A 120,087-nucleotide genomic window follows, 5' to 3' on the forward strand; every position below is an offset into this window, starting at 1 on the left:
ATGTATTAGGTTTCAGCCTACAGGTTCCAGTCTCTTGACATAGCTCTTCCTTTAATGTTTTCAAAATAATTGTTGTGTTGCACAAAATCTATTTACTAAGTTTCTTGGTTAGCATTACCAGTCCTTGTATTTGGGCTCTGTGAAATATTTAGAAATGCTGTGAGTCACTTCAGCCTTTGTTGCTTCCTTGTGCAGTCCTGCATGCTGCTCCCTGTCAGTGTGTGCTGACTGCCTTTTGCAGATTCCTTGGATCTTTTAACCTTCATTCTTCTATTCTTGTTTGCATTGTTGCTGTTTCAGATTTAATATAATCTAGAATAGTATAGGCTTTTTGCCTTCCAACACTTGGAGCCTTATTGGTTTTATTTTGCTTCCTGGTGCATTTGATTGTTGTTTACTAAACACAAATTGGGCAATTCTAACTATATTTTCCTCAGTTGTGGACATTGACATCATTGTCTTATTTGACCAGATAGCCTAGCCCCAACATCCTTTTATTCATTTTTACTGTAAGGACTTTATTTATTGCTTTCTGTAAATTCTGCGTACTTTGGTACCCAAATGACTTTTCTTAATTTACCTTCTATTTTTGACAGATATCTAGCCTCTGAATCAGCAACATTTTTTAACAGCTTCTTTACTTCCCTTCCTCATGGTGCTCAGGGTTAAACATGACTCGCACACGTGCCCCTCCAATTTTCCTGCCACACTTCTGCAGTGTTTCAGGCACCCAGGGGGTTTGGTTTCCTTGTTTCATCTACACAAGCTCTTATGCAGTTTCTTGACACGCTCTTTTTCCTATCCTGCTCCTGGCACAACCCTCTGTGTTTGGCTGCTAGTGAAGATGATGGTCCTGCTTCCAAGGAGCACTCTGCCACATAGCTAGAATGAAGTCAGTTGGTGACTCAGACTCCAGAGGAGACCTTAACAAAACACCATCAGTTTCCCCAGCTGGGCACTCCCATGTCTCTTCCTCTTTTCCCAAGGTTTCCTCTTGGCAGGGCAGACAGGAGGGCCTGGCAGCAGTGCAATGGTGGCAGGGTGATGAAGTAACTGTGTGAGCACAGTATGTGCTCCCTGAATAGACAAAGCACTTTCCTCTGCAGGGTTGCAAGATGAGCACCTTTCACCAGCACCATGTTTGTGCAGAGTAAACAAAGGTTAAGGTATTGCAGATCAAAACATTAACAAGTCAGGTTGTCATAGCATTATAATACTCAGATTTCAGCTCCTCTTGAGTGAAATTTAGATCTTTCTGTAGTATCATTTCCCTTCATTCTGCACCAAACACACCAGTTTAATTATATTATCATGAACTTGGACAATCGACTTTTTTCATCCAAAAGGATGAGTTTCTGTGGAGGATAGTCACAGTTTTCTTCATTCCTCAGTTTACTGTGAAAGCCACATTCTGTGTGTCAGAAGTATTCAGTCCTAACCCTAATGCACTTAATGTTTTCATTTAGTCCATGAAGTAAAGCTGAAAGCATGTTCAGGCTTGGAGAGAGAGGGGGAAAGATACGATGAAACAGCGATTGTGGTGTACCCATTGTTTGACCATTTGAGAACTGCATGACCTTTGAGTTTACTGAGAAATATGAATAAACATGTGAACATAGTGAGCAATTTCTCTTCTCTGAAAGCTTATTGTGTATTCAGGTTTTTGGAAGAGACTTTTATAACATTTGTTTTTGTCAAAGATAAAGGACAATTCCTCCTAGCTACCTTTACTCAGCTCCAATGCACACATTGTGAAGGTTTTTTCTGTAGAGCATGAAAGAAAGAGAAACTCCAGTGAGCATAAATATTTGAGGACAGATTAGAATTTTCTGTCCTAATCATACATTCTTAAAATAAGCCTGACTTGGTTTTGTTCATGTTTTTCCAGGAGGCACAAGCAATTCTGCAGAACTGATCTAGATAGAACAGAAAATTATGTGCATTATGGTGGGGAAAGAAGAGAGTTACCAGCAGTCCTGTGAGGACATGACAGACACTATTACAAGCAAAGGCCCTGGGATAATGTGTATGAAGAGGAACACAAAATCAGCAAAATAGTGTTCAGCAAGATCACCTTAAATGCTTACAAACAACTGATCTTCCATGCAGAAGCAAGGAGTGCCTACAGGGCACTGTGATGGGAAAACCCAGCAGGACACCAGTGTGCCCCTCGGGAGTGCCTGCACACATGCATGCAGCATTGGCAATAACCATGAGGAGCTAGAGATCTGCCTGCCATCACAGGCCATGACCTTTTTGGGATCACAGAGACATGGTGGAATGGCTGTCATGGCTGGAGTGCTTCAACAGAGGAACAAAAGCTCTTAGGAAGGACAGGCTTAGAAGAAAAGAAGAAGTTGCCCTTTGTGACAGAACAGCTTGTGTGCATGGAGCTGTGCCTGGGGATGGATGATGAGCCAACTGAGAGCCCAGGATGTACTCCATAGTCCTGGGCAGAGAATCGGGTAAAAAAGCATCATGAAATATTTTACTGAGCACTAGAAGATGTTGTCGAAGAGAGGTTGTGAAATCTCCATATCAAAAAAGAATATATTAAAAAGCTACTTGAGCATGGTCTTGGACAACAAGTGACATTGCTTAAGCATGGGGGTTGGATGTTTCTTCTAGCCTCAACCATTTTATGATTTTGTGATCATACCAAGACTGAAGACAAGTGTTGTCTGGCTAATCCAAAGGGAGTCTTGGCTTTGGCTTAATAAAATAGTCAAAAATACATAAATTACAAATTCTGTTGATATGAGTCCTTTCAAACTGCCACTCTATGAAGTCTGGAGATACAATCAGCAATGAACCCATTCTTTATTACAGGAGCAATCTCTGAGCTCTAATCTTAATAATTTCATGATGACTTGACTCATAATGAAAAATAGCACCTGGAGTTTGAATGGACTACACTGTCTTCCAAGGCCACAGAATGCAACAGTTACTGCATTGGACAATGTCCTCTGCCCACACAAAGATGCCTATTCAGGATGCTGGAAGTGGGCACAACCACCAAAGAAACAATGTTTTGAGACAGAAGTTTTCATTCAAGTCCTATAATTAATGCAAGGAAGTACTGGAATTAATACTTTCAGTAAGAGCAAAAAACTCATACATCGGAGTCACATAAAATACATTCACACAAGGCATTTGCTGTGTTGATTCAGATGATAAGTGCCTCAGTAAAAATTCTTGAGTGTTGAACACAGTAAAGAGATCAAGTCACTGTTGTCTTTCTGTGATACTGATCTGACACTTTTTACAAGAGTTCCTCTGTGGGTTTGGTGGTACTGGTAAAATGTTAGCAACACCGGAAATATTTGTTTGCTTCAACCTGGATTGTCACTAACATACAAGAGATCAGTATCTTTGAAGTTAACCTGTGTGCTCATTACCTGTTGGTATTTAAAAAATGAAGTCACCTGGTTTATACTACCAGTTCTTCATCATAAGATCTAGAGATTATACTTCCTCATATTCCCTTTAAAAACATCCTGAGATTTGGGGAAAAAAAAGATAACATTCTAATCAGTTCATCTCTGTACTTATTTACTCCTAAGAGGAAAAGAGAATATGTGCTGCACATAATTTTGAAGTGGAAAAATGTGTGATATGGAGAGAGGACGAGATTATTTAAAAGTTATCTGAGAACAAAAAAAAAGGAAATTATTTATCCAATTTTTCATCAAAAGATTAAATTTTCAACCATCCTTACAAAAATCTTAAGTTTGAAGAAAGGAAGGAGAAAATATGTGGAATGTAATACAATTACTATCTTTATGGTAGATAAAAATATGGTAGAGAAAATAAATATTCTGAAAACCCAGTGTATGGATATAAACTTTTCATCTGGAACACTTAAGTAACATTAAGACTTACAATTTAGTTTCCTTTTCAAACACATTAAAGGAATAGTAAAACTAAAAACTAGCACTTGTGAACATTTGGGGAGGCCATGACCTAAATGAAGGGATCATGTGCCCTCTCAGTCACTTTGCAGGCAGTACTAAATTGTGTGGGGATGTTGGTGTGCTGGAGGGTAGGAAGGCTGTGCAGAGGGACCTGGACAGGCTGGATTGGAGGGCTGAGGCCAGCTGTATGACCTTCAACAAGGTGAAGTGCTGGGTCCTGCACTTGGGTCACCACAACCCCATGCAGCACTACAGGCTGGGGGAAGAGAGGCTGGAAAGCTGCCCAGCAGGAAAGGACCTGGGGGTGCTGGCTGACAACAGCTGAACATGATCCAGCAGTGTCCAGGTGGCCAAAAAGGCCAATGGCATCCTGGCCTGGATCAGCAACAGTGTGGCCAGCAGGACCAGGACAGGGATTGAGCCCCTGTACTTGGCACTGGTGAGGCCACACCTCGAGTGCTGTATCCAGCTTGGGCCCCTCACTACAAGAAGGACATTGAGGTGTGGGAGTGCATCCAGAGAGGGGCAATGGAGCTGGGGAAAGGTCTAGAGAGTAGGTCCTATGAGGAGTGGCTGAGCAAGCTGGGACTGTTTAGCCCAGAGTAAAAGATCAGGAGTGACCTTATCACTCTCTACAACTTCCTGAATGGAGATAAAAGTGATAGAATAGTGGAAATTACCTCATGTTGTGCCAAAGGAGACCAGGTTGGTAGCAGAAGTTTCTTCACTGAAAGGGTGGTCAGCATTGGAACAGCATACCTAAGGAAGTGGTGAAATCACCATCCCCAGAAGCATTCAAAAAACATGTGGATGTGGCATTTAGAGACAGTTTCATGGAGAACATGTTAGTGCTAGAGTGCTAGGTTAGGAGTTGGACTCTGTCTTAGAGGTCTTTTCCAAACTAAGTAATTTGGTGATTTTCTTACTCTGCCGCATTTGCACAGAACTTGGCTAATTCCATAATCTCTCCTTTGAGATGTACCCCTTAAACTCCACAGAGTATGCCTCAGGGCTGTTTGGCATCTTGTCCCAAGGTCCTCTGATGTAGTGAATGTTACAGTGATCACAGTAGGAGAACAGGATCTTCTAGCAAACAGTCGAACTCCTGAGATGGCAAAATTGCTTTCTTTCAGCTTTCAGCCCTTTACATATAGTTGTGATGGTGGCTCCATATGTTCTAAAGGATCAGAAAATATTGACATGTTTAGAAGAAAAAATTTCTTCTCTGCTTTACTCACCATGGTTTGTCATAGAGGATTAAATTTTCTGCTTTTCCTCCCATATCTGCTCCTTAAAACAGGTCTGTGCTTCATTCGCCATGTGTTGTTTTCTCTTCTGCCTTTGGGCAACATTCACCTAGCAAATTCACAAAATTCACCTAGCAAAATCTCTTCTTCTGTCCTTAAATTAAAATAGAAAACTAAAGCAAAGGAAAGGAAAGCTGCACCAAGTATTAACAAACAGAAGTGGCAGTTCAGCAGCAGTACTTTGCCAACTGGCAGGATGAAAAACCACATGGCAGTGAGTCTGTAGCCTGGCCTCAGCCTGGAACATGATTTTCCTTTTAACTGCCTGTTGGAAAATTCTGTCAGTGACTTGCAGCCCAAAATAAGACTGCAGGAGCTGGTGCTGCACTGGCACCTGCCACTAAATGTGAGGTTAAAAACTCATTGGGGGGAGGCAGAGGTGGGGGGGGAATCTCTGCTTCTTTCTCCTGCTGGATGGCTCCGGTGCACTGCCCAGGGGAGAGCTGAGGCAGAAGGCTGAGCCTGACAGGCTGGGAAGCAAACACAAAAGGAAGGTAGTGTGGCTGGAGGTGCCAGGGTGGGGAACTGGGGCTCTGTAGAGGAAACAGAAGGGTGAATTGATATCCTTGAGAATGTTCACATAAAGTGCCTCGAAACTGGACAAGCAGCATGGTAAGGAAGCATGGAGGAACTTTTCTGAAAGATATTTAAGTCAGCCATAGAGATCAGAGACAGGAGTCAGTGCCTCATTAACAATGAAAGAGAATTAATAAGGTGGGAATGAATAGCAGAGAGCCTTAAAAATGAAGGTATATAGCCAGTGTCTGATGTAATTAGAAAAGTATATCCCAGAAATGGGATATAAAGAGAGAGAGTGGAATATATATTGTCAACCAAATAATACCTTAGGACAAGTCCTAGGCAGAGTGATCTAATCTAATTTAAAAAGATGGAAAAGTCATGTGGATAGCAAGTGACAGACACTGTAGCAATTTCTCCCAGTCTTTTCCAGGGCAGCACAGCTCAGACAGCTGAATCCTCACAACAGACAACATTGTGAACATACACACCTGCCAGAAAAATTATGCTTGTTGCCCCACACCAGCAAAACCCCTGTATTGGTTCTGCTTACACCTCAGCAAGGAGCACATGCCAGCAAGCCAGCCAGCTAAAAACATGATGGTTGGGCAGGAACTCTGTTCCTCACACTGCTCATGTTTCAGTTTGTTGTCTTGATCTAATAAAAAGTAGACGCTTTGGAGAATGTCACTGACACCTGCTCCCCACAATGTTTCAAGATCTTTAACAACAAGGCTGTTGTTAAAGACTGACTTTTTAAGTCTACAGTCACACCCAGAGTACACAACTCCTCTGCAAATTTTGGATCCATCAAAGACCGTCATAGTTTCTCCTTGACCCTTATTCCTCCTCCAGAGATCTCTTGTCCAGTGAGTCCCAGAGACTCCTCTTCATGTTTCTTAGCTTCTATTGGCTGTAAAAAATGCTGTGTTTTCTGCCACTTCAGTCTTCTCGTGCTTCCAAAAGAGATTGTGAACAAACAGAAAGAGGCTATGTCTGCTGATGGTTACTGAGCAAGTGTAACAGTTTCAAAACCACCTCTGGCTCAGGATGTTCCTGAACTGTGGATGTTAAGTTCTCAAAGAATGGTTTCTTCGTGGCCTATTTATTATGTTCATGTCCTAATCATCCCACACTGGCTGTTGTCTGAGACAGGACAATGGCTCCAAGGGATATTTGATCAGACTCATCCTGGCTCTGATGGAAACCCTTCCCCACCTAGAAAGGGAGTATTGCTTCTCCCTCTAAAGAAGCAATGGAGTATTCCCAGCACAACTTTCTCCACTGGACAGGTTTCCAGTGTTTATAAGACCATCCTGTTGGGAATCTGTCAGAAAACCTACTATATTCCTCTCTCACCACACAGTTTTATTGTGAATCTTTCAGTCCCCTGACAGAAAAGAGAGAAATCAATCTTCTACAGCCTGGTCAGATAAGTAAGAAAGTAAATCTTATTATAGTTATACATTTGCAAGATGTCTTTACTTTTTTAGAGAGATCCTTGCAAGGGATGGTCCAGTGCAGGGCCAGGAGTCAAACTCAGTGGTTCTCTTGGGTCCCTTCCAACTAGCATATTCTTTGATTCTGTTTCTGCTTTCATTTTGTTGAATTCCAAATCAATTTCAAGACCACAAAGAGACTAGCAAAGATTCCATAAAACCCTTGTCTCTCCAGCCTGATTACCAGCTTCAGGAGTGTTTGTTAATTCTTGGAAACTGAATGCAGTGTTCACATATGATGCAAGTTAGCACTGTAGCCTCATGGTCTGGTATTTTCAGGAACAAGAAATTTCACCTTAAGTATTCTATCATGACAAGCAAGTGCCCCTTCTCTGTTTCCCTTCTAATGCAAGTACCACTTTTTGAGCAAGTCACATTTTCTCTTAGCTTTGTTCATGTCTGAAGATAAAGTCTGGGATAAAGGAGACAAAAAAGAGCATGTAAACATTTTGACAGGTGTAAGCTGAAGCACCATCTCAACCTGTTCGGCAAGTGAGCCACTAGCTCCTTCCGCAACCACGCAAGCAAGCCAAACAACTTTATTCACATCCAAAGACTACAGTCTTAGTCCTCCCACACCAAGAGAAACCCCTCAGGAAATTCACCTTTTGCTGTGTTTGTTCAATGCTAGTGCTAAAAAGGCACCTAGAATTGTAACAATAGCCTGGCTCTTATCTCATTAAAAGAGTCAAAGGTTGTCACTCACTTCACTTGCAAAAAGTATAATTTCTGAATGTGTTTGCCCAATGGATTGTTACAACAGCTCCCTGCCATGGCTGACCGGTGCTTTGCCTTCCTGAATTTGACAAATCAGTTATTCCTAATACTGAATGACTTTCTACAATACCATGTTGGTTTTTCCACAGGATTAACTTTCAGGCTCGGTAATAAGTAAAGAATAGGAGTATGCATAAATATGTATGTTGTTTTATGAAGAAAACAAAGGCAATAGTAAACTACAGACACGTTTTTTCCAGAACCTAATCAGGTACAGCTGTGTTATTACAAGCTTGTGGCAAAAAGCCAGTGCAGGCATTTGGAGAAGGATGCTTAGGAGATGCTGCTGAGCTGTGGCAGCTATTAAGCATGCTTGGGAGCAACCTTACCTCCCTGCTCCCCTGGGCTCAGGGAACTGGAAAGACAAGCCAAGAGACCACAAATGGAGCCAGGCCCTGCTTTAGAAGCACAGTTCTCGGGTTTGAATGGGCTTGCCTTTGAGGCACTGCCTTTCATTCATTTTGCTTCCCAGGAACTGCAGCTCCAGCATCACATCTTTGGTGTTTGAGAAAGGCCATGCTGAGAGACAAAGAGTTAGAAATACCTTTATGCAGCCTGGACCACTCGCTCTGTGACAGCCCACTCTGCCAGCCCCTCCTCTCAAGGATGGGGTTTAGATCACATTTGTTGTATTTTGGTCAAACTCCCACTTCAGTGTAGCCCTACTTTAACATCTGAAAAAACATCTGTTGCTCTGCTGTAGCCATCTGCTCCCATCCCCAAGAGCCCAGGCCAAAAATACCCAGGGACTTTGAAGAGCAGTGGTAGCTGAGATTTGTGTTAAGACAGCCCAGCAAATGGGTTATCTTAAAACTTATAGGAATTAATGGAACTTAGTTTCTACCTCCAAGGGTAAGTTAGCATCCTTATTCCCTCTAACTGCAGCAAATGGAACCATATAAATATGCAAGGTGTGATAAAATGAAGAATTTACTCAAGGTGGAAGTTCATGAGCAGGAACAAAGAAAAGCAGAGGGGCAATAATCCTTCAGAATTTAAATGCTTTCAAATTTTATAGTAATAACTGATGACTATTACTATTAACCAGTCATCAACAAATTTGTCATGAGTGATGAGTCACTTTATGGTAGATTATAGTGGATTTCTTTATGCATCACTTTTTGAAGAGAGTAGGACCTGAAGAACTACCCAGGCTGTCTCTGCCCATAAGTCAAAACTTCAGTGTGTGGCAGTTCACAACTAGCTCTGCCTTCATTTTTAGTAAATAACACAAAATAATCACCACAGGAAGAGTCCTGCCCTGTGACTTTGCAATTCAAGTCACCCGTGAGTGAAAATATTGCTCATGAGAACTCTATCCACTTCCCACTGCCTCCCACGGAGTCTTCCCTTTCATTGTAACACTGGCTGAATAGACCACAATATAGTATTTGGGACTGTATGTCTTCAGGCTTCTGGACATTTAACCCAAAAGTGTTTCAAGATATAACTTATTTTTCCCCCTCTGTACTCTTATGTGCCTCTGGAAGAGCCCTAGGTGCTATGAACAGATTGTGCTAGCTGAAACAGGCAACACAGTGACAGGAAACCCAAGAGTATACTCTGCAATATTAATGCTCTAAAATTAAAAACCCTTCATTGTTTTTTTTTCACGCACTAAAGGGATGTTAGCCCAAAGCAAAGGTGTTTGTTAAAGACCATATATCCCATGCTGTTACAGAAGTTCATTCCCACTTCCAGACTCTGGTTGCTAAGCTAAATTGCAGAACTCTTCATAGCAAATCCTTTACCAGGAGAAAAGCTAGAAGAGGATTTTATAAAATACTAAAATGGTAGTCAGCTTATATTTCACCTCAAGTTTGGCCATCATAGTTTGCTATCTTCAACTTCCTATCTGTGACCGTTTGAGAAAAAATTGAGGAAGTTTGCAATGGAAATAAAAATCAATAATCAATTTAATAATTAACTAACCCCGATTCAAAATTGGAAGTAACTGCTTTGTGTTTGAAAATCATCTAGTCTTTCTCAGATGAAGACAGCATTTATTCAAACATTTAAGTTTACTTCAATACTAGAAAACCAATTTGCCTCTATAATCCATTGTAATATTTCCAGGGGGAGAGCTTTATTACAGTAAAAATAGCTACTCTCAGTTTTTGACAACTAGGAAGTCTTCAAGAGCAATGCACAAAACAAAAGTGTGGTTTTTTCCTTTTAGCCTTATATGCTGTATATGATCTGCTTTTTCTAGTCGCAGATCAGTTTGTTCCCAACCAAGGGAGACATCATTAAAATAACTGTTGGGCGAGTGCTTGTACTAACTGCAGCCAGAAAAAACATTGCATTACCCCACTCTTGGGAGAAGCTGTAATTTGTCATAGTAACCTTCTAAAGCACATGTGGGATATGAGCAATCATTTTCCTCTAATTTCCATAGCATTAATCAGTACAAAAAATCAGTTGGGCAGCAATGGCTTTGCTAGAGCTGCCTTATCTGAAAGAGCCACACAACAGCTGCCAAGTCACTGGTGTTCAAATTGCTACCGCTTCCAGCACACGGCCTAAAAACTGATTGCCACATGATTATTTTCAGGAGTTGAGCTTCTACACAGCAATTTCACTTTGAAAAATAAGGGACACAAGTTACCTGTTGGCAGATATACCACCAGGAAGAATTACAAAGAGACGAAGTAGACACCACTCACACTGTTGCACTCGAGGCAAATATTCTTGCATGCCAGGTGAGGTATCTGACAATTGCATGTTTGTCTGTAGTCTTGAAGGACAGCCAACAAATGATTCAAGAATGGTCTTTCAATAAAGCCCAAATCATCTCGAGTCTCACATAAAATTTTATCTGTTTGATTTAAGGGCACATTTTACAGCTGTTGAACTATCCCCCTCCCTGCCCTAAAGGGAAGACATTTTGAATTTCTTTCCTGAAGCAGGCAAATTGAAACAAGGCATCATGATCTTGTTTATGCTATTTACAAAGGCACATCACTCCCAGCCTCCAATGTTCTACTCTACTGCGCCTTCCTTCAACCCACTGAATCATAAATTCAATCTCCCCAAAGACTTGATGTCTTTTGGTCATCATACATATATACTCATGCCAGAAAATAACCTGTATTCTTTGCTTCCATTACAATGCTCACTTAACATTAAGCTGTATTTATGAATCTTGTCTCACATGGTCTTTAACAAGTTGACAAAGTTACACATCTGCAGTGTAATTTATTACCCTATCCACCCTTGCATTTTCTGCAGAACAAGCTGACAGAGGTTTAATAACAAAAAAACCTGCCTTTGGAAGACTGAGGAAATATAAAGTTTTTACTTGAATGCTAATGTGAGATTTAGGATATGAACCTGAGACTTCCAGCAAGTTTTGGGTTTTTTGCCTATAGCTTTCTTCCCTTTCTCTTTTTTTGTGATCATGGGTTTCTGTACTGACCTATTCTAATTTATCCAGAATAGTACTCAAAACCCACAGCTCTCATATAGCAAAATTGTATACATTTACTAAAACCAAATAAACTTGTGCAGAATCCACAATAATTTATGCACATTCAATTAAGTCAGGGATGTTGCTCAGAAGCATTTATATGACTAACCACTAATTACCCAATTGACCAATTTCAAAACTTTATTGTTTCTTAAAAATAATTTTAGAAAATTACTTCCTGCATGATGGTTTTCTGTAACATGGGTGAAAACAATGTTCTCCACTCAAACCTGGTTCCACATTTGGCAGAACTGGATGGTTAGCCATCAGAAAGCAACATATTGTGTCTTTAAATTTGCACAGTATTTCTCCTCACGGACCAGAGGTTCCCAGTGTTTCCAGGCTATGACAGCTCTTTGCCCACCCTCCTTATGGCTCAGGGTTTCTTCTGTTGCCATGGGATTACAAATGTGTTGAAAGACAGAAGCTCAAAATGGCATCTAAAGAGTTTTAGTGGAGCAGAGAGTCTGCAGTTAGCTTTCAGGAATTAGACATCAGCTGTTGTCACAATCAAACACACCAAGAAATTAAACCAAATCTTTTTCTAAAGCTTGATGTAAAGAAAAGAAAAAAACCCACAAAGAACACCTCTCCATAATTATCACTCTTAATACACTCCCTTGCTTCATACTGCATAAGGATATTGAGTCTCTTAAAGTATCCAGCTCACACTTTGACACTGAGTGCCAGCACTTTAGAAAACAATTTTTTCCATTTCAAATAATTACTCTCATGTTCCAGTACTTAAGACAGAGTGCCAAGTTAATGACACAGAGTACATTCTACCCAAAATACGTTCTTCACAACTGAATCACACTTAGGTAAATCATTTGCTCTACAGAAAATACACTTAACAATCCACAGACTACTGGAATGCAGCACACAGAATTCAGGAAGACAGTTGTTGAATTCCAGGATTTTCCCAATGAGAGAATTGCTGCCCACACACCAGCAGTGGGCTACGATAACAGAGCTGCACTTTACATTTTGCATTCAATTAAAAGACAAAACTTAAGAAACTTATGTGCACTGTATATTTAGAGAAGCCAGACCTCACAGAAATCACTCATTGGCAAATAGCCAAGTCCTGTTTGGCAAGCTGGGTAACTCCTATCAGTTTTCTTAAAGCAGTTTCACTATGGAACAGACAAGCTACAGCAAAGTAAATTCAAGCTTCACTTAGAATCTACTGTAAATAGAGTCACAGTATAATTGAGACTGAAAGGGACCTCAGGAGGTCCCCAAGATTAGCCTCCTACACCCAGCAGGATCAGACCCAAGGCTACATTGCTCCAGCTTTATCCAGTTGAAAACCTCCAAAGATAAGCTCTTTGGGCAGCCTGTTCACTGCCCTCATAAAGGAGTTACAGCACCTTTAATGAAAACCTCTAGTTTCAAATTATACCATTGTCTCTAATCCTCCCAGAGCCCTCAACAGTAAAAAGCAGACTTTTCTGACCACCTCTCCACATTCACTGGAGGACTGCTATTAACTCCTCCTGAAGTTGCATCTTCTGTTACACTAAAGCTCTTGTTTATGGGTAAAGAGGAAGAATAACATATATATAAGTGAAGGTAAGAATTTATTATTAGCACATGGAAATCTTAACCCAATTATAACCCAAGTCTATTAGTGTAGATGTAATTACTATAGGAAAAGAACAACAATGCAGGTTGTGTACTTTTACACAAGAAGTTGTGTAAGACACATACAGTAACTTGTAAGATACATTTCTCCATTTCCCTCCTTTTTAGGGGTTATTTTCACCCTTCTACTGTTACTCTGCATCTCAAAATCAACATCTCCAGACTGCTGGAAAAGATAACTTGAAGCTATCAGCATCTGAAGTCCTTTGTTGGGAGGAATATGCTACTGCTTTCTTCTTTCTCCCTCTAGGATCTACTTGGGGTGGATTTTATGTTTGCTAACATGCTTTTACATCTTTATTTTTCCTTATTTGCCTTCAAATCCAAATATATATGGCACTTCACATATGTTAGATGCGATTTCTTTTTTCTGTTACTTCCTAAATAAATTTTGTCCAGTTCTTGTTCTGCCTTAAACAACCAAACCAAGCCAAACAAAAAACCCACCCCAACCAAGAACAAAATCAGAAAAACCTGCTAAAAAACAAACCACACTAAAAAAACCCACAGCCCAAACAAAGAACCAAATCTCCCCCATCCCCATATTTGACTGCTGGTGAGTAGCCACCCACCAATACAGGACTATGGGGTTTCCAGTTCGACACATGAGCCCCATCATCAATCTGTACTCTTCTATTCTACATCCTTTGTTTCCAGTTCTAAAGGCCTGCTATTGTATAACACGCCTGCATTTCTCTCCACATCATCATTTTGGTCATAAATAACTTATTGCACATAAAATACCTGCTTAATACTCTTACATATATAAGACTATGGTTGCACCACCTACAGATAAACAGAAGTAAAAGAAATTAACCACAGACACCTGGCCAGTTATAGAAATTGTCATAGCAAAGCTATGTAAAACAAAGATACAGGCAGGCCAAAGAAAGTTCGTAGGGGCAGCATGATATCCCTCCTCAGGCCTGCAGACTCAGTACTACGCTTATGGCCTGTTACTAACAGCCATAATACACTATTACAGTGCTCATCATGACCTTCTTGGAAGAAGCTGAACAATCCATGACCATCTTGGTGGCCCTTCACTAAATTTGTTTCAGGTGGCTGAAATCATCCTTGAACTGGGGAACCCCAAAATTGACACAGTCTACATGCAGTCTCATACAAAATACCAGATGCATCATCCTAAGTACTATCAATACCCTTCTGTGACTGATAGGGAATGCAATATATTAGCTATTTCTGAGAAGTTCCTACTTTAATTTACCTTCTTTAACTGCTCATACTCTTAGCTCAATACTGCATCTTCTCAGTAGAAAGTATACTAAATAAAAAGAGGCAAGTGTCCAAAGGCTGGAGTTACATGGGTAATGCTTACCTGTTATGGCCTGACACAGTTGGGCCACAGGAGCCTTTAACATGGGGATACAAGTCAAGGCACAAAGAACCCCAAGCAAGTATTGAATGGCTGGCTTTCCAAAGAGCTGTAGAAGTTTAAGATATTACTTACAATTGTCCATATTTACTAGCCCTACAGTCCAACTAACCAAGCAGAAATCTAAGTTGAGGGTTGGGTTTTGTTTTTTTACCCAGATAATTTCACACACAATACTTAAGAAATTGCTCATTTGCGATTCCTTCAGCTACTGAGTGTAAGAGGTGATCTAAAATCTGAAGCAGTTGATGATGGTGGTAAGGCAAAACCAGTGAGTTCAAGATTTTAAAAAAAAAGTTTGGCTACTTAAGCATTTCCCTCTGAAAGACTAAACTACTGTGCTGAAAGTAAGACTGCATATGTACCAGTAACTTAAGTACCCAATTTACAACTCACAAGTATAGCAAAGGAACACTTTGCTAAGCAAATCTCAGTTAGAGCTCTTAACTCAAACTTCCAGGCCAAGCCTTCCAGACTGCTCAGTGGTTAATCTCTAGGGACAATTTTGTTTCACAGCCCTAGCAGGAACCTCTATAGGTGTCCACAATCAGAGAGTCTCAGAAAGGATGTGTGTTGGGAAATTCTGCACTGCTCACCCTAAGCCACCATGTCTGTGAGAAAAATTCTGGGCGCTGCATTACTCTGCATGTCAAAATGGACTCATACATTGTAGACTCACACATTAATTCAGATCAGAAAGGAGCTCAGGGAGATCCCCAATCCATGCTCCTTCTCAAAGCTGGGTAAGCTACAAGACTGGATCGTGTTACTCATACCTTAATCTAGCATTCTCTTGAAAACCTCCAAAAGAGACAGAAAAATCTCTCAGGCAACCTAGTTCACTATTTAACTGTCCTAAGGGTAACTTTTTAAATATTACATTTTGGCAGAACTTACCCTGTTTCAAATTACGCCTGTTGTATCTCATCCTCACACTGAACACCCCTAAGAAATCTTGTTTCACCTTACTCAGCAGCTTCTTTAAGTTCAGCTATATGCTTTAGCACTTTTGATGACAAAAGTAGACTGGATTTCTACAAGACAAGCAAAGTCTGTGTTTCAAGTGAGATGCAGTAGAGGGGCAAGTGAACCAACCTTCCAAGAGGCTCCACTTGAGTCTAGAGATAAGGATCAACTCCAGATGTTACAGAGTAATCTAGGAGTCAACAGCTGCTCTTGCAAAGAAAGAAGGCTCACTTTTCATTAATTATTTCACAATATTAGTATTAGACATAATAGTCCAAACTGATAAATGAAGTGTCAGTTTCTGAAAAAACAAGACCTAGACAGGAAACCCTTAACACCTCAGATCAAGGGATAAACAATCAACCTTATTAAACCAACAAACCAAGTTTATTTATATAAGTCTGTACAATTGTGATGAACTATGCTAGGACACCAATGAAACAAAGTAAACAAATCTCTCCCCCTCTAACAAGTGGGAGGTGTAGTCACTCACCTTTACATGCACTTAAAGGAAAAAAGATTACAGCTTTCATACAATTATGTAACTGTTCAAGAGTACTTTCTTCATGTATTATTCTCAATATAAGAGGTTTGCATAATTTACTGATGGTTGCCTTCTCTGAAGAACAGTATTTTATCAAAACCCAGAGACTTTGAGAAGGTAAGTGGCAGCTTCATGATTGCAGATAACTAGGCCATAGTCCATCATTCAGATTGGCATCCTAAATTCACTGCATCTCCCGTGTTTCAGTTTTCTTTACTAAAAGTTACTTGCAACACTGTATGGGTCTCATCCACATTTTGGTGTTTTACAGATAGTCTTGCATTACCAAATGTAGAAGTTAACTAAAATACATCAAGGCCAAGCATATTAAAAATACTGTATTTGGGTTAAGTTTACCTTTAGAGACCACTTGTCACTGCATCTCAGAGCTCTGAGGCATTTCTGTGGAAAAAATCAGTTCCTGAACTGTTTGATTTGGCAATTATTTCTGCAAACCGTTAGAGAGTGATTATTTTTAAAACTGTCTATTGCAAAGTAAGTTTAATTTTTTTTTTAATCACAAATCACTTTAGCTGTTAAAAAAACCCAAATAATATCAAATGCTTATCTACACAGTGAATCACAATGTTTCCTATGAAGTTATGATGGTACATCCCATAAATCCAATCTTAAAAAGTTTTAAGTAAGTATATGACAGCCTACTGTAACTCCAGAGAAGCTGCTAAAATAGGCCATCAAATAAAGTAGTCTATGATTACATATTTACAGAATAATCCACATGTCCTAGAACTATGGACTATTCAGTAAATAAGTACTGAAATATTTCTATTTATTTGTTTACATGGTAGGCTTCATACGTTGATTTTCTCTTTATACACAGTTCGTAGAATCAATCTGCACACAATACATGATGTTTCTTTAAAGCTACTGTTAAAAAAAGGAAGAGTTAAATAAGAACTAGATTAAAGTTTCATTAAGAATCCAACAAGAAAGTATCAAACACAGGTTTTAAGATAACCAGTGTATGGTTTCAGAAAAACAGCAATGCTCTGACACAAGAAGAGCATTGCATTTTCCCTCCTTAGAGTCCCTCAGAAACATTCCTATCCAGTTCAGTGCTGAAGTTGTTATATACATACTGGCCTGAGTAGGAACACACATGTGCTTGCACGCTTACCTGAACGAGGACCTCTAACCTTTTAGACTTCTAATTCTCTTTTAATTTAGTTCTTAGTTTCATATATTCAGTTGTATCTTGTTTGGAAAAGTTCTTTGTAAAATGTCACTTATATTTACATTTGATTTTTTTTTCTTTTTTACACCTGAGTGATAATTTAGCTGTCAATTTGTGCCTAGTCAAATATTTCATAAAGCCACATAATTCTTGTGCTTGTGTTGCACTCCACTTGTACCAGTTTATATGTGAAAAATGTCCATCACCTACCTCTCATATTACCCACTGATCTTTCTATTATGTCCTTCCCCTTCCATAGAATGTAATTTTTTTAAAAAAATTTGTTTCTTGATAGAAGCCCCATTTAAATGGTTCAGAAAGCAAGAAACAAAGTAATCTGGAGTCCAGTGAAGACATGATAACTTAACAAATATGTAATATTGAAGGCTTGGAGAAGAAACTAAAGCCCAACCAAATGAGCTCCCCAGGATCACCCCATAAAAAGCTATTTCACCCAGTTAGAGCTGTAGAGTCTGGATGTGCTATAGATGACAAGTCCCACATTAAGAGCTATGTACCTCTTTCTCATGGGTTAAGTGTAATTAAAAAAGAGAACATGAAGTTAAATAGCTATATCAGCCAAGCCATTTTAGTAAGAAGAATCACATTTAATGAGTTTCTTTCTTGCAATTTCAGATGCTCAAGTACAGCTGGTAGAAATTCAAACAGCCGTAAAGAACTGTGACAGACGGATACAAATAGTACTGCAGCTTAAAAATGATAAAAAACACCTGAAAAAAAGTCACACAACCCTCCCAAAAAAATTTACACTTTGAACCTAGGCCAGTTTTTGAAGATTCCCTTCTCCAAAGCTAGGATGAAGGAGGAAGAAGAAGAGGGAGAAAGTGCAGATGACCTTCCAGCCACAAAGGTCTTGCGCCAATGTTTATTCACTGTGCCTGTGGTGGTATGCAAGGGGAGATCACCAAGTGCTGATTCTGTGACTGCCAAGAGATTCTTATGGAAATCCAGACCTCAGGCTAATACTGAACACAGAGTGGACCAACGAGCTGCATCAACAAAATAAAAACAAAACTCAAACTAAAAGAAATGGGAAAACCCCAAATAGCACAGATCCACATTTGTGAGGGGAGCAGAGGAAAGGGCAAGAAGGGAGGTCTATACAGTAAATAGTTGAATGGTTTATGTTACAGATGACTGGCAGTTTTAAAGAGTCTCTTCCCAGCTCCATTGCTGCTCCAACCCAGAAGGGAGAACTGAAAAGGGAGGAAGAAAAAGTAGGACATCATCATGGAGCATGCAGGATCAGAAGCAGCAGAGTGGGCATGCTCAAATAAGCCCCCGTCTCTTTTTGTAGTCCTCCAAGTTCAACGATCGCCGAGGGGCACCATCTTTTGCTGGAGGAGCCTTGGAGGTGATGGCCAGTGCCTTAGATTCTGTTGGGGAAAAGAAAAGAGTAAAGACACAACTACAGGCAAACTATAAATTTTTACTTGTTGTTTTTGCTGACAACTTTACCACAAAATCATGTTTGGCCTCTCTTGGTTAGAACTTCAGTTAATAATACAGACAGTATTGGGGAGTTTATATTCATAGATGCAGCACATGCAATTTTAACTCTGTTATGTTAATCCAGAGACAGACAGTAAGCTGAAAAAGTCAAACATTCTATCTACATCTACAACACACATTTTTATCAGTCTCCAGATTCTTCTGCTAAGCAAGGAGACTGCACAAAATAAGATGCCAAAATGGTGCTCTGTCTAAGGAAAACTGTATTCCTCATCCTTCTCTCTTCAGTGTCTTCTAGTGCCTAACCCTCATCTGCTTGCTAACTCTCAAATTCATAACTCTCACTGTTACACGAAGTCTCTTGTTCTTGAACTCCTGCCTCATTCCCTAGTCTTACATCCAGAATTTCCATCTTGACCTAGTTTGGAAAAACTTCTCCTGCTCTTGCTTCTTGACAAGATTTGTCTTTGTGCATTCTTACTAAATTATTGTCCTCCAAGAAACTGCAGATCTAATCCTTCAGGCAATGAAAGAAATACTAAACCTTGTGTGTCAAATTGCACTGGTATACTCCTCCCATGCTTCCCTACCACTGGAAAACAACTTTATAGAACACAAGAAAATAGCCTCAAGTTGTACTAGGGAGGTTTAGACTGGATATTAGGAGAAATTTCTGTACCAAAAGGGTTGTCAAGCATTGGAACAAGCTGCTCAGGGAAGTGGTTAAGTCACCATCCTTGGAGGTATTTAAAAGATGTGTAGCTGTGGCACATGGGAACCTGGTTTAGTGGTGATTTGTGAATGCTGAGTTAATGGTTGGACTTAATAATCTCGAGGGTCTTTTTCAATCAAAATGATCCTATGATACACAACTGTTTTTGTCACACATCTCCTGCTGTCAAAATCAAGATAACAAGGAGGAAGAGCCAGCAAGTTTGTGTCTATTATCTTCACTCACTGGTCAATGTTTTCGTTCCCCTAAAATTTAGCTTTAATACCATCTGCAATGTCTAAGTTAGAGAATAGCAACTCGGTAAAGCAGCACATTCAAAATCAAGTTAAAATACCTTTTCCCTACAGTATGTGCACAGAGGACAGAACAGAACACACAGAACAGATGCACAGCTTATCTGTCATTGCAAGTTATTAGACAAATTAATAAAAGTAAGTATCAAGGTAGCTGCCAACACTTAAATACAACACCTGTCTTTTCCCCAAAGATTATGCAAGATTATTATAGATAATACAGACTGGAAGAGCATATCAAAACCCACTCATTTTCTCCTTCTCTCTCTAGGCTTCAAAACAACGCTATGGGGACATACAGGCTTTTAGTCTAACACAATCTGGTTGTTCTTGTTTTCTCAATGGATGTCACTATTACACATCCCCTCCTCCTCAGTTCAAGATACTTGCCAAGATGGTAAACAGAGTCCTTACTCCCATTTTCAAAAGCCCACAAAAATTTTTGAAAAAATTATTCTGGAAGAAGTAAGTTCTATCAAAATGGGCTGGACAATCACATCCCCAAACTCAGATGGAACACCTACCTGAACTGGGAACCTGAAGATCAATCTTTACATCAAAGTCATGCACTTTGAAAAGATCTTCTGAGAGGTCACTAGCTGATTTAGAGTTCACATCTTTATCTTTTCCTTGACCCTGAAATGAAAACTACAGGTAAATCTCCAAACCTTATCTGGCTATACAAACAGAGAAAAAAATATTTTTTCCCCTCTTCTGTCATAAACATACCTAGCGTAGCTTGCATACTGCTAGAGCAACTTAAATTTCCTTTTCCAATAACCAAGAAATTATTGCTTTTTTATGATCAATCTCTATAGGATACCCTGTTCTAGAATTGAAGCATGCACACCTGCTATTACTCACAAGCTTCACAGAGCAAAAGGGCGAGGAATGTAACAGAGACCAAAATGGAAACTTACCTTATTTATGTCCTTTGGAGCATCTGGTAACACACCAGATCCATATTTTGCATTTAGCTGGGCAAGGATGGCAGCTTGGACAGCAGGATCTCTGGACTGCAAGGGAGAAATATTAGGCAAAAAATAAAAAAAAATACTGCATTTAAATTTGTAAAAGCTAGAACTACATTTTGTTAAAACAGTGCTCACATCCATGAATCTAAAATCGTAAGAGACCGTATATGTGTTCACCCAACTTTCAGAATCTCAGAAGGCTACTGAAATCATCCTGACAGTATCTGACAATAACAAACTAAAAACCAACTTGAGAAAAAAAACAGAAATACATTACAATACATTACTCTTAATGCTACTGTAATATGTATTTGCTTTCAGCTTACAGTTCTGCCTGAAAGAAATCTATAGAAGACTATTTTCTTTACCTAATAGTTCTCCAGCATAATAAAGCTACTCAGTTACAATTCTTTTCTAATAAAAATATTTCAGAAATATTTCATTCAAGCCCTGCAACAGAATTTCTCTTTTATTTCCTTGCTGGTTTGTGGAGACTGATGAAAGCCAATCTGAGGACTTGGTTTTTTAGGTACCTACATCAGAACCACATACTCTTCCAAACCAGACCTCAGCGAGGCCAGATTACTTAGAAGAAGGAGGTGATCACCTCGTCACTCATCATGGAGTAACATCATTACTCATTATATACAGAGGGACTGCAGGAGAAGGTTTTGCCACAGTATCACGAGGGAGGCTTGTGTTGAACTACTTCAGCTCAAAATGTTTGTTCTCCTCTCACCTTAAACTGATCATTCAGGAAACTTTCAGCTAATTAAAAGTGAAACTCACATCTAAAGCAAACTGTCTTCGCAGAGCTAACTAGATCTAAATAATTTGACATAGATGAACTCACAACAGAAGTCTCGATCATGATTGCTTTTGCAGTACATACCCACATCACTTACGTCCTTCACACTTTGCATTAAAAAAGAAGAGGAACCAGGATGTCACTCAGCTGTATCTCACACTGGCATTCAGGGCGTTAATAGCATATGGCACAGTTGGGAATTTTTGTTCCTACATTCTGCATTACATTGGTTTCTGTTTCTCAACAAATTGCCTCAACTGAACTTAAGTCTTACACTCACATTAGACACTATTGTGGGCTTGCACTGCCGCCTAGTAAAGGGGTCCATTTGTTGGTTTTTCATGCTGTGACTTTCAGCCTGGAGAAGAAATAGCACATGGTTTTGCAGAGTTTGCTACTTGTACACTTTTAAATCCTCCCACAGCCCCCCATCCATGCAATTACTCATCTGCTATGTACAATACCAACATCAGAGAAAAACCAGCAACAACATTACAGATTAGAAAGATTTTAATGCACCCATCGTCCTGTGCTTCACAAGACAAAACTGTCCTTATTGCATGCAACAACAGAAAATACGCACACAACTCTCAGGACGGTTAATGCTTAAGCATTTGTTAACAAGCTTAACTCTTCCTTAATAAAAATACAACTATGAAGAAATGAATATCTCCTTCACTGTTTTATTATCTGAAGTCTCCTTTATGACGAGACTTCTTTTCTTTCCCATATAAAAAGCATTAAGTCACTCTTATAGTGACTAATCTGCTGATAATTGAATTGATGAAAATGGATAAAGCGATGTCCTTTCAAATCATTTCATTTGCCTATGTGAAAGATTTTACAGATAATTTAAAAAAAATTAGTGACTTTGCCATGCAATTATCCCTCTTTGCATCATCTCATCTCTACTTGTAGAAAAGTATTAATTCAGCACTATTTACCACAAGAGCCTTCTCAGACTCAACGATATTCCACTCTCTATTTCTCTGGTTGATGTAACTGCAGAATGAAACAAAAGGAGGGTGGGGGAAAGAAAAAGAAAGTGACTGTCATTTATCAGTCCCTACACAGCAAAACAGCTGAAGCTGAAAGCATTCTTGCAGCTTCATCCTGACCACAAATTACTCCTATTGCAATGCAACTTCCCCCTGGGGTATGTAGAAAAGAGTTTACATTTTTGACAGTTTTAACTGCATGACAGATGCAAGAAAGTAAAGATAGACAAGCACTAATAGAGCCATTACAATACACATTAACACACTGTATAGGAAAAAAGAAACAAAATCCTGCAGTTAATTTGTTAATGCATTAGTTTCTTTTTTCTAAATATTGTTTGATACTATTTAAGAAAAAAAATTCCCAATATCTGCTTCTTACCTGATTGCAGAAATGTTTTTTGTTCGTTGACGATCCAGGGCCTCTGCTCTCTCTTCAAGTTCATTAAGCTGATCTTGAATCTGCTTGGCCTTATCTTGATCCCCCATATCCTCAGCCATAGCCTTTAACCAAACAGGAACTCATTAGGCACTACTCTCTACCCAGAATTACTCAGAGAGACAACAGACATATCTGTGAATCAGTCAGGAAACCCTATTCCAGTCGTGAATGTTCTTCCCTGCATGGTAAGAGTACAGCAATGAGCTACACTTTCCTTAGAGCTCAAGGCAAATCTGGGTTTCTTATTCTGAAGAACTCTGAAAACCCTTGCACTAAGGAGGATGTAGGAACACCAGTCCAGCATGGGGAGGACAGGTCAGTTAGATGACTTAAGCTACAAGTTTTATTAAAATTTAACATGCCCATTTAGCACATCAGGAAAAGAATTACTGCCGCAACTGCCAGCTGCCATCTATTTCAGGGAGCCGAGAGTCTCCTGAGGCACGACAACAGCTTATTGTGCCACCTGGTGACACCGAAAAGCAACTGCACTCCCTGTGACGGGAACATAATAATTTACATGTTCGTGTGTAGTAAAATAGTGACCAGAAAAATACAGTTACACCAAGGAACCAAGAAATGTATATTAATACAAACTCTTGGGTTTTACTGTATATGAAAACTTTAATGTCTCGAGAAAGACAGACAAATTTTGGTTCTATTTGTGCAGTCCTATCTTCAGAGCTACTTAAGACTGCTCCTTTTCTTCACTTCTTGGCTTTGGCTTTTATGCAGTTAGGTCTACTTGTTCCAGGAAGTCTACAGGTAAAAACAGTTTGTGGCAAGTAAACCTTTCAGCCACTTTTTTTTTTTCAATAGAAATTACCAGGCATAAAGTGACAATTCAGTTACCCCTGAGTAAAAAATGTAACACAACTTCTGTTTTTACTACCATAAAATAAGAAGAGGAAATCAACTTTCAAACATTATTACAAGGTACTCTAGAAACAAAACCAAACCAAAAAACAACAACAAAACGGACCCAAAAAATATCCAAAAAGAAAAAACAAAAAACTAAAAAAAAAAGGAAAAGTTTCTGAGGCAGACCAGGTTAAGACCTTGTTTAGCAGACACAAGAAGAGATAGCTGAAATTGCTGGCAATTGCCCCTAAAAAAAAAAAAAAAAAAGAGTGCAATAGATGATTGGATTCTGAGTATTCTGATCCCAGCAATTAATTTGAGAACCACCTTCCAGCTGCACAGTTAAAGTTGAGCCTACTGATGACTACTGCCAATCCAGATGAATTTCCTTCTTTGAAATCAAAGACTGCATTAAGCTTGCAGGCATCATCTCATCTCTCACCTTCTCCTTTAATAGCTGAGTTTTCTTCATGGCATAATTTGGAGGTGCTTTTCTGAACCTTTCCTTCTCTTTCACAATCTGTAAGATGCAGAGGAAGCAACATGAATTGCAAATATGAAGTCTCTATTTCAGTACTTGGACATTAGAAGCAACAGATGAGTATCACCTAAGAAATTTATTTATTGCCACTGAATTTGACATATGCTCTGATGGTTCCATTTTTCAGTTTGTGCCTTTGGTAATGAGTTACAGCTCCATTCTCCTCATCACCTACAAAAGCCTGATGCTAATCACCTTTGGTCAGTACTAAGCAAGTACAGAACTGCAAAATCTGTGATAAATGCAACTACCATGATGCTGTCAAGTTTTTCAGAACTTGAAAACTAAGTTGCCATACTCAGGAGTTCAGCGATATGCAACACAAGTTCAAGAGGAGATAACAGGGCACCAAGTTACTCTATCCAGTTAAGAAACTTCCTTTTGAGCCCTTTATTTCCTTCTTGGAAAGCAAATACCATGATAATTTTGCTTTGTAACTACTACTCATGAATTACTGCCACTTTTAAGCACTGACACAGCTTCACTCTAATGCACCATTTACCTCTTCAATGTCCTGATCATTGAATTTGTAGTTGAGGGCTTCTTTGATGGACACTTCCTTCTTGTTTATTTCATCTAGTGTGGGTAGCTGCATCCCAGCAGAGAACATCTAAACACAAGACAGAGTTACTTTCCACTTAAAGCATGCTTGGTAGAAGGCTGCTAAGAAGAAACTGAAGTCTAGCAAACTTACTGCTTCCTTCCACTTCATAAATTCACTTTCAGTAAATTCCTGATTTGAGACAAACTCCAAGCGAAACACACGTGAATCATTGCCATGCCTGCAACAATAAAATGCAAAACATCCCCTTGTGATGGTGTAAACTGGTGACATTGGATCTGTATGTGTAATCTGATTAAAGAAGTCCAAAAGTAAACAACCACATGTCAACATAATCATAACACCCTGCATGAAATTTTGTGGGTATTTTATAATTTCCACTATGCACAAGGAGGAAGAAAACCCCAAATAAACCCAACCCAAACATTCTAGCATTAAGTAGCATGACGAGGCTCAGTCTACTTTTCAGTTCTTGCCTCCAAATCCCACACAGACCATTATTTGCTATGAAAAGGACACTGATTTATGAACTAAAGAGGATTCCTTTAGTATCTCACCGCAGCTGTAGGCCTTTGTTTGTCCGTGTGCCACCAAGCTGGTAAACCTTTGCAGTCTCTACTACACCAGTTATTTCAGCAACCTGTATCACAGAGTAAAATATATAAGAAGGATGCAAGAGAGGTTTAGGGTTTTTTTTTCATGTTCCTGGAATGTATCTGGCATATTCAAGCCTTTTCACTAGAAATAAAAAACCTTAATCTAGTTAACAATTCTAATCAGATCAAGGAAAGCAAGATTCTTCAGGTACTGAATGAGTTGCTTCATACATAATTTTTGAGTTAATAAATTATACCATCTGAATACCTGATGCAGTTTTTGTATCTTCTCAGCTCTGCCTTCCTGCCCAAATAATGTACACTCTGCAACCCTTCCTATTTCCTTCTCAAATAATGTTGGTTTGGGTTAACATAGGTTTCAAATGAAATACACTACTGCTGCTCAGATACTAAACACAACCCTTCTGGGGGCCTTTTTAAGGCTTTAGAGACTATTATTGTATCCTATGATTACAGCAATGAAACAGAAAAACAAAACTGTGTTCTCAATGCAGTCTCTTCTGAAGGCACAGGGGTGTACTAGAAACTTTGTACAAGAGTCAAGACCACACAATATCTTGAGAACAGTCCTAGAAATAAGGAATGAATCTTATTCGTCCTTATTTAATTTAAGCAGAGTCTGGAACTCTAGTTTGCAATACAAATGATAAGACAGCATGAACCAAAACTGGAAGATCAGGCTTTTTTAGTGCTCTCTCTCACTAAATTTATCTCCTCCCCTAGGTGGTCACACAGATTTATTTATTCTTAAACCAGTCTCCTCCACCTGTATGGCAGCAATTACATTTTCTGGTTATAAGCAATCTCTTTTTATCAGTCAAACAGTCACTGGTACCTGAGACCTGATAAGCTATAAATATTTTGTTCCAGCACACAAAAAGAACTAAATGCCTCTGAGCTGAACTCACCCGGTAAACAGGTTTGCTGTTGTGATTGCCGATGCCGATGCGGACGAAGCAGCCGGTGACCGTCTTGGCAAAGAAGGGCATGTGACACCAGCGCTCCAGCTTGTGCCGCGACAGCCGTACCCGGTTCAGCTCTTCAGGCAAGGACACTGGCTGGGACTTGGGAGGAATTTCTTCTTTCCTGATTTGGGAAAGGTGAGAGGGATTAAGAAATGTAGAGGCATAATCAAAAACCAGAAAGAGGGTCCTGAGTAAGGGGCAGCATGAGCAGCTTACTTAATTTAAATTACCAGTAAAAGGAATGATGCATCATCATGCACTAGTTGACTGCAGATGTGTGAATTTAGCATTGATGAGAAAGGCTTAATGTGAAATCCTACTTATTAAACATTGCCCCTGCTACCAGAAAGCAGAAGGACACACACCAAGGCAGTTATAGACTAAGGCTTTAAGATAAGCCAGCACATGTATCTGCTCAGGTATATGCCAGTTCTGCAGCTGCTGAACTGCAGGACTAAACAAATCAGTACACAACAGTGTAATTTGGGCTAAACCTGACAGCAGGGAACTGAAGTTGCAAACCCATCCAAGGTAAAAAAGTCCCATGAACCATGATACAGTGCCAAGGACTCAAATCGGACCAATGCAATTGTGCCCAGAGGCAAAAACACTTTAGACACACTGAACTGCCCCAAAGAATCCTCTAAAACAGCGAGTGTCTACCTAAAGTAGATCTCTATTTTTGAACATACTTACAAGTAATCATAGCCCAGTGTTTACTACTTACTCTTCCTCTTCATCAGAGGATGACGATCTGGATGAGCGATCACTTTTCTCACTAGACTTATCATCCTCCTCCTCTTCTTCATCATCAGAGTATACTTCACTAGTTTTTAATGGCTGTTTTTTTGCAAGCAATTCAGCTGGGTGAAGGACAAAGAATGAGGAAAAACTATAAATATTTTATAAAATGCTTCCCTATAAGAGCTGAATCTTAATTGCTTTAAAAAAATCCAAGAGGCAGACAGGTATTAATTTTACACTAGATACAGGTGGCACATGTTCAAATCCATTAGTAAGCTGTGCACTTCATTGACTTCTCTCTTTGCATATATATGAAGTATTTAAAATCATTCTAAACCTCAGTTGTATCTAATTTCTGTCTCCCAGCTTGACTGCACATAGTAAGTCAAGATGGTTGTAACAACTGGATATACAAGAAAAAAACTATTACGATCAGAAATCTCATTGTTATTTTATAATGAAAAATAAAAAAAAACCCTCATGTTTGGAGAGGATCACAATAAAATCCAGTAGAGTAAAAAAATGGTTGTGTCAAAAGTCAGTGGCAAGATGGACAAGATGATGTGCCAGTGACAAAACAAGCAAATGTAGACAGGGTATCACAAGTACAACAGGGAGGAATGTTAATGATTCAGAGATTAAAAACCTGAATCCGAGTGACCAATTCAGACACATTAATTAAACCTAAGAGCCATTCTGCGATTAAAGTTCTGTTTTTAGGCCACACCAAGGAGGGGTAGGGGTGAGGAATACTCCATCAGTGGTAAATTGCCAAATATCACCCTAGGTGGTCATGTTGGGCAAAGACCAAGGAAAGCACAAACATGGAATTCATTCACTCCAAGGTGTAGGACTGTCGCATTAATTTGAAACAGGAAGTAGTGCTTTCAGAAAGCTGCAACAATGCCTCAAAAACTGTAGCAACATCCTTTCATACCTGTTCTGTTCTTCCTTTTCTCTCTTTCTGCTTTTAGCTCCTCCATTGCCTGAGATTTCTTGTCTAGCTTTTCATCCCGCTTTGATCTCCGCTCTTTGTTATGTGACATGACCTAAAAACATGTACAGAAAATCCCTCAACACCATAAATCCATAAGTTCAAAAGCATCAAAACAAAGATTTGTTTGCATACTTTGAAATTTTATCAAATAGAAATTACTAACTTACTCCTTTCTGAAAACAGTTTTTTTCAGTTCATTTTTTATGGAAGCTAGAGAGGGAAATCAATCTGGAGCATATTTCTTTATTCTGCTTCATATCAAAAATAATTAACATATTTATAGTTCAACATTTCTGCCACCAAGTCTTAGTCTCAAAATTCTTCCTTTGAGTTAAAAAAGGACTAGAGAAATAAAACAGAAGTAATTCAGCAAATAACATGTAATGAGGAAAAACTGGATGAATAGTCTTCTCATTTGCTGCTTCTGCAAGGCCAAATCAAAGAACTAATTTTCATTTAGTAGCAAAGAAAAAAGTTATGTTAAAAAATACTTAATGCAGCAAAAGTTGCCTGTAAAATCTGCAAGATGGATCTGAATCTTAAATGTTTACAGTCCTCCTGTTTTTCCATTTCTAACAGGTCTATCTCTTTATAGAAAGCAGGCTCTAAAATAAGCATAAAAGATAGTCATTTCAGCTAAGTTGAAGTAATTTCTGCAAGGCACTGTAAAAGAACTCTAAATAAGATCATTTTACACATGCATATATGTATTTGCATGTACACTTTGTGTAATAAATGGACTATTAAAGTATACACACATGTACATATACGGAGTTGAGGGAGTGGGGAAATGTGATTCATTCCACTCAAAATGGGAAAACTCTCACCCAATTTGATTTTAGGTGTTAAACATCTGTTTCACTAGAAAATAACACAATGAATTGTAAGCTGAAGATGCCCTCTTCCACTGAACAAAACAACGGGCAACAAAAAGTGTAAACAACCAACTGGTTCTTAGATGGCTGAAGTTAGGCAAGATGAATCTCATCCTGCTCTGGGAGCCTACCTGCCCTGACTCTATGTAATGGCAGGACCTGCACTGTTTGAAACCACAGTTCAGTTACAGAGGCCTGGCCTCAAAAACTAGTGTTGTCCTCTTTTTACTGGAGGTAGAAAAACGATAGAACTATTTCTGCTCCTTCTGGCATTCAAGGTTTTCCTTGACATCCCTGCCAGAGGAAACTAAGCATCTTTGCCACTGTATGTATGTGCACACAGAATAATTAGTACAATAGCTCAGCAGTTCTTGGTCTGCTCTCTCAAACTTTTCAAGATGAGCATGTATGGAAAGTTTCAGACTGAACTACAGAAGTTCAGCTAAAGAAGTTTGATAAAAGGTTGCTTTCCTTTTCTCATGTGGAAGGGGTATCATAGCAAATGCAGACATAGTTGCAACTTTGTATTTTTCATTAAAGTAGTATCAGTGCACCCCTCAATAGGCCAAAGATGTTAATTTCCTTAAATGAACTGGAAAAACTGAAGATGCCTTGAGCATCAGAACTAAATTCTGATCTGCTTGCTACACTGTTTGACATTAAGGGAAAACATCAAGGGTAGAGAGGCCATATCTCCTTTTGCCAAGGGAAAAGGGCTTATTACCAAGAACAGTTTCATTTCCTACCTGGGATTCCTGGATCTGTGTGAGTTTTTTCTTCTCCTGCTCTTCCTCTTGCTTTTTCTTTTTCTCTTTCTTTTCTTTCTTTTTTGCTGTTTTTAGTTTTTTCTTGATTTCAAATCTAGTAGAAGTTATTGGAACAAAAAGAAAGTATGAAAGAATGCTCTCCTGAGAGAGCAAAGGATTGCTCAGACGCTATCGCAATTGCTGTTAGGCTGCAAGTAACACTTCAACTGCTTGTTGCTTGTCCCTTTTACATTATCCTGTCCCCTACTCCCATCCTCTCCCTTCCCCAAGAAAATACAGTGAAGAAAAGCTGATCACACCAAGTGCAGTCCTACCGAGAACTAACCTAAAGGGTTGATGAGACCATATAGAAATTACTATTCCACAGAAATATGCCCTTACTCCATCTTCCTCTTTGCCAGTGCAGCGACCAATGCATGCTGCCTCCAACTCTAAAATCATATGGCTATTTCACATAATTTGAACCTAAACAGCTAAAGATTTTTTTTCTTTAAAGCCACTATCATGCTAAATTTTTCATGCTTAAACTTCACCTTTCTACTGGCACTGATCTGTATGACTGCAACATTTCAAGTCTTCCTTCAGCAGCTGAATTCTCATTAGACTCTGTTTCTGCAGAAAAATTTAGGCACTTCATGAAATATATCACCCTGATGTCTTATTTTTAGCCACTGAAGTCAGAAGAGTAGTAATTTCAATGGAACAGACCCAAGACCGAGATTCCACTGCACCCTGGACTGGTCATTGCTTTAGTGAAGTGTGCATATGGACACACACAGAAAAAAAATATCTTCCAAAAACTGAAATTAAAAATGTGCTAGCCAAATGCACATTACACAGTCCATTCTTCTTCAGTCCTTTACACCTGGATTTTGTAGACAACAAACTGAAGTGTCAAATGAGCTCATTGCCCTTTATGCCTTTAACATGAAGCATGACACACAAGGCACAGGCATTATATCAGATGCAATGTCTGCTATAATCCAAATGAACTCACAGCATGATGTGCATACAAAGAGCTTTTGAAAGATTCAACTTATCATAAATGACTACCCCACCACCCCCTTAGTTCTAACTGCCAAGACTTTACACAGACAGCACAAATTCATTTAAGATTAAATCAGTAACTCAAGCTTTGACTATTTAGCTTGTTTGTATCAAGTATTCTCCAGCATTCATTCTAAAACAGAGACATTCAGTTACCATGAAATAGAGAGTAAAATTTGAAAGATATGATGTCCTACATAATCTAAAACCAAACTTACAATCATTTTGATCCCTTTGAGGAGAGCAGCAGACCACATAAAATTATGAATGTGGTGTTAAAATCAAGGCAGGCAGGCAGTGCTCTAGCTATGGCTTGGACAAACACAGTTTGGCAGTCGCTTGTATTGACATGATTTACTCAACAGATGTCAGTCCTCTAGGGAAATTGCTCAGCAAGTGAGAAAAGAGAAGGCACTAAAGAAGAAAGAAACTCAAGAAACCTTGTCCCATACGTGCCAAATACTTTCAATTAAGACACATAGGAAATAAAATACCTTTACTATAAAGAAGCTGCCTGGACAGTGTAACAGCTACAGACAAACAACAAAACTACAGTACATAAGGTAGAAATCCACAAAAGATTCCATGAAAAGAACATATCCAACACCACTCCTCATTATTTCAGTATCTCTACCTTCTATTAGGGCCCAAAGCAGTTTCACACCCATATACAGGCAACCCTTACACTGATCTGTGCTTCACCACGGTTTTCTGAAAAATTGCAGAAACTTATGTACACCTTATGCTTTGTTTGCCTTTTTCCAAAGCATCAGCACATGACAGTTAATACAAAAAATATTAAGAAAAAGCAGGCCTTCTGACTGTCTGGCATCTAACCTATGGGGCAGTAACATAACTGCAAGGGTAGCTGATAGAATCGTGCATATTCAACAGCTGAGAAACTTTTAGATACTGTCACCCACAAGAAAATGCAGAACTCCCGCTGTGTGCTTCTTGACTACTACAGGGACAGTTTAGTTACAAAAAATATACAATCAAGCTTAACTCACTTAACAGTGCTGAATGCTTGGACTTTAAACGAGAGAGCAGTCAGCATACTCCCTATGCAGCCTTTAAGAATTTGCTACCAAATATCAACAGATATAAAATTCACCTTCTCTTTAGCACTTCTCTCTTCTCTATCCGGTTAAACAGTTCCTGCTCTCTCTCCTTTTCCGTCATTTGTTCCAGTCGAGCTCGATCTTCCTCATCACCCATCAGGTCTTCTCCATAGCCATCATGGAATTCCTCATCTTCAGATGAAGAATCTGAATCTGAGCTAGATGAGGAGCTGTTGCTTTCTGAGTCAGAGACTTCTCCTAAATCAAAAATATAAGGTAGTGAGATTCAGCTGGGGCAAAGCCCAACCACTTCATTATAGTGTATTAGCAAGGGATAACATGAATTCATTTTATACTTATCTTCCACTATACCAAAAACATACATATAATGAAATTTAAGGCCAGCTTGAAATTACCATAATATATGTATGCTAAAAAAATTATAAAATGAGTGGTACCACATTTGAATACAAACTGGGTTATAATTAAAATTTCTTAGTATAACAAACAAATTTAAAAGGCCTTTTAATAATGTGTTGCAGTCTTAAAGTTAGACTTCTATGCCTATATGCTTATGTCCCTGACAAGCTGCTTATACAGCTGTGAATTTGTGAGCACACACCTCAAACACCATGATCTACCACCACAGAATTGCACATTAACCACCTCATTATAGCAACCTGAAGGACCAAAATTAGTCATGTGAAGACTGCAACACTCCGAATTGCTACACCAGGAGATAAAGTTGAAAGCAATATCCTCAGGGCTGGCAATGCCCTGACACTATCCCAGCTAGACAGGGGTTTAGGGAACAGCCAACTTCCCTATAGTATTGGGTAATACCATCTTTAAACTTGATCCAAGTCCAGGTGCTTTGATTATCTCACCTAATTGACTAAACTATACTGAATTACGAAAGCAGGCCACTAGGATTCCTTCTTTCACTTCCATTCTGGCATTAGTATTTCTGGAAATTTCCAGGTTTGCAAGCTCACACTGTGCAAACCCATGATTTGTAAGCACTGGTATATACAGGTGCAATCACCCCATGCCTTTGTCTGTATCTGCTATGCTTGATACACTTAAAAGTGCAGGCTCCTTCATATACTTTTTTAAACTTCCTTTTTTAGTACCAACGGAAATTGCAAGTAAGCACCTGCAAACCTTCATGGACATGATGAAAACAGAAGACAGGAAGTTTGCCCAGCATCGAAATGTATTCAATAGTCATGTAAAAATTCTGGCAAAGTTATAGAATTATTTTTCTTCTTCTGTGTCAGTATAAATATGCAAGAATTCCAATTCAGAGCAAATGCATAAAAGATAAGCTCCTATTTGCACCACAAATACTACGTACCTTTCCCTTTGTTATCACAAGAAGTTTGGGATGGGAAAATATGTCAATGAGAATCAAAAATGCTACCCATGTGGGTAGATAGGACATGCTAGAAGGAAGCAAGGAATTTTCCAGGAGAAAGTCAAGCAATGAAATGTCATTCATTCTTCAGCTGAAATAGCATTTAGTTTGCAGTTGTAATGGAATGCTCATAGCAATGCTACACTGAATTACTTTAAGCCACAGTAAAAGTTACCCTGACTGTAAGTTACACAACTAAAAATCTTTAAAGAGGGTCTTCAACATCACCATGCAAGATTTCTCTTCAGGGTGCACAACAGCTAAGTTCACTTGGAATCACTCTAAATAAGTGCACATGTATTATCTTACCCTCTTCAGGTGCCGAGCTCTCAGCTGAGCTGTCTTTATCAGAGCTGCCAGAAGAGGCAGCTTTGTTCATCTGTCTCTTCATGGCTCCTTTCTTCTCTGCCTTACCCGCTTTTCCCTTTTTTTTGTTTTTAGAACCTCCAACAGTCCACTGCAAGGAAGGAACCAAGAAAGGGATCGTGAGACACAAATACCACTCTCTTCTCCCTTCTCTAGAACACTGGAGTAAAACCAGCTGAGAAATAGCCCAATACCTGACAGCAAAAAAAATCATACAAGTGTAAAGAAGAGGAAAAAAAAAGAGAAGCCAACAGGAAACTTATCACATAAATGAGAGCCTTTTACAAGGTTTTTGGGAGTAGAGTGTTTTGTGGTTTGTTGAAGTTTTTTCTTTGAAAAAAACCCAAGTTTTAACAGTTGGTAGGTAACTGCTTTTAAAAGATAATGAACACTTCAAAGTTGTCAATATCTATCTGCCAAGCAAGGAGGTATTGAAAATATTTCCCCAAGGAAACAATTTTTAAAAATGTGTCCAATGTGTTTGTAAAGATTAGCTTCAGTTTACTATTAAACAGAAGCAACTGATGTTTTTCCAGAACTAGTTTAACAAGGAGCAGATTTTACATTTCATAAAGGACAACAGTTATACATGACAGCCTTTTCAAAATCTTGGTTTCACCAAAAATACAGTGTCTGTATTTCTGTGCAACAAGCTAACAGTGCACTCATAGATGCAGGTGGTTGCACTACCCATTATGCACATGAAGTAGAATCAAATGAGAATCACAGAAGTTAGGCAAAAAAAAGAAAAAATACAGTATCAAGTTCTAATTTTAATTTTCTTTTAAAATCATATTTTCAATTAACTTAGACCACAGTTTCCAAGTTCAGGACTTGCACTACCAGACATACACCAGGCATACAGCAGTTTTAAATCCCAAAGTCCCAGAAGAACTAGTATTTACCTTACAGTGTGATTTCTTAATAGAATTTTTACATTGCTCCAACTACCTGAGTAAAGCCAGAAGGGAATAGAAGCAATAAAGACTGCCCATGTATTACTTAAAGGCATTACAGTATTTTGTACTTCACCACCTCTTTCTAGAAATTCTCCAGGCATGAGACCCTCAGGCTTTATATGTATACACACACACACACACAAATCCTCTTAATACCTGTATATTGTTCTCATCTTTCATGCACATCACCATCTGGTTGAATATGCAATCTTAAAAAAACAGTCATAATGCAAGTGAGCAAATACAACTGTGCATAACTGAGGTCTTGCACTGAAAACTAAGTGAAAAAAAAACATCTTAGACTTGACCTCAAACACATATAAACTTCAGGCTTCTTACCCAGTCACTCTGTCCTGGGGGATGAATCAAGTCTATCTTTGCAGATAGTCACCATTCCATCAAATTTAATAAATTGTTCTGCCTGCTACAACACCATCCTCAGAGAACCCTGGTGTTGAATTACTCTAGATGAAACTCAAGCAAGTAGTTATAAGCCACTACCTAATCTAACGATACCTGAACAAATACCTCGGAATTTCCCAGGTTTTGATTACTCTCACACCCAACCTTGTACTTTCCATATTACCAAATGCTTCATCAAGTACTTCAAGCACCATCAGAGTATTCAAGTCTCTGTCAAGGCAAAAGCTGGTTTTGTTTTTTCCTGAAGTAAAAGTACAGTGCTGAGCCTTGCAATTCATACTATTCAGGTACCCCAGTCTGTTATGGTCTGTAGGGCAGGTGAGAAGCTGCACAGAAAGCTTCTGACTTTATACCAGCCTGAGCTTGTACTGAAGTTTTTATTGGCTTCAGCATTAAAGTTTTACTTGTTCAATGTTACAATATTGCTGTGTGGCATTATTTCTGGGTACTACGCTCATATAAATCAGTAAAGAACAAGCCTGGATTTTGTCTAAATCTAGTCAAATCTCAGCATTAGGGAATCATCTCCCAGGTGAACAAAAAAGTGTATTTTTGCTTTTTGCTCAAACACTCACCTACCACCAGCATACCAGTGAAGACACAACAGCAAGAAAAGTGAAACTCAGTGTTTAGCAGTGATGCAGAGGCGCCTCCCTCCCAGAGCTCTGCCATTTCTTTTCAGTGTTCTAATGCTGAATTATACCTCATGTCAGCATGCTGGTGTTACAATATTGCTGTATGGCATTATTTCTGGGTACTACGCTCCTATAAAATCAGTAAAGAACAAGCCTGGATTTTGTCTAAATCTACTCAAATCTCAGCATTAGGGAATCATCTCCCAGGTGAACAAAAAAGTGTATTTTTGCTTTTTGCTCAAACACTCACCTACCACCAGCATACCAGTGAAGACACAACAGCAAGAAAAGTGAAACTCAGTGTTTAGCAGTGATGCAGAGGCGCCTCCCTCCCAGAGCTCTGCCATTTCTTTTCAGTGTTCTAATGCTGAATTATACCTCATGTCAGCATGCTGCACAGCAAGGAAGCAGCACACAGAAAGCCACAGTAGACAGCACAGTTATATCAAGACCTTGAGAGGTCATGCTGAGATGAAAGAAGCTAAGATCAGATAAAAACCAGCAGGACTCCAGTGAATAAAATGTTTAATAGCTGTACATACATGTGTTACATATCACTGTTTTCAGCTTTTAACTCACTAGTAGAATTGTGGAGAAAACCTGTGACCAGGAAGATAGGACTCAAAGGAAACCTATATGACAAACACTTGGAAAAGAAAAAAAAAAAACAGAAAAAAAACCCAAACCAACAACAACAAAAAAACCCACAAAGAAATACCAAACAAAAAAATCCCCACCCAAACAACAAAAATCCCAAACTCACACAAACAAACAACAACGACAAAAAAACACCCAAAAAACCCCAAAGCAAAAACAAACAAAAAACCAACCACAAACAAGAAAACCACACCACCAAAACCAAAAACCACCCAAAGAAACCAACACAGGACAAGGTAATTAAAAAATCTGCTCTCTCATCTAGGAAAGTGTGCTTTGGTTTCTATTTCACCCTGGAGATAACACTTCATCTCACTTTTGTTCATTCAAGTGACCTCTAAGTCCATCCTCCAATTTCAGTACTGTCACAAAGCCAAATTCTTACCCAACTCAGTTGCTTCTAGGCTTATTCAGTTACCTCAATCTCTCATGAATGCCTGGTTATTCCCAGAACAACTACACGATAAGACAAGAGTTAGGACAAATCTTGGACCACTCAAAACAAGGACACAAGACTCCAAGGCTCACAAATTGCTCTGCATCTGGATGCTGCTGCAGTTGTCATTTGGACACTCAATGACCTATCTGCACTGCTCAGAGAGAGTGGCCAATACAAATTTCTTCTTGCAACAGAAGAGGACACAACAGCTTAGCTGGTCTAGGAGGGAGAGGAAAGGAAATACTGGAAAACCAAAGTCTTGAGTCTCTTCCTCATGCTCCAGCACACCAGCAGAAATCAAAAATGCAACATGTTCACATGCAACATCAAGTAAAAATGCACTTACTTATAGTAAGAAAGAAACATTTCTTTGCTCTTTTTCCCTTATTCCAAACAACAATCACTTTCCAAAATCTGTCCTCTACTGCAGTTTCTGCAGGTCCCCTCTTCCACGCTGCAGTCAGGCAGCCCCAGGCAATGCCTCTCACATGCCTCCCATAGCTGTCCAGCCTCCAGGGAACAGCCCCTCCATTCACCGCTGCCTCCTCGGCCACCATCTGGAACCCTCCATGGTTCCAGACACAGCAAGTTCATAAACCCGTGCACAAGTGTACTGCAACGTGGCTTTCTGCTCATTGTTTAGCACTAGCAAACAACAGAGCTTTATGGCTCTCTCACAAGAAGTAGCCAGAAGTGCCTTTTGAAATTTCCTCTTGCTGCCAAAGTTCACAGTGCTAATAGCTTGCATTTTCCTCCAGGAAACAGCTGGACATCATGATCCTAAAGGTCCTTGTCAATTTAAATAATTCTTTGATTCTTAGAAGCCCAAATTAAGCCACAGTAACCAGAATGGACTTAGGGGAAAAAGAAGCCCAACTCACCACATAAGAAATTACCTAGATTTATAAGTCAGCTTCTAAAAAAACAACTATACAAAGTGATTTAAGAAAATAATTTATAGCTCAGCAAACGTGGAACATATTTCCAGCAGGGAGATGAAATGAGATTGTGGAGAAGAAAAAAGAAAAAAACGCTATACCTGAAGTGAGCTTAGACTGCAGAATTGTTTTACAGCTCAGGTAGTTACTGTTTCCTTCTATTCAATAGTTCTGTTTCCTTCTACACAGTACTTAAATGCATTGCACACTGAGATTTTAATTTGCAAATAGGTGTTCTCCCAGCTTTTTTTTAACCCCCAAGCCAGAGATGCACAAGCATGGCTGCCAGCCTCTCTTCCATATCCTTCCCTCCTGCCACACTCAATGACTTTATAAGCAAAATGCAAACTACAAGCCACAAGAGAAAAGCAAAATAGGTCCCTTACCAATGTGCTCCTTTCCAAGGCCAGATGAACTTCAGTTGTCCTGTTGTCATTGCATTTAAGTGCACCAAGCTAGGTAACATCAGCTCAGCTTACAAACTTTCATGCATTCATACAGGAAAAAATAAGTCCACCAGGCAAGCCATGAAACTACAGTTTCAGCCTCTCCGAACTCAACAGCACAAAGCACAGATATGAAAATAAGGCAGTAATTACTGTCTTCAGGCTTTCTCAAAGCTTGGAAAACTCTACAGACAGTACTCCAAGAGCTTCAAGGAGGAAAATGCTCTCTATCATTACTTTTAAAACAAAATAGTAAATAAAAAGCCCCTGTTATTTATCCTGGCTTTCAGGATCTACATCTGTCATTTGAACTCCTCAAACACTTTCATGATGACAACAGCCTAGCAATCAGAAAATTTCAATAACTATTTTAGACACAGAGAGGAAACTCTAGGTATGAATACCAAAATGGAAATAAGCAAATAAAGAAAACACCTTTGGAAGCCACAGAAGAGGCTTTCCCAGGAACTACCTGAAGAAGGCTTCATGGGCCAGAGTATCACCAGACACCTGATCTACTTTTTTCATTCAAGTACAGCTCCAAGAAGCTCCCAGAAATCAAATACCAAAAAGTTATCCCATGCTAGTTTGCAATTTTAAGAAGTTAGTTACAGACTAAATGTTATACCAATTTTGTCCACAGCTTATTCACATTACTCCTTTGGACCTGCCAGCCTTCATACGATTTGCTTGTGCTATTCAGATTTGCACTTATTTGGAGAGGAGGAAGTAACACCACCTCTCTTACTTGAGAAAAGCTTTACTATTGCACCCATTAATGGCTGAATGAAACTGTCTCCAGGAAAAGTCAAAGTTACAAAGCACACAGTCTATAAGCTGTGCATAAGAAGATTAAAGCATGGCCTGCTTCAAATTTCCTAAGCTTGAAAAAAATGTGTGGCAAAGGCCTCACAGGACTGGAGAACCCACTCATTTTTGAAGGTTTAATAAAGCAGTATTATAAAATAAAAGAGCACGGGAAAAGACAACATTCAGTACTGTAATTTCTACAAACCCACAAAAAGACATCCCCAAAACAGAAAGAACACATGCAGTGTTCTGTTCATCTGTGCTTTGCTGGAGTGCCCTAACTGAAGTGCAGTAAGGAGATACAAAGAGGCATAAAACCCTTTAGGCTGTTACTTGAAACTAATCTCCTCACTAGCTGCATGACTACTGCTCACCTCCTTCTCTGTCCCATAGCTCTTGACAAGATCTTCAGCTATACAGCTCCCTAACAACTTATTACATTTGTAAAAAAAGGTATAAAGACATAATCCTCACTAAACTCCACAATAGTACTAAGCATTCATTATGGAAGTTTTCTAGTTCTGGAAGGATATTCTGTCTTTATCCTGTAGGTGTTGAAAGGCAGAACTGAACCCTTCCTGACATTAGAATGAGTGTAATTTTCAAGAGAAACAAACAGGAGCTCCTGTAGCATTGTGGCTTTCTGTCTAATCAACACGAATGTCAGTGAAGTTGTTGTAGAAGTCATCCACTCTTCTCACACAATAGAATGAATTATCTTACTGTAAGCAAAGATGCTTAAAAGGAAAAGCAAGAGCCCAGGATTAACCTACTGCAACTGAGGAACACCATCCACCTAATGTCCTCAAACAGTAACAAGAACACTTTGTGAACACACAAACCTCTGGCATGGTAGCCCCAGCAGTAACCTGGCTAGCACCAAACTGGTTACATGCAGAAAGCTACCAGTTTGACACAGTGAGCTCTTGAGCAGACATGGTCACACACCAGATAAAGGAGCCATCTGTGTCCAAATTAGTGCATCTCTTTGCAAAGGTAGCTCTCCTCATTGCAAAGCCCCGCAGTCATTGAATGCGCAGTCATCTCTCTCTGAACAAAAGACTACAGTAATTCAGTGAAGAATGGTCCACAGCCCCACCAGAAGACATTACAGAGCATCCCTCCTATTTCATTGCTTGCAACTCACTTTCAGTCTGGTGGCTAGGAAATTTGATTCAGACCACAGAGGTGGTTACAGAAGTGTTACAGAACTCAGCATCAGCGCGAGAAGCACATTCTCACTGATACACATAAATGTAACATTAAAGATGTAGTGACATCCCTTGGGCACTATTGTATAGATGCAGCATGATTTGTACCTGCTGTTATTCAGTAATTCCAAAATGTTTTTCTCTCCCCTATGTCCCACAATTTTTTCTCCCTCTAAAAGAAAGCAGCATGCTGCATTACGCTCTGCAATAGATTTAGGCTTCTTTCCTGTACATGCAACATAGTGCCAATCTTGGAACATTTAGTGCTTTCCAGGAATCACAAAGGACATGCACACTGAAAAGCCTCTGTGGAAACACATGGGTATGATTAGGCACATTTGTCCAGGGCAACAATTTTCATGCTTTTGCCTCAAGGTCTCCACCTTGCAGGAAGTCCAATAATACAAATTCAACTTTTAGACCCCCTCCCCCCATTCTAATTCCCAAGGCTGAACAAACTTCAAACCAACCACAAGAATACTTATTAAACCCTGAGTTATTCAGCAGGACTAGTGTAGTCAAGCCCAGGGACACACAGAACGGAATGACTGGCAGAAGCAGAACTGTTGTAAGCCAGCCGCTCATCCTGCTGTGACAAGCAGCAGTTCAGAATGCATATTTCAGGCACAGGAATAGAAGCAAGTGTCCTAATTACCTCTTCTCTAAATCTTTTTCCTCTTGCTGCATGGAGGTCAGAAAGAACATAGTATCAATTTGAAAGGAGACACAGATTAGAAAGAGTATCAAACACGCTAGGTGCAACAGTAGCACTGCTGATCGCAAAGGTCCGTGCAAATTTGTGAAAAGGTACTGTCACATTCTGCACGTAATAAAAAGGTAGAGCTTACTTATTAGACAAGTTAAAATTCTGACAGCTTTCAGAGATAAACACAGAATGGAAAGCTTTATCATCCACATGCTCTCCACACCCAAGTCTACTTTTTCCAGACAAGCTCGTCTCCACATAACTTAGAATAAATAAACTGTGAGCCAGCAGATCTGAACACACACCGTGACAGACTAAGTAGTTCCCCAATAAGAAACCTATTATATCTAGGTTGTTCACAATTTTGTCCGTCTCTATGCCTCAAATGTATATTAGACATACAAGAAGCAGGCTTTTTAAGAAAATGATTGATTTGGAACAGAGTTCCGAGCATATTTATTTTAAAAATGCCTCAGAAAGAAAATTAAACTGCATATTCTTCACACTTATTGCAAGAACTCTGCTACACTAGCAAATGCTTTATAGTTTATCACTGGCCTACCCTGTTAGTCTGCAAGTTGCCACAATGGATAATCTGTACTGTTACTTTAGAAGAAAAAAAAATACAAAAACCCACACCAAACGCCTCCCTGTCAAATATTTAAGAATAGGTGGAATAAATGACCTCACTGCAATTTGCAGAAAGTGTGCAAAAATATTTGTAAGCTTTCCAGAAATTGCTTTTACTCAAATACCTGTATAACATTTGTCAGTGCCTGTTTTAATAGGTTTTTTCATTTTCTCTTCTAGATGCACAGGCTTTTAACCAGCTCTAGACTGTAGTACCAAGAACAGATACTAAAAACAGAACCAGCAGATAAGCACTGTTATACAAGAAATGGAGAAACCTTAGAACAAAGTCTTGCTAAACTCTTTCTTGCCTCTTTCTTCAAAGATGTAAATCAAAACACACCCTGTTGCATATCCAAATGGCTAGACAGCTAATTCACAGCACAGTTCTTGGAGAATAAAAGTAGCTAAGTAGAACAATTTTACTACCTGTAAAATAGTACTATCTGCCTTGATCCTTCTCTTAGGAAGAAAGCTCCACTCAAAAGGTGAAAATCTTGCTCCCTGAATTCACAGTCCAGCTTTAGCAGCTTCACTGCTACTTCAGCAGTAAGCACGACACAGGACAAACACTAGTTTAAAGCAGACAGCTCACCACACCATATGAACATGGGATTAAACTGGCAGTCATCTTTTCTATATACAGACTATTTTGTATACAATTAGAATTCAAACGTATTCATTAAAAAAAAAAAATTCTCTGGCCTTAATGGGTCTCCATCAGTCTCCATCACTGATAGCCAGTCCCATCTTATGAAGTCAGCAGGCTAAATATACTGTGTGATAAATACACTTTCACTGCTTAGGTATGATCAGGCAACCCACAGCAATGTCACTGATAACATGATAAAGTCACCTCATCGTCACTGTCTGATGTCTCAGAGTCTGAAGATGCTGTAGGTTTGCTCACAGGTGGCTCCTTTTCTTCAGAGTCGCTGCGCTTCCGTTTGGCCAATGACAGGAGCTCCTGGTGTAAAACACACACAATTATTTCAAAGTGTCGTAATTAGTTTTAACAATCCAGGTCAGTGCACACACAGGCTCTCTGCAATAGCTGAGCACATCTCAGTAGCACGATTATTGCCACCTACTAGGAACAAGTCTACTTATGTTTCATAAATATACATGTGCACACACAATTTTAATACTGGATGCTACAAAAGGATTTTAAGGATAACAAATTATAAAAGGTAACTATTAGTACCATTACTTTCTTGGCATAAACAACTTAAGACAAATTACTTTCATAGTCGAGTCATGTCCAGATTTGTCTTATTTGGATTGGGTAATAATTCAAAACCACCCTAACTACACCATGAAGCATCAGCCCTAAAAAGCCAAATACCACTAGATAGCAGCTTCTTCTCCTATAACAACAGATATGTTTGCAATTATACAACTTAAAGGGGAAATGCTTTAGGCATCCCTTTTACATCATGGTTGGTAATATTTAGTTAAATTCCTTTTCACTGCTGGTACATGCCCCAGAATGCACTTAAAGCTTAGGAGAGGCACAGAGCAGGTATCAAGCTCAAAGTCTGTGAAACTTAGTAGAGCTGCTCTGCTCAAAAGGAAACACTTTCACAGGCAACACACACCCACACAAAGAACTACATGGCTCTCAAATACTCTCATCCTCTGCTGTTCATCACTTTTCAGGTGACACAAGCAGTAGCACAAACCAAACATTCTTGAAGCTGTGTTACTGTCTTTGCAGTCCGGGACACAGAATCTATTCTCAGAAACATCACTCTGGGGCTAATTAGTCTTAGCTGTGTGTAGAAATACAGCCACACCAACTTCTGCAGTCTTGGGAAGTTGATGCTGGATTGGTTTCCATTAGTTTCATAACTGGAAGATTATCTCAACAAATTGATTCCAATTTACTACCTCAAATGAGAACATAAACACTGCAGAAACTGATGGTCTGCCTACTAACCAATAAAGAAACTTTTCACTAGTTCATTAGTATTGGTATTTTACCAAACGTTCTCTAAAGAAGCCCTGCAACATCAACATAGCACATTTGTACAACCAGAAGATCTCTGGAAGCTCCTGAAGAAGCTTCAGTAGTGCTTCTTTTTGGGAAACTGTTGAAGAGAAGCACCACATTAAAGCCATATTCTTTTTTTTTTCTTTCTACACTCGTTCTCTATTTTCCAAGACACTATATTTAAAAGGCTGCTAGCCATTTGATTCGACAAGCCCAGATTGCCACAAGAAGCTGTCAAACATTTAATCGGTATTTAACATTTAAGTGAGTATTCTCTCATCTCAAAAACATGGCTTCCCTGCCACCTGATCATCATCTTTGCACACACACGTCCCCGCTGTCACAGTTACTACAACAGCTCAGTGGAGGGGGAAGCACCTACTGCTCAGGTAGAGCTGCAGATGCCTGCTGCCAGTGAGGGATGGAACAGATGCAGAAGCACGTGGTTACTCCTGCCAACATCGCTCCGATTGTCTGACTATGCTAGAGCTAGTCCAGCTCCCATTTTCAAGTTCTAAACTCTCAAACTCATACACTAGCAGCAAGATGTTGGCAGTGCTAAGGACTCTAGAGCTATGCAAGATCAACCACATCAGCTCCAGTGTATTTGCTTTAACAGGGGATCTGATCTTTCTGAAGCCCCAATCTGCAAAGGTATTTTTGTGTGTTTGGGAAGGCTTTTTATTGCAACATAGCAACAGCTTCTACATTAAAAACTCTGAAAGTCCAACTGATAAATTACATCAGACATGTCGGCTTGAGCATATTCAACCCACCAAACTTCTCCCCGGAGCAAGCACTGCCCTACAAGCTGCAACGGACTTCACCTATAATGTCTTTATTTACCACTGGAATCACACCATCAATACCTGCTGCACCAAAAGGTGAATCTTTGAAAGCAGCCTGCTCCACAGGGGGAGACATCCCTTTTGCAACCCTGACACGCTTGAACTCACAGCAGACATCGCACTTACAACCCCGGGACATGCTCTGATGACAAATAAATAAACACCAGCCCTTCTTACATCTACAGGCTGGTTTCCCACCAACAGAGCTCCCCAGCACAGTCACCAAGATTGAGAGGGTCGCATTAAACACACACGCATTAACACTCCGGGAGCCTGCCCGCCCCGGGGAGAGGCAGGGACCTAACACGCTGCTCTCCCGGCGTACCAAAGTAGCGTGGAAAAGTTGCCCAGCCCTTTGGGCCTCTTTCCCCACTACTCGAGGTGAGGAGACCGCTGGCAGCCGGGCCCCGCTAACCCCTCCTCAGGGCCAGACCGCCCGGAGCATCGCCCCGGAGCATCCACCGCCCCTCCGTCCCGCCGGCGCCGAGCACGGGGCCCGCTGCAAAGAGCCCCCGCCAAGGCGGGCCTCCTGCCAGGGGCGGGCCGGGACCCGCCGCGGGGACGCGGGCTCTCCCCACGGCGGCCGCGGGGCCCCATCGGGCCGAGGAGGGCGAGAGCGGCGCGGGACCAGCGGGCGGGAGCGAGGGAGGGATGGCGGCGCCGAGCCTCGCGCGGGCCGGCGATCCCAGGCCCCGCGTTCGGGCCGGGCCTGCCCGCGCACCTGGTCCAGGTTCTCCTCGCTGCCGCTGTCCTCGGTGTCGGAGTCGATAAGGACACGGCCTTTCCGCTTCTTCACCATGGCGGAGCCGGCGGTGCCCCCTCCCCGCCCCGGCGGCGGCGGCGGCGGCGGCGCTCGCACGGCCCGGCCCGGCCTGCCCGCCCGACACAAAGGGCACCGCGCATGCGCGGCGCGTGGGGCGGGGCGAGGGCGGAGCCGCCGCTGCCGCTGTCCCCTCACGGAGCCGCGCGCTGTCCCCGCGGCCGTTCCCCCGCCGCCCGCAGAGCCGCGGAGATCGCGGAGGTCGTGGAGGTCGCGGAGGTCGCGGGCCGCGCCTCGGCCGCCGCTGCTGCCGCTGCGTGCGGGACGTCCCTGGCCGCCGTCGCTGGCGGCGCAACCGGAGCGGCGCGGCGCTCGTTCCTTGGGCGGCCCCGGCGCGGCGGACCCGCGGCGGGAAGGTGAGGCGGTGTGCGTGCGGGGCCTGGCGCTCACGGAGCGGGAGCGGCGAGGCGGCCGCTCTGCAGGGACGGGGTTCGGCCGCCGCCCCCCGTGCCGGCCTCGCCTCTGCCCGCCGGGCTCAGCCGAGCGGGCGGGATCCGGGCCGGCGCCCAGGCCGCGGCCGGTGCGGCGTGAGCGGGGCCGCGGCGGAAGCCGAGGCGTCGCAGCTGCCGGGCCGGGCACCGGGCTGCTAAAGGCTCGCCGAGGGATACAACCGGGCTAAAGCAGAATGTACGGGAATTCTCCGTTCTCTTCTTGCACTCGGGTGCAGCAATGAGGAGACAGGGTTTCTGGATCGCGAACTTGCCTCCCGTCGTGTGAAGTGCACGATAGAGCATAATGTGAATCCTAAGCTACTGAAATGTGAATTCTAAAAGCTACTTCAGTGTAGCTTTAGGCATAACTTAGTTAGAGTGTGAGAATAACGGCAGTAAATTTTACAGTGAGTAAAGGAAGGTGAGTGACATGTAGAGGGTGTGAGTGGGGTGCTTGACTCCATTCCTAAAAGCTCACAGAAGTTGAATGCCTGTGACATCAGTTTTGGTTTTGTTCTGCGGCATGAAAAAAACAAAACCAAAAAAAAATTCCACAAAAAACAAACAAATAAAAACCACCAAAAACACCAAACCAAAAAAACAACCAAACAACAAAAAAACCCCACCTGTATAATTTTACAAGTAAGAGAAAATAACATTGTACAGAGCATTGAGGAGAGTTTTCCTGAAGCCTTGTTTTAAAAAAAACCCACATTGAATTGTAGTCTTTCATGTTAAACTTTTCAGTCTTTGCAAACGTCTCTCTAATCCTAACACAGGTATATTGAGGGCGACTTGGAAGAAGGTTGTGGTATGACTCTTGCAGGACTTAGTATTTGAAAAGTCTTGTCATCTGTGTTGGATGAGGTTGTTATGTTTGTCTGTGTGGCAGCAGCACCTACCTGTTGTGAATTTGTGATTTTCATGCAGGAATAAAACTTTTTAGTTATATAGGTGCCATCTTTTAGAAACCTTCATGGGTTGTTTTTGCTGGTGTTATCCATAACACTGAACTTATTGGTGGAAGGCATGAAGATAAATTGATTTTCTTTTCTATTTTCAGTTTTATTTGAAGTAGTTTACTTGGGTTTTCTTATTTGCATGGGGATTTTACACCATGGGCAGAAGGGAAAGCATAGGGTGGAAGTCAATAAGTAAACTCAAGCTCTGAGGAGGTGTCATTCCTGATGGGTTTTTTCATTCTGTTTTCCAATGACTTGGATTTCTAGCTAGTATTGATTATAAAAGTTAAATAATTTCACAAGCATCCTATATGCAGTTTTTTATAACCTTTTCTCTTTTTCATTAAAGGTGAAGATCAACTACAGTAACTACAATAATATAGCTGTAAATACTAGTTTAGTTGTTAAATTACCTTTCAATCCATTGATTGCCGTACTGGCCGTGAATTCAAGTGACCAGTATGGCTCTGGCTGTGCTGCTGAACGGTGCTTCCTTCCCCGCTGGATGCTGCAGGCACAAAGTTTTGCTCTCCTCACTTGGACCTCTCCTCAGCAATTCAAAATTGTACAGCAGCTACAGGAGGCCCGGGGCAGAGCCTGAGAAAAAACTGTCTTGGCAGAATGTTGATTTCAGCTTTAAGAAGACCATTGATCACCTGAAGACTCAGCTAAGCTTGCTGAAGAAGGAAACCCAAGATTACTTAAAAGGACCTCGAGGCCATCCATTGAGTCAGCACTTGCTGGAACAAACAAGGGTGTTGTGGCAGTTTAGGAGCCAAGAAGATTTAAATAAATGGGTTATTTCCTCTGATATGGAGATTGGAGGGAAAAGTCAAGTTTACATCAAATTGGGTAGGAATAACCAGGCTGCTCTGCTGTATGGAACCCTCAATACAGAAGTGCCTCGTGATGGGGAGACAAAATACAGTGGATATTGCAGTATGAGATCCAGACCACTAGTGGTAAGTACAGCTCCGTGTTTGCACAGCTTCTGATATGAATCTGAGGTGTTTGTGGAATCCCAGTGACAGCAAGTGGCCTGCTCTTTACTGCTGATCACTTTCAGGTTTCTCTCAGACATGTAATTACTGCTGTGCCTGCTTTGACTTGGAAGGAACTTAAATTTTTTTCTTGGATATCGTTTTCCTTTCTTAGAAAAGGAATAATACATATTTGATCATTTACTTATGATCAAATACAATAGACAGACCTGTTTGCAGCATCTGTAAGTAAGAATTTTCTGGGCTTTAACTTGGTCTATTCATCAGACTTGGTTACGATGAATGAATCATTTTCTCACAGGAGCAGAAAACAAGGCTTTGAAATGTACTTTTTAAAGGTCTGCCTCCTACTGTACATCAGAAAAAAAGCAAGACACAAATCTTTGATAGCTCAGAATTGAGCAAAATAGAATCAGAAATGGGTGTGCTTATTTTGGATACTGCTTGTTTCATCCCTTATTTCTAAGCACCTTTAAAAATAAAGGACCATTTTCATGCACTGGATAAAATCCTTGAATATTTAATGTGTTCTGTTGTTTGTATCTTGGCACAAGTGCTTAGGTAGAATAATTTCTGGGCCAAAATCTTGGGGAGTAGGGAATATGAGTAAGCAAAATCAATGGGTAAGTGAGAGGCATATGAAGACTGATTAAAATGGTGACATTAGATCAGATGACTGGAACAAGTGGAGTCTGTCTGAATTAAACTCTCAGGACTGCTACTGACTTATGCAGATGTGACCCAAACTTTCACCTCCTATTTCTGAAGCAGTGGAGTGTATGAGTCAATCTTTATTTAAGTAGAAAGGCTCAAAACTGTTGAAACCATAAAATGCAGTAGCTACAGGCCTTATATTTATATATTCATAATGTACTTATTCTGTTACCTACAGGATGAGTTGGTAGAACAATAGCTGATAGGTAATCATAGTAATGCTGTAAAATAAAGGGGAAGCGTCTGAATTTTTGGTGCTAATTTTGACTTCTTGGCAAGTCTAGCCAAGAATAACTTTGCCCTCTGTCCCTCGTTGCTCCAAGTGACTTCAGTGCAGAAGGACTGAAGGACCCTTGGATATGTCATCATGCAAATGGCAACATCTCAGGATTTTTCAGATCTTTGGAAAAAATGCAATGAAGAATTAGACATGCTTGCAATCTTATTATTTTACACAGTTAATGAAAAAAATTGGAACGCATTAAATGCTCCCAGTGTTCATTAATCTTCCATTGGAAAGTTATCAAAGGGGATAAGTTATTTCACTGCTTCAATTTCCTGCCATCACTTTTGAATGATCTAGAACTGACCACAGAATATTAAACTTAGTGAACTACATAAGTGCTGATCTATCACTGCAGCATTTGTGTAATTGCCTGATAGGGAATTACAAGGAGGTCTGATTTCTGATAGTTACAAGATTGTGGTTTATAATGAAAGTGTGAGTCCTCAGGCAGCAATATTGCAATTTGTGTCTCTAGTATAGTGCTGAAGGAAATGCAGTGAGCTCAGCTGCCAGGGTGATAACAGAGTAGCTGTGTTCACTGTGTTACAGTAAATACTATCTGACATAATAACAAGGGCATGATCAAAGCAACAATGTTCTGTACCTCATAATGAAAGTGTCCTTCTATTAAGGAGGAGTAATTCTATTTATCAATAATTTGTAGGGATCTTTTAACAGGAAGAAGTATTATGACTGGTCAAACTTCAACAGTCTGTATTTACGTGTCCGTGGTGATGGCAGACCTTGGATGGTAAACATTTATACAGACCCCTACTTCTCTCATCAAAAGGATGACCTCTACAGCTACTTCATGTTTACCCGAGGAGGCCCATACTGGGAGGAAATACAGGTGAGCTAATGAATCTTTCAAACTAATGAGACTGTCTTGAGGTCCTGGCCAAAACACAGGAAGGGGAATTCTTTCAACATTCACAGTTAGTTTCTATTGCTGTCCACTCAACATTTTCATTATACAATAGATATGTGCCTTTGGCTTGAGAGTTCCCAAAACTGGACTAGGGGAGGGCACACGGTGTCAATTGTGTTAAAGAATTGTTCCACCGTGTGTTTCTCTGAATGCCTGCTGTTGGCTCTTACTGGAGCAATAGGATGGGCACAGCAATTGAAACTCAGCAGGCGTTGCCTGGAATGTTCTCTGTGGTAACCATTTTATCTGTAATACAAATGGGTGTGGACTGTTGTGGGATTTTTTTCCATGTAACAGGATTTGCTAAACTTGGAGCCTCTCTGGAGTCAGTCAGTCTCAAGAGCTGGGATTTGTCATTTGTGACCCTTGACTCTGTGACACAGAATAATATTTTTGAGAAATGTGAGTTGTGACTCTTTTCTGGTGCAACTTGAGGACCTTTTGTAATTCTCTGATGACAGCTATAGGGAGGTTTGCACATCTTTATGAATTGTTGCTGAGTGCTCCACAATACCATTGTCCAGTCATGTGGGAACAGCCTGCTGTCCCTCCAGATGAGGAGCCAGGAGGATGAAGGAGTGTCACTGCTGGCTTGGATGTTTTCCTCTCACCCTCACCAGCCACCAGCCAGCCCTGCTTTCTTGTTCCCACTACTTTCAAAGAAATTTTTACATTACCCTGAAGTGCTTTGCTAGAGATACTGATGTCAGAGTATGAAGTTTGCACTGTGAAATCCACAGCCTGGGTACAGATGGGCTGTCAGTATGTACCCATGCTAGACTTGAGAGTAATTTCTGGTTTATATTTCCATGGTACTGGAAGGAGATATTCTCACTGTAAGCAGCCACCTTCTGTGCTGCAGCTGTCCATTGTGTCCTGACAGGGTAATCCTCCTGTGGGATGGCTACAGCCACCACAGGGCAGGGCGGGCCTGGAGCTGGCTGCCAGTGGCCAGCTGAAAGGGTTAATGTGACCCATTTCTTTGTGCCAGTTTCATGTACCCAACTAATGCTAGCACCAGATACAGCAGTGTTAATTTACTAACACATTATTTTCTTTTCCCTAAGTTTCTGTTTTATACACTGGTGACACTAAAGTCTGATTTTGTTTTGTTTATGTCAGATTCCATTCTCCAAATTCTTTCTCTCCAGTCGAGGAAGAGTCCAGGATAACCAGCATCCTGTCTGGTTAGACAAGGCAAGTTTTCTCTAGGCTTTATTTGAAATTTCATTTGAAAAGGCAGTATAAGGAACACACAACTGCTCTGTAAAAAAATCAGAATTTCCTTCAAGATGGCCTGATATAGATAACTTACAAATTCTCTAATGTTTGTGAATTTGAAATTGAAGGGCCTCTTCATGTTGTAAGGTGCTTATTCTCATGTGTGGTAAATTAGAACATGAAGTTGTATATGGGCTATTTAAAAATATATTTAATTAAATATAATATTAATTAATATTAAAAATTTAATATTTACTAGGAGTTAAAGGGACAAATTAGTACTTGATCTAAGTATCCTTCACTGAACTTTTGTTGATGGTTATTTTATATGCAGCACTTGACAGTAAAAATTACACTGTACTTCCAGTGCAATTTTAAAAACATATTTTAAAGAAACCCAAAAATCAGGGAAGCAGTGGGAAGGTAGTTTAAGAAATCTTAATAAAATATCTTGGTCACATACAGAATATTTGGAGTTGGAAGGGACCGACAGGGACCATCAAGTCCAACTCTTAAATTAATTGCCCTCATGATACTAATACATGTTTTCCTAGGAACCTGGAAAAGCAGAAAATAATTGTTAAATAGAAATAAAAAAGACAGGAAACAGTCAATGTATCTAGGGCTTGCAAAGGAATATTCTTCAGAGCAGAGTTTAGGTAACTCCTGTAGATTATCTGTAACAATGTGATTTGGGAAAAAAGAGCTTTAAAAACCCTCTGGACTTCAAAAGCTGAGGGGCTGCTTGTAGAGCTTGCTGCTGGGGCAGGAATAGCATTGAAAGCATTAGAATGATCCAGAGGAGTGTCAGTGCATTTACCTAGCTTTGTTCTTTATTTAGCATATATTTGCAATATAGATTTACATTCAGTCCCATTTATACATCTGATACAGCCTAGGCATTACTTTCCCAAACTTACAGCAGTGCTTGAACTCATGGGCACTGCTCAGATCTGCACTTTCAGCAGGGCTTTGGGGCAGCTGAGTTTATAAGGTGGCCTGCACTGATGAGTGGACTGAGCTGTTAATGATGGAGGTGTTTTGTAACCTGTGAGAGCTGAGGGAGCATTTGGGCAAGCCATAGGCTAATAGAAAGCATGCACGAGCCACACAGATTTGTTCTTATATTTAAGAACATTATTCTAATTGGAAAACAGTGGCTAAGAGCCTTGTCTTACTATTAAACTCAGTAATTAAGTTTCATGCCAGCTTAAAATTAAGTTCTAAAATGTCTGGTTTGTTGTTTTCACAGAGTAGATGGTGTATCACTATCTAGAATGATTCCTTCCATCCTTAATTACATCTCTGTTTCTCCTATTAATGAAAGAATAGTAATTTTATGAAAATGTGTTTAGAAACCCAATTGTGATGAAAGTGGCTGTATAGAAAGCATGAAGGATAAAAGTAACTTGCTTTAGGCTCGGGCCATTTTAAATCAAGGGTTTATTAACACAGTGATAGAAAGGCACATGTGGAGTCATTTCCCACTGGCGTCTGTATTGAAAATGGGATAGTGAGTGTTCAAGCCTTAAAAAATGCTGCTGCATTTTGAACAAATACCGTTTTAAAGAAGATGGCTGTGATTGGTGTGTTAAATATAATTTGGGAGATACAACTGAGTTTGATTGTAATATTATACTGTTCTACTCTTTGTGTCTTTTAATTAGGTTAGAACTCTTGGATTCACCATTGGAGATAAAGTAGATGGTCCATTCCAGCTGGAGATTGATTTTATTGGTCTGCTAAATGACAGAGCTCATAAAGAAAAGTTTGCCTATGAAGCATATGACAAGAACACTCCAGTCTAAGTTGGGCTGGTGTCCTTTGGAACATTCTTCAGATATTTGGTTTATTTTTATAAAATACTTCTTAACATGTGGTTTGTAACAGCTTGAAGAGCCTGTGTAAACATTAAAAAGATAAGTGCATGAAGTGTGGCACCACGGGCATCTTTAAACTCCCAAATACAGACTCATGGAGAGACTGTACACAGATGGATGGATTGCAATGTAGCCTGAGAGCAGTTGTGATGTTCTTACAAAGTAGTAACTCTTTGGCTTCTGTCCTGACCTTTACTGAAAAAAGTATTTCACAAGTTTGTTGTTCTTTTCTTGTCCAACACTTTTATTTTCTACATTGTGATTTGTTGACGGTTGTAAAACACTTGCATCTACTAGTTTTAAACTGAAAAAGGTATGAGAATTAATACTCTGAGGACTGGTGCTTAAGTGTGACTCAGCTACTGAAATTTGCAAAGAGCAGCACCAGAAGTGGAAAAGGCAGAAGTATTTCAACCTTTAGCTTTGGCTCTTGTAGATAGCTAAAAAAAGCAAAAGCTGCCACTGCCAAGATGGAAACAAGAGCTATGCAGCAGGCTTGACTTTTCCTTCAGAGCTGTTGATGATGATCCTACAATGAGGCAGAGCCAAGGTTGTTGGAAAGAAGCAATGCTCCAAAGGAGGGGTGGGAGGAAAGCTGCAGTTCTGTCTGCTCTCTGAGGAGGCAGAGCTTGGCTTACTTAGCACCATTACAGGGCAGAGCAGTTAGCCTAACTCTGCTGTGTTGTAAGAATTCACAGCCTCAACTGGTGGCACAGCACCTTAATACCTCCCTTCTGCAGAGAGATGCAGTTTTCAGTAATTCAGGATAACTACTCAGCACTTGCTTTATCAAGAGTATGTTTCAGCTGTCAAATTTAAATAATGAAAGCACTGACCTCCTCCACAGTGACCTTGTTTAAGTATACTACAGAAATATTAAATGTACCTGTATTTTATATGGAAGAGAGCATAATGAAGCAAGCTGAAACAGGATCTTGTACTGTTATCTTCCTTTTGCACTGAATTCAGCAGCTTAATTGTAGAAGAAGGATGATACCAGGAAGATATCAGAGCAAACATCTTTCTTGGAGTGGGAGGCAGGCGAGTTGGTGAGGAAAACTTGGCACAGGAAAACACAGCAGCAAATACAAGAGTGAAAAAACAGTGCCAGAGTAAGGAAGCAGTTGTAGTTAGTATACTAAATGATAAAGCCAGTGATAAACAGGACATATACAAAATATTTATTTCCCCCGTTACATTTATTTAGAAATTTGGTTTTTCTTGACATCACAACATATGATAGGACATAAATTCAGTGAAACATTTATTTGCTCAACAGCTGAGATTACAGCTGCTAAATTACCTTTCTACTTCTATCCCTAAAAAATCCAGACAACTTTTCTATGTATTTTTTTAATGTAAAAATAACAGCTTATTTTAAAACCATTCTTTTAAAATGTACCTCAACACAATTAAGCATCTTAGAGGTGAAAAGCAAGAGGATTTTAACATCTGCTATTTACTATAGAAAGGAACAAAACCTTAATTGTTCAAAGCATTCAGCTGGTAATTTGTCAATTCAGTTGTGACTTTTTCAAAAAGGTAGTTTACAATTCTGCATTAGTTTGCCAGAGAGCTTGCATATTTTTTCTTCACTTTGAAATTCCCTACTGTTTCATAGGCATTCAATTAGAAATGCTGAGTAATTGCTGTAACTTAGAGAACTTAAGGATTGATCTGGAGAACAGGGCAAGCAGGTACTTCCAAATCTTGTCATTTTGAACACTGGAACATTTTGAAGCTGCTGCTATCTAAAGCCTGCATGGCCTGCATTCTAGCACAATGGACAAGTCCATTCTGATGCACAAGTCTATCCTAAGTTGCAAGGAGGCTTCTTGAGCTTTTTTTTTCCACTTATATTTTCCTCTTTAACATCTTTTAGTCAAGTAAATTAGTTAAATGAAAACATTATGAAGAAAGAAGATTTACAGTATTTACAGTGATCTCTTAGATCTTTCTTGTTTGTCCTAACACCCAGATAGGCCTCTACGTTTGGCAAGAGCATGAGCCTTTTTCTTTTTTCTGTCTTGCTCAAGTGTCTCACGCCTTTCTTCCCTGGAGGAAAAAAAAGAGACTATGTCAAGTTTTAAAGGTGGAGGCACAAGCAACCAAAGGAATCTGAAGCTGACCACAGCCCAACACAAGTTTAATCAGTGTGCTGCCTTTGGCATAGGCAGAGATAAGAGTACCATTATGGACTGAACCCAAACATTCAGGCAAATACATCTGCTGAGACATGCAGGTTTAACACCTGAGGTAACAGCATGTCAATACTGACAGCTTCTTCCAAGATGAAGGTAAGTCTCTAAACTCTGGAACTGATATTGTTCATGAAAAAAAAGTCTTAGTAAATTCAGAGCAGCCTTTTGTTGGCCTTCTTGAAATGAAGTAGTCATTGGAAGGAAAAATGGCTTTAATACAAAAGTATTCTTCCCTAAACTACATTTAAATCCTAAGGAGAAGAATGAATCATCATATTATTTTAAGTAACAGTATATATAAAAAGATCAGTGGGATACTAACCTTGTCTGGAGATGTGGCTGTTTGTAATCTTTCCTATGTGAACAGATACCACCAGACCTACTGGGAACAGCATTTTCTTTAAATTCTCCCCACGGTTTTAGTCGTCCTACAATTTAGGAGCAAAAAGAGAGACTAGTTTAATAGTTCAGTAACTAATTGTGTGCTTAACTTCTTATCATGAATTCATCCCAGCTAGCCTGTTTCTTACTGGTTGTTTTGAAGATGTAATGCCTCTTTAAGCTGTACTTTCAGTTTCACCAGCCCATTCCCTACAAGTTGTTCTTCTGTAAGTAGAAACAGATGACTGTACTTAGAAGTAGCACACACCATGCAAAGTTCAGCTCCTCACATGAGATTAAAAAACCCCACCTCATTGTGTAAGAAATAGTCTGTATTTCCTGTACATGCATCCATTCAGTGGAATGCAAGGATATTTATTCTTCTATTTATGGGCTTCTGGCCATAAAATCTTAATCTTCAGTAGGGAGGCTCTTGAAGCATATATCATGAAGAAACTTTACACCAGACTATGTGGGAACCCAGAGAGAAAGGAAAGGGGAGAGGAAAAGAGACTGTAACTTGTCCTCAGTGTTTGTATTAAAGTGCCCCATAGGAGCAGCTGAGTGTGAGGGCTGCACAGGGTCACAGCAAGGGCTGTGACCAACACAGGTTGCACAAAGTCACAGAGGGCTGTGACCAACACGGGCTGCACAGGGTCACAGCGAGGGCTGTGACCAACACAGGGTGCACAGAGTCACAGCGAGGGCTGTGACCAACACAGGCTGCACAGGGTCACGGCGAGGGCTGTGACCAACACAGGCTGCACAGGGTCACGGCGAGGGCTGTGACCAACACAGGGTGCACAGAGTCACAGCGAGGGCTGTGACCAACGCGGGCTGCACAGGGTCACAGCGAGGGCTGTGACCAACACAGGGTGCACAGAGTCACAGCGAGGGCTGTGACCAACACGGGCTGCACAGAGTCACAGCGAGGGCTGTGACCAACGCGGGCTGCACAGAGTCACAGTACCTTTGTGTGGCTGATACCGAAGTGGTCGAGAGAGGCTTGCTTTGAGATCAAATGTCTTCTTTCCGCTTGTGGGTTGTGCAGGTTGAGCTCCAAACTTGAAGGGGGTAAGAGCTACAAAAGGCATCGAGACACCATAATTAGAAAAGCGAGAGCATCAAGACCAAAGAGCAATTAAATGCCCCTGCTGCTACTTCTAAGGATAGAATTGCACAAACAATGCAATTCTCATTTGAAATAGGGAGGGGCAAGAGTTGCAGAGAAGCGGCCCTTTAGCTATGATTATACTGTGGAAGAACACATAAAGCTCCATGTGTTTTTCTAGTCTTTCAAAGGAAATTGTGTTTCTTCTATGCCTATTTGTAACCGAGTGGTTTTTCATGTTAAAGAATAATTCTTTTGGAACAGGTCAGCTTCAGATCAGTGTGGAACTCTTCTTGCACCTTGAAAACATCAGTTTTTTACAGCAAACCAGGACGCTGTGGGTTCTTGACCTGTGCAAATATCCCTGTGATGTGAAGGGTGTCAATGGCTGGATAGCACAGCTGTGCTGCTGCAGAGATTGTTAGTAATCAGAAGACTTCTGATTTTTCTTAATTTTAGTTCCTGAGTTATCTGGGTGCTCAGGCTGATAACAGCTTGTCCTGAAGCACGGCTAGAAGCCTGATGCATGCTAACCCCACAAGGAGAATGAGAACTCTGAGAAGGTGTCAGGAATTTCTTTCTGTGCAAATGGGGTGTCCCTGTGTCTGCTGTATCAATCTTTTACTATGTAGTCCCTAAAGGTCTAGAACACTTTCTGTCCTCTTTTCTGTAGGTAGCTAGGGGCCATATGTTTAAGTTGTGGCACCTAAACATTTTAGTCAAACCACTGGAAAACAAAAGAAACAAAGAAATGACTGCAGTTTCTGAAGAACCAGTCATAAATTAGAGAATTAAATTAAAACCTGGGTCTACGTGACTTTTGGTAGTTAAAAACTTGTACAGTAATTCATTAAGATAAAAGTCTTGATCTGAAAGAGCCAAATATTCACATCCACCTTACCCTTTGCTGCAGTCAGATCATTATTTCTTGCATTCCCCTTACTGTTCTTCTGACTTCTTAGTTTACAGCTCTTTGGAGTGTCAGGTGTGCAGATCTCCTCCATGTATGGAGACATTCTAGATGGAGTCTTGGTAAGAGAGCGTTTGTGCTCATTATCTTTTGTGGCTTCTGAGAACCTGAAAGATTTTAGAAATATGAAGACAAGTTCACCTAGAAGGAATGTAAGCAATGTGCCAGAATATAGATGGTTCTGCCTTCTATATTATTTATTATTAATTTATTTATTACAGATAGAAAGATTTACTGGGTGAAAGATGTTCATGTCAGAACCCAGGACATCTCTCTGGATGCCCTGGATGTCTCAAAGCCCTGGCAGGGCCTCTGAGACCCTGGCAGGAAGCCAAAGACACCTGGAAATTCAATCTTAATTCATGGAGCAAATTGCCAACCTTATATAAAGAATTATGGGCCACAAAAGTTTAAGTAGCACAGTAGTAGGAATCACAGGGTGAAGGAAAACATTTTAGAGCACTGTACAGGGGGTTTTGTATGTTGTACAGGGGAGTTTGAAATTCTGTATATGGGGGTCAGGGGTTCTAAGATGGAGGGATTTGGGCGTGCCCTGTCCTTCTTCTTTCTTCTCCTTGGCATCCATGTTCAGGATGATGTTGGCATGTGTGGATTGGTTCATAGTGAAAGTGCACTTGCCAACAAGGGTGAAAAGTATTGGAAATTGAAGGTAAATATCTTATACATAATTTTCACTATAAGAGAGACAACCGGCCCGTGGGCAGGAGAGAGTGCCCTTGGCTGTCTTGCTGATCAGACCTTGGCTGGACAGACAGAAAAACTTTGTAGATAAGGAACAATAAACTCAACTGAAGACCAAAACTAAGAGTCCAGACTCCTTCGAAAGCGCGGCCTGCCCAGAACCACCTTTTCCGTGCTGGGGCAGACAGACCGAAAGGAAGAGTCCAGACTCCTTCTGCGAGAGCGCGGCCTGCCCAGAACCACCTTTTCCGTGCTGGGGCAGAGACAATTGACAGCTGACCCCGGCAGTTCACAGCTCTCGTACAAAAACTTTACTAAAATACCTTGCTAGCAGTAACACTAAGTTTGGAGCCAGTGTCAATAGCAGTAAGTACTATTAGAAACTACAAAGAACTGACTTTCTTGTTATTTTGAAAAGCAAATATACTTAGGTGCAATAAGCTAGTAGATTTATTCACCAACAGATATGATTTACTTTAGACCTGGATTCTGTAGTAAAGCATTGCATATTTTGTTAGTTTTAAAATTCAAATTAAGAAAAACTGAAAGACAACTAACAGAACGCTGGACCCCAAAGACCTACAAGAGGAAGAAGCTGAAGATTTTGAAACACATTTTGAAACACAAGACACACACATTCCATATATATTCCAAATGTGTATATAGACATTCTCAAAGACCTACAAGAAGAAGAAGCTGAAGATTTTGAAATACATAAGTTACCTGCATACCAAGACACACACATTCCATATATATTCCAAATGTGTATATAGACATTCTTAATGAACACCTATGATTACTCATATACGTGTACATGCATAAAATTCAAAATCTTGCAAAAACACATGAGACTAAGCCATGAGCTTGCAAGACTTAAAAAGACAAGGAGTAAGTGTTGAAGAAAGCTGGTTTTTTGTGCGAGCGAGTTTATGATGAAGTACAGCTTGCCAAGTCCACCACAGTGCAACTTTGGATGAATGAAATTTTGGAAGCAAATTCTGAATGATATGTTTTGATTCACATATTGCTAGGAATCAATTAGGGCTACAGTGAAGACATCCAAGCTCATCCAAGAGGACGCTAGAGGCAGAGTGTTTTTTACATTTGCTATCTATTGAAATCAAAAAGACATTTAAAATAAAAACAAAGCCATTAAGTTTGTAATCTTGATTTTGACCTTTGAACAGCAGAAGACCTGCATTCCAAAGTCACATAATTATATATTATCACACAGCAATATGAGAAGTTGCATTACCTAATTTAAAAACAACAATCCCACATACACTTTAGTCAGGGACAAAAAAAAGCCCCAGCAGCCATGATCTTGGCATGCAGAAGTGGAAAAGTGAAGGTCATCAGAGAAAGTAACACAGCCGAGGCCTGTGAACAACCGTGTATTGTTAGCAAAGGGAGAAGATCTAATCAGAACTTCAGCCACTGTGGAAGGCTTAGGAAACTGATTAGAGTCAAGATTAGTAGAATAGTTAGAAATCAACAAAGAAATAGTAGAAATAAAGGCTTTCATTAGAAATCCAAGCAAAAAGAACACTTATCAACAGGATACTGCAAGGACCGTCCTTTCAATTCCTTCTTTTAAAATGTTTCTTGATCAAGACTTTAGAAAAAATATTAAGAAGCAAATAAAACATACTGATAACAGCAGTTCATTAAGTATTAACACTAAGAGAAGTAGGTTACTGTGGAGGAATGATGACATACACATCATGTTCTAAAAGGAAATGAGACGAGGTATAATAGCAGTGAGTAAGAGTTCATCCATTCAGCAATTCCTCACGACTTCTGGTGTCAGTTCCCATCTGCTAGCAATGGTCTGCTTATAGTAGTCAATCACAAGAGGACCCCTGTTGTGACACTGTGCCATTGAAGGAGAGGGGAACTGGAGGACAAAAGGAAGAAAGTACCTAAAAACCATTGCAAGACTCACCTGGAATACTGAAGAGAGTTCCAATTCTAAAAATTTACAGCAAAATTAATTAGGATAAACAGAAACTATTAGGCTGCCTGGCAAAATAGAAAACCTAACACAGTAGTAGAAGAAACATAATTTGCTTAATTTTGCATCACTTGGCTTTAGAAAAATGAACGCCAGGATTTGAGATTCTTCTAACAGACATAAAAATGAAGAATGAAGACAGTAACAGCACAGTGAGGCTTAAACCACCCACAAAGCCAGGCTGAAAGTTAGTAATCAGAATTAGTCTTGCATAGTTCATGTTTGGAAGAGAAATAATGTAGTAAAATCACAGTCAGTGTTGATTATTTCATGTGTATCACACCAAATGGCTTGCTGGTAGCTTTGGTTTGTTCTTTTTACCTGACATTCATTTTGGATGTTGAAAGTATGGAAGGATGAAATGAAGACTTCTGGGATAAAATGTTCCGATTAGCAGCGTTCAGAGAATTGCGTGGTGAGCGCCGCAGGTTACAAGGAGTGCTGGTGGTGGAGAACCTGCCTCTTTCTGGATTTGGGCTGAATAAAAATCTTTTGCCACTGGCTTGTTTCTAGGGAAAAGCAAATTCTGAGTTAGCAGACTCTGCTGACAATTAATTACAAAGCAGCCAAGAGGAAGGGAAAACACACAGTGAACCTAAAGCATATGGCCTCTTCAGTTTTCTCCCTTTTTTTCTCTCTTTAAAAGCATATTTTAAACGTAAGTATTTTTATTATTAAATTGACCTGACAACACATATCTTAGAATACAGAGTGTCTTTTTCTGATGCTCTTAAGATATTTGATTTTCTGGTCAGCACCTGGCAATAGTAATTTGTCTGAAGCATACATTGATGCAATATATGCCATTAAAAAATAAATGTAGTGTTCAGGAGTTTCATTCATTATTACTGTTTGATATGGACAGTGCTAGAGTAACCAACCTGAACAATTCTATGGCCATTGCCATATTCACTCACATATTCATGGATACATTACTGTCACTTTTTTAGGTTCTACTGCACTTTGTGAGAGGCCCTGTTAGCAGCTTTCACCCATGTGAGGATGAAATACAAGAACTGAGAACAACACATATTGAATGTATTTTTAAGGAGAATCATATGCAGCCATGGGATGATAGTTCAGGTACAAAAGAGAAAATATTTAATTCCTGCTCTTTGAAAAATAACCTATCCCCTTGGATAGATTTTGCAGCAAGGTTTGTAATCTTGATTTTTTTCAGACAGTTGTAAACAAAAGATCCAGGAGATCTTTCACAAAAGTAATTGTGACAATGATTTTTACTCAAAAAACAACAAGTTAGTTGTTGGTTTCTACAGCTGTACACTGTTAACACGTAAAATTTTATATTGTTACATAAGTTATATACAAATAACTATATATATTGGTTATAATATTCCACTGCATGTTCACATGACCAGTTACTTAGTGATCTAAAGAAATCTGGTAGGACTTTTACAGAAAAGCCCTGGAAATAACTGAATATGCCAACAATGGGCATCTTCCTATGTTATCTCTTACCTTGACTGCACTGCAACTTTCATTCAGTTTTTTTTTCCTCTCCATGTAGTCAGCAATAGATTCCATTTTCTTGAATTGAGCCTCATGCAACTTTTTAAAGTCTAAGAAGTTCAAAAATAAGAACATTCACAGATACAGTATGGTTCTAAGGGAGTTTAGTATACAATAGGATAATTTTGTGACACCCATGGTCATGGCCTCAAAGAAGTCAACGTGCCCCTCTAATTAAAGGCTGTAGACACAGCTCACCAAACAGGACCAATAGAATCTATTCACATGGCCCACTACCTGGTAATCTGGAGGATGATAGAATCATGGTCTGGGTTGGAAGGGACCTTTAAAGATCATCCAACCCAACCCCCAAATTCTGCAGTTAAAGAAAACAACAAATACTTCTACATTTGAGATGATTTAACACACTCTAAGAAGCAATGAACATGAATTAATGTATAGTAGTACAGCACAACCATAGGATTTATAAAGTGAAAACTAAACAAGCAGTAATAGTAGCATGTATGTGTTCCTGTTCTTTGAAAATTATTAATACAAGTATTGTATGAAGAAGTCACCAAAATGTTCAATAAACCAGGTTTTTTTTTACATACATGCCAGTCATTTACTACTATGAATTTACAAGCTGAAATATGTACCTTGAAATTTAACATTTGGGAATTTTTTTTTGCTTGCTTTTTAAAGAAAGTATATTCTTTTATTTGAGCAGGAATAGAAACCTGAGTTGTAAAAAACTAAGTCAAGTCTCCCTTTATACAGAGAAAAGACATCTCTTGCTGAAGATGGCAGGCTGTCTTACTTGGTGTGGTAGCTGTCACTCCCGCAGACCTCGATGCACGGCCCACAGGCACAGGGATCTTCCCTCCTGCAGGACGGGCATTACCTGGTACAGCAACATTAGACAAAACCAGTACAACTCCTGGATGGTTTAAAGTAATTTCAAATATTGGTCTAGTGTTTGTTTTAAAACACACTTTATCTCCTCAAAGTGGGTTTAGGCTTTGAGAAATAAAACCAGCTGGAATAGGTATGTTCTAAGACTCTCAAAAGTGCTTTAATTGGTTTGTCATTAATAATATATCTTGACAAACCAAGATATATTATAAATATCAAACAAGCCCAGCATGAATCCTAAAGTCATATTTGGTTAGTATATTATGATAGTAGAATATTTTTCAGGGAAAGTTTTCAAGAGAACTGTGCTTGTGGTAAACAAAAACTTTAAATTCACAGGCCTTCATCTGTGTTTTTAAATGTTGACACTAAAGAAAAAATACCTTTTGACCAAGTTTTCTGCCACTGCCTTAGCTACATACAGAGTCCAAGTTATTTTTATCATCTCTGTTCTCAGGTGTAGTAATACTCTCATGTTCACATTTTAATGATTAATTTTCTTAAGAAAAAAAAATCAGGTAACAACCTTACATCAAGTTCAGCATTTGCATATCAACAGCAAACATTTGCATTTCTGGTCATTCACATCCCCTCAAAAGTAAACTTAGATGACCACAATATATTGAAAGCAATCCTTATTGGAAACAAATAATGGTGTACAGTTAAAAAAATCAATTTGTTGATATTAACTGCAGACTTGTTACTACAGCTTTAGGAAGAGATGAGCACTGTACCAACTGTCAGGATGAGTGATGCCCCCAAGCATCCCCCACATATCCTATTGCTCTTGTTTTTAAAAACAACCTTCATTGAAAAACCCACATTTTTGAGTTAGTTCAAAATTATTTGTAGTCTCCCATAAGATTGTCCTTGTAAATTCTATGGAACAACAAGAATATCCATAATAAACTTACAGACTACATACACTGAGCCTAACAGAGCAAATGCAGAAGTGTATCTTACTTGACAGACTCTTCAATATCAAGAAATTATCAGATTAGGTAGACAAATTCTTCTTATCAGCTGCATACACAAAGCAGTGGGGGATAAATTAATTCCTATTTTCAGTGGCATTATGTTTGAAGGACTAAAAACACTACCAGATGAAAAAGTGATCCAGTGGAACACATTCAGATACTCTTAGGTAGTTCAAACAAATGGTAAAGGATTCAATATTTTATGCTAATTTTACTCCTGGAAAGCAAGCGATGAAATTGTTCACCTTTGGAAAAAGCCAAATGAACCATAACGAAGCAGGTCCTCCATTTCTTGCCACCTCCTAGAGGCCAAACAACACCTCAAGGGTATTCCAAAAGGCACTGATCCTTTTGAAAGTGTAAAACTCAGCTCTCTGAAAACTCCTTCACTAAAAGCAAAAGCTCTGAAGTCAAAGCCAGCAAAATTCCTACACTGCAGAATTTGTGGATTTGTGTTACAATGTTAAACAAGTAACACAAACTCAAACCAGACCAATTTTCTTCCAGTATGCACAAAACAAGGTACTGATGAACAGATGTGCCACAAAAATGGTACAAAGACAGAATAACCAAAAGATAATTTTATTGTAAGTAGCACAAATTAAAGTTACTTTTATCCAGTTTTGTACTTACGTTGCTCTCCCCTGCCTCTAGTAGAAGTCTTCTCTGCTTGTTTCTTTTGGCCAGCACCCATCCTTGGATTCTCAGTAGCTCTCTCAATTTTGTTTTGTGATATCTTCTCTCCCTTTTTGTGCTCACCCTGAGGCACTTCATTTTCTTTCATTTCAGAATGCACCTGCAATTTAAACATATTTTGTTTAACCAGTTTGTTCCAACTGGATATAGAGCAAGGCTGTTCTGAGAACAGTGGGCCATAGATCAGATTGCCCAGAGGGGTGCACAGCCTTCATCCTCAAGGGTTTTCAGCATCACGTTGCATAAAGCCCAAAGCACTGGGCTCTAACCTCATTGCTGAGTCTGCTTTGATTGGGACATTGGACTTGAAAAAACTCTCTGGCTCAAACTGAATTAACCTGTAAAACACTTACACTGTTACTTCACAAACTTAGATATATTAGAAAGCTTTGACCTGCATAGTTCTCAATTTTAGTATAAAATTGCCTTTATGAATTAAAGTCAATTATTTGCAAGTAAGATTAAATTCACAGGGGATGTTACTTTTTACTGTTGTATTTTTGCATACTGTACAATTCTCTAACACTAAAAGACTAGCACTCCTCATTTCTCTCCTCTACCTCAGTAAAAGTCTTTCAGACAGTTCTTAATTTACCTACTCCTTGTAACTCAAAAAAAAGTCAACCTCCATCTCACCTTGTAACTTTCACTCCCTAATTCACACAACTCCCACAATAAAAAAGATATGAGGTTTAGGCAGTCGTGCAACTTCTGATATTTTTTCTGTATCAAAACAGTGAGAACAGCCTTATTTTAGATAAATTCTGAAACTAGCCTAAGAGTCAAAATGCTACAATGAACTAGTGAAAGCAGCATTACACTCAGATAAAGTGTTTGGAATTGTCTATTTCTTAAAGGATTTATTTTCTTGAAGCAGTGACTTAGAAGTAATGTCTGTTTATTATGGGACAGTGCATAAATGCACAAAAGTCAGTGCTACAAAATACAAAAGACCAGTACCAGAATGCCTGAATATCAATTTCTTACATGTCTATATACACACAAACACACCCCATCTATAAATGGTGATTGAAAAGAAATCAAGTGTGCTTAAATTATGCTCAGAGGGAGGACAGAACACAAAAGCATGCAAAGCAAATCACCTGTTTCTCATCAGAAAGCACTGGGTTTTCTTCACTGCTATTTCTTTCCTCACAGGAGTTCCTCTTTTTTCTGGTTATTTTCTTATCCTTACCACCTCTTTTTGTAATGAAACACACTGAATCAGACAAAATTTCCTCCTGAATGCTCAGTTCATCTGATTTAATAGGAGCAGATGCACTCTTTACAGAACCCTGCAGCAGAAAAACACTGTAACTGGAAGTTATCTGACACAAATATGAATTAAATACTCCAGACCAGTTTCAATTTTATTATTTAAAAAAGTATTTTACACTGAGGATAAACAGTAGCATGCCACATAGCAGCACAGTAATCAAGAAACTGACACTATCTAGATTCCCCTAAGCATCAAAGCTCATTGTTTGGAGACTTTAAATAGAATTCCTATGATTGGTTTATCATATTTTGTTTTAATAACATTATAAAAGCCTTATATTTGAAATTTAACTTGCATGATGCCATGACCCTCCCATATTTGTACATTTGTGGAATACTTTTAACCAGTAAAAACAGAGCTCCTTTACTGCTTGTGGAAATTTTTTAAAAGCTGACAAGGTTTATACCAGTTCCTCAAGCTTTTAAAGAAGATTTTTAAGGGATGCACTTAAAGGGAGATGTATTTTAGAAAAAGGAGATAACAAATTACTTTAATCAAAAACATTGCTACACTCAACAAAATATTCTGCTTACAGAAAACTTTTTAAAAACTTAAGAAAACAAAACACCAAGAGGAAATAAAGGAAGCAGCACAACTGTAAAGGATTCAGTATTGCCTTCATTATAAGCAGAAGTAAATTTTAGTAGATGCAAAATGCTTTCCAATTAGTACCTAGTCCCCTTCATTTAGGCATGCAAGATTAATAAAATGTTTTTATATTTGGTACTGAATAGTGTCTGGAGCCAAACAAGGAAGAATTAAGGTTTATTCAGTGGAAATTAAATGTTATTGTTCACAGAGAATAGGTTCATACTGATGCTGAAAAATACATTGTTAATTTTGGCAGCTGAAAGGAAATCAGCTGCCTCAAAACTAACATTAGCATATCTATTTCTATCAGTACATAAGTACTTTAAACGAAGGGCACTTAGAAGAAAAAGGTATTTCTGTTACAGTTCCCATTGTGGTCAAAATCACCCTTCAGCACATGCCCTGCTCTATGGGTTACAAACTAAGGTTTGCATTTCTTTAAAACAACGTCTTATTATTATTTATATATGTTACCATATTTTCACTTTCTCCATTTGTCCTTTCAAAGTGTTGCTTCAATGATTCCAACAATTTGTCTGCCTGAAGAGAAATGAAAACAACACGTGAACCAAAGAGCCCACGAAGGCACCGAGGAGCTGCCCAGCCCACCCCGCACGCTGTGAACAGAGCCAGCAAAGGAGCAGGACATTCCCTGAATGCAACAGCGTGAGGCACGCCTGGGACTCGCTCCAGGCAGTGCCTAAGGCCACACATGAACCTGCAGCATATTCTCCACGGAGGCACAAAGGTAAATTTCCCTGACTAGGTTTCTCCTGCTCTATTTTCCAGGAGGCTGTTAATTCTTCAAGGAAGGAGACAAACTGTTTTAAGCCCCACAGCTGAACCTGAATTAAAATCGTGTCAAGTTTCTCCAATTGCTTCTGTCTTACCCATGCTACACGCAAAGCATTCTTTTCATCCCTCGCATACATTCAGCAGTAATAGTAATAAAACAACGATGAAAACACACCATTGATAATTCAGGCTACGAAAGACTCTTGAACACCTAAGTGGAAAGGTCAGCAGAAAAACAACCAAAGCACCCCAAAACTAACATTGCCAGAAAAAGCCTCAGTCCTGTGAGGACAAGGAGCTGCCTTGTCCACCCTAGATGTTTCTTTCCAGGCTTTACGGCTCCAGCCACGGCTGCCGGAGGAGCCCGGCCGTGCCTCACACGCACCCGCAGCTCCGGCAGGACCTTACCCGGACCGCCGAACGCGCCCTCCGTCCCCCATCCCGGTACTCCCTTGTCACTGCTCCTCCCACTCCGAGCCGTCAGGAAAACAAGCCGAGCCAAACACGCACACACACACACACACGCAGCTGCCCGGACAGCGGCCTGGGGGAACGGCCGGGCCGGCGGAGGAGGGGGCAGCCGCCCCTTCTCAACACCCGGGGGACACCGGAGCCCCGCTGTCCCACTCCCCGAGTGCTTGCCCGCGCCCCGGACGGCAGCGCAGCCCCCGGGGCGCCCCAGCGCGAAGCCACGGCCGCCCCCGCGGGCGGTGCCGCTGCCGGCGCCGCTCCAGACCCGGGAGGCTGGGAACGCGCTCTCGCCACCGGGCACGGGGGTAGCCCAGAGCCCGGAGCACGGTGGGCGTTGCCCCCGCGCAGCTGCCTCACCCGCAGGTTTGCCCGCAGCCCGGCGGCCTTGGCGATGCGCTGGAGCTCGGCGTATTTCAGCGCCTCCAGGGGCTGCAGCGAAGCGAGCGCCATGACAGCACCTCAGAGCGGCCGGCCTGCCCGCGCGCCAACAGACACCGCTCGCGCCGCCCCCGCCATTCGAACTGGCCCGCTGCGCCAGCCCATTGGCTGGGCCGCAGAAGGGGCGTGGCCTAGAGGGGCGGAGCGCGGGAGCCGCCAATGGCGGCGCGGCCCGCCGCGCGTGCTTATTTTCAAGCGCGATGAGGCGTTCCCGGAGGAGAAAGGCGCGCGCGGTGCGCCCGCTGGCCAATAGCCGCGGGCGGCGAGGATGGGCGCGGCCGCTGGCCAATGGTAATGCGGACATCCGGGCCGCGGTCCAATGGCGATACGCGGGGGGCGGGCCCCGCGCCCGAACGCTTGGCGGGAGGTGATGGCGCTGCGGCAGCGGCTGCAGAAGTTGTTCCAGGAGCCGCAGCCCGTCGGGGCCATTGTGCTGGAGCGGGCGCCTGCCCCCGCCGCTGCCGCCTGGGCCTCGCTGTCCGTGCCGCCGCCGCCCCCGCCGTCGCCCCCGCCGTCGCCCCCGCCGTCGTCCCCACCGTCGCCCCCGCCGTCGTCGCCCCCGCCGTCCTCTTCCTTGCCGCCGGCCGCGGAGCCGGCATCGCCGCCGCGGCGGCAGGGGCCGCTGCCGGAGGAGTGCGCCGTGTTCCACTGCCGGAGCTGCTGGACGGTGCTGGGAGACTCGCTGCAGCTGTGCGGGCGGGAGCCGCCGGAGCTCAGCGTCCTCGTCTGCTTCAGTGAGTGCCGCTCGGGCCGGCGGGCGCTGCCCCGCGCGGGGCTCGGGCCGGGGCTCTCGGCTGCAGCGCGTCTCTTTCTCCTCAGGAGTCACCAGCGATGTGACCTGGGAGGACTCGCTGCTGATCGGCCTCGAGGGCGCCCTGCTGGGATGGTGCGTAGGTGCCGCCGCGGTAAATGGTGCGGGCAAGGCCGGGCCCCGGCTCCTCCGGCCTGTGCGCCGCGGTTCGGAGGGGCTGGGCGAGCTCCCAGGTGACCTCCGTGCCTGCCTCACACTTCGGATACCTTTTGTAGGGATGTAGTTTTCACTTGAAATCAAAGAGTTTTGCCGCTATAACCTCTGTAGGTGACAGAAACATTTCGAGCAATGCAGTAGATAGAAGACAGCTTAACTTGTAGGTTCCTTTCTTCCCTTCCCTAAAACGTCTCTCACTTAAAACATATCAGGGTTTTGTTTGGTTTGGTGGGTTTTTGGATGGTTTGGTTTGGTTTTGGGGGGAGGGGTAGCTATTAGGTGGTTGGGTTTTTTTAATACTGAAAATAAAAAACTTGTGCTGCCCTATTGAGGAACTTACCGTTTGCAGGGTTTGGTAACTCAGTCTAACAGGAAGAATGTAAAATGTCATCTAGGGGCTTACAGAACCAGTAGCTTGTTTAAATAATTTTTAAAGGCTCTTTTACAAACTGTCAGGACTAGGAACTTTTTCAATGTAAGACTTGCTCTTTTTTTTACTTTTTTTCCTTGCCCCTCTCTCTGCATGGGGTTATAATATATTTTATTAGAAAGAATTTACAGCTGGCACATGCATTGTTTTATTACTTAAATCACGTTTGAGTAGAATACGCTAATCCACTCTGTGATAATAAGATGTGCATTTTCTTCCTTAATAGCTACTTCACTTATTAGAGAGATCACTTCTTTTACAACATGCCCAATTTCTTATGGTCATGTTGTTCTTGTACATATTACTTTTTTGAGGAGGAGGTGTTATTATGCCTTGGATTTTGCCCAATGGAATTGAAGATCTGATGCCCTCTGACAAAGATACAGGATCTGTGGTTTCAAAAGCTTGTTTTAAAACACTTCCCTTTCTCCTTTTAGTGCTTATTATTTATTATTGTGTCGGTCCTGTGGCTTGGCTGTGGGCTTCATTCTTTACTCTTCTGGCAGTGACCTGGCGCACCTCCGGGACTTGTTCTGTTTCTTCAAGGACAGCATCATGTGGTGAGTGCCCTGCATTCTTATGGTCAGTGACTTCACAGGTGCTTGTAAGTTACTGTACAACCAGCCCACAGCTAACAAAAGCGGTTTGACTTCTGTCTGAGCACATTGGTGTGGGATTTTAATATACCTGATTTGTACATTGTGTTGATGTGAATCCCTTTGATTTGCCTTGCACCTCTTGAGTGTCCTTGTGTAATGTGAGACTTCATATTTAGTTGTGTGCAATGCTGAAATCTCTTCAGTTCCAGATTCATTTGGCTAATGTAAGGTATCAGAGTGATTCCATGATAGGTTGAGGGCTTGACTATAGCAGCTATAAATTACTTATAGCAGGTGATGAGAGGATCTTGATTCCAAAGTAAAACCACTGTTATGTTTTGAATATTTTCATAATTATGACTTTTGGCAACAACCTTGTATCTGCTTTAAAATCATCTTAAATCATCTGTCTAAACAGTGCAACTATAGGTTTTTTAACTGTTTTTCTTGTGTTTTTTTTTTTCTTTCCCCTTTTGTTTTCCAGTTACCTCTTAAAAAATCAAACGATTATAGAAGCTTCTAAGATTAATTTTCCAGCTGTGACCTTAAAGGAAAACATGCAGAAAGTAAGGTTTCCACAATAATGAAAAATACTTTTAAAATGCTGATAATTTTGGACATTAATTCAAAAACATTGACACAAATGTGGGGTTTTTTAGTGCCTAAGATTGAGAAAATGCTGCCTTATTTGACAATAACTGACTCAATTCATGAGACATGAAACATTTTCTAAGACCTCTAAACTGCAGAACATACCCAGTTCTAGCTAAATTGTGGCAAGTTTGTTATCCTTTTTCTCTATACCTTGCAGAGAAAAAAAACCCCTAAACTCATTTCTACAGACTTGGCCTAAGTATTATGACTTGTGTTGTCATTGTTGAAGAATTTAAAAATAGACTCTTTTTTATTTGAAAGGGATTTTTAAACTTATATTTTTATGTCTGTGTAAGTTCAAAACAGCAGGTAGTAACTGTAGTTTCAGAGAGAACTCCAGGACCTCCCTCCTGTTTTGGTGTTCCAATTGGATGTTCTTATCTTTAACCTGACTAGTTATGTTAGTTAATTGCCTGTGCCTTAGCTCAAATGAAGTTATTGTGTGTAGGAGACAGCCAGCATATCCAGTATTTATGTGATAATTTTTTCATTGCTTTTTTGGGGGGTTGAGTTTAGGTTTTAGTTTCTCTTGTAACAGGCCTTTTATATTTCTTAAGTTCAGTTTTCTTTCAAGTCATCTTTCCTGTTTCTATAAGATCAGAGTGTTTTTACAGGTCCAGTGAGGCTAAAATACAAAAATCTTATCTAGATAAAACTTCTGAAGTCAAGACATGATTTAGTAATAATACATGATTGAAGTAAAAATACGACAGCACTTCATTGCAAACACAAATTATGTGACTGTAGAGAGTTTGTTTGTTGACTAGAACAAGCTCAAGCATGGCCTGTGCTTTTTGAGACATAATGTCCACAGGTATTCCTAAGCTAATGATGAAACAGTTTGTCCACATATTGTCAGAGCAGGTCCCTGGCTGTGTGAGAACTTGTCTTAACTAGGAAAGTTCAGGTTCATCACAGAAAAACTACAGCAACTCCATCTCCATCTTGCATGATGTCCCTGGAAGGGCTGATACTGGTACACATTGATCCATCTCCAGATTTTAGTGAGCCCCCTGATCTGGGTGCTGTTTTTGCCAGTACTAAACATGCAGTATAGAGATCAAGCCCCTCTATATTTTCACATCTTGAAAGTGAGCTGCTCTTTAGCCACTTAGTCACTTAATGGTCTTAAACACAGGTCATTCAAAGATCCAGTGTTAGGACTTTTTTTGCTAATTTTTATACTCTTTTCCTAGATGAAAGAAAAGCTTGTGGAGTTAAGTGGTCGTGTCGAATTATTGACAAGGAAGCTGGATAAAATAATTATGTAACAAAAGAATGGCAAAACTCTTCAACAGATCCTTACTGATAATTTACTATCAAGATATGCAAGAGTTAATGCCAACTAATACCCATTTTCAAGAACTGCTGGAGCTGTTTCTGCATCTCTGCTGAGTTTGGTCATTACGAAGAAATAATGCACCAGACCAGGTGTGAGTATTGATCTGTCGCTTCATCTGTGTGTGGAAAGAACTGATGATGAAGTGCCTCCCTTCAGGAGGAGAATCTGACATACTGAAGTTATGCTTGGAAGACTGAATAGCTCACCCATGCAGCATGTTACTCTCTGAAGCTCTGTAAATATAACTTTGGTTTTTCTAATGACTTCAAGGGGAAAACCAGCCTTTGAAATAATAAAGTCAGGTTTCTGGAGCTATGTAAAACATACTTAACAAGGTGATACTATTCAAGAGCCACCATTACAAACTGAACATTCTTAAAAACCTAAAGCTCCTGTCCTACCTTTTCATACAGACACATTGTTAATGGCAGTCTTGGTTTTAATGGCAGCTACATTTGGGTCAGCTACATTAGCTACATCTGATGGATATGTGAGCCACTGCTAAATGGACTCCTGAATAGTTCTGAGATTTGCTTGTATGCATTGCTTGCAAAAGCAGCAGACGAGCACATCACAGATGCTGCAGTGTTCTTAGAGCATGAGTCTGGATGGCACCATGGAGGCAGAGCACAAGGTTTTGAATTTCAGGTAAAGGGCAACCCCAGTGCCTTCCAAGTCTGCTGAAGTGCAGCCCCAGGAACAGGACTGAGTCAAATTTTGCCAGCTAAGGCTGTGAGCAACTGAGCGTTTCTTTCTGGAATGTTAACTAGGAAACCAAGGAACAGTCTTCTGCACAATCATGGAAGCACTGCTTTCCTGAAGTTATGATTGCCTGGCCAGTTAGGATGTTTCATAAAAAATACCTACTCATGGCCCATTGGCATCGCTCTCTACTGAAAATTGGTTCTGCTTATTTCCACATATTTAGAAAATAATTTTACAGAAAAGAAAGCACTACTTACCCTTTGTTACTGGGACAGAATATCCCTAATTCTTGGTTTTGGAAGATTAAGGTCCCTTTTCATCTCCCCTATGCTGCCTAAAGGGCTAATGTTTGTTCTCAAAGGGATAATGAATTTATGGAAAGTTAGTAGTTTTCTGTAGTAGTCTGGAGAGGATTCTGTTTACTTGATCAGCTTAATTCCAGTGATGCAAATTGCTTTCTCCTTCCGTGTATATGACCAGCAGGTTGCAGATCTCATTGCTGCTGCTGCCAGTTCTGTGTTTTGTCTTATTTGTAAAATAACTCTGCTTGGAGCACAGGGGACAAAATTCACTGAGGTAAGGCACCTCAGAGGTTTTAGGTGGGCAACTGGTACTTAGGCTACTACTAATGTTCACTGTGCTGCTGTCTGTTTGGCAGTTTTTATGGTCTCAGTCATAAGCAAAACAATAGAGTATCAACAGTTGTTCTGCAAGGAGAGGGGGGACTCTCACAAATTCTAATACTACCTTTGTAGTACTTCCTTAGTGCTTGTGTTGTTGCATGAGTCTAAGAAATGTGATTGATGATGGGACTGTTTGCTTTTGCCCTTTCATTCTAGTTTCTGCATTGAGACTGTTTCTTGCTATTTTATGTCTGTATTATGAATAATGCTAAATTGTTTTGCTTCCTTAGTACTGATCCCTAAAAGAAAAAAAAGCTGTCAGTTACATTTTTGTATTATATTTAAAGTTGTGAAGAAAGAACTTCTTAAATAAAAGCTGAAACTCAGAAATTCATATGGTCCAAATCACTGCCATTGTTATGTGAGTCCTAGGCCTACTTTTTTTCCTTTGATTATTTTGCAGGAAAAAAAATCACTTTATCTTGCTTGGGTCCTCATTTGTTATGAAGCATTAAAGTATTGGTTCCACAAATTATATTACATAGCATGGATTTAAATATATAATGAGTATGTGCTGAAGAATAGCTGGTAAATTTTTAAACTGAATTTCTGTAATCTTTGAAATTGGGAGGACCTCCACCAACCACAGAAGAAACTTTTTGGAAGCACAGTCACCAAAACAATAAACAATACGTCCATAAAACAATCTTCTGAGGGGTCTCATTACTTTTAGGCAATCAATACAAGAAGCAGAGAGTTTCTGCTACTCTCTGAAACACCCCTTGAAGAGATTGAAGTTATGCATCTTAGAATGAGTGGAATAACAATTTTTGTTTAGCTGCTGTTTAAGTCAGAAGCTCTTGTGCCTGAAGTCTGCTGCCCCCAAAGCAGATATCCAGCATAAAGGAGAGAAAGCTCGAGTTGTTAAGTTTTGACAAAGCTACAGCAAGTAGACCTCAGAAGTGGAGTGGAATGTACAGTAATTTGGTTAATTTGTCTTCTGAACAGATGACGCATCCAGTTTTAGTGCATTCTCAGCCTGTGCTGCTTTATTGCTAAAAAAGTTTGTATACAGGTGCAGAGTTTCCAGGTTCATTTTTAAACAGTTCCTCTTTACAGTGTCAAAATAATAAAATCTTATCTTGAAATCCTCAAAGATGCATAGATATAAAAGCAAGCTGCCTTTTGGAGAAAATCAGAATTTGCAGGGAGACATTCTTTCACTGTTACCATGTAAAACGTGTGCAATGGGAGTACATAGTTTGTAGTCACACCAATAATTCCCTCCACTAATCCATGCAAGAATGCTATCAGAAGTTCAGTATAAGTATTCTTTAGCCTATTAAGTACTAAGGTAATTTTTAGGAATTTATACCTAATACTTTTCCTTTGCTGTTATATTTTTCAAATCAAAAGGAAAATCACTGATATCCTGAAGTAGCTTATTCCCCAAGTTATACTGAAGGGAAATACAAAGGATACAATGGCTTACTCATTACAATATTTAACAGACTTTAAAACCATGCATAGTGTTCTAAAGAATTAAAAATGACCATGGTTAACCACTGGGCGAACTTTGCCTTAGAAATTTTCTTGTTTCTTGAAGAAGTTGGCTCAAAGACTTTCATTCAGTCCTACTTGTGATACCATGGAATAGTTACCTTCTCTTATAATATTCATATCTCCATTTGGCAATCCTTACATATTTAAAAAGAGCATTCATGGGTAAAACCACAATTCCCATTCTAAACCCAAAACACAGTGCTTTATGAATGGTTGGCTATGAAGTATGAACAGGAGTTAACTTGACACACCTTTTCTTCCAAGACACTTTCTGCTTAAGAGAGAGGACTGAGCCTCTGTACATGGAGAAGTGTTCTGCACAAGTTAAGCCCACTTACAAAATTAAGCTAAGCTACAAGTATGGAATTCTGCAATTACAAGCCAGTATTCTGTATGTTTAATTACAGGTTTAAACTTGGAAAAGTATTGGTGATGTAGGCTATGCCACACATTCTCTTACTTTCAAACTGCTGGCAGAAATTGACTGCATTATCCACTAAGACTTGAATTACAGAGAACGCACCAAGAGTTTACAGAAAGATGGCACCCAAATTCCCTTTTATCTAGTAAGTGAAATAAAGAAAAAAAGACAATTGCAACCTCTGTTGCAGCAGATAAAGACCTTCAGTGATTAAATCTCATTTTCTGTTTTTAAAAATCTCTTTAAAGAACTTAAAAAATATACAAGATTACCAGTATTTTCAGGTTCATTCCTGCAGATGCCATTATTGCTGGCTAGTACCAGTATGCTTCAGTACAGCTGCCTATGTGGCTAGAGTTACCTGAAAATACTGTCTCTTAAAAAGCTATTCAACACCTGAAAAATATGTACTGTGCTTATTAATTTCAGTATTCTCCAAATAATTTCTCTCACCACACTCAAGTTTATTACCTACTGTCTGGCAAATACTACACTCAATTTGAGTCTGTGGTTTCTGTTACTCATTTGTCAGCTTGGGTTTTGGGGTGATTTTTTTGTGGGTTTGGTTTTTTTCCTTCCCACCAGTCGCTCCCCTGCACCATGTAAGAAACTCTGCACCCTTTTCCTTGCTACAGCTGCAGCAGGTGAGAAACCTCATCTCGCCTCTAAACATGCTTAGTTCATGCCCTGCTTTTTACATGCTCAGGACAGTGATATGAACCAGACTAGAGGTTATAAAGGCGAGTTCTGCTGACCCCAGTTCCTGATTTACAGTTTTGGTGCCATGCTTCTGTCCCTATCTATACATTCTGCCCCCTTCTCTACAGAGGCAGCACATTCTCTAAAAAAACCCAAAATTTGAGAATCAAAGCAGGAAGTTCAAGCTATTGGTATATTAATTCCTATTGCTTCATTATGTATAAATGCATATCTCAATTTACTGGTAATAACTACATTACACTAGACATTTTGAATCATGCATAATTAGAATACTAGCTCTAAGATTTGGTTTGTGGGCCTGTGCCGCTTTCCTTCAGTTTCTCCATGCAGTTCTTCATGCCAAAGGCATTGCAAACTACCTGCCTTTTATTTGACCTGCAAACACACTCATTTGGAGGGGAAGTGGAGAGAAGCAGACAGGATTTACATAGGACACACTGAACAGAAAGGTACCTTCTACCTTTAACTTTAGATGGGGTAAAAGTCTTGGGAGTTTGTCTATATTATAACCCGGTACACAGGCTCAGAGACAGAAACATGCTCTGCTGACATCACGAACACTGACACTTTCTCTAAAATGCAGGAGGAAGTGTAGAGATTGAAAGGGAACAGACATCAGAATCCATGGTTAGTGCTGTGCACTGTTGAACAAGACACCCTGATTCAACTGTTGGCTTTTGTGTGCCAGTCAAAGTGCTACAGGGACAAAATGCTGGATCATTCCATGAAAGAAATCCAGTGGAATCTAACTTGAATTGTCATTTTGCAGCTCTGTACCTGATCAGCAAGCAGGATTATTAGTTTTGGAGGAAGACCAGCCAGTTTCCTAAGGGTACAATAAGCAGTGATTTCTAAGATTTGTTATACACCAAAAATAGTTCTATCTTCAGTATTTTTTCCTTTTCTGCCCCCCAAAAAGCCAGACTGCCAGTTCTTGACAATGTAATCCTCATGTAAAGTGTCAGTATCCTCAAGCTCAGTACAATTTGTTCCCACTTACTATCAAGAAGTCTTTGCAAGACTTTCTTTCTTCTCATAAATTTGACAAATACCCTCAGTTTCAGAAGGTACATTTCCCAACACAAGTAGTGGCTAGACCTTCTGCAGCAGCACTACTGGATATACAAAGAGAACATATTTGTATCATCTGGGTTTAGTACTGCTTAGGAGGTATGTCCATACTGGTCATTACACCTTTTGATATAGCACACCCAAGAGTGGCAGCACCTGACACTTCCACTTCAGTTTAGAAGCTGTTAAATCAAGGAGGTTGAAGCAAAAGTCATGTCACAGTACAAGAGCTGAAAGGCAAAGGGATTCCTTTTGTTGCTGTGAATAGTAATTCCTAGTCTAGCAGCCCACAGAATTCAGATCCTTATTAAAAGCCTGAACTGGGAAGTATATGCAGATAGCTTGCCTGGCTATGTGAGTCTTTTATTTCCTCCCCTCTGTTCTGAGTGGATATACCCTTGAAGAATTCTGTTCAGCCACAAAGGTGATACTTCTGAAGCATGAATGTGACTTTGTTTTCATTACAATTTCATTATTATGTAAATGTATTTGTCAATCACAGACCACATAATTTCATAATTTCTCTAATCAGAGAGCAATCAAATGAAGGTCCCCTATGGCGAGCTTCCAATTTTATCAAAAAATCAATAGCTGGAATTTAAGCTGATTATAATCTTTCAGATCAATTAGTTTTCATAAGCATATTACATGTTAGCCAACACTTAATTTAGACAGTCTCATGCTTATCCTGTTACTTTATACTGCAAAAATGCTCATAGCCCTCACAGTTCCACTATCTATTTATGAAGAGCCAAAGTGCTTCACCCCCACGCTTTAATGGAGGCAAGAAGCCTCCATTAAGCTGGAAGCTTACAGTCTAAATTACTTCAGCTTTCCAGAAGAAATGCAGCCAGACTGATCTAAACCTCTGATTATGTTCAGAATACACTACTATATGTTGGGGCTCACTGTGTCTTTGATGAGGTACCTACACTGAAAAGTGCCAACTAGGAACAGTTTAGAACTCCTGTGGCTCTTTTATGCAACCCTTTCATAGCAAATAATTTTCTGGATGCAGATCTACAGGTGAAAATCAATAACCCTCTGTGTTACCAGAGGCTTCACAGTACTTTCTCCTGCAAAACTTCAGGCATCAACTGAAATCAATTATGGTCTGCAACAGTGTTTAGCAAAGCTGAAATTATTTTCTGCTGTGGCATCTTTAGATTCTACAGTTGTGCTTGGCATGCACAAATGTTTTGAGGGTCAAGCGCTCTCTAATGTTTTGGGGTTTTTTATTTAAAGACTACCTCAGATTGGTCTTTATAATGGAAGAAAACAAAAATCACTTCCCATCACAAAGAACTTCTCACTTTAGAATCAGGTTCTCTTCACAGTACAGTATTTGGAAAAGTTTAGTTTCTCAGAGAAATAGAGCAAGTGCTAGGCTACAGAGAAAGAAAAACTTCAGCTATCCTTTCAAAGAGAACTGTCTGCCCTCCCCCCAGCACTCACTGACAGTGCTTCAGACATGTGGCAAAGCTAATTTTTCTTTTCTTTTTTTAATATATGTATCAAGTTCATTAACTTAGTATTCAAGTGCCAAATTCCCTCCAATGAGAGGAACATAAGAAGAATTCACCCTTCTTCTCAGGAAGACTCTTCACACAACTCCCTGCAGCACAGAGCGCCACAAACTTATTTGGTTATTACCCACTTACTCTACTGTACAGTCTTGCTAATGCAAGTTATTTACTATCACATGCAAAACAGTTATTGCTACTAAAGTTCTATTTTCTTATTAAATCATCTTATGGCTTTGTTTGCATCAGGGATTCTTCCCCCTACATACTGTGCTATTTTGCATTCCAGTTTCAGAGGTATTTTTCAATTGATTCTCCCAAGCACTAAACTACTTTATTCAATGGTACAGCTATGTCCATTTAGAATTGAACCTGACTCTTAGCACAGGTCCCCCAGAGCTCTGCTGTAAATGGCCCACCTGTCCAATTTTCTCAGAAATTCATTAGATGCAGAGGGTCGTTTGGTTGGTTTTGTTGGGGTTTTTTTTTCCCTGTTACATACATTAACTCTGCCTGGATTACTGTCATTGCACGGAAGTACATGCTTCTTGATTAATTACTTTAAAGATATATCGTACCAAAATTACAAAACCAAGCTACCCATTCCCTCCCTCCCCCTAATGGCCATTTACAGGCAGGTCTCAGGAAAAAAAGATGCAGTATCCTCTCTAAGCTGAAAGAGAGAAATGGGTGAAGAGCAGCACTGGCATCAAATAAAAGACTTATTCCTAGGAAATCAGAGGATGCCATCCACAGAGCAATGCACATCTCAGAATCATACCAGTCTCCTATTTGACCAGTCCAAGCTGTCCATTGAGTGCTAAATCAATTTCACTTCCCTGGTCTAAACTTTCCTTCTGAAAAAAGCAGAGGGAGAGACAGAAATCATTAAAACTGAGCTTAGAGCTGGAAAGCAAAACTGGAAGTTACCTAAAACACAAGATACTGAATTCTCAATAATACAGGGGTGGGGAATCTCTGATCCATTGGCTGGAGACAGCCTGCTGCACAGACACAGCCTGCAACATCGTTTTCCAACGGCCTCTGACCTTAACGTATTCTCTCTTATTAAGATGTATGTAAATGCAGGATCCACCAAAGTTATTTTAAGATTCAATAGGATTTCAGCCAAAAAAGGTTCCCCATTCCTGCAGTAATGGAGGAAAGTCTTCTATGCATAATTAGCATATCACATTTTGCAACTATTAACTTACCACACAATGAGGATAATGTTTTGCTAGCTATAATAATCATAAAGTCAGATGTGAAAAAAAGACAAGATTACTTAACAGACTTTGTAAATTATCTGAAGATAAGAGATGTGTACAGAATGCACACAAACTCCTTAGCATATTCATACTTTTGTGAGTATATCACAGGATGAGTAATAGATGGTTCAATAAAATTGAAAATGGAAGAAAACACCAACAAATATTTAAAAGAAAAGAATCACACCGATAGGGAGGAGAATTATGGATACTTGCATACTCTAGCTTACTACTGCAGTTGGACAGACAGACAAATATCAAAAAGTCAACTATGATTCTATGAAGCCCATTAAGTGAATGAGTTCCATTTCTAAGGATAGCATTGCCATTGTCAAAGGGAGGATACTGCATGTTTAGACCATGTTTGTGACATTCCTATTGTATCCTTTCTAGTGTTAATTACATTATCATCACTGTTTACTAATAAATTTGTCACTCAGAAATTGTAAAAATACTACTAGGCTCATGCACTGGTCCTAACATGGCACTACAGTTTGCTACAAAGCACTAATGCTTATGGAACTATACACATCTCAAAATGGAAGACATTGGTGATTTTGTTGTTTTCAAACAACTTGTAACATCATTTTGTCCACAAGTATTAAAATATATATATGTATATATATATATATGAGCTATTGCACATGCCCCTTGTTTTTGTAATCTTTCACATGGGAAGATTTCCAACCAACACAAAGAAAAAGCGGAGCAAGGAAGAGTGAGTCAGATGAAGCAGCATTTCCAAACACAGCAGCTCTTTAAAGGTGCTGGCCAGGAAGGTACAGCAAAAGGGGGTCTTCTGGGCATGCACTATTGGAATATTATTTCTGTGAAAGCCACAGATCAGATCCTTAATCTAATAAAATCCTGATGTTCTAAAATTAAACTCAAAAACTAATGCTGCTACACTGCCATGAACAGGAGTTAGGAAAAAAATCAGTAATTCTACTTTTTTTGTTACAATGCCAGGTTACAAAATATTGAGTTTAAGGAGCTTAGATTATCAACTCTCTAGTCAGGCAAATTTGCAATTTTTGTACATGTCCACAGAAAACAAAAATACCTTCCTGCCCCCAAGTATTTTGTCATCAAGCTGTGCAAGAAACAACTGCTATCTCTAACATCAGATGGGTAAGTATGGGCAGAAGAAAATTCCCAGATCTAAAATCAGGCATTTCTTATACCACATACTTCCCAACCACTGTAATCCTATGATATTGACAGTATTTTCCATCACTTAGAGATGGATCCTGCTTCTACAGACATCTCCATTAAATCCTATTGACTTCAACATAAGGAGGCCCTAAAATAAAGTGTGCTTTTCTAGTTGCCTCCAATGCCAGAAAGCTCAGACCATATTCAGCAAAGTCAGGCCAAGCTGGTGGTTGCCTCATCAAGCTCAATGTTAACTCTTATCACACAGCTCACCACAATGTTACACACAATTTTAGAGCACCTCTCTGCTCATTGAAGTTGGCATTATTTTGATAGGCAGTGTCTGTTCTTTGCTTCATGGAAACACAAAATGGGTAAAGCTGTCATTAAATCCTATTGTTACAAAACAAGTCTAAACACAGACATGACTTGGACAATTAGGATCAACATCAACACTTGTCCTCACTCTGCTATGGAACTTGGTCCCATAAAATGTCACCACATTTTTCATACTAGAATGCTGCCCTGGCAATCAATCACCAAGATTTAAGAAGGATTTCAATTGTTTGCTTTTTCAGCCATTTTCAGGCTGTCTGGCTCTCTCCAGCAGTTTTCTAAAAGGAAAAACAGAACAAGAAATCTAGAACACTTCCCCAACCATTTTAGTATCTCACATACTTTAAGCTAGCAAGCCACATTTTTAAATCACAAGCTTGGAATAAGGTGCACTAAAAAGAGTTTCAGATTTGAGGTGGAATATAATACATATCCCAGTTCTGGTAGTTTTTTGCCAAAATCTTACTTGTTATAGATAATTCCATAGTAGGGAGCATGTAAACAATATATGCTCCCATCCCAGAACGACAGAAAAAATCCTATATAATCACAAATTACATAGACAAAGAATCTTGTGTAAACATGAGAACAACCAGATTGTGCCTTAGTTTGGGAAGGAATAAGAAGAGCCAGAAAAAGGACTGAACTAGGTATTTCTGCTCTCAACTCATCCCTCTTACGTGGCTAACATTCCATTTTCTTGGGCCTATTTCTACCTAGATGGAGGAAACACACAGGTCCTCTCAGGCATGAAAGAATCAAAAAATGAGATTTCATCAGCAGTAGGAAAAGCTGAAATTGTGTCGAGGAAGCCAGGTAGAGAAACTGCAACTTTACAGCTCTGGTCTCTTCCATCCCATCAGAAGTTAATTTCTATATAAAGAAAGATGTTCTGCCCTTCTCTTCTACTGTAGAATGGTCTTGCTCCTTTTGATGCTAAGGATTCATTAAAAGCCTGAGGAAGGTAATGATTTAATGCAAGCCTAGTCATTATCCTGTTACCCCAGAGGCCTTCAAAGCTTCTTTTTTCTTTGCTAAAAATGAAATTATGCAGAGTAATTTCTTCTTCAGGTGAAAGCTCTTCATATCCTGCACTTACAGAGGTTCACACATGCAAATATACATTTTGATCACAGCCTGGGATACATAGTATGGACAAGGTGATTCTGTATTTGTTCTTGTGCATTAGCTGCGTTATGTAAGTTCACACCTATCTACAAAGTCAAGCCTGGGACCTGGACTAGAAAATACCTGTATGAGATGCCCCTAGTTGTTTGGTAAGTTTCTTCCTCATGTCAGAGCAGAAAACATTCTGGTTTTCCTGCTGCAACTTTTCATATATATCAGGTCAGTCTGACACAGCAATGCATTTTATCTGCTAGGAATTCCAATCTGACACAGCAAAGTACTTAACCTTCCTAAAATTAAGAAGGAAATACCAGTGAAAAACACCAGCTTCTGCTTGCATCTCATTACAAAGTATTTTTCGTTTTAAAACGGAATGCAGAAAGCTGAATGAAGAGCTGGCACAGAAGACATTTTTTCAGGAAAACAAATGCCGACTTCTGTTACTCTGCTTCTGAGTTTTGATAAAACAGTGGGCTACTTCTGTGGGGGAAGTCATCTGGTGAATCAAATGTCTGGTGAGATGATTCAAACAGAAGTGGACAGATCTTTGTTCATTCAGCTCCATGGAAATGAAGGATGGGTTTTGCTTGCTAGAAGAGAAATATCCACATTTCATAGCTTTTGAGCAAGTAAGAGGACCACCTTCTTAGGAGAGGATCTGGAATTCCAAATTAAAAACACAGGAAAGGTAGTTTAGGAATCAGAATAAAATACATTCAACATTAAAATGCCCACCAGTTCACTACTTTAAAAGCCTGACTCTAATGGATATAATCGTCTGGTTTCTCAAACTGCAATAATCCCCTGGTCTGTAAGATTCTGTATCTATCTTTAGATGTCCACAAGCTGGCTAAGGAAACACTTCAGAAATGCTGAACTGTACACTTACTCAGAAGCAATGCAGCTAAAAATACACCACTGTTAATTAGCTGTGGGGCTTCAGCCATGTCTCCAACACAGAGATGACAATGACGAGGCAGCAGCAGAGTGCACATGGCACAGAGTGTATGTGCTCTGCTCTAGCAGGTCACAGCTCAAAGAGACATCATAAACTACCACCCAACTAATTATGAAACTGTCAGTGCTGGAGAGGAAAAGAGCACTTACAACAGGTTTTAAGATCACATACCTTAGCTTCTTATTTTTACTCATTTCTCCCCACTTATCCACAGCACAGACAAATTTCAATAACTCATCTTTTCAGATCTCCTGGCCTTCCACCAGTGATACTCACCTGGTACCACCTAGTTACAGCAGCTGTTAAGACTGATATTTTTGCATTAAGTTGGAAGGTATCTGGGTGCACTCCTGCATCACTATTGCCAGAATGTTTATTACCATTTTCTTGTGCTAAAGTAAGAGATCCAAAATAGATTTTTTCCCCCATTTTTTTTCTCTTTCTCATATACAAGAACATGAGAACAACTAACCTCTTCTTCTCTTTTCCCTGTCTGTATTCTCATTTTAATTACCTCTTAACCATTCCATTGATCAAGTCCAGAAATAGTCTTCCAGTGACAATTTTAAGCTCCTACATTAGAAGCAGTGAGTAGACCGTGAAAATGGAAATATAGTACATGTCACTATCGATATCTCTCTTGAGTCACTCAAATATTTCAGCTGATCATTGTTGACCATCGACACTCAGACTGTTGGGAAAGTCTTATTCTTATGAAGATGTGGAAAAACAGACCTGGAGAGCTGCAATAAAACATGCCAAAAGTTTGTGACAGAGCTGGGAACAGAATACAGCCCTTTGCTGCACACCTTAACTACCATATCTTTATTTCATTCACTGGGAAAAAATAAATCAAAACTACAGAAGTTTATTATAATCTTAGAAATTCTGAATGTACTTGTTTCTATTTGATAATTTACATTTGGTTATTTTATCATCCTTCCAATCCTATCATTTAACAAATAACACTTTTAAGATAACTATTCCAAATTAATACGGTTTGTCTTAGCAGAGCAAACGACATCACAGGACTGGATTTTATAACTTTCAAGGCATTTAGTCTTGTTAGAATATATAATAGTCAAATCAGTGTTCCTTTAAGGTGAAGCCCAAGCTGAAATCTGACACTGTGGCAACATTCCAGTTCTCTGAAAGCACACTACAAAAAATTATAATCTCAATGACAGATTTCTTTGGTCAGGGAAAAGGGAACTAAATCAGCTGACAAACTTGGTTTAGTACCTTACATTTAGAACCTAAATAACCTCCCAATTGTACTCACCATTATTTTTGAATATTCCACATCCTCTTCAGTGAGCTTAGAAAGAAAGAGATGAACAAACAAAATTAAATTTGCATCTAGGAAGCAGCTCAGATCATACGTGATTATCTGCACAAGACACAAAAGATTAGCTGTACCTTCCATGAACCAGGTAACATTTTTAGGCTTCCTACATAAAACATTCTGATGTTATTTTTCAAATTACCAGATATCCACCCCCTCTTTTAGTTTAAATCAAGAGAATTGGGCCCAAGTGTGGAAGAGCCAGGACACACAAACTTTAAATAATTGGAGGCACACGTTTAAGTTTCATGGGAACTGAGATGGACACATATTCAGTCTCCACTAAGGCAAGAAACTCTTTCACATTAATAACAAACTACCGTAGTGAGGATGCTGAGCTGACAACCTAACTGGAAGAATAATGGACTGCTAGAAGCAGAACTATCTCATCACACAGAACCTAAATTATTCAAAATTCCTCAGCAAAGTATTATTAGCTTCCACACTCCTGTACAACACAGCATTTCTACAAGCACCATGCACCTGGACCTTCAGAAAATCCCCAGCCATCAGACAACCCCTATTTCATAGTAGTTACTTCCTTCCCATGTTGTCAGTTCTGACCCTTCCTACTCAAATTTTCCCTCAAGAATCAGCCAACCACTATGTGATTTTGAGACATTAAGGAACCAACAGCAAATGCTTCACAAAAGAATTAACTTGAAAAGGAACAGTTACCAGGATTGGTAATTAATTGGTAATAATCCCAAACTGCCTTGTCATAATAGAAACCAATCCAATCTTTGAAAAGCTAGGTCTTCTTTCACTAAGACTATGAATTAACTAAACTAAACACTAAAATGTGTTTAAAATATTAAACACTAAAGTAAGTCTTATTAAAAAAGAAAGCAGCTGGTGACGTTTAAAGCAACTGAAGCAAAGGAATGGTCCATCCAACACTGAAATTCAGTTAGCTTTAACCTACTTTTTTAATTTTAACAAGTTCACTGACTTTGAATGCCCCAGTTTTTAACTACTCTGCTTGATACACTCTCTAGCTGACTTTCATCAATTACGTGAGCAGAGTTCACAGTAGTCCAACAGAACTTGCAAATAAAACTGGATATATACCAAAGTTATTGAAAATGAGCAGGCACTGAGACTGATGGTGACACTATCAACTCTTCAGATAAAAGCTAGTGGACATTACAAAAAAAATGCCATTTTTCTTGTTTCATACTGTACTGAATGTACAATCAATTGATGTGGAGCAAGAAATAACTGTGAAAGCTCAACACTGCTTACATGAGACCTTCTTTGTTAAAAATTCAGAATGTATTATTTTCATTAAGTCTTGACCTACTGCCCATTAATTTCTTTTGCTCTACCATAACTAAAGATTAGATTCCATGAACTTTAAACCTCACATTCAGATAGGTGCCTGTAACAAAGAAGTTCAGTAACTTCAAGAATTCCAAAGCCAAAAAGAGATGAAGGAGTGTCTCACAAATAAATTTACCAGCAAAACTGCAATATTTGTCTTCTCATATATATTAACATACTCTATTACCAATCCACCAGTATGGCAAAAAAAAAAACCCACAAAAGACATAATCAGAATGGAATTGGAGTGGAATGGAATAATCTCCACTGGAATTGGAGACTATATTAATATAATAGTAAAGAGCTATGCAACCAACTTTCACTCCACCCTCCATGCTCTGTTTTAAGGTACAACAAAAACTGAGATCCATCATATCTGGCTTTCCAAAATACTATCTTTGACTCTTACACTGACACAAATCCTCCAGGAAATGAGCAGAACTAAAAGGACTCAGAAGATGATTCCTCTTCTCTTGCCTGGAGCCTGAGAAGAATGAGGAAGTAAGGAAGGAAAAATCTAGAAACAAGTTAGTACAGAAAGACCAAAACACAAAAAAATCAAAGTATAGTGGAGAACTATGGAGATATGGAAAGCAAAATTAGTCCTACACAAATCCACTACTGTTTTCCCTATGGCTTAAAAACTGCAAAATTTAACCTGGAAAGAGGACATCGACAAACGCTTAAATTACAAACACAAATACAATAGGAAGTAGCCTACAGTCCTACAAAAAATTTGCTGATTTAATGCTCCTTTTGCTTTCTAGGCAACCTTGAACTAGGCATCTAAAACCAAGCTACAAGGCAAAGGTGAGAACTTGTTAAAGAAAGCCTAAGACTGGTCTGAGTGAAGAAAGAACAGGAGTGCCTGAGTGTGGAGGCACCAAATGTAACACTGAGCAGGAGCTGGGCTCTAAGGGGCTTACGTTAGCAGCACCCAGGTCAGCAGCTCACACCCCCTGCCACTTCAGCAGCACTGGAGACAACACTGATAACCCACAGAGGCAGGACAATGTAGAGACACAGGGCAATGTCCCCTCCAAAAGAGTACACAAAGGCACATCTGAAGCCTGGAATGGTTGCCAGCTGAGAAAGAGGCCAGGAGACAGTAAGGACCTGACGTCCCCTGCCAACACAGACTGCCACGCTGTTGGATCCACAGCATCCATGCTGCTGTGGTGCTTGGCTGCTGTAGAGACATCTCAGGCATCATACACACTCCACCTTAATGTTTTGTTTCACTGTGTGTTCTTAAATAAAACCCCTTTCACCAGGTTTCCAATGCACACCTACTTCATTGTTGGTACAATATTTTAACAGTACTTTGTACCACATCAGAGAAAACAGGAAAAACTGCTTAAAGACGAGCTTTCAATTCCAAGATACACACACTGTAGGAATATGCTCTACTGTTCAGGCAAAGAAACAACCCTTCTTCCACACTCTATTTTACAAAAATCCTCTTTTTTTAAATCCTCTGAAGACTGTGCAGGTTTTGCATCTCGCACTCACAAACTCTGGCATGTCAGGACTGGTTTCAAACACTGCTCCTGTTTGAGTTTTTAAGAATGAACATAGCCCATGACTTCTGACACCCCTGAATAAGAGATGACCACCATGAGATGCATAGCTTGTTCATGCAAATTTTCACACTGCAGACTCACAGCACTGTGGGCAAGATTGTTAAGCAATGCATATTGATTTGATATATACCAGAGCAACAGGAAATTCTGGTATTTTTAAGACACTACTTCTCACAGCTCTTGTGCATTGAAAGCAATTAAGAATATGAATCCATATTAATTTCTTACTGCTAAAGTAGTGTACAATTTCACACAAAAGCAAGCTGATTGCTTATTATTCTTCTAATGATAATAAAACAGAATTATCTTTATATGTAGTATGCCAAAGACAAATCTCCTGGCATATTTTAAAAGTTCATGACAGATACATATAAGTAAGAATATTCATCAGTAGCAGCATACTGTGTCTTAATGTTATGTTGCTCCTAAGCTGCTATTACTGTTACTACATGAGTAATGTTGCACACGAAAATCAGCAAAATGTTCCTTAAGAAATTTTTCTCCTAAGTAGCTCCTGCTTTCAGGACTAATTATAAGACATGCTTATATTTCTTTTGAGTTATTTCACCAATTACAAAGAACTACCTCATTATTAGGTCATGTGTGCTAACACACCATGTCTCCACAAAATCTAAAGTTATGCTTCTCATTTAACCACTTGAACTTATTTCTTTTACCTGACACGCAGATTGAAAATGCGGTCACAATTCTAGGACGAACTCGAGATTTTAAGAACTGCTATCAAATATAGAACACAAGGAATCTCATGCTAGTGACACTAATACTTTTGCTTTCAGTAAGAACTGTTGATCCCCCCATTTCTTTTTTCTTCAGATTTAAACTAAGTATCATTCTCTAGCACAAAATAGCACGGACAATTTTGAAGAATTCAGGGCATACCTGGCCTGCATGCTACTAACTTGGAAATAAGAGACAGTGTGTTTAGCAACAGCTTCACATGTCTCATGGTGTCTTAAATTCTTTTTACCTTATTATCAACATGAATTTATAAGGCTAAATCAAATTCCACTATAATCTCTCCACTTTCCATAGAACTTGTTTTGCAGGGTAGATTTTTGTACCTTCTGGCTTTGTCAGACAGCTAGGAAGCCATCCCTTTTGTGCACTCCTGTATCAGCACTACAGACATGCTAAAAGGATATAACCATTCAGATTAGCAGAATTCATCCAGCCCACACACCGCATGAATAAGAAGGATAACAGCAGCGTAGCAGCGTTCGGCGCTATGCTCGTAGCCAGACATGCGAAGCCTCATTTCGGATGTCACATTTGGGTTTCCCTCCCGCAGGTGGCTGCGGGCTATGGCCGTGCGGGGAGCAGGCTCTCCCGCTCGGCCATCGGCGGCAGCCCGGAGCGCCGGGACGCCCTCGTCCCCAGCGCCGAAGTTGCTCAGACTTTTCAGGGCGGCGAGCGGGCAGCACCGGCCCGGTTCCGGCTGCGGTCCGTCCCCACACGGACAGCGGCGCGCTCCTCGCCCGGGGCCGGCGCGGCGAGGGCGGCCAGCCGCTCCCACTGCTCCGGCCCGGCGCCGCGGGAGCGAGCCCGAGCGCGGGCCCAGCCCGGCCACGGGGCGGGACGGGGAGGAGGGTGCGCGGGCGCTCGGTCCCGGCCCAATCAGGGATCCGGCATCAGGTTCCGGGCTGGACGCGGCCGCCGCTCCCGCCGCACTCACCTGAGCGCGGCCGAGGCCGCGGGGCCGCGGCCGGCCCGGCCCCTCCGCCTCCTCCGCCCCTCACTCCGCCATCTTCCCCTCCTTCCCCGGCCTCCCGGCGGGGGCTCGCTGCGCCCGGGCCCGCCCACTCGACCGCGAGCCTATTGGGCGCCGTGCCCGTGCATCAGCCCTCCGCTATTGGCGGCGATTGGCCAGCGGCGCCGTCCATCACGGCGCTGGCCTCCCGCCTCCCAGGCGGCCCGCTCGGATTGGCCCCGGGCAGGCTCAGGGAAGGGATTGGCTCGGGCGGCGCGAGCGGGACGGGCCCGGGGCGAGTCCCCCGGGGAGCTCCGGGGCATTTAAAGGCGCCGCTCCGCCAGGGCGGCCGGCCGAGCTCACCCGGCCGGAGGGGCCCCGCTCCGGCGGCCCTGCAGCGCCTGCTGAGCTCACCGAGCGTGGTGGGTGCTCCGAAAGGCGGCCTTCAGCCGTGCTGCCTTCAGTCATTCTGCCGGGTTTTTGTCATCTGCTGCCTTTTTTTTTCTTCCTTTTTTTTTTTTTTTTTTTTTTTTTAGCAGCGGTAATTTTGCACTTCAAGCTGATGGGTGGATGCATTGAAGAGTGTGAAGAGGAGTACGTACCCATTCAGAAAACTCTGGAGAAACACCCCCGTCTCACCATGATTCATCCCAGATTACTACAAACCATTTCGCTCCAAATCTTAACACGTGTGTTCAAACATTTAATACAACGCCTTCCTGCCGTGTCACGTTTTAGAGCAGACTGCAATGAAACCCTTTTGCTAACTTCACTATTATACCCACATTCTATTTACAACCAAAGCTCCAGATTCCAAGAACCAAAAGCAGGTTTTTATGTTCTATTGTACACTTATAGAATGTAATTTTTACTCCTGCTCTTGGTGAGTCAAATCCTGTATTTGGATTCTTTTCCTTTCCCAGTTGTTGCCAAGCCAAGGGGCCTACAGCTTTCAGTACTGATTAGATATCATTTTTATTTATTTATTATTTATCATTTCTGCTTTTTAGTCTTCACAGTGCTCTGGCAACCGCTTGCCACCATGTATTTCGGCAGTCAAGCCTCCAGCCAGTCTCAATGTAAACTCAGGGCTGCAGATTTGAAAACAAGACTATCCCTCAGTAGCCTGGAGGGATAGACTATCATCTCTATTTAAAATCCTATCCCTTGAACTACTTTTTCAAAAGACAAAGATGAAATATTAAGTAGCTTAATCTCTGAGCTGCCATCATGTTCACCTTCAAGATGACCTTTATAAGCAACTAGGTATGGTAAAAATACTACTTTAGTGGAAATCTGCTTGTATCTGTACAGCTTAGTTAAATTTAACAAATTTAAGATCTCAGGTCTCTTACTGTCTACCACATTTTAAACTATATAGATTTCAGAATATTGAGTAAGATAATTATTTACATGTGACATTCTGCTAATGGCAAAGTTAGATTCTGATAGTTGAGAATCTTTTTTTCATTGTAGGAAGGTTGGTTGTTCTTTCATTGATTGTGTTATGGTGTTTGGTTTTTTGGTTTTTTTGGGTTTTTTTTGCAGTACATCTGTTAGACCATTTGTGTTCACCTTCAAGCACATTAGCCAAAATATCTGACATCTGAGGGGGGAGTTTGTAGGAACAAATGTCACAAACGAGCCCTCTGTGTCCTCTTCTGGAGCTCATGTTTTGCACTGGTTTGCCAGCAGAATAAAGGATTATCAATACTCTGAAAATAAATAATACTCTGATCAGTTACAGGAAACTGATCTGTAAGACCTGCTAGCCCCATTCTTACTGGTATTTAGCTCTATCCAGTAATTAAAGGATAGTTGGTTGCCCTACAGGAAGAGCTGGAGGATGGCTTGGTTTTGGTTTTTGTTTATACAGTGAAGGTTTATTTATGGATTGATAAATACAATATGCAGTCTCATTGGGACAGTAAGGCACAACTGTAGGTTACAACTATAGTGTCAGAAGACAGCAACACCTACCTCTAAGCAAATCACAAAACCTACAAGCAATTTTTACTTTTCATTAGTACTGTTACATTCCTATTTTACATGAGGCAGTTATAAAAGTATAATGTTTCTTTCTCATAGAGAGCAGAGCTTTTTAATTTACATTTCTTTCTAGAACTGTGCTGCACTCTACAAAACTATGAAGTGCAACATTTTACTTTTGAATTCCTTTATTTATAACAAATCAAAAATCCTTCAGAGACTTGCATGTTATCTTTCAACGAAAGTGATTATTGAAGAAACTGAGAAAAAAGGAAATGCACATTTAACAGTAGTTTTGAGACTGGTAAGTATTTATAGAAATGTTAACACACAACAGAAGCAGTTATAACACCAATTCTTCAATAAACAAGCTCCCAGGATTTTTTGGTTTTATTGAAAGTATCTCCCAGATTGTGGAATGCTCCAGCTGAACTACACGAGATCATATGTCAATCTAGCCACAGAAAATAGTTACTATTGAACCTTCAAGAATACTGATCTCTTGAATTTATCAGCATTATATTAATAGTATTAATCATCTTACACTTGGCAAAGAGATTTGTATAGAAATACATTCTGAAAAATCTGGGATAATATGATCTTTCCCAAATTGTATTCTTATGCCAGAGCTTTCTTAAATATAGCTACCACCCTCAACACAAATATAACAGACCAGAACTTTCATACTGAAAAATATAAATAATTACTCATTATGCAGGCCACTATAATTGGGAAAAGAACCCTATGAAATCAGTTTCACGATTTTGTGTTTCATGACACTGTTACCAGGGGGCAAAACAGAACTACAAATCCAGATTTTAGCATGACTGGTTTTCTTGCATTTTGTACACTGGTAAACAAATTTACATTTTCAGAAGCAAAACCACCCTGGTGAGGGGAGGGGTCTTAGACAAAAACAATCTGAAGAGGACACTTCATGGTCCACCGGCTTCAAGCCTGCAAGCTATGCAAAGGAAGAAACAAGTTTCTGCCTCTGCTGCTAGAACAGTTCAAGTGACATAGTGCAGATTTCCTATTCCTTTTGACAATACCACAGCCTGTCCCCACCATAGATTCTACTATTATCTCTGTGAATTCATCCCACAAAGAACAAAATCTGTTCACAGTACTTTAAAGTACTCTTAGCTATCATCATGCATTTGTGCTAGTTGTACAAGAAGCCATAGAAGTTGAGAAGTTCTCAAGTAAAAGGCAGACTTAGAAGCACTGAAGAAACAAGTCTGCGTGTAAAGAGCCAAATGGGAAAGGGGCAAAAATATTTTTTTTTAAAAAAAGGCAGCTGTAATGTGGCAAAAGTGAGTAATTACCAATGCACCTCGTATTTGAGTAGATGCTTGTCTCTGAAACATTTCAGAGGGCACTTCTGTGGCATATTCCTGTTTTTCCATTCTCAGATTCAGAGCTCAGAAGAATCAGTTTGTAGATTAAACAGTAGTGTTTAAGGAGAGATATTTTTACCAAAACAGTAGTGCAGAAGGAGACAAGAGAAAGGGCAAAAAACCCAGGATGGACAGCATTCAAAAAGCTCCTTTTCCAAGTTGCATGGCAGCCATTTCCCTTTGTTCCTGTTGCACAGGGAATGTTCACATTGGTAGAACAAATCAGGGAGGGGTTGGAGATGTATTGTATATGCACCAGTAGCAATGCTCTGGGGTATGGTGCTAAGGAGAAAATGAAGTTCTATTCATTACATAGTTGGAGTAGAAAGGAATAGGCTCTCCATCCATCAGTGAAGGAATCGAATGCTCATTTTCTGCTCTACATCCACCTTCTCCAAAACCTGCAATAAAATTGAGAAACAGCTACTTAAGTCACTGTACATCTCTACTACAAGGTTTCTTATTCTAGTAGTGAGGAAATGGGCAGGAACATGGGATGTCTTCAATTTAGCATGCCAGGCCTTTATCTGGATGGAGACTGCTGTTTCTCATTGTGGGCTAAGGTCCGTCCAAGGGAAGGAACTCGGCCATCAAAGCCGCAAGAAGGCCGTCGATCAAAATGTAACTATGTGGGTTCAGTCTGCCAACAGCACAGAAAGGCCAAAATGATTTCCAAAACTAGATTATGTGGTAATGTCCAGCCAGGAAACACAAGGGAGAATGGAGTAGAGAAAGGGATGTGAGCAATCATTGAAGAGCAAAATCAAGACCAGAGCACCACTAATGTAGATGATTGTAAAACTGGGCTGGCAAGTTCATTCACTAAATTGCTATTAACACTGAGGCATGAAGATATTACTCTGCTCTAGGCTGTTTCAGGTAGTAGACTCCAGTGCTCCAAGATGAGAGTAATTTATGTTTGAAGCAACCTCTGGAAGTCTTTCAGTCCAATCCCTCAATTCCCACTTAAAGGAGTACCTGCTAAATCAGGTTGCTCAGGGCTTTGTCCTGGTTAAGCTTTAAGTATCTCCATGGAAAGAATTTCTATGTCTTTCAGAAGCTATGACCATCCTCTTAGTAAAAAGTTTTCCTTAGAGCAAACCAGGATTTCCCATGTTGCAACTTGTTTCTGTTGCCTTTTTGTTATCTCCAAGATAAGTCTAGTTCCTCTTGTCAATAGTATCCCATTAGGTAGCTGAAATTGTTCTGCTACAGGATAACTTTCTCCACTGACTATCTAAAATGGCTTCCTACTATTACCTATTTCAGACTATCAAAACATGTAATTCAAAGTACCAGAGCTAGGAACTTGAATATCAGTATTAGTTGTGTTGCTAACAGATGAAATCTACACATGAAAGCTGATCAGTGCTATTACAGCAGAAGAATTCATCTGTTATAACTGTGCTAGTAGGTTACTTGTGTAGAAAGAAGCAGTTGCAAAACAAAAAGTGAAAGTTCTTCAGTATATTCAGGGCTGTAGCTTTATTTAAGAGTATAAAGAAACATGTGGACTAATTATTAGCACCCTGACAGTATTAAAAAAACCCAAAACATGACTAATAAAGGGATGAAAAAGCTAGCAGGCGGCTTTGCCCAAATGCAGGCACAACTATTTCAATGACTCCCTCTCTGTTCCCATTTGCATTTGTCTGAATGACTTGCTCATTACTGAGCAGCTTCATGAAGTCAGTAAAACCATAGTTTACAAACCTTTACAAATTCTGCAAAGGAGATGGCACTATCTCCATCTTGATCAGCTTCCTGGATTGTCCTGTCAGCAATGCTGCCCAACTGTTCGTCAGAAATATTTACACCAACCATCATCCGTAATACCTGCAGCATACAAAACAACCATCACTGACATAGGAACAGAAGTATTCTTAGTGCTTTCCTTTTATGTGTACTGTCAAAATAACACCACACAAGATTTACACTGAAGTAAATGTACAGAAGTCTGGCTAGAAAGAAGTCTTTCATGAAATACAGGTATCTTTTGCAGCTACCATTGACAAAGAATCTTGCTTTTTAACTAGGCAGCAGGAAGAGGCAGAAGCAAGAGAAAGTTTTGGACCTCGAATGAGTAACTTTCTCCAATGCTTCTATACTTTTTCCCCCAGAAAACATACCAGCATTTGACTGAATATCTGCTGTTTGAGATATTTGCCTACAGGAATCTTGAAAGTATGTGGTCCAATGACAACTGCCATTACCCTCCACATTCAGTAAAGCATTTTCTGAGTGGATAGAAGAGGGCAGTCGCAGGCAAAAACAAACCTTTTTCTTACATCAGGAACCACAAATTGCCATGTGTACTTCCCAGGATTAGTAGCATGCAATTACTCCTAGCACAAGCCTAGTTTCATACATATGCAGAACTGATGAACTTTGATTACCTTTGCTGCAATTTCAAGAAGTTTGATTCTGTACAGAGGATGCACAGAGGATCAGGCAAACAACCTAATCCACCTCAGTGACTGTCCTTTTGAAATCCTTTTAGAAGCACTTTTGAAAGTTACAGAAGGTGGTTTTTAAGGAGCTTAGTGTATTTGTTGAATGTTTAGGTGTCACTAGCAACAGGCTCTGCCTAGCCTACCAAATAACAATAAAGTCCATACTATATCTAAAGCTTTAAGGCACAGGTAAGCAAAGCCACCACATTACGCCAGCAGTTCTTTTGAGAACATGTTGCAACTCCCCTCTTCTAAGTGGGTATGAAGTCACAGAGAACATCATGATTGAGTCATTCAAAGCAGCCCTGTGCTATTTACCTGGAGAAGCTCATCCCTGGAAATTTTGTCGTCTTTATCTAGATCATACAATCGAAAAGCAACTACAGGGAAGAAAGAAAGAAGGAGCAATTAAATTCAAGTGCCATTATTTTTCTTCATAACAATAGATGTATCAAAGAAAAGCAACAAAACTATGCACTTGTAAATTATTTTAAGAGAATTAGCTTAGAATTTTAATTCACCATAAAACTCATGCTCAGTTCTATAAAGAATTGTTATCACACACAGGAATAGCATTATTGCCAATAATGGAAAATTTTATGTTCACAAGCACTCTGCTTGCAGGGTATTTCCTAAAAACTCCAAGTCACAGAGAATAATTATCACTAAGATACAGTGAGACCTTTAATTTCAGAGCCAACCATTTTTACATTATCATTCATTCTCTTTGACTATATTCTGCATGAGATATGACAGAAATTTTAAGAGCTCTGGGGACTGTTGCCAACTCTGATTAGCAAGAAAGTGCATTCTGCTTATATACTGTAGGCAGACATCCAACTACTTAAGAAAGTACTCAGCTGAAGGTGGGGGAAAAAAAGTAGAATTATACGGAAGAACTGAAGAAATAAGCATAAAAGCTCATTCATGTATGGGATGTGGCTTCTAAATCTGAAATAATTTTGAATACAAACCATTTTGAAACACTTCTGTATGAGACATTTTGCAAAATATATGTATTACTCAAGAGTTAACTAATTCCACCAAATTCTAATATAACAATGGCTCAATTGTTGACATTCTGAACAGATACGGTTCCAAGTAAGCTTTTTAAAAAAACAGGCATTAGAAAAGATCATTCCACAGGAAATAACTGTGCAGGAAATCCCAAGCCCCTTTCCTCCATTCCTAAGTGGGAAAAAAAAAACCCAACCAAAAAGAAGATGGAAAAATAATTTATTCTATAGGAAGGTTCATATTTCTTACAGTGGAGCTTGTTACTTCTGCTGTTCAGTGGTTCTGGTCCATTCTGGTCTTTGCTCTTTTCATTATCTTCTATGGGTCGGAAGTGGGCTAGCGTCCTCATGAATCCACGGAAATTCACCTGGTCCTCTCTGTGTAAGAATTCAGCAGGTCAGTTTTTGGCATACCTTCTACAAGCTCTTCATTTCAGTAAAGAAGACTATTAATATCCAAAGCACCAAGACCATGTGAACTCTTTCATTCCCACCTCCGCAAGGTTTGGCTGCCTATGCTGTTACACGCTGAAATCATGCTGTTACAAAGTATGATGTGTGAAAAAATAGAAGCTGTGAGAAATCTTACTGAGGGCTCCCCTTCCCTGACCTGCAAAGTCTGTTTAAGATGAAGCCCTCACCCTTAACCCATGCCTGAGCTATGCTGCTGCTACGCCTGAATGCAACAATGTATATTGCTGATCTGGATTCACTTGACGCTAGTTTCAGCACTGTCAGGCACTGGACTGTTGGTTGACCTGACTGCAGTCACTGGGCCTGCTCTGTTTTTTGTGTTCAGGCGTGTGCCCTTCTCCACCCTTCCAGCTTTGCTGCCATCCTCGGCCCCTGCCTGTGGGGCTGTCATTGCTCACTGCTCTCTGACAGAGTTCTCTAGTTTCTCTGGGAACCAGCCATGTAAGTGCTTCCCAGGATGCCTTTCTGTTCAGTAAACCCTGACTGGTTTTAGCTGATATTATGACTTGATTCCAACCTTCATTAAACAGTAACAGCAACTGTGTTCAAAAGATTCCATAGAACAATGCAGAGAGGTATAATGAAGAGAGGACAATACTGAAAATTTGATAATCTCTTTGGATTTGCATTACAAGCATCATAATCTGTCTTAAATGTAATAAAAACCTAAAATCAACCAACCAAAAAATCCAACCTAATAACAATGGTACATTTACTATATCAGAAACAATAAAACCAAATTAGTTAATTGTAACACTACTGAACACAGAATAGTCTTGATACCAGTTTGTTTTAAGAACCAAAGTCCACATACAGCCTGGAATTTCTTCATAAGTGTTCAGTAGTTTAGGAAGAAGAGTGAAAAACTGTGACAGAAGCCTGAATAGTCAATAAAGCACAAAATAGTTTTGTAAAGTCATAGAATATTTCTCACAAGTTTGAAGTGTTCAGTTATTAGTCAATCCAAATTCTATGTTTTAATTATCAGCATTTCACTCCTATGAAAACTTCTGACAAACTACCAATTTTGTGCCTGCTTATAAATTCCTTTTGTTGAAACTCACCCTTCTGGAAAGAAGGCATTGATAATTCTGTCTCCAAGTGGATTGATGGCAAGCTCTGGAATCCGCTGGAAGTCTTCACGGCTAAGGAAAGCAAGAACACAACCAGTCAGAATAAAGGTGAAGTCAGAGAAGAAGTTGCTTAAAAAGAATTCACAGGAAAACAACACTGGAATCCTAGCTCTGCAGCAAGACATTTGGTAATTTTGAAAATGCAACTTTTTAAATCATGTTTTCTTTATGACTAATGGCACAAAATAAAACAAAAGACAAAGCCAAACCTATATTGCATTACAAACTAGCAGTGCTCATTTATCATGTTAACAACCCTTCTCAGACACTAACATAATTTGTGCTAGAAACCTTACTGTAATTATGTCAACTAGTTTGCAATGTAAGAAAAGGGAAGCTTCTGAAGTTGCTTTGAAAGAAATTACGGCTCCAAGATGAAAATATTTATTGGGTTTTTAAATAATTATTTTGGTACTTAATCATATGAGTTGTCATGACTTTTCCAGAGTGTCTCATTTCAGATTCTGGAAGAACACTATACTACTCCAAGCATACTATAGGTCATTAGCATGTTCTGATAGATGTTTTTTGTTTGTTTATGCAACAAATCTGTATCTTATTATAAACACCAAATTTCAGATTATTTTAGCTTCAAACAAGCAGTATTCCTATTTTAAACTGGCAATTTTACACTTTTACAGGCACCTGTACATCAGATAAAATTTCACCAGTACAGGCAAATACTCACTGCTCTTGCCAGCCATTCTCTTTTCTGGTCATGATTATATGTACAGAGCACAATATAAACACAGCTATGCTTACATTGTTATTCTTCTGATCTGAAAGACATCATGAGTTGTACTGCATACACATTTTAGAACAGTATGACATGAACACAGGCTTCATTCTCCTGTTAGAATTGCACTAGTATTTTCTCTTTTCTTTCAAGCTGACAGACTGTCAGTGACAGGAAAGTGGGTAATCTTGATGTGACCAAGGCAAACAGACCAAATGTGTCTTAGTGAGCAGGTTTGGTTGGTTTGTTTTTCCTTAAAACAGAACACAGCAACTTATCAGTTAGTTGAAGATGTACTTAATGATCACCTAGATTTTAAATTGCAAACAACAAGGGGGTTAAGCTGTAAAAAACTCCAACACTATTCTGCCTGGATATGTAACATGACATTTCCTGCCCCATCTCCAGAAATACTGGCAGCTCCCTTCAAGTCAAATGCAGTCCTGCTGGTTTTGAAGTTGGGGTCAAAGTCTCACACTTGATTACTGAATGTTTGCTCAAAACTATGCTCACTAACTAAACTGGCAACAAAGTCTGTCTCATGGCATAATTATACCAAAAACCTGGTTTACTAAAGTAAACACAAACAAATTTTGAGATTTAAATATAAAAGCCTTTTATAATGCTGTGATATTAAAGGGTAAAAAAGAAATTGGCTGACTTTATCACCAGTCTAGCTCAGGAAAGGCAGAAAAGCAAGATGTTCTAGTTTTCAATGTATTCTAAAGCACTTTTTGCTCCCAGTCACCACCACAGCACCGTTAAGAATCCTAAGCACAGTGCATCTGTTACAACATGGTTAAACTGTCTGACCTTCTAATACAGCGACCTGACCATATTTTTAAGTTATCCCAGCACACTTCTGCTCTGACCAGGTCCTGTGTTATTTTTAATAGGCAAAGTTAGCATCTGTTTAGCATGAATCAACTTGTTACCAGACCCTTCAGGACTGCTGCATTTTAAGCTGTTGCTGAAGGGCAAAGTATGCATTAGTGATTTAAGCAGGAGATGCAGTGATGTGGAAAGCCTATGTCCTATTAACAATATTTTAACAGCAGAACTTCAATGTCAGTGCTAACTTTATAACCTAAAAGCAGCAGCTGCCCTCTCTTCCACATGGACCAAAATCCTAATGCTTCAGAATTTTTTACTTGCATATCATGACATTTTAGTATTCAGCCTCAGTAGACACTTGGCATTTCAGCCTCCAGTGATTCTGTTTTCTAACAGGAGATTAACAATTAACCACAAATAATTCCCTGGTTTCAAATCTATTTGTCCTGTCATTAGCAGGGCTGCAGTAGAGCACTTCTGCTTATTAAGAGCACATTACTGAGTGAGTGTTATAACTGAAATAGCTGCAACAGCCATAAAAGCAAATGAATGTGAAGTAAGTTATTCTCCACTTTATAAAGCTAAGCTTTCCTACAGTCATTAGGGAGCAACTTCACCTGGCTGAAGCTGGTGCTTACATGAAATTTAATACCCTCTACTTCTTATGTGTTCATGAGCAACAAGGTTCTTCTAAGGTATCTTTATATGAACCTTGCTCTTATGAAATCTTTGCTTAAATGCAACAGGCAAAGCAACCTTTAATTGCATGTGAACATTATGCAGACCAACCATTTAATACATACGACAGCACAATTAGATGTAATTTGCAGTGAAGAATTTCTAGATTCTAAGCAAGGCAAATGTTCCTAAGCATGAGTATTCCCTCCAAGGCACAGAGCAGATCCCTACTGTAAAGTTGGTTCTACCTTATCCCAAAGACTGCAAGAAGCCTACAAGACCCTTTATTTCCTTCCATTTCTGGTTGGTCATTCTTCTGTTACTTCTAGATGTTAGCAAAACATCCCTCACCAGGGATGAGGAGGGGTATCCAAAGCTGCGGAAAAGTAAAATAATGGAAAGGAAAAAATTCCCACATATATGTGCATCAGAAGTGGCAGAGGAAAGGAAGGATACAGGTAACAAGAATTACTTGAAGAAGAGAAATATTTAAAAGCAGTAAGGTGTATCATGCAAGGTGATCAAAAAGATTTAAGAGCTTACTACTGAAGAGGTTCCATTGCTCTATTACCTTGCTAACACCAGCTTTGTCATTCATCTAACCTTTTGATGGTCTAATGTATCCCCCATAAAAAAAAACCCTACCTTCCCCCTCTCCAATTAGCTTTCTGTTGAATTCACAACTTGAGGCAGTTCAAAAAATTCAAAAAATCTAAGAGCATCACAGCTGACAATGAGGTGCTGGAAGCCTGGAGAAGTTATCAGGAAAGAATATCAGTATCACCCCCCTTCAGCATTGTGTCATCCATCTCATCTAACTCTATCCTTACACATGCTCTAAACAAATGTTAAAAGTTGCTTAACTATCACAGCACTAATTGGTTCATAAACGTAAGCCAAGGAGTATGCAAAAAGGTGATAATTAGATGAGCAATAAGGAAGGAAAGAAAAAAGGCAGCATGCATAAAGTGTGGTTGAAGATGCAAAAATAGACTATTCTTGTACCCTGTCTTTTCCAATCCAAACCCATATCCTTCCTGTCTTTTCTATTTTAGATAAAGCTAAAAATGCTTTGCATTTTCTTGAGTGAAAGTAAAGAATTCCACATTCAGAGAGCTAGCTTTTATGTTTTGCAATCCTGCAGTATCTGTTTTACCTAATAAGAACAAGCCTGACATCTTTCCAGACCCAGATGGTTCAGTCAGCTGACAAAGACTGACAGATGGCTTGGTTGGCTCATGTTACCCTTCTCTCAGGATCAGAGGCTTTCTGAAGTTCTCCAGAAGACACGTGTGAACAGCTTTCACAAACATGAGACATGCATGAACAGCTCAGTGTGTCTATTCTCTGCAGTTACCAGCTTTCAGAACATTTTCCCTTCCTTCCTTCTTCCATGCTTACCAGGCTATACCAATTACTGTACAGTAAAAACCATTTCTCAAGTGCTTAACCTATCTTTCCCCAGTGCCCAAGAAACTACTTTTAAGTTGGAGGTTTCATACAAAAGTTACATGCAAAGATTGCAGTGTACATAAGTACCTCCTTTTATAGCTCTGTACATGTCTGTCTAGAGCTACTTACTAGTTGATAAACTTTGGAACAAAAGTATTCTTGTGTGGGGTACACTGCAGTACCAGCACAACTAAGCTGGGAGAATCACTAAGCAATCACATACTTACCCTGTTCATGCTGTACTATTTCCTCTTACTGGAAATCAGCATGTAAGTAAGGAAACATGCACTCTTTTCTTCCTGAGCTATAGTTAGCATGTAGACAGAACAAGTATATTCCAGATTTCACAATTTAGATGTAGTTATGGACAACCATTTTGTTTTGGCAACTCAGCATGTCACAATATTGAAATCAAAGGTGACAAAAGAATTTTCAAGAACAGTTTTGTCTTGTATTTTCCAACATGGTTTTGTTCAGATGGTGGAAGTCTGAGGGAACTTACTAATTTTGTTTAGAAAAAGTGAAGCTAAGGAAAAATACAAAATTTTTCTACACTTTTCAAGAAAGGTGAAGGTAAACCCAACATTTCTACTTTACAGGTAAAAATGGCTGTAGTCACTTAGAGAATAAATATGTGAGAGGGGAAAAAAGGAAGCAAAAAGCAAAAATTTTTTGAAGACCAAGCTTTGTCTTTACCAATAACCATCTCTAATATTTAATTTCTGTAACTCTTTAAAAACAAAATGCCTTGAAATTGCACATAGGTACACTGGATAGAAACATCTATCAGAAAAGATTTCTGCTTTTGACTATAGTTCCAGAACTACCCAGATTAATCATTATCTACCAGATTTTCTGTACAAAGTGCTCTTTACTTTGCCCTTCTTCAGAAGGGTGTTACACATTTAAAGATTTATTTTGTGCCATAAAGAACTGACTGACATTTATTTTCCTAATCATGGTCACATGAGTGATTTTGTCATGTTTGATTTGTAAGTCAAAGGTGTAAGTCATCCTTGCGGAAACAATAAATCTTCCTCACAGGAAACAAACAGAAGACATACCCTCTAAACTGTTTAGTGGTAGTAAGCAAGTGATAACTACTTCTTACTTGTCTTAAAGCATCAGGTTCTCTTTGATCTGTATCTCAGAAACCAACATCTATGACCTTCCAAGCTGTAGCTCTTGCTCTCTCCTCAATCTATTTTTCAGCAAGTAGTTTTCCAATACTTAAACTTAATAGTGTCTGCATTTGGAGGGTACCAGAACAAGTTTAAAAAATTGAATGCCACTCTTAAGTCAGACATGTTTGAGAGAGGGCTATGCTTAGGGGCCAAGACTGCAAGTTAAGCGGTTGTAATACGCAGTTGCTGGGATTTCCCAAACAACCTCCACTTCCTTTCCACATGATTATCAACAATGGAAGTCTACCTCCTCCTGATGCATAATACTGTCAAACTAAGCATTGTGCAACAGACAGTCATAGCATATTTAATCAATTACTCCTCTTACATAAACTGAGTACGATCACTTTGACATTTATACAAACCTTATGGATTCAGTAAGTGAATTTAGTATTGGAGGAGGACATGGAAGAGTTGAGGAAGAGCGCGTCCTACATTCAAATTGCTACTGACTAATCCAGTAGCCATCATCTTTATTCATCAATGAATATTAAGTTCACATATAAAGTTTGAAAAGGCTGTAAATGTTCTTTTCCAAATAATTTTAAACATAAGGAGTTTTAAGCTTATCTACGATCTCATCAGTTGATCTCTACATGAGAATTGCCAATGCTACATTTTATATAATGCATTGGTTTAAGTGTCAGAGTGGGCTTTTGGAAGTTCCTGCATATCCCATTCCAAACCAATTTTTTACATGCACAATCCATTTAGTCATCCCTTCAGCTATGCAATCTAGAAATTTACAGGATAGCCTCCAGTCTCACTGGAGTCAATCAGCCTCAAAACCTACACAAGGCAAAAGGGGAGGGAGAGTATTTTTAACCCAAAATAATCACTCTGTAGTCCTGTTTACCATACAATTCCACATCCAATTACTTAAATGCTGAGAAGTCAGCAATTTGTGGCACCAGAAGGAACTGCGCATTTCCCTCAGGAAAGGAAACTGCAGCAAGCCCAAAGTACTGCCAAAGACCATGTATCTCACAACTTGCCACTTTGATCTTTTAAGAGGTGATTCCAGAATTACAGTTAGGTTGGTTCATAGGTAGGCCTATAGCTTCTCTGGGTTTATAGTGCATCCTGCAGTTATATTTTACAAGATCACATACAAAACTTCAGGTAATGCCTGATTCACTGAATTTGACTGGGACAGAGCTGCTATGAAAGAAATTAACTCTCTAAGAGCCAGATCTCATGTTATGCTACAATGATGTCCCTTTCCCCTTCCTCCTCTCTCCTGCATTCTTCTCCAGCTTTCCTGTGCCACTGTGGCTATATGGTGAATGGGAAATAAAATCCACAAGAGCAGGGAAAGCTACAGAATGACAGCAGGCAGAGATATATTTTAACAGGCCATGATCTAGCCACTGTTTACCTTTTGGTTGAGAATACTCTTTTCTAGCAGACTTGGTCCATCAAAATGAAACATATTTCACAGATAAAGTTAAAGACTCATCTTTATTTAATTGACTAAGCTGTCAGAAACCAGTTCTGTAGCTTTCAAGTTGTAGATAAGAAACAAACACTAAAGATCTTAGAATGTCCTGCACCACCACTTAAATAATAGAATGTTTGTTTAGTCACAATGACTTGTTTCCAGCTCTTTTTTTTATTTTTAAGCATACTAATAGATATGGGTGTTCAATAAGAGGTGCAAAGTTTATAAATATAGCAAATGGATTGCAGATCCAAGTAGTGTTTAAAGACACTGGATATCAGAAACAAGTATAGATCTTTTTTCTTATGAAAGCCAGGATAAAGATGACACAGCAGAACCATTTTCATATTAAATAGTAGAAGCAACATATAAAGAAAGGTAAGAAATAACAATCTGAAAGTGTTGTTTCACAATTCTGAACATTTTTATAAGACTTTGAATACCAAATCTGAACTTTCTCCTATTAACTACTACAAACCTTCAACACTACAGTAAAGACAGTTGGCATTTAGAGCACCTCAGCTCAACAATTAAACCTTTCAGGTAGACAGTACGTATGAAAGAACATGTTATAACAGCCTCAGTGACTGACCAATGAGAAAAACATGCAAACATCCTGCAACAGCAAGCCACTGATACAGATGTGCCAGTGCAAGTGCAGCTGAATTACCCACCTAAGAGTGCCATTTTCGCCTTTGTCCAGGCTGGTGAAGCGACTGTACAGGCGGGTGATTTGACTGTGGGAGACTGAAGAAAAAAAGAAACAAGATGACAAATTAGCATGTCAATGATTCCTCATAGGAGAAAACCTCATTACGCTGAACTGCACTGTTGCCACAAGCTGTATTCAAAAAGAGTTCACATAGAACCATTACACTGAAAGCACATGACAAGAAGCATTTAGGGACTTTGTGAGCTATAAATCACAGCTTAATATTCAAGAATCTACAAATTAGCTCATTCTTCAAAACATCTAACTCCATCTTCTACCCATTTCTATTTTTATATTTAACAATTTTTGGTTACCTGACTCAGTAATTGTCAATTAAAAAGAAAAAAATATTTGATTCACAGTTCCACTTTATTTCCTTTCATTCCTTTATGGCTAGAAATAATCTGGACACAGCCTACACTGATGATGTCTATATTACTCATGACACTAAAGACCCCTGCTATAGGATCTTTCCTTCACTTTTGCTTATCTCTATTTCCATTGTTTGTTTTCCACCTAAGGACAGAAAGTGAACCAAGTTCCTCTGCATCTGGAAAGTGGTCAGAGAGGCTTTAATTTTTACTTTACTTTTCTCCCTTTACAGGACTGCTGAAATCTGAACATTTTGGGGCTCAGAGAATAACCTGAATTGGAAGGGACCCAGAAGAACCACTGGAGTCCAGCTCCTGGTCCTTATAGCACTATCCTCAAGAATCTCACCGTGTGCCTGAGAGCATTGTCCAAACATTTAATGAACTCTGTCAGGCTGCTGCTGTGACCCCTCCCCTGGGGAGCCTGTTCCAGTGCCCATTCACTCTCTGGGTGAAGAACCTTTTCCTAATATCCAACCTAAACCTTCCCTGTCACAGCTTCATGCTTTTCACCAGAGGCTCACCAGAGAGCAGAGATGAGGAAGGCTTTGTTCCATAATAAAGATAGATTTATTATTAAATGTAATAGTATTTTTTAGATCCTGCATTAAACAGAGATGAGGAAGGCTTTGTTCCATAACTTGGAGCCAAAGATAGATTTATTATTAAATGTAATAGTATTTTTTAGATCCTGCATTAAACCAGCAATACTGTGGTGCTCAGCCCTCTGTTAAGATCTCTCTGCCTTCGAGGGAGTCAACAGCTCCTCGAGCCAACAGCTCTTCCCAATTTAATGGCACTGGCAAACTTACTTAGTATGCCTTCACAAAGATGTTAACGAGCCCGCCCTGAAATGAAGCCCTGCAGAACCCTGTTAGTGACTGGTCACCAGCCTGATGTTACCCCATTCACTGAAACCCTTTGTGGCTAACCGGGAGCCAACTGCTCACAAAATTAGTTTCCAGGCTTCTAGGGCATGGAATTAAAAATTAGAAAGCTTATTTCTAAAGAAATTTGAGAAGGAGTTGGGCTACAAAGCAAGCAGAAAGTTATTGCAGACTTTAAGTCTTTAAACTTTATTGCAGTTTGAAATACAAATTACAAAGGCAATACTAAGTTCAGCATAACTGTGTCAACATTACCAAGGTACTAGACAAGGCAAGATATCAGACAACTAGATCTAAGTCTGTGATGTGAGTGGGATAAATCTGTATAGAATAGCAATTCCTTTAACACTGAAAGAACACTTGTCCTGGTTTCAGCTGGGACAAAGTTCATTTTCTTCTTAGTAACTGGTACTGTGCTGTGGTTTTTGGATTTCATAGGAGAGTAACGATGACAGCACACTGTTTTGGCTGTTGCTAGGTAGTCCTTACCCTAAGCCAAGGGCTTCTCAGCTTCCCAGGCTCTGACAGTGAGGAGGTGCACAAAAAGCTGAGAGGGAGCACAGCCAGAACAGCTGATCTGATCTGAACTGGCCAAAGGGATCTTCTGTATCACAGAACATCATGGTGCATACTGAGGGAACTGGCCAGGAGGGGCCAGGACAGGCTGGGCATTGGTCAACAGGGAGTGTGCTGTTGTACTGTGCTTAATTTATCTTTCTTGGGTTTTATTTATCTTTCATTGCAATTAGTATTATCATTGTTATTATTAACATTTTTTAAATCATTAGTATATTTTACTTTATTTCAACTATTAAACATTTTATCTCAACCCATGGGTTTTACCCCCCCTCTCCCTCAGCTTCTATCCCCACCCTGACAGGGAGTAAGCAAGCATCTATGTGGTACTTAGTTATCAGCTGAGGTTAAACCACAAGGCCCTACAGGAGATATTGGATTTCCAGTCTTGTCTGATTAAGTTAAGAAATACATGAAATAAGACTGAATTGAATGTTTATGTGTACTCAGTAAACGTGTGATTCTCTACAATGTTAAACTAGGACTTACTGTAATTGTCAGATTAAGTAGTTTAAAAAGCCTTCACCAGGCCATGCACAATGCTTCTCCTACTTGCTCAAACTTACTTGGGAAGAAGTTGCACAGTAGTTGTTTGATCTGTGACAAGTGAGGCAAATTTCTTTTTTTTCAGGTTTGTTCTTTCTTTCTCGAGGCTATCTGTTTAGGTTCAACAGTTCCCTACTTTAGCATGACCTGCCAGGAACTGGGTTTTCAAACACATGCCCCTCCTCCCCCCCAGCCCTCCAGTCTCCTCAGCAACTTGCATTCTTTGCATAGGATTGGGCAATTTGCTCCGTTTCACCTCAGGCAACTTCTCTACAATCAGACTGGGCAGCTTGCTCACTTTCACGTTAAGAAACAGACACACACACAGAAAACAAGTACCAGTACTCTAAAGACTTCAACCTTCTGCATTTCTGAGTTAATGTTAACCACAACAACAACTGATGGTGAAAAAAAAGAAGGCTGGAGTTAGATCTCCTATTAGAAGCCCCATACTCCCACTCCTCCCTGTAAACAAAGAAGGTGATGAAAATTCTACTCAGCTACCATTCCCAAACTGATGCCAGCATCTACATTTTTGGAACACCGCTGTAACAGCTAGTATGTGAGCAATAGTACGTAGCTGTTGACAGCATCAGCATCTACATTTTTGGAACATAGTGTAACAGCTAGTATGTGAGCAATAGTACGTAGCTGTTGACAGCAGAAGTGATATTTTCATTAACGTCACACTAGACAAAAAGCATATCATAGCCCTGTGAAAAATGAGGATGATTCAGGTTCATCACTGTCTTTTGTTGTAATTTCCTTTGGCTCTCATCCCTCACAAAAGCTGTGTCACTGGACATTTTTCAGCGCATTTGTAAGGAAAGATAAAGATTCTCCTGAATACCCAGGAGAATTAAGATCTGCAATTTATGACTGCTTCTAAGGTTATGACTGAAAATTTAAGGTTAAGCCTTAAAATTAGCTGAAACACCATTTTATCTATACTGCTACTCCACTAAGATTCTCCTAAAAATTTAGGGTCAAGACCTCTAAATTAAGAATTGCTCTTTCTATTTTACTTAAGTCACTGTAAAGTTTTTCACAATTACATATTCTTGTCTACAACAGTAGCATAAACTCATATAAATATATATATACTTAGAAAAATATACAAATATACATCAGAAAAATCTATTATCTGCTACCATGCAAACATTTTTTTCTCCTAAATTAAATTATGAGCATTAATTTATTATTAATCCTTAGGTAGAGTGCTTCAAAGCATGGGAGCAAAGGGTGTGAACCAAATAGTTTGAATACTGTTACATTCCAACAGCTTTCCAAAAGCTTGCAACAAATGCAGGCAAGCAACATCTCGGGTCTCTCTGTTTTTTTTAGTTGTTACTGAAACATCAAAGCAATTAGGATGACTTCAAAGTGTTTTCATGCTTAAATCTCAAAATGTTTATATGCAAAGCAAACAATTTCCAGACAACATTATGTGAGATTTAGGACTGTCAACTTCAGGCTTCACACCTGCAGCTGAGAACCTGAAGCATTACCTTAGCACATGTGTCTGAACTTACGCTACAAAGTGCTTTTCACTACCACAAAAAAACCTGAATTTTAATCCAAGCAAATTTAATTCAAGAGATTGTGTCATTGCACAGCTTTTGAAAGATTATGCTTCTAGTGCCCTAAAAGACATGTTCTTCATCTGTTCTGCTGAAGAACATTAACACACGGTTTCTCACTCATGTCAGTATCATTAGCCATTCAGTTTTGTGCTACATGAAATTGAGCAGAAATTATATAATTCCAAAGCTGAACTCAATCCGGTTGGTTAAGTGTTCTACCTAGTGCTTCACACCTACCCCAGATGAACTGCAGAAAACACATTTCACAGTAAAGAGGCCAAAAAGGAATCCTTGGGAGCACTTATCAGACCACCAGTTCAAGATGGACTTGTAATGCTGCCAGATTTTTTCATGTCTACAAAGTCCCTTTCTCAAACTCTTCAGCAGCTAAAGTACCATCAGCATCAAGTTTCCAACAGACCACAGCAGTCTATTCAGCAACACTACCTTAGCATTCTGCCTGTGCACTTTGATCCAGACAACCAGTGTTTGTTTGGGTTTTTTCCCCCACCTTGTATAAATATTTTCACCTATATGAAGTGTATAACAGTGCTAACAGCTTGGTGGAATTTTCCATCTACCTAGAGAAGCATAAAAAGCTTCATAAAAAGAGAAAAATCACGTTCCTAAACTGCAGTTACAGACTGGGGAGAAGAAGAAAATGATTGATAATGTCAATGAGACACACTGTGATGACTTAGAAGCAAGCATGAGTCAGAGATTAGCAATGACTGGTTAACAAAGTGGTATTAATTATAAAATTTACTAGATAAAACCACAGGAAAATGAACAGACGTCAGGTCACAAAGCTGAAACCCACTAGTCATGACTTTGATCACCCTCTGATGGTGCACAAAAAGCATTTAGAGGCTAACTAGAGTCAAGTGGATTTATTGCTTACAATAAATGCCATCTTAATGGCATTTATTTAACTATCACATAAGTAAACTTTAAGGAATAAAACATGAGGAAAAATGTAAAACCTTCTGGAAAAATATTTCAGATTTGGGGTTTGGATTTTGAAGCATCTTTATAAATGAGAGGAGGCTACCTTTACGCCATGATCTTTGTGATTAAAAAGAAAAAAGCAATAGAAAGTTACTGCTGAATAAACAGACTTTGACATTCCTACTTGTTTATCACAGCCTTCCTGCAGAAGGTTTTCATGACAGATGGAAAAAGGATCATGGAAACTATGTTAACTCACTCAGCCTGCCACTACACTAGCTCCAGTGCTGTCTTAATCTTCTACTCCTTTTCTGTAGCCACGCATTTTCCTGACACAAATAAACTAACACTTAAGAAGAATATATTATACCATTTATATTGGAAAGAAAACTGAAGAAAGCATTTTCAAGTAGCAAGAACAGATCAGGATATATTCAGAAGAAAAACTGTCAGCTGGGCAAGGCATGTTAACCTGTCAAGTTTCCTGGGGAAACAAACAGCAAAGTGATACCTATGATGTTATGACCTCTGCTCTCAGATAGTCAGGACGGCATCCTGCATTTACTATCATTTAGTGGAACTAAAACATTTATTATCATTTGCTGGAACTCTCAGGCAATCATTCTATCGGGCAAATTAACAACACTGGAGTTTCACCTTCTCTAAGGTACTTCATGTTTATGCAGAACAACTCGATCAAATACTGTAGGGTAAAGTATCTAAATATTAGAGTCCAGCTTAAATAATGCTCTCCCAGTTGCTGACTAGTACAGGAATTTTCACTTCTTCTTAGTTAATAACACTTATCTCTTGTGAGTTACATTACCTCCTTTATGGTTTAAATGACACTCAGCATTCATTCTGAATACCCTTATGGCAACTTTAGCACTAGCCCATGAAACAAATAACACTTGGGGAAAAAAATTACTATCCAACGACAGTTTCTTTGGGTTAAAAATTGAGAAACTCCAGCCCCAGGCATCGAGACAGACAACTCTTCAAAACCCCAGGAGTTTTAGCTCTGACCGAATACAATACAGCACACACCAAGAGCACTGCTTCCCGTCTGTCCCACTGGGATCTCGCTGCTGCTACCGGCAGCGGTGGGGGGGAACCGAGAGGCGCTTCCCAGCTTTCCGCCGGCCTGCCAGACGTGCCCGGCCCCGGGGGCTGCGGGTGCCGGGACCGGGCGCTGCGAGCGCCGCGGCCGCGCCGGGCAGGCCCTGCCGGCCCCAGGGGCTGCGAGCGGCCCCGCGCCGGCCGCCGGCCCCGCGTCCTTCCCGCCCCGCCCCGCCCCGCCGCGCTCAGGCCCCCGCACTCACAGCCCGTCTCCTTCTTGATCTCCTCGATCTCCTCGTCCCGCAGCAGAGTGGACGCCCGGGAACCCATCGCCGCCGCTGGGCCCGAGGGGAAGGGAAGGGAGGGGCCGGGGGAAGAGTTACGCAGCCGAAGAGCAGCGACGGCGGTGCCACAGCCGCCCCGGCACAGGCCCGACCGCGGCCGCCGCGCTGCTCCGAGGCGGAAGGCGAGCGCGCAGCGACTGCCGCGGCCCCGCCCGGCCCTCCGCCGGCGGCCGCCCACGAGCCCGCGCGCACGCGTGTGGAAAGCTCCTGGGCACGGCGGGAGAGCGGCCCCCTGGAGAAACTGCGGTGTTCCTGCCTCCCAGGCTGAGGGCGGCTCCCGGTCCCGCGGTCTGGCGTTGTTGTGCAAATCGCGGAATCGCGGAACGGGTGAGGTTGGAAGGGACTGCAGTGGGTCACCTGGTCCAAGCTCCCTGCTCAAGCGGTACTTGGCACAGGATCCCATCCAGATGATTCTTGAGTGGTTCCAGTGAGGGAAACTCCACAACTTCTGTGGGCAAACCTGTTCCAGTGCATGGTTGCCCAACAATAGAGTTTTATCTCGTGTTCAGGCGGAACTTCTGTGCATCCATTTCTGGCCATTGCCCCTTGTCCTGTTGCCTAGCTCCACGGTACTTGGCACAGGATCCCATCCAGATGATTCTTGAGTGGTTCCAGTGAGGGAAACTCCACAACTTCTGTGGGCAAACCTGTTCCAGTGCATGGTTGCCCAACAATAGAGTTTTATCTCGTGTTCAGGCGGAACTTCTGTGCATCCATTTCTGGCCATTGCCCCTTGTCCTGTTGCCTAGCTCCACTGAGGAGGGCCTGGCTCCGTCCTCTGACACCTTCCCTTTAGATACTCATAGACATCTGAAGAAATCCACACTCAGTCATCTCTTCTCGAGACCAAACAGGCCCAGCTCCCTCAGCCTATCCTCCAGTTGACCATTCATCCTTATTGCACTGCACTGGTTGCTCCAGGAGTTCCATGTCTCTCTTGTACTGAGGAGCCAAGAACTGAACACACCACTTCTGATGCAATCTCACCAGGGCTGAGTAGAAGGGCAGAATCAACCCCCTCGATCTGCTGGCAGTGCTCTTCCTAGTGCACAGGACACCATCGGCCTTCTTGGCCACAAGGGCACTGCTGGCTCTTGGCTTGTTGTCCACCAGGACCCCCAGGTCTTTCTCTGCAGAGATGCTTTCCAGCAGGTCAGTGGTAATGATAAGCTTTTACCCTAAAGAGTGGAACCTGATGTATGTCTGTATTTTTTTCCCCTCCTTCATGTCAGTGAAGAATTTGGAAACTGGCAGAAGCATTCCAGGATTAAGGATAATTTTTGGTCAGGGAATAATCAATGGTGAGGCTTTGCTTACTGCATTTTGGGGCAGGGGGGTCATGCCAACCAATAGTTCAGCATTTTAAATCCTTTTTGGGTCATATCTGAATTATTCAGTTTCATTTTTTCTCCTAAAATCAGTAGGAATTAAAATGGTGTATAAATCAGACAGCTTTTTTCCCCCAACTATCTATAAGTGAAATAATGATAATAGCAACTCGCTTTGGGAAAGTCTTGGGACTGTATTGCATTAAAGCTTACTGGTTAAATAACAATGGTTAATGTCCAGTGAGACTGCTAATGAAAGTAACTCCTCCAAAGGTATTCAGTTGAGATAAGAGTGCCCTGTTTACAACGTGAAGGCAAGTTCATTGTATATGTTGTTGTACATGTGCAAGACTTTCCCTTAGGGCCTGTGCTGGGAAGTTAAAATGCTGAAAGTTCATATTAACTTGGTCTTACTATTATTCACACAGGCAAAAGCATCTCTATCAAATTATCTGTTTATCTGATCTGAGCCCCCTTCACAATGGCATAAATATTAGTGTTAGGGAGTATTTAAGAAAAACATTTCTAATGTATAAAGGTCCTGTGCATTTCTATTGGCATCTGCTTTGCTTCAGGGATAGGAGCAAAGTGCTGAAGGGCAACTAGCTAGAAGGTATCTACTGGACTTACCAAGTGATTAACTTACTTCATTCTGCTTTTTTTTTTTTTTTGTACTTGCTTTATTCTGTATGGAATAGTCTGTAAATTAATTAGTTGTAGTTCAATGCTGACTTTGTTTGTGATGGGATGCTTAAGTCATTGGACTTAACTAGTCTTCAACAAGTGTCCAAACATTGTTTTTCAGCACTAGAATGTAAATTGTTTCTGTCATGGAATTAACCAGATTCAGGGAAGGGAACAGCATTGCTTTTTGAGTATATTGAAATGTTTCCTTCCTTTCACAGGAGGAGAAGGGATGGGAGGTACTTGCTGGGGGAACTACAACTCACATTGACTATAATTCTGATTTTCAAACTCAGTTGTGCCAAGTTTGTTTTCCTCAGCTCTGAAAAGGTGAACAAAGTGGTGGGTATAAGGCTTCTTCCAAGGTAAAAGGTTCCTCTGAGGTATTGTGTACAATTCTTCTCTCTCACATTTTTTTGTCTCTTTTTAATTTTTGTTTGTTTTGGTTGGTTTGTTGGTTTTTTTGTTTCTTGTTTCTTGTTTTCCAGTACTGTTCTGGGGTAGAAGAATTTCCTTGGTTTGTTTCCTTGTCAGCTTGTGGTTTCAGAGAGAATTTCCTATGAGCATTTCACCTGTGGTGAAACAGTTCCAGAACAATTGCACAGGGAAGTTAGAGGTATATAGATGCTCTCAAAACATTTGTAAGTGTGCCTTCGGAAAACAAGTAAAAATATATTTCAAATTCCCTCCTGCAGGCCGTGTTCCAAGATGGTTTTACTTTAAGTCTTCTCACAAGACCACATTTGAACGTTTTATTCAGATATTTTATTTCTTTTTATGGTCCTGTGATGTTACCATTTTTTACGATTTTAGTAACTTCTATTTGACTACAGTAAAGTTTCAGTGATGCAACTGGTTTTTTTTCATATTGGTGAGCTTGTATAATTGTCCTCCAATTACACTATCTAACTAATATTGGATCAAATATTATTGATTCAGGGTAAAGACTTACAGACAGATATTTGATTTGCGTTGTTCTTGGGCTCTGGTCAGGTACTTCATTCTTTGTACCTTGAACTGCAGTTTACCTTAAGACTGTTGCTGATCTTTGCAATGAACATCTGTTCAGGTTCTGCTTTCACCTTATATTTTCAAAATAAATGTGAAATTTTATCTGAGATAAGGGCTTTTTTGTGGAAAATAAGCTTATTGTTGGCTAGCTTCAGGGTCTTCTGTAAGAACCATGCACACTGAATTAAGGAGTTGCTTCATATGCAGCAGTTCATTTTCTGAAGAGAGGCAGAGGGCATTGCATGAAATATTTGTCTTTCACATTGCACCAACATGGATATTTTAATAATGTTTTGAATTCTGTATTAGGTTTGGTTGTCTTGCTTGCTCAGGTGCACTTTAAGCTGTTGAAGTGAACAAACAAGCAGACAGAACCAAGCAGACTGTGGCCCATGGAGTTCTCCCTGTGTTTCCTTAGAGAGCCATCTCAGGGCTTCAGATAGCTCAAAATATTCCCTCTGAGGTAATGTGGATATTAGCCAAGCAATGTACTTAGTCTTTGTCAGACAATATTTTTCCCAGAGATTGTTATCTCTTGGTTTGTCTGTATCAGAACAGGATGTATTCTGAGAGAACAATGGTTAACAGAAAGGTAGGTACAGAGCTTGTTATCTGCAGACATCGGAAGGAAACTGGCCTGCTTTCCAAAATGTTTATCCTGTAGCTCTTACCAACTGTAAAAGTGGCTGAGCAGCATCACTGATCTTCTGGAGAAATCAAAGTGCTTCAGCCAGTGAGCATTCCTCTTGGTGACTCTTTTAATCTTATATTAAATATTCCTGAAATGTACATGGCATGATAGATAACTCAAAGCTCAGTAAGTCTACTTGTAGGGACACAGTTTGTGGTGATTGGGGTGGGGCTGCAGCCAAGCATCATCCCTATGGCTACAGCTGTGAGCAGCACTGACAGCAATGAGCCATGGAGTGCCCAGGGGTGCTGAGCAACCCCCAAAAGGAACAGAGGGCACACAGGTGCAGTGCATGAACATGAGGGGTATAAAGGGCTGGGCTAAAGATCAAGAAGGGTAGATGCTTGCAGCTCTCTGAAGTGGCATGGTGTTGTTCTGTGTGGGCAGGTGCTTGAAACCTTCTGATGTGCTGTGGTGATATTCTGTATGGGGGAAAGCTTCAAGCCTTCTGAAATTGTGTGGTGATACTTTGTGTATTGTGGCTGTCTCGACGGGCATATGCTGCAACAACTATTGCCCTTTGGGTTTGTGCTGGCTGTCAGGTCTGATCTGGTTGTGTGGTTCCTGCTCTGGCAATATGCAGGTGTACACTTATACAGGCACAGATCTGAAATCAGCTCCTTCTGTTCCCAGAGAATGGTGACAAGAGTGCAAAGCCTGTATAGCTAAAGAACAGGTAATTGCATTTACTTGGGCAGTGGGAGAGAAAATAGAATCATAGAATGGTTTGGGTTGGAAGGGACCTTAAAGACCATCTAGTTCTAGAGACACCTTGCATTAGCCCAGATTGCTTAGAGCTCCACCAGCAGCTTTGGTTGTGTACCCCCCAGCAGGGTTTGTGTACCTGTTAGGCTCTAGCCTTTAACAATTCCAGGGAGAGGACATCCACATCTCCTTTCATATAAAATATATACTTTGATCATTTTTATAGTAGTCTGCTGTTTGCGTATTCTCCACAGCAGAGATGCTAAGTCTCTCAGCTATTTCACTGTCCATTCACTTTTATATTTAACAGTTCAAATACTAAAGTATGGGAATAAAAAAAAATGAGCAAGGGTTGGTGTGATCTGTCTGTTAGTTTTGTCTTTGCAGCAATCTTTTCCTTCCCTAGCCAAGCCTGGAAATTAGGGTACACTCTGTTTTTAGTGCACATAATATTTAAAGCTGAAACCTTTTTGTTTCATTGTGCATCATAATGGAAAAGAGTAGTGCTGCAGTTCACTTTTAAACAGACAGGGGTTTTTTTGTCAAATAACAGAGTTGGGGTCATGCTCTGGACTGTAGGCATTTAAATCAGTTCATGCTTCAAGTCATGCGTGGCTGCTGCTGTGTCTCAGACTGTCTCTTTCACCAGTACAGTGTCCTTCAGTGTCTTGGATACACAGGTACCCTCCAAAGGTATTCTGGTTGGGAACAAAAATTTAACCAAGAGAAACTTCAAGGCATTCTCTCAGAGAAGGTCAGCATTACAAAAAGGTGAGGGTTGTTGAACCGTGTGAATGCTGTGGCTTTGTTCTAGCTAGAAAGAAACTGCAGGCAGGGCTGATAGATAGAATCTTGTGTAGACCCATTTTAAAAGGTACTTACTACCCAATAATACCAGCACGTTTAATGTTCTTGTTTTTTTTAAAGATGTGTTAACTGTTCTTGATCAAACTTGGAACAACCTGAGGCTACTGTGACTTAAGCAGGAGCCAGGTCAGCTTGTGCATTATGTTCTTTGTTTTTTCTGCCACTTGCACAAGCGTAGAAACAGATTCAAATACAGGCATCCAGCACTGGAAAGCATCTGCTGGTAAAAACAGAGGTGAAAATGAGGGAACAGGCCAAGTTATCACAAAAATCTGATTTTGCTGGTGGTGGCTCTGGCGCTGTGGTGTTTAGTATGTGACTAACAGGAGAATTAAGAGCCTTTTGAAGAGAAGAAAGTAACACAATGGCTATGATCCTTCATAATGGGCATGGATATGTTATATATAGTTGACTTGTGCTTGCATATATACTAAATTTTCATATCATAGATATGACTGCCTGTAGGAACTCCTCAAATCCCTAACCTGGGCTATGTAGTAAGCTTTCTATGGCACAGGTTTTTCTCAGTTACTTTCTAATCTTAGTTTGGCCTTTTGCCCTTAAAAATTGTTATTTCATTACAGATCAAATATCAGTCAGTGTTAAGTCTTCACTCTATGAAAAAGGTAGAGCTGAAAATTCCCACCAGCACTCCCAAGGTACTGGCTAGAATATGCGTCAGAAACAGTGGAAATTATTAACCAGAACTACCCACACTAGGATCCAAGGTACACAGAATTGCACTCATTGTTCTGTTGTCTTGGTATGAGCTGCTGTGCCTGCTTTCCTTGCACTGATAGTTCTCTGTGCTCAGAGATTCAATTACTCTGATTCCTTGGCCTGAATCCTACTTCTAATGGAAGTAAGCGACTGACAGACTCTGATTTTGGATACCCTGTAGTGTACCTGAATTAAGCTGTCTTGTCTTCTACTCTGTACAGCTGTAAGAATAAATGGGAGGTACTTCTGAACAAATTCTTACAGATGTTTTTTGTAAAGTGCTTCCTAGAGGCAGCTTCTCAGTGTTATTAAAATGGGAACAGGCTGGGTACACAAGTGAGACTGCATAAAAATGCAGCAGTGGAATTAAGAACTCTGGTTTACATGGAGTCCTGCCTGTATAATTTGAAAAATGTTATCCCTGGCTTTATCCAGTGGCTGAAATAGTTTATCCCTTACCAAAAGTAAAGTAATATAATTTACACACCATTTAAAGTGTAGCAGTGTTCTGATGTTCACTGTCTTCCCCACTGATGTTCTTATAATACTTTAAAAAAATCACCTGTTTGAAATAAATGGGCAGGAGATCTTTCTCCTTTTTTAATGCCTTTATTAAGAAGAATCAGCTCAGGTGGGGAGAAATCGACGGGTTGTGCCCACACCGCCGCTGCGTGGCACAAAGAAGGAGGGTGATGCAGCTTTGTCCACTGGTCTGCAGACAGAGCTGGGGATTCTGTCCTCACGGGAGAGTTGTAGAGTCCTGGCTTGTTTGTTTAAAAACCCGGGGTGTCTCTTTAGTCAGTATCTTTGAGGTTAGGGTAAGAAACAAAAAGATCCAAGCAGGTACAGGACTATGCTCCTATCCTTAGACGTCACTTAAGTCGCTTGTTGGCTCGTGGTGGCACAAAGAAGGAGGGTGATGCAGCTTTGTCCACTGGTCTGCAGACAGAGCTGGGGATTCTGTCCTCACAGGAGAGTTGTAGAGTCCTGGCTTGTTTGTTTAAAAACCCGGGGTGTCTCTTTAATCAGTATCTTTGAGGTTAGGGTGAGAAACAAAAAGGTCCAAGCAGGTACGGGACTATGCTCCCATCCTTAGACGTCACTTAAGTCACTTGTTGGCTCGTGATTTTAGGGGTTTTTCTTGTAAAAACTGTAAAACTGTAAAAACCCAGGGTGCAATGCATTTCTCATTTGCATACTGGCTCTGATGTCACTCCTATTTTCTTTACCTTGGAGGGTCTTGTCCTGGTGTCTTCTTGGCAAGCGGCCAGCATCAGCGAAACAATAGTTAATCACCGGCCATTAACGGGTAATTTAGGACTTTTTCTTTGGCAGCACACCCAAAGAAGTCTGAGCGGTCTGACTTGTAATTTTTTTAAGTTTCAGAGTTAAAAAAACAACTTTCTATTCATAACACTGTTGAAGTAACTTTTAATAAAGTTTGTGGAAGTTTGATACTGCTATTTTACATTTGTCTTCTTGGGGGCAGGGTTTGTGTACCTCTTGGGCTCTAGGAGCCTAAAGAGCTGCATAGTGAGCAGGCAACTGGCTGTTGTCAGTGCTTACATCCCTAACCTTGCTTTCTGGGCATCCTCACACTCTGAAACTTCTGCCTTTGTAAAATATGGGTTGCATATCTGTGTACTACCAAAATCAATAGTGCACTTCTTCTTAAAGGTGTGTGCTGAAAAAAATACAGAAAATTTCACAGCTTGAGAGAGACTTTCCATAAGACAGAAGTCCACGAGTCTATGAGTTAAGGTTTAACCATAAAATGTACAAGTGAAGAACTCACTGCTGCTATCTGATTCCACAGATCAATGCAAAAAGGTAAAAAGGATGAAACCAGGAATAAAAACAAGCAAACACCATACTATGCTGTTGCCTGCTTTCCTTCTAGCTCTATGTGTTGTCAAAGATGAGTCATAATGGCAAAATCAGTTTATAGGCAAAAGGTTTGACTACTTACCTATTCATTCACCATGTTTTCCATATCTTGCATCATTATTTTAGATTTTGGATGAAACTGTAAGTATCCTGGGAAAGTATCACTGTATGTTTACTCTCTTCTGATAGTAAGAGTACTGGGCTAGAAGGAGCCATAGACAAATACTCTGAAACTCCTTTGTAAAATGTGGATTGCATATCTGTGTACTACCAAAATCAATAGTGCACTTCTTCTTATAGAAGTCATTCTTAAAACCTACTCTACCCTTTAATATAACAGCTTTAAGGAGTCAGATTGCTAGCTCTGCAAGTGCATGCAGTCAGAAGAGTAATTTCCTCATAGCATACTTTACTTCTAATATGCAAGCCCACTGTCAAACCTCCACAATCTTTGCCTTGGATTAATGGGCATTGGTCACAGCATATTGATTCCCTTCCATCACAGGTTGCTGATGTTCTGCAACTGTTCTGCAGTTTTCAGTGCCAATTTGTGGCTTCCTTCTGCACCATGTCTGCACATTACAGGTGAAGATACCTTCCAGTGGGATGCCATCATGAAGTGCAGACTTCAGTGAGTGATTCAATGAGGCACCTTCTGAAGACTCAGTTGTGAGCTGTCCTTTGCCTATCTTGAGATGTTTCTGTGAGGCTCTTTTTTAGGAGCAAGGCAGTAAGGAATGATTAAATTGCTGTAGTTACGGACATTTTGTAACACTGCCTTGAGAGACAAGTGCAAGCATTAGTTGGCATCAGTGCTTATGCTGGTATTTCCTAATAGCTCATTTGAAATTCAGGTTTTGAAGAACCACAAAGATTGTACAATACAGCTATATATAACTTGGGTGGGAAAATGTTCTGGATATGTTAATATTTTTGACTAATTCTGAAACCTAGTTTCAACAGAGCATATTGCTTAAAATTAATCTGGAGTCAAACTGGGGAAAAAGGGAAGTTTTATGGACAGCACTATTAGAATGAAATAATTCTTGTACAGTTCAGCAGCCAAATTATCATTCTCTATTTTCCTTGGTTTGTTCATCTTTCAGATGGGAACAAGCAAGGGAAAACTTGATGGGTTAAGAACTTCTAAGATTTGGGGAATATAAGACAATTTCATATGGAAGGGACCTACAGTGAGCATGTAATCCAACTGCCTGACCAGTTCATGACTGG

The 120,087-nt window shown here is 40.2% G+C and overlaps 5 protein-coding genes across 6 annotated transcripts; 2 read left to right on the forward strand and 3 right to left on the reverse strand.

Annotated features, from left to right (window-relative positions):
- Positions 1-15,862: 15,862 nt before the first annotated feature.
- On the reverse strand, positions 15,863-45,369 carry RTF1 (RTF1 homolog, Paf1/RNA polymerase II complex component). Its single transcript, XM_039704756.1, has 18 exons — positions 45,191-45,369; positions 42,485-42,595; positions 33,718-33,865; positions 32,045-32,249; positions 29,863-29,977; positions 28,182-28,293; positions 27,228-27,363; positions 26,444-26,621; positions 25,476-25,558; positions 25,051-25,138; positions 24,859-24,966; positions 24,258-24,335; positions 22,895-23,016; positions 22,459-22,516; positions 21,795-21,872; positions 20,653-20,748; positions 20,257-20,368; positions 15,863-18,630 (listed from the first exon to the last, which is right to left on the reverse strand). Exons 1-18 carry the CDS (start codon positions 45,266-45,268, stop codon positions 18,524-18,526), a joined length of 2,013 nt encoding a protein of 670 aa, XP_039560690.1. The 5' UTR covers positions 45,269-45,369; the 3' UTR covers positions 15,863-18,523.
- Positions 45,370-45,508: 139 nt separating this feature from the next.
- Positions 45,509-52,925, forward strand: NDUFAF1 (NADH:ubiquinone oxidoreductase complex assembly factor 1). 2 transcript variants are annotated; one of them, XM_039704758.1, is made up of 5 exons: positions 45,509-45,645; positions 47,032-47,644; positions 49,348-49,533; positions 50,734-50,808; positions 52,500-52,925. In XM_039704758.1, exons 2-5 carry the CDS (start codon positions 47,144-47,146, stop codon positions 52,638-52,640), a joined length of 903 nt encoding a protein of 300 aa, XP_039560692.1. In that variant the 5' UTR covers positions 45,509-45,645; positions 47,032-47,143; the 3' UTR covers positions 52,641-52,925. The 2 variants fall into 2 exon arrangements, with proteins under 2 accessions (XP_039560692.1, XP_039560693.1); XM_039704759.1 differs by lacking the exon at positions 45,509-45,645 and adding an exon at positions 45,668-45,916 and having other exon boundaries at positions 52,500-52,924.
- A 140-nt stretch (positions 52,926-53,065) lies between these two features.
- On the reverse strand, positions 53,066-67,782 carry NUSAP1 (nucleolar and spindle associated protein 1). The gene is made up of 11 exons (XM_039704757.1): positions 67,643-67,782; positions 66,494-66,559; positions 65,253-65,444; positions 64,087-64,249; positions 62,382-62,465; positions 61,571-61,671; positions 60,413-60,600; positions 57,307-57,482; positions 56,265-56,375; positions 55,236-55,341; positions 53,066-54,767 (listed from the first exon to the last, which is right to left on the reverse strand). Exons 1-11 carry the CDS (start codon positions 67,733-67,735, stop codon positions 54,680-54,682), a joined length of 1,368 nt encoding a protein of 455 aa, XP_039560691.1. The 5' UTR covers positions 67,736-67,782; the 3' UTR covers positions 53,066-54,679.
- Positions 67,783-67,883: 101 nt separating this feature from the next.
- Positions 67,884-81,435, forward strand: OIP5 (Opa interacting protein 5). The gene is made up of 5 exons (XM_039704833.1): positions 67,884-68,457; positions 68,543-68,609; positions 69,558-69,680; positions 70,204-70,285; positions 71,570-81,435. Exons 1-5 carry the CDS (start codon positions 68,043-68,045, stop codon positions 71,642-71,644), a joined length of 762 nt encoding a protein of 253 aa, XP_039560767.1. The 5' UTR covers positions 67,884-68,042; the 3' UTR covers positions 71,645-81,435.
- Positions 81,436-91,304: 9,869 nt separating this feature from the next.
- Positions 91,305-111,133, reverse strand: CHP1 (calcineurin like EF-hand protein 1). The gene is made up of 7 exons (XM_039704831.1): positions 110,881-111,133; positions 104,610-104,682; positions 97,542-97,622; positions 96,254-96,381; positions 95,306-95,367; positions 94,248-94,370; positions 91,305-92,935 (listed from the first exon to the last, which is right to left on the reverse strand). Exons 1-7 carry the CDS (start codon positions 110,945-110,947, stop codon positions 92,882-92,884), a joined length of 588 nt encoding a protein of 195 aa, XP_039560765.1. The 5' UTR covers positions 110,948-111,133; the 3' UTR covers positions 91,305-92,881.
- Positions 111,134-120,087: the final 8,954 nt, after the last annotated feature.

This window comes from Passer montanus, unplaced genomic scaffold (genome assembly GCF_014805655.1).
Source record: "Passer montanus isolate IOZ18808 unplaced genomic scaffold, ASM1480565v1 scaffold18, whole genome shotgun sequence".
In the NCBI taxonomy this organism is placed as follows: Eukaryota; Metazoa; Chordata; class Aves; order Passeriformes; family Passeridae; genus Passer; species Passer montanus.

Excerpts from the sequence above, each read along its gene's own strand:
- RTF1 (XM_039704756.1), bottom strand. The coding sequence starts at position 45,268 with ATGGTGAAGAAGCGGAAAGGCCGTGTCCTTATCGACTCCGACACCGAG. Across the intron at positions 29,978-32,044 it reads AGAGAAGTGCTAAAGAGAAG|ATTTGAAATCAAGAAAAAAC; the intron begins GTGAATTTTATA and ends AACTTCTACTAG. Across the intron at positions 21,873-22,458 it reads AGTCTGAGAAGGCTCTTGTG|GCTGAAAGTCACAGCATGAA; the intron begins GTAAATAGTGCT and ends TTTCTTCTCCAG.
- CHP1 (XM_039704831.1), bottom strand. The coding sequence starts at position 110,947 with ATGGGTTCCCGGGCGTCCACTCTGCTGCGGGACGAGGAGATCGAGGAG. Across the intron at positions 104,683-110,880 it reads GATCAAGAAGGAGACGGGCT|TCTCCCACAGTCAAATCACC; the intron begins GTGAGTGCGGGG and ends TTTTTTCTTCAG. Across the intron at positions 94,371-95,305 it reads CCAGGGATGAGCTTCTCCAG|GTATTACGGATGATGGTTGG; the intron begins GTAAATAGCACA and ends TGTATGCTGCAG.
- OIP5 (XM_039704833.1), top strand. The coding sequence starts at position 68,043 with ATGGCGATACGCGGGGGGCGGGCCCCGCGCCCGAACGCTTGGCGGGAG. Across the intron at positions 68,458-68,542 it reads CAGCGTCCTCGTCTGCTTCA|GAGTCACCAGCGATGTGACC; the intron begins GTGAGTGCCGCT and ends CTTTCTCCTCAG. Across the intron at positions 69,681-70,203 it reads TTCAAGGACAGCATCATGTG|TTACCTCTTAAAAAATCAAA; the intron begins GTGAGTGCCCTG and ends TTTGTTTTCCAG.
- NDUFAF1 (XM_039704758.1), top strand. The coding sequence starts at position 47,144 with ATGGCTCTGGCTGTGCTGCTGAACGGTGCTTCCTTCCCCGCTGGATGC. Across the intron at positions 47,645-49,347 it reads TGAGATCCAGACCACTAGTG|GGATCTTTTAACAGGAAGAA; the intron begins GTAAGTACAGCT and ends AATAATTTGTAG. Across the intron at positions 50,809-52,499 it reads ATCCTGTCTGGTTAGACAAG|GTTAGAACTCTTGGATTCAC; the intron begins GCAAGTTTTCTC and ends TCTTTTAATTAG.
- NUSAP1 (XM_039704757.1), bottom strand. The coding sequence starts at position 67,735 with ATGGCGCTCGCTTCGCTGCAGCCCCTGGAGGCGCTGAAATACGCCGAG. Across the intron at positions 62,466-64,086 it reads TAGAGGCAGGGGAGAGCAAC|GTAATGCCCGTCCTGCAGGA; the intron begins GTAAGTACAAAA and ends TTGCTGTACCAG. Across the intron at positions 57,483-60,412 it reads ACATCCAAAATGAATGTCAG|GTTCTCAGAAGCCACAAAAG; the intron begins GTAAAAAGAACA and ends AAAATCTTTCAG.